The 144179-nt window shown below is 45.6% G+C and overlaps 5 protein-coding genes across 5 annotated transcripts in view; all 5 read left to right on the top strand.

The window, feature by feature from the left end:
• Positions 1-25229: 25229 nt before the first annotated feature.
• On the top strand, positions 25230-61441 carry LOC120021894 (breakpoint cluster region protein-like). The gene is made up of 23 exons (XM_038965734.1): positions 25230-25281; positions 25980-26164; positions 33947-34051; positions 34190-34375; positions 38146-38253; positions 40231-40291; positions 40624-40676; positions 40886-41026; positions 45215-45336; positions 45598-45763; positions 45892-46011; positions 46178-46253; positions 46504-46614; positions 46846-46920; positions 47445-47542; positions 48950-49081; positions 53826-53885; positions 54043-54152; positions 57180-57319; positions 57974-58108; positions 58220-58325; positions 58519-58681; positions 58794-61441. The coding sequence occupies exons 1-23, from the start codon at positions 25230-25232 to the stop codon at positions 58881-58883; spliced, it is 2595 nt and encodes an 864-aa protein (XP_038821662.1). The 3' UTR covers positions 58884-61441.
• Positions 61442-64497: 3056 nt separating this feature from the next.
• Positions 64498-90651, top strand: LOC120021826 (cytospin-A-like). Its single transcript, XM_038965677.1, has 15 exons — positions 64498-64603; positions 70049-70247; positions 70370-70532; positions 70650-72352; positions 72508-72715; positions 72998-73071; positions 73313-73482; positions 73566-73851; positions 80531-80609; positions 83771-83863; positions 84030-84147; positions 84849-84951; positions 88137-88253; positions 88498-88557; positions 89243-90651. The coding sequence occupies exons 2-15, from the start codon at positions 70086-70088 to the stop codon at positions 89330-89332; spliced, it is 3426 nt and encodes a 1141-aa protein (XP_038821605.1). The 5' UTR covers positions 64498-64603; positions 70049-70085; the 3' UTR covers positions 89333-90651.
• Positions 90652-108328: 17677 nt separating this feature from the next.
• On the top strand, positions 108329-112448 carry LOC120021913 (adenosine receptor A2b-like). The gene is made up of 2 exons (XM_038965752.1): positions 108329-108782; positions 111357-112448. The coding sequence occupies exons 1-2, from the start codon at positions 108451-108453 to the stop codon at positions 112429-112431; spliced, it is 1407 nt and encodes a 468-aa protein (XP_038821680.1). The 5' UTR covers positions 108329-108450; the 3' UTR covers positions 112432-112448.
• Positions 112449-124029: 11581 nt separating this feature from the next.
• On the top strand, positions 124030-127728 carry LOC120021775 (small nuclear ribonucleoprotein Sm D3-like). The gene is made up of 4 exons (XM_038965623.1): positions 124030-124128; positions 126877-127015; positions 127152-127344; positions 127482-127728. Exons 2-4 carry the CDS (start codon positions 126890-126892, stop codon positions 127547-127549), a joined length of 387 nt encoding a protein of 128 aa, XP_038821551.1. The 5' UTR covers positions 124030-124128; positions 126877-126889; the 3' UTR covers positions 127550-127728.
• A 7162-nt stretch (positions 127729-134890) lies between these two features.
• LOC120021641 (calcium/calmodulin-dependent protein kinase kinase 2-like) overlaps positions 134891-144179 on the top strand; it is a 10920-nt gene continuing 1631 nt past the window's right edge. Inside the window, exons 1-14 of the mRNA XM_038965451.1 lie at positions 134891-135380; positions 136808-136855; positions 137491-137544; positions 138566-138617; positions 139863-139996; positions 140308-140344; positions 140593-140614; positions 140739-140830; positions 141974-142173; positions 142309-142362; positions 142498-142571; positions 142654-142741; positions 142828-142959; positions 143866-143978. Coding sequence (XP_038821379.1) covers positions 134988-135380; positions 136808-136855; positions 137491-137544; positions 138566-138617; positions 139863-139996; positions 140308-140344; positions 140593-140614; positions 140739-140830; positions 141974-142173; positions 142309-142362; positions 142498-142571; positions 142654-142741; positions 142828-142959; positions 143866-143978 — 1493 coding nt within the window. The 5' untranslated portion in view covers positions 134891-134987. The remainder of the gene's footprint in view (positions 135381-136807; positions 136856-137490; positions 137545-138565; positions 138618-139862; positions 139997-140307; positions 140345-140592; positions 140615-140738; positions 140831-141973; positions 142174-142308; positions 142363-142497; positions 142572-142653; positions 142742-142827; positions 142960-143865; positions 143979-144179) is intronic.

The following is a 144179-nucleotide window of genomic DNA, read 5'->3' as shown; positions in this document are numbered from 1 at the left end:
ACTAACAACACTACTAACAACCTGAATAACAACCTGGATAACAACCCTACTAACAACCCTACTAACAGCCTGACTAACAGCCTGACTAACAACCCTACTAACAACCTTACTAACAACCTACTAACAACCTGCTAACAACCCTACTAACAACCTTACTAACAACCCTACTAACAACCCTACTAATAACCTTACTAACAACCCTACTAACAACCTACAACAACCCTACTAACAACCCTACTAAACAACCCTACTAACAACCTTACTAACAACCTTACTAACAACCTGACTAACAACCCTACTAACAACCCTACTAACAACCCTACTAAACACCCAACTAACAACCCAACTAACAACCCAACTAACAACCCTACTAACACCTTACTAACAACCCTACTAACAACCCTACTAACAACCTGACTAACAACCCTACTAACACCCACCCTACTACAACCTTACTAACAAACCTGACTAACAACCCTACTAACAACCTGACTAACAACCCTACTAACAACCTGACTAACAACCCTACTAACAACCCTACTAACAACCTGACTAACAACCTACTAACAACCTACTAACAACCCTACTAACAACCCTACTAACAACCTGGCTAACAACCTTGCTACAACCTGACTACAACCCTACTAACAACCTTACTAACAACCTGAATAACAACCCTAACTAACAACCTTACTAACACCCTACTAAACAACCCTACTAACAACCTGACTAACAACCCTACTAACAACCCTACTAACAACACTACTAACAACCTGAATAACAACCTGGATAACAACCCTACTAACAACCCTACTAACAGCCTGACTAACAGCCTGACTAACAACCCTACTAACAACCCTACTAACAACCTGAATAACAACTCGACTAACAACCTACTAACAACCTGACTAACACCTTACTAACAACCTACTAACACCTACTAACAACCTGACTAACAACCCTACTACAACCTTACTAACAACTGACTAACAACCTGAATACAACTAATAACAACCCTACTAACAACCCTACTAACAACCTGACTAACAACCCTACTAACAACCCTACTAACAACCCTACTAACAACCCTACTAACAACCCTACTAACAACCCTACTAACAACCTTACTAACAACCTGACTAACAACCTGACTAACAACCCTACTAACAACCCTACTAACAACCCTACTAACAACCTGACTAACAACCCTACTAACAACCCTACTAACAACCCTACTAACAACCTTACTAACAACCCTACTAACAACCCTACTAACAACCTGAATAACAACTTTAACACACACTGATGATGAAGGGAAAATGACTCCTTTGTTCTTTCAGCAGGGCTTCACATGCTGCAGCATTGACCCTGCCCTTTCTCCCTCTTCATCTCTCTCTCCTCTCTTCATCTCTCTCTCTCTCTCGCTCTCGCTCTCTCTCTCTTCATCTCTCTCTATCTCTCTCTCTCTCTTCATCTCTCCTCCTCTCTCTCTCTCTCCTCTTCTCTCTCTCCTCTCTTCGTCTCTCTCTCCTCTCTTCATCTCTCTTTCTCCTCTCTCTCTCTTCATCTCTCTCTCTCTCTTCATCTCTCTCCTCTCTCCTCTCTTCATCTCCCTCCTCTCTCTCTCCTCTCTTCATCTCCCTCCTCTCTCTCTCTCTCTTCATCTCTCTCCTCTCTCTCCTCTGTCTCTCAGTGATCATCTGTCATCTGCAGTTGAAAACAAGCCCCCACTGTTTTTTGCCTGTGTTACTGTGTGTTACTGTGTGTTACTGTGTGTGTTACTGTGTGTGTTACTGTGTGTATTACTGTGTGTGTTACTGTGTGTTACTGTGTGTGTTACTGTGTGTTACTGTGTGTATTACTGTGTGTTACTGTGTGTATTACTGTGTGTTACTGTGTGTGTTATGTGTGTTACTGTGTGTGTTACTGTGTGTTACTCTGTGTATTACTGTGTGTATTACTGTGTGTATTACTGTGTGTATACTGTGTTATCTGTGGGTGTTACTGTGTGTTACTCTGTGTGTTACTGTGTGTGTTACTGTGTGTGTTACTGTGTGTGTTACTGTGTGTACTCTGTGTGTTCTGTTGTATACTGTGTGTTACTGTGTGTTACTGTGTGTGTTACTGTGTGTTACTGTGTGTTACTGTGTGTTACTGTGTGTGTTACTGTGTGTTACTGTGTGTTACTGTGTGTGTTACTGTGTGTGTTACTGTGTGTGTTACTGTGTGTTACTGTGTGTGTTACTATGTGTTACTGTGTGTTACTGTGTGTGTTACTGTGTGTGTTACTGTGTGTTACTGTGTGCTACTGTGTGTTACTGTGTGTTACTGGTGTTACTGTGTGTTACTGTGTGTTACTCTGTGTGTTACTGTGTGTGTTACTGTGTGTTACTGTGTGTTACTGTGTGTTACTGTGTGTTACTGTGTGTTACTGTGTGTTACTGTGTGTTACTGTGTGTTACTGTTGTGTGTTACTGTGTGTTACTGTGTGTTACTGTGTGTTACTGTGTGTTACTGTGTGTGTTACTGTGTGTGTTACTGTGTGTTACTGTGTGTGTTACTGTGTGTTACTGTGTGTTACTGTGTGTTACTGTGTGTTACTGTGTGTTACTGTGTGTGTTACTGTGTGTTACTGTGTGTTACTGTGTGTTACTGTGTGTGTTACTGTGTGTTACTGTGTGTGTTACTGTGTGTTACTTTGTGTGTTACTGTGTGTTACTGTGTGTTACTGTGTGTGTTACTGTGTGTTATTGTGTTACTGTGTGTTACTGTGTGTTACTGTGTGTTACTGTGTGTTACTGTGTGTGTTTACTGTGTGTGTTACTGTGTGTGTTACTGTGTGGTGTCTGTGTGTGTTACTGTGTGTATGTGTCTGTGCGTGTGTGTTATGAAATGTGAATTCCCATGTGGAGCTGCTTTGGGCCAGGTCCAGGTTATAAACAACTGGCCAGATCCTCCCTCCCACAGTATGACAGAGAGGGTAGACTGGTTGTGAAGTGTCTGTGTGTGTGAGCAGGCCCCTCGCCCGTCTCCTTGGTGTGTAGTAGGTGTGTGGGACTGTGGCAATATGCACATCTGGTTGGTGGTTGATTGAGGTGCTGCACTGCTGCAGACATTACCCACTGCCCCCCGTCCCACCTGCTCTCTCCCTGCATGTCCCCTCCCCAGCCACCACACACACACACACACACACACACACACACACACACACACACACACACACACACACACACACACACACACACACACACACTCCAAAGGATGTCTCTTCCACGTGGTTTGAGGAAACACACTCCGTGGGGAAATCTCCCTTTGTCTGAGTGAGTGCTGGAGAGAAGGAGGGAGGCCGCTGGTGGTGTGGCTGGTGATACGACCGTGGCTGGTGATGTGACCATGGCTGGTGATGTGACCGTGGCTGGTGATACGACCGTGGCTGGTGATGTGACCGTGGCTGGTGATGTGACCATGGCTGGTGATGTGACCGTGGCTGGTGATACGACCGTGGCTGGTGATGTGACCATGGCTGGTGATGTGACCGTGGCTGGTGATACGACCGTGGCTGGTGATGTGACCATGGCTGGTGATGTGACCGTGGCTGGTGATACGACCGTGGCTGGTGATGTGACCATGGCTGGTGATGTGACCGTGGCTGGTGATACGACCGTGGCTGGTGATGTGACCATGGCTGGTGATGTGACGGTGGGTGGTGATACGACCGTGGCTGGTGATGTGACCGTGGCTGGTGATGTGACCGTGGCTGGTGATGTGACCGTGGCTGGTGATGTGGCCGTGGCTGGTGATGTGGCCGTGGCCGGTGATGTGACCGTGGCCGGTGGTGTGACCGTGGCCGGTGGTGTGGCCGTGGCTGGTTATGTGGCCGTGGCTGGTGATGTGACCGTGGCTGGTGATGTGACCGTGGCTGGTGGTGTGACCGTGGCTGGTGATGTGACCGTGGCTGGTGATGTGACCGTGGCCGGTGGTGTGACCGTGGCCGGTGATGTGACCGTGGCTGGTGATGTGACCGTGGCTGGTGATGTGGCCGGTGATGTGACCGTGGCTGGTGATGTGACTGCGGCTGGTGATGTGGCCGGTGATGTGGCCGGTGATGTGATGTGACCGTGGCTGGTGATGTGGCCGTGGATGGTGATGTGGCCGTGGATGGTGATGCGACCGTGGATGGTGATGCGACCGTGGATGGTGATGTGGCCGTGGCTGGTGATGTGGCTGGCTGGTGATGTGGCTGGTGATGTGGCCGTGGATGGTGATATGACCGTGGATGGTGATGTGGCCGTGGATGGTGATGTGGCTGTGGATGGTGATGTGGCCGTGGATGGTGATGTGGCTGTGGATGGTGATGTGGCCGTGGATGGTGATGTGGCCGTGGATGGTGATGTGGCCGTGGATGGTGATGTGGCCGTGGATGGTGATGTGGCCGTGGCTGGTGATGTGGCTGGCTGGTGATGTGGCTGGTGATGTGGCTGGTGATGTGGCTGGCTGGTGATGTGGCTGGTGATGTGGCCGTGGATGGTGATATGACCGTGGATGGTGATGCGGCCGTGGATGGTGATGTGGCCGTGGATGGTGATGTGGCTGTGGATGGTGATGTGGCTGGTGATGTGGCTGGTGATGTGGCTGGTGATGTGGCTGGCTGGTGATGTGGCCGTGGATGGTGATGTGGCCGTGGATGGTGATGTGGCCGTGGATGGTGATGCGGCCGTGGATGGTGATGCGACCGTGGATGGTGATGCGACCGTGGATGGTGATGTGGCCGTGGATGGTGATGCGACCGTGGATGGTGATGCGGCCGTGTCTGGTGATGCGACCGTGGATGGTGATGTGGCTGGCTGGTGATGTGGCTGGTGATGTGACCGTGGATGGTGATGTGACCGTGGATGGTGATGCGACCGTGGATGGTGATGTGGCCGTGGATGGTGATGTGGCCGTGGATGGTGATGTGGCCGTGGCTGGTGATGTGGCTGGCTGGTGATGTGGCTGGTGATGTGACCGTGGATGGTGATGTGGCCGTGGCTGGTGATGTGGCTGGCTGGTGATGTGGCTGGTGATGTGACCGTGGATGGTGATGTGGCCGTGGATGGTGATGTGGCCGTGGATGGTGATGTGGCCGTGGATGGCGATGCGACCGTGGATGGTGATGTGGCCGTGGATGGCGATGCGACCGTGGATGGTGATGTGGCCGTGGATGGCGATGCGACCGTGGATGGTGATGTGGCCGTGGATGGTGATGCGACCGTGGATGGTGATGTGGCCGTGGATGGTGATGTGGCCGTGGATGGTGATGTGACCGTGGATGGTGATGTGGCCGTGGATGGTGATGTGACCGTGGATGGTGATGTGGCCGTGGATGGTGATGTGGCCGTGGATGGTGATGTGTCCGTGGATGGTGATGCGACCGTGGCTGGTGATGTGGCTGGCTGGTGATGTGGCTGGTGATGTGGCTGGTGATGTGGCCATGGCTGGTGATGTGGCTGGTGATGTGACCATGGCTGGGGATGTGGCTGGTGATGTGGCTGTGGCTGGTGTGACACTATATAGGGAATAGGGTGCCAGGATTACTGACAGCATTCTGAGAGTTAGATACATATCCATTGGAGTAACATCTAACAGGTATTTTATGACTTCCTAATGTCTCAGCTAAATGTAGGCCTCTATGAATGTGTATGAGGTGAAGGGTGGGCTTCATGTTTGGGTAGTTGTGGGGTAAAAAAGCTTCGCACAGGCTTGAGTGGAAACCCATTACAGCTTTTTGAAGCTGCTACTCTACCTATTTGTTCTAGTACATTCTGAAAGATGGCATGGGTGTGCACACACACACACATACACAGAGACACACACACACACACACACACACACACACACACAGAGACAGAGACACACACACACACACACACACACACACACACACACACACACACACACACACACACACACACACACACACACACACACACACACACACACACACACACACACACACAGACAGAGACACACACAAACACACACACAAAAACACACACGGCTCTGTACCTTCCTGTGCCATGCTCGGCCCCAGCGCCCATAACTCTCCTGTTACATAAGAGCAGTGTACTGTTACCCAGCAGACTGTCTAACTAGCACCTCACGATCACTCATCAGCCTAGAGTGGATAAAATGGGGGAGAGGTGGGACCTGGGAGAGAGAGACACTGGATGTGAATAGCTTCCAACTACAGTACATAATGATGAGAGAGGGAGGGGAGAGAGAGAGGGTGAGGTCAGAGAGAGAGAGAGAGCGAGAGAGACTGAAGGTGAACTGAGTCTCCGACTCTCTATGTCTGTGAGATGTGGTATCAGACTCATTGGAGGCAGCCATGTTAGTTTTTCAATGAGTGGCAGCTCAGCCAGCAGCCTTGGGAGTCAGAGTCTAGGTCTGCCTCAGTAAAAGCTCCTATATTGAATCACTCAATTACAGGCTGAGCAGAGAAACAGAAAAAACACATGAATCCTGAAATCCCTGCCTTGTCTCCGCCAGCCCGTTGGAGAGTTTCCTCTTTAAATGCGCTCTTTAACCCAAATTGAATATATTAGTCTTCCCTGGTGGAGAGGGAGAAGAAAGCCTCCCTAACTCTCTCTCTCTCTCTCTCTCTCTCTCTCTCTCTCTCTCTCTCTCTCTCTCTCTCTCTCTCTCTCTCTCTCTCTCTCTCTCTCTCTTTCTCTCGCTCTATTTCTTTATTTACAACACACAATACCACTACACATTTAATAAAACACACTGTAGGAAAGGTACACATTTATCAGATGTACTACAATATGAGAAACATTCACAGTGGGTTAGAGCAAAGAAGAAGGTAACTGACATTTTAAAAAATGGCGACACAGCAGACTTAATGATGAGCAGGTACATGAATCAGGCAGCAGCTCAGGGAATTGTGTTTTTGAAGGTGCGGGGTGGGACGGATGTAGGTCGTTCCCGTCGGGGGCAGTGGAGATCTGGAAAGAATGATGGCCCGAAGGAAGTGCGGCCTTTGGGAATGACCCGTATGATATACCTACCAGAACGCCTGTTGGACAGGACAAGACAGACACATTTCAGTTCATTTCCAATGTCTTGTTGATTTGACTCACTAGGCTGGACATTCTGAAGTAAAGGGTGTTTCTTGGCTGTTGTTATGATTGTAGATGTCCTTTGTGGTTCTTTGTAGATAGTTCATCACGTAACATACGCATTGCACAGTAAAGTACACAGGCATTTATGTAATAACATAAACATAATTTGTGTGTTTGCTGAGGGAGTGTAAATCCTTATTATTCATGGCCTGTTTCAGTATTAACGCATGTCCTATCTTTACCCATGCACACGCGGGACTATGTAACTATGTTACTATATGTAATAGCACATATGTTTACGTGGAAGAACACGTTATTCTTTGCCTGAATGCAATTCTCTATTTATTTCCGATTTCCGGCTTGATTGTGAGTGTGGTGTGTGTGTGTGTGTGTGTGTGTGTGTGTGTGTGTGTGTGTGTGTGTGTGTGTGTGTGTGTGTGTGTGTGTGTGTGTGTGTGTGTGTGTGTGTGTGTGTGTGTGTGTGTGTGTGTGTGTGTGTGTGTAGTAGCTAGTAGAAGGTGACCTTGCAGCAGAGGACAGGAGAGGATACTGATGAACAGCGCCCCCCCCTCCCCCCACTACGGCCTAGCCTGGGAGTTTCCTGTGCTCTGGGTTCTGTTGCCAGGGAGACCAGACCCTCGGCAGGCAGAATCCCCCGTAATGCATACCTGGGAGGGCTCTCACTCACCCACCCTGACCCCGTTCATATACTTCACAATGGCAATGAGGTCTGAAACAGCAGGCGTTTGGCTGGTCGCCATTTGCAGGCCCATGTCGGGAGCGGATTTCTCTGTAGAGGGAAGCAGGGTAGGGAAGCAGGGTAGGGAAGCAAACTGCCACCTTGTCTACATCCCAGGAGAGTGTCAGCAGTCCAACTCATAACCTTCAAGAGCCAGCCAGAGGAAAGAGATAATTGAATTGCCTGTCTGTGTAGACGCTCGCTTTTTTCATCCTGCTAATTATTTACCGTCCTCATTTTTCAGGGGTGTGTGTGTGTTAGTTCCTCTGTGTTGTATCAATGTGTGTGTGTGTGTGTCTGGGACGAGGTAGATGAGATGAAGCAGGCAGTGTGTGTCTGGGACGAGGTAGATGAGATGAAGCAGGCAGTGTGTGTCTGGGACGAGGTAGATGAGATGAAGCAGGCAGTGTGCGTCTGGGACGAGGTAGATGAGATGAAGCAGGCAGTGTGCGTCTGGGACGAGGTAGATGAGATGAAGCAGGCAGTGTGCGTCTGGGACGAGGTAGATGAGATGAAGCAGGCAGTGTGCGTCTGGGACGAGGTAGATGAGATGAAGCAGGCAGTGTGCGTCTGGGACGAGGTAGATGATATGAAGCAGGCAGTGTGCGTCTGGGACGAGGTAGATGAGATGAAGCAGGCAGTGTGTGTCTGGGACGAGGTAGATGATATGAAGCAGGCAGTGTGCGTCTGGGACGAGGTAGATGAGATGAAGCAGGCAGTGTGCGTCTGGGACGAGGTAGATGAGATGAAGCAGGCAGTGTGCGTCTGGGACGAGGTAGATGAGATGAAGCAGGCAGTGTGCGTCTGGGACGAGGTAGATGAGATGAAGCAGGCAGTGTGCGTCTGGGACGAGGTAGATGAGATGAAGCAGGCAGTGTGCGTCTGGGACGAGGTAGATGAGATGAAGCAGGCAGTGTGCGTCTGGGACGAGGTAGATGAGATGAAGCAGGCAGTGTGCGTCTGGGACGAGGTAGATGAGATGAAGCAGGCAGTGTGCGTCTGGGACGAGGTAGATGAGATGAAGCAGGCAGTGTGCGTCTGGGACGAGGTAGATGAGATGAAGCAGGCAGTGTGCGTCTGGTGAGCTCTGATGACAGCACGTGTTTGATCAGGGAGGCTGGCGCCATTAGGGCTGTTTGAACGCTGGATTCAGGTAATTGATGCTGGGCTGCTCCAGGCTGGCAGGCTGGTACACTGGCATGGGGCCAGGATAGGAGGGGTGGAGGGAGGAGAGGCACAGCTCAAACATCCAGGCTCCTCATCCTCTGTAAAGACTGGGACACAGCTATCTATGTCGGTGTGGGTAGTGGTGTTAGATTAGCCAACCTTACTTTGCAAACATTACACCTGGGTTATTAGGCCTACAATACCTCTGGATCTGACGCCACCCTCCTCTCTGGCTTCCCCACACACAGCTACTGTGACAACCAATCCAAACAGGAGGAACAAAACCCACTTGCTGTTGTCTGTGCTCACCAAGGCAACAGACCCCAGGAGCCAGCAGGTACTGGACGCTCCATTTGAAAAGGCGCGAGCGTATGGCCAACTGCGTAGAACAGAGAACGGAGTGATTGCTCTGAGCGGCTGATCCTGGGTGTGTGTTTGCCAGGAGATTAAGGCAGATTTGTCCCTGTGCTTCGGCCTCGTCTCCTGTTTGCGGATGATAAGACCAAGCGCCGCTGGTGCTGCCTCCCTGCTGGGGATGGAGCTGGAGGCTGGGCTTTAGGTTAACTGCCCGTGGCGTGGCCTGGCTGATTGGCAGGGGCCTGGCTGATTGGCTGTTGGCAGGGGCCTGGCTCTGTCTCCTATAGCCGCAGAGTAGCTCAGGTCTGCCCGCTTAAAAGGATCCCAGGCCCTGTAATGGGGGTAATGCGGCGTGCTCTGGGAGATGAGGGGACCGCGCTGCTCGCCCTCCCAGCCGCTCCACTGCCCACAGACCAGGCCGCTGCTGCTGAGGGCTAGTTTCAGGTGGCAGGGATGTTGAGATGACGGCTCGTAGCCTCTCTCTCCCCCTCCCTTACCTCCTCCACTTCATCTCTCTAGGACCCTCTCTCCCCCTCCCTTACCTCCTCCACTTCATCTCTCTAGGACCCTCTCTCCCCCTCCCTTACCTCCTCCACTTCATCTCTCTATGACCCTCTCTCCCCCTCCCTTAGCTCCTCCTTACCCCTTCCATTTCATCTCTCTAGGACCCTCTCTCCCCCTCCCTTACCTCCTCCTTACCCCTTCCATTTCATCTATCTAGGACCCTCTCTCCCCCTCCCTTGCCTCCTCCACTTCATCTCTCTAGGACCCTCTCTCTCCCTCCCTTACCTCCTCCACTTCGTCTCTCTAGGGCCCTCTCTCCCTCTCCCTTACCCCTTCCACTTCGTCTCTCTAGGACCCTCTCTCCCCCTCCCTTACCTCCTCCACTTCATCTCTCTAGGACCCTCTCTCCCCCTCCCTTACCTCCTCCACTTCATCTCTCTAGGACCCTCTCTCCCCCTCCCTTACCCCTTCCATTTAATCTCTCTAGGACCCTCTCTCCCCCTCCCTTACCTCCTCCACTTCATCTCTCTAGGACCCTCTCTCCCCCTCCCTTACCTCCTCCACTTCATCTCTCTAGGACCCTCTCTCCCCCTCCCTTACCCCTTCCATTTCATCTCTCTAGGACCCTCTCTCCCCCTCCCTTACCTCCTCCACTTCATCTCTCTAGGACCCTCTCTCCCCCTTCCTTACCTCCTCCACTTCATCTCTCTAGGACCCTCTCTCCCCATCCCTTACCTCCTCCACTTCATCTCTCTAGGACCCTCTCTCCCCCCCCCCTTACCTCCTCCACTTCATCTCTCTAGGACCCTCTCTCCCCCTCCCTTACCTCCTCCACTTCATCTCTCTAGGACCCTCTCTCCCCCTCCCTTACCTCCTCCACTTCATCTCTCTAGGACCCTCTCTCCCCATCCCTTACCTCCTCCACTTCATCTCTCTAGGACCCTCTCTCCCCCTCCCTTACCTCCTCCACTTCATCTCTCTAGGACCCTCTCTCCCCCGCCCTTACCTCCTCCACTTCATCTCTCTAGGACCCTCTCTCCCCATCCCTTACCTCCTCCACTTCATCTCTCTAGGACCCTCTCTCCCCCTCCCTTACCTCCTCCACTTCATCTCTCTAGGACCCTCTCTCCCCCTCCCTTACCTCCTCCACTTCATCTCTCTAGGACCCTCTCTCCTCCTCCCTTACCTCCTCCACTTCATCTCTCTAGGACCCTCTCTCCCCCTCCCTTACCTCCTCCACTTCATCTCTCTAGGACCCTCTCTCCCCCTCCCTTACCTCCTCCACTTCATCTCTCTAGGACCCTGCCCTGGTCTGGATCAAGTGTATCATGTCAGTTTGAGGCCTATCACTTACCTCAGTCAGCAGATAAGCCACACAGCATCACACACACACACACACACACACACACACACACACACACACACACACACACACACACACACACACACACACACACACACACACACACACACACACACACACACACACACACACACACACACACACTACTGAACTCTATCCAACTGCCTTCACTCTGGACTACTATATTCATGGCACCAGCTGCACCACATTACCTAATTGGCCTAATTGATAGGCAGGGTAATGCGTTATTGGATTTTAGCCCCCCCTCCTTGGGGCGTCTCATCATGGCAGCTAGCTTCCCCCATGACATGAATACATGGTGACACTGAGCCTGGTGACCCCTCTGACCTCTCCATGAATACATATACCCCTGGCCTGAGGGCCTGGTTCCAGCCCTCTACACTGGACGTGTCCTGCCACAGTTACCACCTGGAATTGGTGTGAAGATATGTTTTGATTGGTCCTCATCATGTTTCCTCTCATGTTCAAATATAGTGGTACTTTTCCAAACACAGCTACAGTAGCCATTAGATATGCAGTTTAAAGCCCCCTATGAAACGCCCTCTTCCTCCTCTCTCTCCCTCCTCTCTCTCCCTCTCTTCCTCCTCTCTCTCTCTCCCTCTCTTTCTTCCTTCCTCTCTTCCCTCCTCTCTCTTCCCTCATCTCTCTTCCTCTCGTCTTTCCACTCTCCCTCTCGTCCTTCCTCTCTCCCTCTCTTCCTCTCTCTCCCTCCCATCCCTCCTTTCTCATCCCTCCTTTCTCTCCCTCTCTCCCAGTGCAGACACGTAGGGGGCATGAAGCGTTCTGCAGATTCCCAGGCAGATTACAATGCCATGTCGCACATAGATAAATGAATGAGCCTTCCCTCTACACACACACACAACACACACACACACACACACACACACTGCTGTTGCCACGGTGCTTATGATACATTAGAAAGAGGGGTGGAGGGCTTAAGTGCGCCCAAAGATTTACGGCCGTGGCGAGATCACAGGCCGGCTCCTGCAAAGCCCCATGGGAATGGAAAAAGAGCGAGCGAGAGACACAAGGGGAGAGAGAGCGCTATCTGATTCTAAGGGCGCACCTATTGTGTTCCTCTGAAAAGAGGCTGGCTGCGAGGGAAAGAGCAAATAGGTGCTGTAGATAAGGAATGCATTATTACTGTCATTATCTTCATCAGTGGAAGAGAGAGAGCAGCAAGCCATTTAAATCTCCTTCCTCATATTAAAACCGATCTTCACCATTATTCACATTCACTTGCTTCACATTCTATGTCTCGCCGGTAGAACTGCTATCTATTGCGCGGAGTTCATGTTCCCAAAATGTAGCCGGTAATTTCAAATGCCTTATTATTAGTCTCTGTCTCCGTGTGATTCTGCAGCCATTTGAACGCCTGTGTGGGATATAAAGCATTGCTGGGTAATGAGCCTCTCTGAGCGTTCCAAAGGGCACCCTGTTCCCTACATAGTGCACTACTTTTGACTAGAGCCCTATGGACCCTGGTCTAAAGTATAGTGCACTATAAAGGGGAATCGGTTGCCCTTTGGAACGCAGGCTCTGTCTTAATGACTTTTAGCGGTTCAGAGAGAGTACGCGGCGAGCGTTCAGGGTATCAAAGACCGGGCTGGAGATGATGATAGCGTGAGTTGATTAAGACACACAGGGCTGATGTAGAGAGAGAGGGCGAGAGAGAGCGAGAGAGAGAGCGAGAGAGAGAGCGAGAGAGAGAGAGAGAGAGACCGAGAGAGAGAGACCGAGAGAGAGAGAGAGAGAGAGAGAGAGAGAGAGAGAGAGAGAGAGAGAGAGAGAGAGAGAGGCCACCCTCTGACGTGTCCTGAGGCGAGATGTAAAACCCAAAGGCAGCTTAGCGCTGACATGACACACGTAATCACGGCCAGATGTCATGTAGTCCATGCTACCTCTGAAGCTGTCTGTCTCTCTGCCTGCTAACAGTGCATTCGGAAAGTATTCAGACCTCTTGACTTTTTCCACATTTTGTTATGGTACAGCCTTATTCAAAAATGTATAAAATATTTTTTCCCCCTCATCAATCTACACACAATAGCCCATAATGAGAAAGCAAAAACAGTTTTTTAGAAAATGTTGCTAATTTATGAAAAATTCTATACAAAAAGATCACATTTACGTAAGTATTCAGACCCTTTACTCAGTACTTTGTTGAAGCACCTTTGGCAGCGATTACATCCTCGAGTCTTCTTGGGTATGACGCTACAAGCTTGGCACACCTGGATTTGGGGAGTTTGTCCCACTCTTCTCTGTAGATCCTCTCAAGCTCTGTCAGGTTGGAGGTGGAGCGTTGCTGCAAGGCTATTTTCAGGTCTCTCCAGAGATGTTCGATTGGGTTCAAGTCCGGGCTCTGGCTGGGCCACTCAAGGACATTCAGAGACTTGTCCCGAAGCCACTCCTGCGTTGTCTTGGCTGTGTGCTTAGTGTCGTTGTCCTGTTGGAAGGTGAACCTTCGCCCCAGTCTGAGGTCCTGAGCGCTCTGGAGCAGATTTTCATCAAGGATTTCTCTGTACTTTGCTCCGTTCATCTTTGCCTCGATCCTGACTAGTCTCCACGTCCCTGCCTCTGAAAAACATCCCCACAACATGATGCTGCCACCACCACAGCATGATGCTGCCACCACCATGCTTCACCGTAGGGATGGTATTGGCCAGGTGATGAGCGGTGCCTGGTTTCTTCCAGACGTGACACTTGGAATTCAGGCCAAAGAGTTCAATCTTGGTTTCATCAGACCAGAGAATCTTGTTTCTCATGGTCTGAGAGTCCTTTAGGTGCCTTTTGGCAAACTCCAAGCGGGCTGTCATGTGCCTTTTTACTGAGGAGTGGCTTCCGTCTGGCCGCTCTACCATAAAAGCCTGATTGGTGGAGTACTGCAGAGATGGCTGTCCTTCTGGAAGGTTCTCCCATCTCCACAGAGGAACTCTGGTTCTTAGTCCATCGGGTTCTTGGTCATCTCCCTGACCAAGGCCCTTCTCCCCCGATTGCTCAGTTTGGCCAGGCGGCCAGCTATAGAAGTCTTGGTGGTTCCAAACTTCTTCCATTTAAGAATGATGGAGGCCACTGTGTTCTTGGGGACCTTCAATGCTGCAGAAATGTTTTGGTACCCTTCCCCAGATCTGTGCCTCGACACAATCCTGTCTTGGAGCTCTACAGACAATTCCTTCGATCTCATGGCTTGGTTTTTGCTCAGACATTAACTGTCAACTGTGGGACCTTATATAGACAGGTCTGTGCCTTTCCAAATCATGTCCAATCAATTGAATTTCCACAGGTGGACTCCAATCAAGTTGTAGAAACATCTCAAGGATGATCAATGGAAACAGGATGCACCTGAGCTCAATTTCGAGTCTCATAGCAAAGGGTCTGAATACTTATGTAAATAAGGTATTTCTGTTTTTAATTTGTAATACATTTGCAAAAATTTCCAGAAACCCGTTTTTGCTTTGTCATTATGGGGTATTGCGTTTAGATTGCTGAGTTTTAAAAATTTCCTTTGATCAATTTTAGAAAAAGGATGTATGTGGAAAAGTCAAGGGGTCTGACTACTTTCCGAAGGCACTGTATCTGTCCGTCCGTCCGTCCGCCCAAACCAGGAAGCTATAAATGACAGTTAACTCTTGTTTCAGATCCTCAGTCTTACAGTAGTAGTACCACTGACCGTAGATGACTGAACATGATGAGAGCCCAGCGGATGTTGAGGGTGTGAGAGAAACCCTGTTCTGTGTTCCTCCCATTTGTCTGTCTTTAGATGCAGAATGGACGGGGATTTCCTCGGCACTAACCTCGTTTTCTGTGATTAAGTCACCGCCAACTATTTTTGAAAGGCTCAATCATTGAAAACCTTACCATCTGTCCCTGACAGCTAACGCACGCACGCACGCACGCACACACACACGCACGCACGCACGCACGCACACGCACACACACACACACACACCTAGTGCTTTGAAGATGTCTTTGCACTTCCTGGGAGTGTGGTAGTTGATGTGAAGGATTCTGTCGGCCAGGGTAGGATAGCGTGGTAGTTGATGTGAAGGATTCTGTCGGCCAGGGTAGGATAGAGTGGTAGTTGATGTGAATGATTCTGTCGGTCAGGGTAGGATAGCGTGGTAGTTGATGTGAAGGATTCTGTCGGCCAGGGTAGGATAGAGTGGTAGTTGATGTGAAGGATTCTGTCGGCCAGGGTAGGATAGCGTGGTAGTTGATGTGAAGGATTCTGTCGGCCAGGGTAGGATAGAGTGGTAGTTGATGTGAAGGATTCTGTCGGCCAGGGTAGGATAGCGTGGTAGTTGATGTGAAGGATGCTGTCGGCCAGGGTAGGATGGCGTGGTAGTTGATGTGAAGGATGCTGTCGGCCAGGGTAGGATGGCGTGGTAGTTGATGTGAAGGATTCTGTTGGCCAAGGTAGGACAGCGTGGTAGTTGATGTGAAGGATTCTGTCGGCCAAGGTAGGATAGAGTGGTAGTTGATGTGAAGGATTCTGTCGACCAGGGTAGGATAGTGTGGTAGTTGGTGTGAAGGATTCTGTCGGCCAGGGTAGGATAGCGTGGTAGTTGATGTGAAGGATTCTGTCGGCCAGGGTAGGATAACGTGGTAGTTGATGTGAAGGATACTGTCGGCCAGGGTAGGATAGCGTGGTAGTTGATGTGAAGGATGCTGTCGGCCAGGGTAGGATGGCGTGGTAGTTGATGTGAAGGATTCTGTTGGCCAAGGTAGGATAGCGTGGTAGTTGATGTGAAGGATTCTGTCGGCCAAGGTAGGATAGAGTGGTAGTTGATGTGAAGGATTCTGTCGACCAGGGTAGGATAGTGTGGTAGTTGATGGGAAGGATTCTGTCGGCCAGGGTAGGATAGCATGGTAATTGATGGAAAGGATTCTGTCGGCCAGGGTAGGATAGTGTGGCATACCTCTCATTGTTTCTTATGTGTCTGTCTCTTTCAGAGTAACAGCTAATAGCTGTACACACGGTCAAATGGAACGCTATCGGCTACTGATGTGGAAATAACTGCTATACTCTGGGCCACCACACTGTACTACACACCATGTCCTCATTTCTCTCGGTCTCTCTCTCTCTCTCTGTGTGTGTGTGTGTGTGTGTGTGTGTGTGTGTGTGTGTGTGTGTGTGTGTGTGTGTGTGTGTGTGTGTGTGTGTGTGTGTGTGTGTGTGTGTGTGTAGCTGGTGTGATTGTAGGGCTGACTCCCCCCCTGCGTCTGTGTTGTCAGACTCATCCCCTCCTCCCTGAAACAAAAGGGATGATTTCCCCCCCAGGAGGGCGCTGGGTGTTGTGGGTAGACACTGTCCGCCTTGGCGCCGCTCCCAGGCAATTTAACCGGCGCTGCCGTTGGTGTGTTTCCAGCGACATGATCATGCTATGCACCGCTCAAAGAGATTCCCTCCGATTGGCTTACTATCATTCATACTTCAGTCTGTTTAATAATCTTGGAAATGGAATGGGGGATTCTACAGACGGTTGGATATTAGGCACATTGTTTGGTGTGATTTGTAAATTAGTATGGTTCTGAGGACATACTGTTGATGAGATAGACCTAGTTCCAGTTGTGTAAAGTACTTATGTAAAAATATTTTAAAGTATCTGGGGTATCTGTACTTTACTATTTATATTTTTGACAACTTTTACTTTACTATATTCCTAAAGAAAATAATATACTTTTTACTCCATACATTTCCCTGACACCTAAAAGTACTCGTTACATTTTGAATGCTTAGCAGGACAGGAAAGTGTTCCAATTCACGCACTTCTCAAGAGAACATCCCTGGTCATCATCTGGTGGACTCACTAAACACAAATGCTTTGTTTGTAAATGATGTCTGAGTGTTGGAATGTGACCCTGCCTGTCCATAAATTAAATGTGCCGTCACTTTTACTTGAGTCATTTTATATTAAGGTATCTTTACTTTTACTCAAGTATGACAATTGGGTACTTTTTCACCTCTGCCTAGATCAGGGAGGTGCTTTATCTGTGATGTGTCGCCTCTCCTTCTCAGTCTCCTGCCTGTCTGTCTCCTTGGGTAGCGTCCCAAATTGCACCCTATTCGCTTTATAGTGCACTACTTTTGGCCAGAGCTCTGTGGGCCTAGTGGTGCACTATAAAGGGAATGGGGTGCCATTTGAGACTCCCGCCCGGGTTTGGTCAATAAAGAAGTGCCCCACCCAGAGTTTTTCATTCCTGATGGATATTGAGGCGCTGGTAGAGTCAGTCACCCAAGCATTTTACTTAATGACAAGACGGTGACAGCGCTTATCAAATGAGCTGCTGTGAAGCGTGGTAAAATGGGATTACCACGGCAACGCTGTGATCAACTTCATTTGATCCCGCTCTGCGCCCACAGCTATGCTTTAGCTGAGATTTCCATTTTGGCTGATTTTCCGCCCTTTCTCTCCTTCAGGCGTCTCAGGCTCCTGCCCCCTCCCTAGAGGTCCCCCCCCCCCGCCCCACAAACCCTCACATTTGTTGACACTCTTATTCCGGGAGCATTAATAAAACCTGCCACATTGGAGGAAATGCGGGGTGGGCAGGGGTGTGTCCAATTTATCTCCCCGATCCAGACCTGCTCCCTCACAGACTCAGTAAAGCTGAGTCCACCCTAATCCTCTGGGCCCCTCTGTAGAGGAAACCTGGTGGACGGAGGAACTTGCTCTGTATAGGAAACAGTTATAGATACTAATACACTATAGATGGAAATAGCCAAATAGATGGATTAGGAGAAGGGCCTTGAGCACTGTAGCGTTACATTAGGCCTGGGCTGGGTGAGGTGAGGTGTACTGTGCTGGGTGAGGTGGGGTGGGGTGGGGTGTGCTGGGTGAGGTAGGGTTTACTGTGCTGGGTGAGGTAGGGTTTACTGTGCTGGGTGAGGTGAGATGTGCTGTGCTGTGCTAGGTGAGGTGGGGTGTACTGTGCTGGGTGAGGTAGGGTTTACTGTGCTGGGTGAGGTAGGGTTTACTGTGCTGGGTGAGGTAGGGTTTACTGTGCTGGGTGAGGTGAGATGTGCTGTGCTGTGCTGGGTGAGGTGGGGTGTACTGTGCTGGGTGGGGTGTACTGTGTTGAGTGAGGTGGGGTGTACTGTGCTGGGTGGGGTGTACTGTGTTGAGTGAGGTGGGGTGTACTGTGCTGGGTGGGGTGTACTGTGTTGGGTGAGGTGGGGTGTACTGTGCTAGGTGAGGTGGGGTGGGATGTACTGTGTTGGGTGAGGTGAGGTGAGATGTGCTGTGCTGGGTGAGGTGGGGTGTACTGTGTTGGGTGAGGTGGGGTGGGGTGTACTGTACTGTGCTGGGTGGGGTGAGGTGTACTGTGCTGTGTGAGGTGGAGTGTACTGTGCTGGGTGGGGTGTACTGTGCTGGGTGAGGTGTACTGTGCTGGGTGGGGTGAGGTGGGGTGAGGTGTACTGTGCTGTGTGAGGTGGGGTGTACTGTGCTGGGTGAGGTGTACTGTGCTGGGTGGGGTGTACTGTGCTGGGTGGGGTGTACTGTGCTGGGTGGGGTGTACTGTGCTGGGTGAGGTGGGGTGAGGTGTGCTGTGCTGTGTGAGGTGGGGTGTACTGTGCTGGGTGGGGTGTACTGTGCTGGGTGAGGTGGGGTGAGGTGTACTGTGCTGTGTGAGGTGTACTGTGCTGGGTGAGGTGGGGTGTACTGTGCTGGGTGAGGTGGGGTGTACTGTGCTGGGTGAGGTGTGCTGGGTAGGGTGAGGTGGGGTGAGGTGTACTGTGCTGTGTGAGGTGGGGTGAGGTGTACTGTGCTGTGTGAGGTGGGGTGAGGTGTACTGTGCTGGGTGGGGTGGGGTGTACTGTGCTAGGTGAGGTGTACTGTGCTGTGTGAGGTGGGGTGAGGTGTGCTGTGTGAGGTGGGGTGAGGTGTACTGTGCTGTGTGAGGTGGGGTGAGGTGTACTGTGCTATGTGAGGTGGGGTGTACTGTGCTGGGTGAGGTGTACTGTGCTGGGTGAGGTGTACTGTGCTGTGTGAGGTGGGGTGTACTGTGCTGGGTGAGGTGTACTGTGCTGGGTGGGGTGTACTGTGCTGGGTGGGGTGTACTGTGCTGGGTGGGGTGTACTGTGCTGGGTGAGGTGGGGTGAGGTGTGCTGTGCTGTGTGAGGTGGGGTGTACTGTGCTGGGTGGGGTGTACTGTGCTGGGTGAGGTGGGGTGAGGTGTACTGTGCTGTGTGAGGTGTACTGTGCTGGGTGAGGTGGGGTGTACTGTGCTGGGTGAGGTGGGGTGTACTGTGCTGGGTGAGGTGTGCTGGGTAGGGTGAGGTGGGGTGAGGTGTACTGTGCTGTGTGAGGTGGGGTGAGGTGTACTGTGCTGTGTGAGGTGGGGTGAGGTGTACTGTGCTGGGTGGGGTGGGGTGTACTGTGCTAGGTGAGGTGTACTGTGCTGTGTGAGGTGGGGTGAGGTGTGCTGTGTGAGGTGGGGTGAGGTGTACTGTGCTGTGTGAGGTGGGGTGAGGTGTACTGTGCTATGTGAGGTGGGGTGTACTGTGCTGGGTGAGGTGTACTGTGCTGGGTGAGGTGTACTGTGCTGTGTGAGGTGGGGTGTACTGTGCTGGGTGAGGTGTACTGTGCTGGGTGGGGTGTACTGTGCTGGGTGAGGTGGAGTGTACTGTGCTGGGTGAGGTGGGGTGGGGTGTACTGTGCTGGGTGAGGTGAGGTGAGATGTGCTGTGCTGGGTGAGGTGGGGTGTACTGTGTTGGGTGAGGTGGGGTGGGGTGTACTGTGCTGGGTGAGGTGAGGTGTACTGTGCTGGGTGAGGTGGGGTGAGGTGAGGTGTGCTGGGTGAGGTAGGGTTTACCGTGCTGGGTGAGGTGAGGTGTACTGTGCTGGGTGAGGTGGGGTGTGCTGGGTGAGGTGAGGTGTGCTGGGTGAGGTAGGGTTTACTGTGCTGGCTGAGGTGAGGTGTACTGTGCTGGGTGAGGTGGGGTGTACTGTGCTGGGTGAGGTGGGGTGTACTGTGCTAGGTGAGGTGTACTGTGCTGGGTGAGGTGGGGTGTACTGTGCTGGGTGAGGTGGGGTGTACTGTGCTGGGTGAGGTCTTCTCCTCCTCCTCTCCTCTCCATGTCTTCTCCTCCTCTTCTCCTCTCCATGTCTTCTCTTCCTCCTCTCCTCTCCTCTCCAAATCTTCTTCTCTTCCTCTCCTCTCCATATCTTCTCCTCCTCTTCTCCTCTCCATGTCTTCTCCTCCTCCTCTCCTCTCCATGTCTTCTCCTCCTCCTCTCCAAATCTTCTTCTCTTCCTCCTCTCCTCTCCATGTCTTCTCCTCCTCCTCTCCTCTCCATGTCTTCTCCTCCTCCTCTCCTCTCCATGTCTTCTCCTCCTCCTCTCCAAATCTTCTTCTCCTCCTCTCCTCTCCATGTCTTCTCCTCTTCTCCTCTCTATGTCTTCTCCTCCTCCTCTCCATGTCTTCTCCTCCTCCTCTCCTCTCCATGTCTTCTCCTCCTCCTCTCCTCTCCATGTCTTCTCCTCCTCCTCTCCTCTCCATGTCTTCTCCTCGTCTTCTCCTCTCCATGTTTTCTCCTCATCTTCTCCATGTCTTCTCTTCCTCCTCTCCTCTCCATGTCTTCTCCTCCTCCTCTCCGGCCTTGTGGGCAGGAGCAGATTTACGACCCACCACCTCCCTCCTTCTCTCCCCCTCCTCCCTCCCTCCCCCTCTCTCTCTCCCTCCCTCCCTCCCCCCTCTCTCTCTCCCTCCCTCCCCCTCCCTCTCTCTCTCTCTCCCTATCTCCCCCTCCCTCTCTCCCCCCTCCCTCTCTCCCTCCCTCCCCCTCTCTCCCCCTCTCTTCCCCTCTCTCTTCCCCTCTCCCCCTCCCTCCCTCCCGCTCTCCCCCTCCCTTTCTCTCTCCCTCTCTCCCCCCTCCCTCTCCCTCCCCCTCCCTTCCCCTCTCCCTTCCCCTCTCCCCCTCTCTCCCGCTCTCCCCCTCCCTCTCTCTCTCCCTCTCTCCCCCCTTCCTCTCTCCCTCCCCCTCCCTCTCTCTCTCCCTCCCCCCCCCCTCTCTCCCTCCCCCTCCCTCCCTCCCTCTCTCTCCCCCTCCCTCAGCCTCCCTCCCGCTTTCCCCCTCCCCTCTACCCCTCCCTCCCGCTCTCCCCCTCCCTCCATTCCTCCCTTAGGAAAAGTGCTTTTTGTCTGATGCATGTCTGGGTCTGCCTCAGACCACTCCTCTCTGTCTCTCTCTCTCTGTCTCTCTCTCTCTCTGTCTCTCTCTCTCTCCCTCTCTGTGTCTGTCTCTGTCTCTCTCGCTCTCTCTCTCTGTGTGTCTGTCTCTGTCTCTCTCTGTCTCTGTGTCTGTCTCTGTCTCTCTCTCTCTCTCTGTGTCTGTCTCTGTCTCTCTCTCTCTCTCTCTCTCTCTCTCTCTCTCTGTCTGTCTCTGTCTCTCTCTCTCTCTCTCTCTGTGTCTGTCTCTGTCTCTCTCTCTCTCTCTCTCTCTCTCTCTCTGTCTGTCTCTGTCTCTCTCTCTCTCTCTCTGTGTCTGTCTCTGTCTCTCTCCATACATTTTCCCAGTCTTTCTCTTTCCCCCCGTTCTCTCTCTCTCTCTTTCTCTACACCACAGGGACTGACTGAGTTTAGTCACTGAACGTTTCATCTGTGTGTTTAGGTCAAGCTTTCCTTCAATACCCAGGCACTAGTGTCTCTTTTAAATCACACATACAGTCATGGCCAAAAGTTTTGAGAATGATATAAATATTCATTTTCACAACGTTTGCTGCTTCAGTGTCTTTAGATATTTTTGTCAGATGTTACTATGGAATACTGAAGTATAATTACAAGCATTTCATAAGTGTCAAAGGCTTTTATTGACAATTACATGAAGTTGATGCAAAGAGTCAATATTTGCAGTTTTGACCCTTCTTTTTCAAGACCTCTGCAATCCGCCCTGACATGCTGTCAATTAACTTCTGTTTGTCCACCCGCCTCTTGAGGATTGACCACAAGTTCTCAATGGGATTAAGGTCTGGGGAGTTTCCTGGCCATGGACCCAAAATATTGATGTTTTGTTCCCCGAGCCACTTAGTAATCACTTTGGCCTAGTGGCAAGGTGCTCCATCATGCTGGAAAAGGCATTGTTCGTCACCAAACTGTTCCTGGATGGTTGGGAGAAGTTGCTCTCGGAGGATGTGTTGGTACCATTCTTTATTCATGGCTGTGTTCTTGGGCAAAATTGTGAGTGAGCCCACTCCCTTGGCTGAGAAGCAACCCCACACATGAATGGTCTCAGGATGCTTTACTGTTGGTATGACACAGGACTGATGGTAGCGCTCACCTTGTCTTCTCCGGACAAGCTTTTTTCCGGATGCCCCAAACAAATCGGAAAAGGGATTCATCAGAGATAATTACTTTACCCCAGTCCTCAACAGTCCAAGCCCTGTACATTTTGCAGAATATCAGTCTGTCCCTGATGTTTTTCCTGGAGAGAAGTGGCTTCTTTGCTGCCCTTCTTGACACCAGGCCATCCTCCAAAAGCCTTCGCCTCACTGTGCGTGCAGATGCACTCACACCTGCCTGCTGCCATTCCTGAGCAAGCTCTGTACTGGTGGTGCCCCGATCCCGCAGCTGAATCAACTTTAGGAAACGGTCCTGGCGCTTGCTGGACTTTCTTGGGTGCCCTGAAGCCTTCTTCACAACAATTGAACCGCTCTCCTTGAAGCTCTTGATGATCCGATAAATGGTTGATTTAGGTGCAGTCTTACTGGCAGCAATATTCTTGCCTGTGAAGCCATTTTTGTGCAAACAATGATGACGGCACGTGTTTCCTTGCAGGTAACCATGGATGACAGAGGAAGATCAATGATTCCAAGCACCACCCTCCTTTTGAAGCTTCCAGTCTGTTATTCAAACTCAATCAGCATGACAGAGTGATCTCCAGCCTTGTCCTCGTCAACACTCACACTTGTGTTAACGAGAGAATCACTGACATGATGTCAGCTGGTCCTTTTGTGGCAGGGCTGAAATGCAGTGGAAATGTTTTTTTGGGATTCAGTTCATTTGCATGGCAAAGAGGGACTTTGCAATTCATCTGATCACTCTTCATAACATTCTGGAGTATATGCAAATTGCCATCATACAAACTGAGGCAGCAGACTTTGTGAAAATGAATATTTGTGTCATTCTCAAAACTTTTGGCCACGACTGTACACAAGAGATGAGGAAAAATGCTTGAATGTGCATATGTATGTTTGTGTATGCACCTACACGGTTGGGACGTATGTGTGTGTATATGCATGAGAGTAATGTGTGTACACCAGAAAGAGAACAGTATGTCTGTGGAGAGGCCTCTTCACTTTGTTTTCAACTAGAAGTCAATGGCCTTCCCAGATGTCAGAGCAGCAGCCTCACCTTCAGCTGGAGGAGGAGAGGAGAGGGAGAAGGAGGAGAAGAGGCGGAACAGTGAAGGAAACGACAGGGCTACAGAGCAGAGCTGGGAGACTCAGCCATGTCACGCTCCAGTGGCAGAGGTCTCCTTCACACTGCTAGCGGACTGGCGGCAGACACACATACACACTCACACTCACACCCACGCACACACACATACACACAGTCACACCCACGCACAGAAAAGTACACCATTCATAACAGCACCGAAGTAGGTTTCCTTTATACATTGCATTTACCTAGAGCTGGCATCAATAGACCAGTGTTTCTGGAAGTCAAGTCACATGATACTTCTGTAGACCCCGCCCTCTGGTGTTTTGGAAAAGACTCATGCGTTGCCATGGCATCTGAACACCTGCTTTCCCCTGTGTGATTGTACTTTTCCACCTGCTTGGGGAAAAGGGCCTCTCACCCCCCCCCCCCCCAAAAAATGTTTCCATGCCAATGTGATTTAACTGTGTTTTTCCCTGTTGGCGATGGCTGGGCTGCCAATGGCTCCAAGAGGAAATCAATGAGTGGACTTTTTGAGAGTTGGAGAGATGAGGGTTTGTGTGTGTGTGTGTGTGTGTGTGTGTGTGTGTGTGTGTGTGTGTGTGTGTGTGTGTGTGTGTGTGTGTGTGTGTGTGTGTGTGTGTGTGTGTGTGTGTGTGTGTGTGTGTGTGTGTGTGTGTGTGTGTGTGTATGTATGGATGGTGGATTCCTCCCACGTGGGGGCTGCTCGGGGATGAGAGAAGAGAGGAGGTTAGGCAGGAAGCGGGAGCTGGGGTGTGACCAGAATGAGTATGACTGCAGCTGTGGAGTCTGCCAGTGGACAAATGGAGGACCTGTGCAAAGAAGGAGGGAGAGAGAGACTCACTGGGCTAGAGGGGCTGTTATACTGTAGACTCTGTCTGGGCCTGGAGGGGACTGTCTATGGATGGGTCTGAGATACGGTATGTTCCCAGGGGCTAGGAGCTAAAGCACTGTGACCTAAAGCACAGTGACCTTACACCTGACCCATGACTGCCTTATGATATCTAATCCCTCCCTACTGCTCTGAGGCCCTGGGCATACAATTAGTCTTCAATCATAACACACACAAACAGACCACTAATACAGGCCTGTACAGAATACATGCTTAGGGGATTGACAGGTTGACTTAGTTAATGTGTGTTTGGAAGTCTTTGAGTCGTGGGTGGTTGTACTTCAACACTAAGGCACGGTAAACAACTGTTACTCTACTTACCGTGGGGTTTTGTCTTTATACGCCCCTCTGCCATAAGATCTTCTCTCGTGCAGCAGATACCTTGTTGTATTCAGAGGTGGTCGTGGTCTTGTGTAGTCAGGTAGGCTATTCTTGGTTGTGACTACAGCCATCACAGACTACTACTCTACTCACACAGTCATCTGTGAGTATTCCTCTGGCACGTACTTTACTAGTGTCTCTCTTAATGGCCCTTGGCATGGGGTACTGGGCGGACACCGGGCAGGCGGTGTGCCCATCCTCAGACAGACAATCCCTCTGTGTTCCCCTGGCATGGCCTGGCAGCATGCCTCATGCAGGGCGGCTTGCAGCAGTGGGCACTAGCCAGTAGGCAGACAGAAAGTCACTATGGGCAGTAGGCTCTGGGCACAGTGGGCAGTGGACACCCAGGCAGGGGAGAGTGGGATATCTCACACTTACATAGAGGTTAGATTACTCTGCTGTACTCATGGAAGGAGAGAGAGGAGACTGGCTGCATGGAAGGAGAGAGAAAGAGAGTGGGAGAAAGAGTGAGAGACACAGAGAGAGAGACAGAGAGAGAGAGAAACACAGAGAGAGGGAGAGACAGAGAGAGACACAGAGAGAGAGAGACAGAGAGAGAGACAGAGAGAGAGACAGAGAGAGAGACAGAGAGAGTGGCACAGAGAGAGAGACACAGAGAGAGAGACACAGAGAGAGAGAGACAGAGAGAGAGACAGAGAGAGTGGCACAGAGAGAGACACAGATAGAGACACAGAGAGAGACACAGAGAGAGAGACAGAGAGAGGCTTCAGAGGCCAATCAGCACACATGAACCATGGTCAGCTGTCGTGGGGGGTATGTATGTGTGTGGGGGGTTGACCAAAAGGTCTCTGACATTCTGACTCAGATGCCTTCCACTCATTACACGCATTACACACACACACTTCCCAGAACTCTCCACTGTACTCAGCCTCCTGGCCTTGAAGGAATTTGGACTATAAACGGAACTATCCAAGACATACTAGGATAAAGAAACGTATATACTGTGACTCAACAACATGATCACGAATGCTTTGTCTATACTCAAATAAAACCACTAGAAATGATTTGACTGACATTTGTTCACTCCACTCACAGACGGTCCGTTCACGGGGACCCCTCCCACTTACGGTTACGATGCAGACCGTGCGGAGGAGCAGAGGCGCCACCATGACATCCTGCCCTACATCGACGACTCGCCCTCCTCCTCGCCACACCTCAGCTCCAAGAGCCGCAGCAGCCGAGACACCCTCTCCTCTGGATCCCTTGAGTCCTCCAAGTCGGTGAGTGTGCCCCTTCCCACTTCAATTAAGTCTACCAGAAAGGTCATCTCCCACTCATTCCAGGAAGCTCCTCATATCGAACAGGGAATTCTTTCCCAGTCTATAGAGTACCACAGTATGAGTCACAATGCCCATAAAACCTAGCGGTCAAACAGGGAAATGGTTCCAATCGGTTTCACACCATTCATTTTTCCAATAGGGGATTTTAGAAACACTTAAAATAAGGGCTGTGTTTTGTGTAGGCTTACCCTGGCGTGACGTTTTGATAACCGTGTAAATCTCTCTAGGACATGTTGACTTTTATTAATATATTCGCCTGTATTTACCCCCCAAAATGAAATGCTAATTAGCTGCTAATGTGGCTATCATAAAGAACTACAAATGCCATGATGATCTGGGTGAGACTGCCGAATCAAGGCAAAGGAAAGAATGTCTGGATTAACTATCTAATGTTAGCTAAATGTAGTAATGAATACATTGGCAACATTTCTTTAAATTGATAATTCTATGAACTGTCTTGTGCAAGTTTTAAATTGACAGGTGACGTGCAGGTGCTCGCAGGGATTTGTAGTTTTGCATGATGTCTACTTTGACGCTAATTAACATGTTCAAATCTGAGAGTAAACAGAGACGAATATATTGATAAAAGTCACCTTGTCCGAGAGAGATTTACATGGTTGTCACAACAGGCTAAGCAGAAACGCAGCCCTTGTTTTAAGTGTTTCTAAAATCCCCTATGGAGAAAATGAATGGTGTAAAAAAACGATTGGAACCATTTCCCTGTTTGACCACTAGGTTTTATGGGTATTATGTCAACTCCACTGTGGGTCTCTATTCTATCACCCTCTGGCCCTCCCTCACGGCCTCAACCATGAAGAGGCATTAACACTTATCTCTGAGGTACGTCATCTAACTATCTGTGAGCTTATTATCTTCATCAATTAGCTGTATTACCTAAGTTATATTGTGGTTTTTGTGATGTGATTAAACTCATGATAGGTGTGTGTACACCTCACTGTTTGGGTTAGCCTGGCGCGGTGTGAGTATGTGTCGTGCTAATCACACTGTGCTGCAGTCAGTCTCTCGCCTGGAGGAAGTAGTCACATCAATGGTCATAAAGGAAGGCCTATGACCCGCCCCTGTCTCGCCTCAGTGGCAGAGAGAGCGCTTGTCAAATTGATTGATGGTTGAATCTTCTAATAAATGATGAGTCCCTGGGGTGCACCCAACCTCTGACCGTTTGGGTTTGTCTCACTCATTGGTTTTAATAAGCACACACACACACACACACTCTTTCTCTCTCTCCCTCTCTCTCTCACTGTCCACAAAGAGTGATGGATTTGTTATACAATAGCAGGGATTGAGTGAACATTGATGCGGGGACTCTGTGCAGGTGTTTGATGGGGTTGAGGTCAGGGCTCTGTGCAGGTCAATCAAGTTCTTCCACACCAATCTCAACAAACCATTTCTTTATGGACCTCATTTTGTGCACAGGGGCATTTTCATGCTGAAACAGGATAGTGCCTTCCCAAACTGTTGCCACAAAGGTGGAAGCACAGAATCGTCTAGAATGTCATTGTATGATGTAGCGTTACATTTTTCCTTCACTGGAACTAAAGGGGTCTTGCCCGAACCATGAAACACAGCCCCAGACCATTATTCTTCCTCCACCAAACTTTACAGTTGGCACTATGCATTCGAGCAGGTAGCGTTCTCCTGGCATCAGCCAAACTCAGATTCGTCCGTCGGACTGCCAGATGGTGAAGCGTGATTCATCTCGTGTCCACTGCTCCAGAGTCCAATGGCAGCGGCAAGCTTTACACCACTCCACTCAAAAATTTTCCTCATCAGTCTACACACAATACCCCATAATGACAAGGCGAAAACAGTTGTAATTTTTTTGCAAATGTATTACAAATACGTAAGTAAGACCCAGTTGACAGTGCATGTCAGAGCAAAAACCAAGCCATGAGGTTGAAGGAATTGTCCATAGAGTTCAGAGACAGGATTGTGTCGAGGCACAGATCTGAGGAAGGGTACCAAAACATGTCTGCAGCATTGAAGGTCCCCAAGAACACAGTGGCCTACATCATTCTTAAATGGAAGAAGTTTGGAACCACCAAGACTCTTCCTAGAGCTGGCCGCCCGGCCAAACTGAGCAATGGAGGAGAAGGGCTTTGGTCAGGGAGGTGACCAAGAACCTGATGGTCACTCTGACAGAGCTCCAGAGTTCCTCTGTGGAGATGGGAGGACCTTCCAGAAGGACAACCATCTCTGCAGCACTCCATCAATTAGGCCTTTATGGTAGAGTGGCCAGACGGAAGCCACTCCTCAATAAAAGGCACATGACAGCCCGCTTGGAGTTTGCCAAAAGGCACCTAAAGGACACTCAGACCATGAGAAACAAGATTCTCTGGTCTGATGAATCCAAGATTGAACTCTTTGGCCTGAATGCCAAGCGTCACGTCTGGAGGAAACCTGGCACCATCCCTAGGGTGAAGCATGGTGGTGGCAGCATCATGGGACCTATTTCTGCTACACCCGTTGCTGACAGGTTTATGAAATCAGCGGCAGGGACGTGGAGACTAGTCAGGATCGAGGCAAAGATGAACGGAGCAAAGTACAGAGAGATCCTTGATGAAAACCTGCTCCAGAGAGCTCAGGACCTCAGACTGGGGCGAAGGTTCACATTCCAACAGGACAACGACACTAAGCACACAGCCAAGACAACGCAGGAGTGGCTTCGGGACAAGTCTCTGAGTGGCCCAGCCAGAGCCTGGACTTGAACCCGATCGAACATCACTGGAGAGACCTGAAAATAGCTGTGCAGTGACGCTCCCCTTCCAACCTGACAGAGCTTGAGAGGATCTGCAGAGAAGAATGGGAGAAACTCCCCAAATACAGGTGTGACAAGCTTGTAGCGTCATACCCAAGAAGACTCAAGGCTGTAATCGCTGCCAAAGGTGCTTCAACAAAGTACTGAGTAAAGGGTCTGAATTTTTATGTGAATATTATATTTCTGTTTTTAATTTTGCAATAAATTTGCTAACATTTCTACAAACCTGTTTTTACTTTGTCAATATGTGGTGTTGTGTGTAGATTGATGAGGGAACAAATCAACTTAATACATTTTAGAATAAGGCTGTAACGTTACAAAATGTGGAAAAAGTCAAGGGGTCTGAGTACTTTCCGAATGCACTGTCTCCCCCAGAGTCTTCCGCTACCATCAGGCCATTCCTGAGTGATCACATCACCCCTGAGGCAACGACCTGGAAAAAGGTCACTTTCATGTCTGTGGGCCCCGCCAACTCTTCTGAAGGGTTAAGATTCTCCTCAAGGCTGTTAAATGTCTTTAATGAGTCCCCACTGCCTGGCAATGTGTTTTGCCTGACTCAAAATGAATACAATTTTTGTTGCCTGACTAAAACGAAAGTCATCGTGGGATGCAATGTGGTAGATGTCAACACAGAGACGTAGAATAACTAGATAGACTAACCGTCAGGCCCCTGTAGCATATCTCTCTGTCAATGCCTAGTTAGTCGGTCTCTCTTGAAATGGAAAGTATTACAGTACAATAACTCACTCCTGTACAGAACAAGATTATTCAGAGATGTTTATATTTCGCATTACACCCGAGTGTTTCGTTAATAAAGACTTCAGAGAGAGGGGCGATGGTGATCTTCAGAGAAAATATGACAAATGAAAGTGAACAGGGCTGTTATAAAATGAGATGCCCACACCGCCTCCTACCTGGCTTTGAACCTTATGGACACTGACGTCTCGCTACCATGGGAAACTGAGAGAAGAGAATACATGTTATTTCAATGTTTCTACCTTTCTCTCAATGTCCTCAGTTGTTAGGCTTACTCATATGATAATAACTGTTAGTATATGTTATGGTGTATTTCCAGTGAGCAATTAGCTTGGGACCTACTTAAACAAATCAGTAGTGATGATGAGTCCGTGCTATTAGGACCACTGCTAGTTGTGTATTTTGGATGTATTTAGTGAATGAGAAATGAAGTCAAGGTACACAAAGTTACTGTAGACTGACTTTGGGTGGGTGCGTTCCTTATGATTGTCCTACTATTTACACACACACACACAAACGCACACACATACACACACACACACACACACCGGACACACTCAACTCTTTTAGTTGTGTGTACAGTAAGTACCTACTTTAAGGGAGTGGCTGCTGTTGTTGAGCTATAGGCCCAGCCCTAGACCCCCTCTGTCTTGGCTGTCTGCACACTGAGAGGGGCTCATTAGTTGTTGCCGTGACAATGAATAAAATATGTTATTATGGAGATGTGATGGGCCATCCCGAGGTGAGGAGGAGTGTCTGGGCCTGAGCAGTGAATGAATAAACACTCGTCGTTTTCCCTCCTCACTCAACTACACAATGGAAACGTGGGCTGGCTGGGCCCATTATAACTCGAGAAGGTTTCACAAAATGTTCTCTTCACTCATTTTTATTTAAAGAGATTCTCTGGTACTTTTGTATACTTTTTAGACAGTGGTTTTAAAAGTGGTCCCCGAAAATTACGTACTACGTAATTATGTGCAGATACACTATATATACAAAAGTATGTGGACACCCCTTCAAATGAGTGGATTTGGCTATTTCAGCCAAACCCGTTGTTGACAGGTGGATAAAATCAAGGACAGAGCCATGCAATCGCCATAAACAAACATTGGCAGTAGAATGACCTTACTGAAGAGCTCAGTGAATTTCATCGTGGCACCGTCATAGGATTCCACCTTTCCAATAAGTCAGTTTGTCAAATTTCTGCCCTGCTAGAGCTGCCCCAGTCAACTGTAAGGGCTGTTATTGTGAAGTGGAAACATCTAGGAGCAACAACGGCTCAGCCGCGTAGTGGTAGGCCACACAAGCTCACAGAACGGGACCGCTGAATGCTGAAGCACGTAGAGCGTAAAAATCGTCTGTTCAACACTCACTGCTGAGTTCCAAACTACCTCTGGAAGCAACGTCAGCACAATAACTGTTTGTCGGGAGCTTCATGAAATCGGTTTCCATGGCCGAGCGGTGGCACACAAGCCTAAGATCACCATGTGCAATGCCAAGCGTCGACTGGAGTGGTGTAAAGCCGCCATTGGAATCTGGAGCAGTGGAAACGCGTTTTTTGGAGTGATGAATCACGCTTCACCATCTCGCAGTCCGACAGATGAATCTGTGTTTGGCGGATGCCAGGAGAGCATTACCTGCCCCAATGCATAGTGCCAACTGTAAAGTTTGGTGGAGGAGGAATAATGGTCTGGGGCTGTTTTTTATGGTTTGGGCTTGGTCCCTTAGTTCCTGTGAAGGGAAATCTTAACGCTACAGCATACAATGACATTCTCGCCGATTCTGTGCTTCCAACTTTGTGGCAACAGTTTGGTCATACATCTGTTCTCAGTCATGTAGCTGGTCCAAACATCCAAAGCGTGCATACTCTTGTCAAATAAAATGCTTTAAATGATCTTCTCTTTTAACACTCTTGTCAAGTATGGAAGCAGAAAAGGCCTGTTGTATAAGAGCCAGAGAAACAGATCCAAACACAGCACAGACCCCTGGGTAATGGAGTCCATCAGTTTGTCTGGAGCCCTGTAGTTCCCCAGAGACTCTTACTGACATCTGCTGCTTCCACTACCTGTGCAGTGGCCATTTACCCCCCATTAACACACATACACACACACACAAGGTGCTTTCTCGCATTGTGTCATTCATTTCAGCATTTATGCATTTGTTGGACTTATTATCTCTCCTATGGCTTCTGTTACTAAACTGTTGCACACACACACACACACACACACACACACACACACACACACACACACACACACACACACACACACACACACACACACACACACACACACACACACACACGTTTGTTTACTATCCTTGTGGGGACCAAACATCTGATTCCCATTCTTAACCTAACCTTAACCCCTATCCCCTAATTCTAACCCTAACCTTAAATCTAACCCCTAAACCTAAAATAGCCTTTTTCTATGTGGGGACCGGCGAAATGTCCCCATTTGTCAAACTCTGAATTTTATTGTTTTACTATCCTTTTGAGGTCATCTGGTTCCCACAAGGATACTAAAACCAAACACACACACACACAATCACACATAGAGAAAAGCTCTTTACCTGAGCACGCATTATGTCTGCCCTTATCCTGTCTGAGACTAAAGTACATTCTCATCATAGTCTCCAAATTAAGGCAGTAGTCAGATCCCTCTCTATTGTAGCTTACCCCTCCACTCTCAGAATCTCTCTTTCAAAGGAGCCCCAGGCTGTGTTCTGAAGTAGCTGGGTACAGATAGCTTTAGTTCAGCTTAGTGAATGGGTTGGATAGCCCAGACCCAGGAGAGGTACTGCCTGGCCCAGCCGTGGCCTTCTCTACCCTGCTCTACTCTCCCCTTCCTCCACTCCTTCTCTCCTCTGTCCTGGAGCCTGGGGGTTAGCTTTGCCTCCTGCCATGACTCTCCTCTGTCTTGGAGCCTGGGGGTTAGCTTTGCCTCCAGCCATGACTCTCCTCTGTCCTGGAGCCTGGGGGTTAGCTTTGCCTCCTGCCATGACTCTCCTCTGTCCTGGAGCCTGGGGGTTAGCTTTGCCTCCTGCCATGACTCTCCTCTGTCTTGGAGCCTGGGGGTTAGCTTTGCCTCCAGCCATGACTCTCCTCTGTCCTGGAGCCTGGGGGTTAGCTTTGCCTCCTGCCATGACTCTCCTCTGTCCTGGAGCCTGGGGGTTAGCTTTGCCTCCTGCCATGACTCTCCTCTGTCCTGGAGCCTGGGGGTTAGCTTTGCCTCCAGCCATGACTCTCCTCTGTCCTGGAGCCTGGGGGTTAGCTTTGCCTCCTGCCATGACTCTCCTCTGTCTTGGAGGCTGGGGGTTAGCTTTGCCTCCTGCCATGACTCTCCTCTGTCCTGGACCCTGGGGGTTAGCTTTGCCTCCTGCCATGACTCTCCTCTGTCCTGGAGCCTGGGGGTTAGCTTTGCCTCCTGCAATGACTCTCCTCTGTCCTGGAGCCTGGGGGTTAGCTTTGCCTCCAGCCATGACTCTCCTCTGTCCTGGAGCCTGGGGGTTAGCTTTGCCTCCTGCCATGACTCTCCTCTGTCCTGGACCCTGGGGGTTAGCTTTGCCTCCAGCCATGACTCTCCTCTGTCCTGGAGCCTGGGGGTTAGCTTTGCCTCCTGCCATGACTCTCCTCTGTCCTGAAGCCTGGGGGTTAGCTTTGCCTCCTGCCATGACTCTCCTCTGTCCTGGAGCCTGGGGGTTAGCTTTGCCTCCAGCCATGACTCTCCTCTGTCCTGGAGCCTGGGGGTTAGCTTTGCCTCCAGCCATGACTCTCCTCTGTCTTGGAGCCTGGGGGTTAGCTTTGCCTCCTGCCATGACTCTCCTCTGTCTGGGCCATTTTTAGATACCAACTTACATCCCACGGGAAACCCTGACTGCCAGAGTTATTTTAGTTTCCTTGGTTAGGCAAGACGGCCCAAAGCTCTTTCCTTGGCCGCATGGTGAATGTTTTTACTCTCTAATGAGGTTGGGTTGGCCTGGAAGAATGCTATAGAACAATGGCTTCTTTAAAGACGAAGCTGTATCTTTTACACCCCAGCTTTTATAAACTATTGCTCCTCTAATCTTCCCACTACGTTGTTGTCATTCAGACTCAAACTAATGGTCATGCCTGGTGTGCTTTGTCTCATTCTGTACAGTACTTGTATTGTGCACGTTTGTCATTGTTGTTTCCTGTGTGTTCGCTGCAGACGGAGTTGGACCTGGAGAAAGGCCTGGAGATGAGGAAGTGGGTTCTGTCTGGGATCCTGGCCAGCGAGGAGACCTACCTCAGCCACTTGGAGGCACTGCTACTGGTGAGAGGCTGGAACACACACACACACACACACATACACACACATGACTTGCCGTGAACGCTCTATGTGTCACATGCACACAAACACACACACACTATACAAACTCCCTTTCTATCTCCCTCCCTCCTATTATCTCAGCCTATGAAGCCTCTGAAGGCAGCAGCCACCACGTCCCAGCCGGTGCTGACCATCCCCCAGATCGAGACCATCTTCTTCAAAGTGCCTGAGCTCTACGAGGTCCACAAGGAGTTCTACGACGGCCTGCTCCCCCGGGTGCAGCAGTGGAGCCACCACCAGCGGGTGGGGGACCTCTTCCAGAAACAGGTGAGGTCATAAGACAGATTCTTGGGGTGTTCCCCCTGCCCTGTGTCTGTAGGAGCCTGGAGCCTGACTCGGGATGACAGAGGACTTCCCTGGACCTGGCAACATGACATCATGACATCGTTTTGACAATGACACAGGACCTGGATGTATTATGCAGTCTGCCTATGGCACCGTGACACAGCTCACTGCAGCAGCCTTACTCTGAATGGGAGCCTTCAAATGTCCGATCTGATCAACAATGTATCATCAATATGGTGAATGAAATCACTTTGATCGACCTCATGAGGTGAACCTCTATGGGGACAGATGGAATTATCCCCCTCACCCAAGAAGTTCTGCCACGGAGTCCGGAACCAAAGCTAAACTGACTGGGTCCATTTTATCATGTTAACAACGGGTCAATTAACTCTGAATGAATCACTTGTTTATCCCTCTAATGCTCATGCAGTCACTGCAGGAGAGCCGGGCCTGTCATAAGGGCTGTGTGTAAGGGGACAGTGGACAGGGAGAAGGAGAGTGTCACCGTGCTGTCTTTTCTACTGAGACTAATGCTACACTGAGCGTTGTGTCTCTAAGAAGCAGCCTATAAATAATGCCAAACGACGAGCGATGAGAGACTTAGGTGAAACAAATCTGCCGATGAGCCCTTGAGCAAGGCACTTAACCCTAATTGCTCCTGTAAGTCGCTCTGGATAAGAACATCTGCTAAATGACACAAAGAAAAATCCCCAAAATGTAAAAGGAGTATTTCATTTGTCTGTTTAAACTGTCAGGGCAGAACACGCCGGAATCCTTTTCTGCATTTTATTTATTAATTGTTAGTTTTTTTCTCCTCCGTCTCTCTTGTCTGTGTCTGCTATGTGATAATCAGTGCCATCAACCTCTGCTTTTTGCGTCTCCCAGCAGACGAGCATCGAGAGGGGAGCAATTTGAATGAATGGATAGTAGGCTCTCTCTCTCTATCCCTCCCTCCCTATCTCTCTGTCTCTCTCTCTCTCCCTCTCTCTCAATTCAATTAAATTTGCTTTATTGGCATGACGTAACAATGTACATATTGCCAAAGCTTATTTTGGATATTTAAAATATAAAAATAAAAATGAGAATCAAAATTGTCAATGGGACATCCCTCTCTCTCTCTCTCTCTCTCTCTGTATCTCTCTCTCTCTGTCTCGCTCTCTCTGTTTCTCTCCCCCTCTTTCTCTGTATCTCTGTATCTCTGTCTCTCTGTCTCTCTTTCTCTCCCTCTCTCTCTCAATCTCTGTATCTCTGTCTCTCTGTTTCTCTCCCCCTCTCTCTCTTTCTTTCTCTCTCTCTCTGTCTCTATATCTCTCTCCCTCTCTCTCTCTCTCTGTATCTCTGTATCTCTCTTTGTCTGTCTCTCTCTCTCTCTCTCTGTTTCTCTCCCCCTCTCTCTCTTTCTCTCTCTCTGTCTCTATGTCTCTCTCTCTCTCTCTCCCTCTCTCTCTCTCTGTATCTCTGTATCTCTGTATCTCTCTCTCTGTATCTCTGTATCTCTGTATCTCTGTATCTATCTCTCTGTCTCTCTCTCTCTCTGTCTCTCTCTCTCTCTCTCTCAATCTCTCCCTCATAGCAGAGGTCATCATTCCCTCAATTCCTGCTCCTCTCCTCTCTCGACAGACGTCAGTCAATGAGAGTCAGGGGGAGAAGACGCCGACGCGGCAGAAACAGTCTCCCTACCTGACAGCCATTTAGGGTGGAGGAGGGGAGCGAGAGAGGGAGGAGAAGAGAGTCTCTCAGATAGAGCTGTCTCTCCTTGTCAGCCAGAGGAGTAGTAAAGGCACATCACTACCAGAAAGAAGGGAAGAAAACTCCTGGAAAGCCCCTAAATGGGGCTAAATAATAGACAGGAGTATTTTCCCCTCATTGTACGCTCCCTCACTGCTGTTTCTCATGTAGGTCTACTGAGACACCATGAAGACTGCCATTTCTTTGTTTAGGATAGATGGATAACAATGGTGTATTTTAAGAGTCATTTACACAAAGTGTTCAGTATATACACTGACATGATGTACATGTACTGTACATGCTATGTGTATTGTAAGATTACATTCTAGATAAGAAAATCATCCCAACCATGCGGTTACACTCGTCATATTTCAAATCCAATTTGATTGGTCACATACACATATTTATCAGATGTTATTGCGGGTGTAGCGAAATGCTTGTAAACCTCACCATGCGTTCATCCAGCAACTGTGTGTCCCGAGCGGCTCCAGTGGCTCCCGTTGTGTTGTCTGCATCGCTATTACCGCCATTCCGGCTCCTCCCCGCCCATAGTGGGATTGTCACGCTCTGAATTCCTGTCCACTGTGCTGCAGATTGATTCTGGCCCGAGGCAGGACTCAGACACAGTGGGGATAGGATTGCTTGGCTCGCTGAAAATTGCTTTACCCCGTAACATCCAGCACCTCCTGGAAAAAACGTGGCTTTCTTTCGACAGAGTGCCAAAATCGATTGTCTCTTTGTGACGGCAGTGGACATTAAATGCTGTAGAGGTCAGGGGTCACACCAGGGGGATAATGTGCATGTGAGGGAATTGGGATGAGCTCACACACTCTACCCAATAGAAGTAGAACAGGCTTGGAACCTCTAACCCTGGCAATTTGACTGGTAAACACATTGGTACGATCGCAATGGCTACCTGGTATTGTGACGCAATCATTTTCACGGTAATGTAGAATGTCAAATGATGCTATCTTATGTGGCTCATGCAATGGAATGTATTTTTTGTGATGTCAGTTGAGTTGATTCAACAAATTACAGCGCAGATTGATGAGTACACTTCCTGATTTTACTTCCTGCTTTTACTTTCTACTTTTACTTCCTGCTTTGCTCCTATGGGTACACTCGCAATTGCCGCCGGTCCACCCATTATACCCATTGACTTGAATGGGGACGCCCGTTCTCTACATCCTGTGCTCTCCCCTCTTTATCCCCTGCTCTCACGCTTGTATTCTGGAGAATAGATTGGGCTGTTGAGCGCGAGGGAGATGAATAGTGTCACTGGGCGGGCAGGGTTTCAAGGAGTTAGGACGCCTGAATGAGATTTCCAAATGTGCTTTTACAGCAACCGTTACCACAGACGCTAATTACTCAGCCTAGCGCAGGCCTCCACTCCAGCAGGTTAGCGTTTTTCGTCGTGAATATTGTTCTGCAGCTCCGCGGAGTGGTCACTAGCTGGCACAGCCACAAAGTCATAAAGTCCTATTTCTAACCTAACCTTAACCACACTACTAACCCTAATGCCTAACCCTAACCTTAACCAAACTACTAACCCTAATGCCTAACCCTAACCTTAAATTAAGACCAAAAGCACATATTTGTTTTCATGAATTTTTATAATATAGCCAATTTTTGACTTTTCAGTTGGCCCATCGAGCAGAAATCGCTTAGTTCTGCCTGAAGGACAAGACTCGTTCCAATAAACGTCAAACTGCTCCACTCCACTACCTTGGCAAAAGCCGTAAGCTAGGAGTGCGCTGCAGAAACACTGGCGCTTGCTGTGGCGAGGATGACACTGCCCCGTCTGTCGAACTGTGTCCCCAAGTCTGTGTTTTTGTTTCTTCACCCCTCAGGGGTTGTAGCTGTCATTTGTCATGTTGTGATTATGCCAACATATCCTTCATTCCCCCCAAAACAGCAATACAAAACAAAAGGCCTACTTTGGTAAATATAGATTATGGAAAGTGGTGACTGTGTTTCAATGTGACCTGTATTTTGTCCCCTCTCTCTCCCTGTTTGTCTGACAGGCCAGCCAGCTGGGAGTCTACCGGGCCTTTGTGGACAACTACGAGGTTGCCGTGGAGACGGCGGAGAAGTGCTGCCAGGCAAACACGCAGTTCGCTGAAATCTCTGAGGTAATGTGAACTGGCACGGAGGTAGAGTGGGAAGAGGGAGGGTTGATGACTACTGGTCTGGGATGGGTTTTGTCCTTTCATCTTGACTCTGGGGGCCAGGGGGTACACCTCTTGTTTTGGACATGAGGGTGATCGAAGATGATGACTTGGGGGTGGCAAGAAAGAAATATCCCTCCACTGAAAGTATACCAACACGCTCAGCCTCCCATCTCCATACTCAAAGGGACGGTTTGAACAAACATGTTCTGCTTCTCTTCAAGCTCTCTCTTCCTGAGAGGAAAGTAGCTCTTTCTCCAGTTCTTAAGAAGCGGCTTTGTGGCCCAGCCCCAGGTCACTCTGCCTCGCTGCGTAGAGAGACCGACTGAGAGGAAGCGTTGTACACTGAAAGTGGGCCATTAAGCACACAGGGGGAAATCTTTGGGAGAACATTTCACAGCTACCCGGTGTAAAGAGGACAGTGGGGTATCAAAGGCACCACTCAACAGCTTTAGGCTATTCGTTTTACCCACAAACCCCTTCACCGCCACCACCCACCTAATATCCCAATCATTGCCATTAGAACACATCAGACACATGGTTTCTATGTGTTTGATGCCATTCCACTGATTCCGCTCCAGCCATTACCATGAAGCCGTCCTCCCCTCAGCAGCCTCCATTGCTGTATCCAACCAGAAGGGAGAATTGTGTGTGTGTGTGTGTGTGTGTGTGTGTGCGTGCGCGTGCATGTGTGTGTCTGAGCTGCGTGTTCAGCCGTGATGTGGAACAATGCAGAGGGTGTGGTGGTTAATATTCTGTGTTGCGTTTCTGGTTGCTTTGTGAGCCCCACGGCGTCCAGTGTTAGAGACCCTGAAGTAGGGAAACGCACTCCATCTCACCTATGTGCAGATGAAGCATGACAGGCTAATATATTCATTAATCCTCCCCCCAAACTGAGCTTTACAGGTAGCCTGAAGGGCCCAGCCATGCTAGTGGAAGAACGTCTCTCTCAGATAGGATGTGGAATTACTTGAACAGGGAAGCATAATGCCAGGGCAAGGACACTAACTAAACATGCCTGTGGTGCTGTCGTGTTTTGGGAGAAACAGTTTAGACAACGACGTACGAAGCTGGGGTATGTCTTGGTGTAATGCTTCATTACTTGTCAGATTACGGGAGTCCGTGAGTTAAACAATAAAAATCTAAATTTGACTAAGATCTCTTGACTAGCAGGGTTTTTTGAGGGCTCGTTTTGGACTAATATTTGAAAGTCCTTGTGTAGCCACGATCGCGGCTACGTAAAATCTTGTGCCAAAGCTCCCGGTGAACATTGAGGATGGTGCCTGGATTTGAGGGAGAGAATCAATCAATCAGTGTTCTTATTGAGATATGTAATAATGCATTTTCTCTCTGCCATCGGAATGTGACAGGGGACAAAATGCTGATGTGTGCTTATTGTGTGCAGGATGAGATTAATTAGGCATTAGGCTGAGGTAAGTGTCTGTCCTCAGTGCTGGAGGCCTCTCTGCGTTCTGAATGGCACTTTATTCATGGCACTTATTATTTGACCATGCTGGTCATTTATGAACATTTGAACATCTTGGCCATGTTCTGTTATAATCTCCACCCGGCACAGCCAGAAGAGGACTGGCCACCCCTCATAGCCTGGTTCCTCTCTAGGTTTCTTCCTAGGTTTTGGCCTTTCTAGGGAGTTTTTCCTAGCCGCCGTGCTTCTACACCTGCATTGCTTGCTGTTTGGGGTTTTAGGCTGGGTTCCTGTACAGCACTTCGAGATATTAGCTGATGTACGAAGGGCTATATAAAATAAACTTGATTTGATTCAATTTATAGTGCCTTATTTTTGACCAAGCCAAGGGCCAGGCTACTATTATTATTTACCAGCACCAGAATGGTTGTTCATGTATGAAGCATGTTGATTAGTTTCAGGTTTTTCCCCTGTGTAAATGTTGTCCACTGTTCACTCATTCTGTGTCCCTACAGAACCTCAAGGTGAGGAGCACCAAGGACTTGAAGGACCAGTCAGCCAAGAACTCTCTGGAGAGTAAGTAGCCCACAGCATTACTGAACATGGGTGTGTTCAGGCTGGCTAGCGAGGCTAGTATTCACCAGGAACGTACAGTAAGAAAATAGGCCGAAACGAGGAAGGACCTACCTGTTGCAAAGCGTTTTGGTACGGTGCAGAAAATTTTGATACGGTGTGCACTAATGAATACAACCCATGAAATCACTGCCACAGGCTAGTGCACAGTTTTTTGGCCTATCTAGTGGAAACAGCACTTGCAGTATTTGACTGGGATCATGTCATATTGCTCTGACGTGGGTGGAGTGGTTGTAATGTAATTCATGCTGCTGTCTCTCCTTTCTCTCTTAAAGCTCTCCTGTACAAGCCAGTGGACAGAGTGACCCGAAGCACCCTGGTTCTGCATGTGAGTACTGGGCAGCAAGCAAAGCACGCAGTTTGCCTTTAGTTTTTTCCTGCTCATTTTGATGTACCGGTAACTCTCTGAACCTCACACCACATGATTTTTAAATACTGTCTTGGTTTTAACTGCCAATCCCAATACTGTAACCCAGGCTCTGCTGTAAGACACTGTAACTCTGTGTCTCTGGGTGGGTGTGCCTTTCCACTCTGCAGGACTTGCTCAAGCACACGCCCTCCAGCCACCCGGACCACCCCCTGCTCCAGGACGCGCTCCGCATCTCCCAGAACTTTTTGTCCAGCATCAACGAGGAGACCACGCCCAGACGCCAGTCCATGACCGTCAAGAAGGGAGAGGTGAGGAGCAGTACTGATCTAGGAGCAGTTTTCCCTGTTAGGTCATAATGAATAAGATGACATGGACAGGTGGGGACCTGATCCTAGATCAGCACTCCTCTGAGATGCTTTATGAATAGAGGCTCAGCTGTATCTCTGTGTTGTTGAATGTTCTTAAGCAATTAGACCAAAGCAGAGCTTGATCTTTTTTGGCTCTGGGCCATTGTGACTGTTATGTTATTCTAGGTTTATGGTGAGGGTATGGTATTACATCATTGACCAGTAACCCAACACTGGTAGATTGAACCTTGCCCTGCCCTCATAGCGACCTGTAGTGATTCCACTGAAGGGGCGGCCGTATGGGATGACCTAATATGGTGTCAAACGCAATATATGCCCAAATATGGCAATAATAGAAAGTCCCCTGCACATGCCTGTTAGGAACCCCAGTGTTTGCTCTCTGTGCTGGATCTCCATCCCTCAAACCCCAACGTCTTCCCCCCTAGAGACCACCTAGGGGGGAAGTTGCACATGTTGCACATGAATGGATGTCATTTGATTGACAGCTGGCGTGACACCGGCGTTCATAATGCCCCATATCCAGCCTCTTATCGCTGACTGGGGAGTACAGATTTATTATTCATGTTGAGGCACCTCCCTATGCACATGGGATGTCATTACTGCACCCCAACGTTAGCCCCCCCCACCCCCTTATCCTCATAGGCCCCATTCGCAGCTCTGTCTGCCCAGACCGCACTGATCATCAAATATTGATCATGGATACATGGAAGGAGTGCATCGAATCAATGGGCCCTGTTATATTGTGCTTTAGCAGCTAGTGTGTGAGAATATGCCTGGGGTGTGTGTGTGTGTGTGTGTGTGTGTGTGTGTGTGTGTGTGTGTGTGTGTGTGTGTGTGTGTGTGTGTGTGTGTGTGTGTGTGTGTGTGTGTGTGTGTGTGTGTGTGTGTGTGTGTGTGTGTGTGTTTTAACCCCACTATGTTAAGATATACACAAATATAGCATGTGTCCCAAATGGCACCCTGTTCCCTATCTAGTGCACTACCTTTGACCAGGGCCCATGAGGTCGTGCACTATGTAAGGAATTGGGGTGCCATTGAGGACTCGTACAGTCGACTTGGGATATCTCCAGCCTGACTGGAATGTTCAGTCACTACAGTTCATTGAGGCTTCAAGAACCTAATTAAATGGTGCTATTTCAGCTTTCTTTGTTGCTATTTGAGACTCTTATACACAATGAATGACTATCATTGCAGTAGAACGCTAAATCGACAACGCTTCCAGCGCATCGGTCCAACACTCTCTGAAAGCTGTTGAGGACTGAATAGCTGTGGTCCTGTGGTTAGCTCGGCTTTTGGACCGGCTCTTAGGTGGTCCTGACTTGAGTGTCAGCGTGTAACCGTGGTTAAGGAACTGTGTCGACTGATAACCAGATATAGTAGAGCGGTTGTGGTCTGAGAGAAGAGGTTGTGATGACAGGGGTAGATGACAGTCATCTGGAGCTTTGCTAGAGAACCTCCAGTGTGCTGTTGGAGTTGGGGCTATAGGGTAGGACCATAGGTTTAAATGGGTTGCTGTCTGGATCTGAGCCATTGTGTGACATTCCCTTTAAGAGGGTCCAAAGTGACATGTAAATGTAAAAAATGTTGACAGGTTCATATAAAAATGATATGAAAGTATTTCCGTAGTAAGTCTGATAAGGAAATGTAGTTGTACTGACTCAACTAACTGATGGTGAGGATGACCGTTGTCTGATATTGTCCCGGTGGAGAGGTGTACTGTACCTATAGGGTTGGTGTTGGAGAGAGAGGGGCCTTACTACATTCACATTTTAGTCATTTAGCAGACGTTCTTATCCACAGCGACTTACAGGAGCAATTGGGGTTCAAGTGCCTTGCTCAAGGGCTCATCGGCAGATTTTTCACCTAGTCGGCTCTGGGATTCAAACCAGCGACCTTACCTTTCGGTTACCGGCCCAACGCTCTTAACCGTTAGGCTCCCTGCCGCCCCTCCCCCATCACACAGTAGTGTAATGCAGTAGATTGTAACCTGTTGTGCTTTGTTCAGTGGAGGCGTGCAGGAGGAGAGCAGCACAAGTGTCACCCAGGAGCCCTGCCCAGCCAGATGGGGGGTGTAGAGGGGTGGGGGCCAAAAAGAAGATGCTTAATTAAAATGCAAATGAGCCTGGTGGCCTCTGAAGCCTCTCTCTCTCTCTCTCTCTCTCTCTCTCTCTCTCTCTCTCTCTCTCTCTCTCTCTCTCTCTCTCTCTCTCTCTCTCTCTCTCTCTCTCTCTCTCTCTCTCTCTCTCTCTCTCTCTCTCTCTCTCTCTCTCTCTCTCTCTCTCTCTCTCTCTCTCTCTCTCTCTCTCTCTCTTTGTCTCTCTCTCTCTCTCTCTCTCTCTTTGTCTCTCTCTCTCTCTCTCTCTTTGTCTCTCCCTCTCCCTCTCCCTCTCCCAGTCAGTGAGAAAGGTATCTATCACAGACCATCATGGCTGCCTTCATTATCTATCTAATGAATAATTAGAGCTGCCATTGGGAATTAGTAAATTAGCAGCGTCTCATCTCCTTGGCAGGGATATCACACTGCATGTCAATCAGGCTGAAGGCTGCACAGAGCAGGTGTCCTACCGTGCCTCTGTGGTGCCTGTGTGATGTGTGGCTTCCTGGATCTGAGCCATTGTGAGACATACATTTTAAGAGGGTCCACATCATAGAATTTGCAGTACTAGAATGGACATGAACCTTCTTACAGGGGGATAAAGGTCAGTCATGTTGGTCAGGGAGCCAGTGCTGTCATCAGATATTGTGTCAAATAATGAATTTGAAGGATTTATCTGCACTGCATTTTTGTTCGCTAGCTAGCCAGACAGTTTCAGAGGAATGATTCCACACATTTTTCAAATGAACTGCCAATATGCCAACATTCCAGTCAAACGCAGTCAATCCACAGCCATACTGTACGTAGGCTGAAATCACTTGATGATAGATAGGACTTAGACAAGTTGTAAATGCAACAAGTACCTATATATATATATATCATGTAATAATAATTTAATAGGATCTCTATGGTCTACACTATACTGAATGGTACAGTAACGCCCCTGCATTTTGCTTGGGGAGACCCTGTTAGTTGTGTGTGAGCGTGGATGACTCACACACACACACAGAAGCATATTGTCCTCCTCACCGTTGTTTTGTCAGTGGTAATGACTGAGCGTTCAGGAGAGGCGCCCACAGGGGGGGCTGGGGGGCAGGTTGACATTTATTGGGATGACTCATGTACTGGCAGCTCTGCAGAGTGATCACTAGCTGGCACAGCCACAAAGTCATCACATCTGAGTTTAAACCTCACCCTAATGCCTAACCCTAAATTTAAAGCAAAAAGCATGTTTTTGTTCTTTTTTAATTTTTAAGATATAACCAGTGTTGTAGCTGGCCTATCTAGTGGAAACCACACAGTTCTGCATCCTGGGCAAGACCCATGACAATACACGACAACCTGCGGGAGGGTGGGGGGGAAGAGGGGGAGTGCTACGATTGGCTGGGGCTGGCTGTGACATCCTGCTTCGCAGGCCCTGCTGCCACGGTGATGTGAGGCTGGGGATCGCTGGTGCCTTGCCTGTGGGGAGAGGGGTTGAGGGGGGAGACGAAGGATGAGAGGGGGGGGGGGTTGCTTGTGTACCTCTACCCTTCAGGTCTCGCATTATAAGACCATTCATTGTAGGGAGTGCAGTAAATCTGTAAAATAGTTATGTGTTTTACCTCTTCAGAAATGCCCTGGGGATATGATACGTAGTCATGCCTCTGACTGTCCTCATACAATCTATATGTCCTCATTCGGTCTATAATGTGCTTTGATCAAATTTGTCCTCCTTATATTATGCTGTAGACTTTCTGTTCCTGTTCACAAATGTACCCCCTATAGTCCTTCATGAGGTTAGACAAGGGCGTCATATTAGAACACTGTTCTGACGTTGGATTTCTCGTGATGCTGTTTCATTTTATACTCAGGGCTGTCACTAAACAGCTGTGTGGAAAAACAACATCACTGCCCCCTTCTGGTTCATGGTGGCACAACAGGCCACACAGCATCTCAACCAATGCAGATGAGGAAGTTGAGGATATTGATTGCTTAGCTGATGTATAGATTTGTTCTGCTGATGGTTGATGGCTGGTTGTGTGATTCTGTAGAACCGCCAGCTGCTGAAGGACAGCTTCATGGTGGAGCTGGTGGAGGGAGCCAGGAAGCTCCGTCATGTTTTCCTCTTCACGGACCTGCTGCTCTGCGCCAAGCTCAAGAAACAGATCGGAGGGTAAAATAGACATCTTTCTGTCTATATTTCACTCTTTTTTCCTGTTCTTCTAACATATTCCAGGACATCTATCACAGGACGCCTAGTTAAATAAAGGTTAAATACAAAATAAAATGTTTTTAAACGCTAGGATTTCATATCTCCATCTCTCCCTCTCTTTCTCTGTCTCTCTCTACCCCCCCTCTCTCTCCCTCCTCCCCCCCCCTCTCTTTTTTTCTCTCTCTCTCCTTCTCTACCTTCTTTGTCCCTTCCTCTCGGCAGGAAGAGTCAGCAGTATGATTCCAAGTGGTACATCCCTCTGTCAGACCTGACCTTCCAGAACGCAGATGAGTCAGAGCCTCTGCACATCCCCCAGGTGCCTGACGAGGAGCTGGACGCCATGAAGGTCAAGATCTCTCACATCAAGAGTGAGATCCAGAGAGAGAAGGTATTTCACATACAGTGTTAATGAGCACACACACACACGCGCGCACACACACAGAGACACACACTAATCAGTAAAAATGTAGTTGACAGGTCTTTTGCAAATGTGTTGTCTTTGTCTGTGACCTCCAGAGAGCCAACAAAGGGTCAAAGGTGATTGAACGGTTGAGGAAGAAGCTGTCGGAGCAGGAGTCTCTTCTGCTGCTCACCTCTCCCAGTATGGCCCTCCGAGTACACAACAGGAACGGCAAGGTGAGCCCCCTGTCTTCCTCTTTATCATCGTCAACACCAAAGGATCATCACCATCATCCCTCTTCAGCGTTACAACCATCATCGTCAACCACATCATCATCTTTGATAGGCTGTATCTAAGTTAGGCTGTAGGCTGTATCATATCTAAGTGTGTGCTGTGTTTCAGGGTTACACATTCCTGATGTCATCAGACTACGAGCGGGCCGAGTGGAAGGAGACGATCCGGGAACAACAGAAGAAATGTAGGTGTCCCTCAGCATTCGACTGTTACTGAACTTGCTCTTCACTATCACTCTCTAAGCAATAGGTGTTTGAGTAAGATTAGATGAAGAAGATCGACAACAATGTGACCTGTATTCCATGGTGTGTAGACTTTCTTGATGCATTGAAACCACTAATATTTGCTCACATGCAGCGTTACCTCCCATACTGTACTGTGTGGGTGACTGACCCCTGACCCTTGACCCTGTGGTTGTATGGTCCCTCTCCCAGGCTTCAAGAGCTTCTCCCTGACCTCCATGGAGCTACAGATGTTGACCAACTCCTGTGTGAAGCTGCAGACTGTCCACCACATCCCACTCACCATCAACAAAGAAGGTCAAGGTACCAGATGTTCCTCAATGTTCTGCTCTGAGGTTTTCTGTCAGATGCATCAACTGAAACATTCTCCACATAGGAACAAAACAGACGTTATAACAGTTTGCAGTTTGAAGTGTTTGGTCTCTTTTTAGTTTAGTTTTCTAGAGTGAAGAGAATAGAGTTATTTAGGGTTCTTTATGGTTTCATTCCCCATTCCAATGTGAACCTTCATCTCTCTTCCTTGTGTTTTTCCAGAGGATGAATCGCCTGGCCTCCATGGATTCCTGAATGTAATCGTCCACTCTGCCTCGGGCCTCAAACAGAGCCTGAGTGAGTGTCCCTACTCCTCGGAAGGGCCTTCATACCGGACATAGTGTACAGGAGTAATAACAAAGGCATTAGGTTACGTTCCAAATGGCACCCTATTTCCTTCATAGGGCACTACTTTTGACCAGGGCCCATAGGGCTCTATAGGGAATAGGGTGCCATTTGGGACGATACCCCTTACTCTAAGCTTACTGGAGCTACCGCTGTTCTGTAGCACAGGCATAAACATTAAACACACCGGTTCTGGTAAACGTCATAGAATTTGAACGAGGTTACTGATAGCACAGAAGTTTAAACATATGTTCAATATATATTTCATGTGTTATTACATTGTTCTCAGCGACATTAGTAGGCGTAACTATGAGGACAGTTCATTTACAGAGCTCACATTGAGAAATGTCCCTGACCAAAATGGCAGATTTTGCTAGGATGTGTTCTATTTAATTCTGTGGGGTATCGTCATAGAGACCACCGCTAGTGCTATTCTTTTGGGCGAATCTAACTGTGACTGCGTCTTCTCCTCTCAGATCTGTACTGCACGTTAGAGGTGGACTCCTTTGGCTACTTTGCGAACAAAGCCAAGACGCGGGTGTATCGGTACACCACAGAGCCCAAATGGAACGAGGTAGGAACTTCTACTGTTATTACCCAACATATGCAGAGTACAGCATCGGCATTTTTTACTACCAAGGCCATGACATCTGGTGTTGTGGCGTAAGTGTCTTAATGAGAATGCCTGTATGGCCTCTTCAGTAAGGAGGAGCAGGAGGTAGAGAGCCCAACTGGAGCAGATGTTTCGCATCCAAGCACACACACACACACACACACACACACACACAGTCAGAGCTGAACACCGCAAACACAAAGAGCTTGTGCGTCATGAGCTATGAGAACGCGCACGACAGCTTTGAGACACAATCAGCGAATTTGTTCATCTGCAGCAGGAATGTTCCACCAGGCTCAAGGAACTGCTGCGGCCTCTGCTGCTTAATTAATTTGCTCAGTAAAGTGGAAATAGTGTTAGCTAATGAGGAGCTTCTGATGACGACTCGTGTCTGTGGAAATGTTCACGGAATGCGTTGCGACCTGAACCATGTGGAAACCATATGCAGGGTGTTCTTTTACGTAATTAACGGGAATCTCCATCAGCGGTCCAGTCTGCTGTTCACAATGCGTTTACATCTACAGCATTTAACTGCTAACGTATACAGACCAACACTATAGAGTATCTCTTGGAAGAGACTTTCATGCCAAATACTTAACTACCAATGTAAAGATAAACTGCATCTCTGCTTCTGCCTGCCCCCTTATCAGAGTCCCACATTAGGTTGGCTTCATCTTCACCTGTCCTGAAACCCCTAATTCTTTACCGTGGTCCTTTGAGAAATGACCGTAAAGCCTCTTTAGACTATGTGGTTTTGGTGTGCAGATAGGCCCCATAAATCTATGTGATTTCTGTGGCATTTTCTCTCGCTCTCTTTCTCTCTCGCTCGCTCGTTTTCTCTCGCTCTCTTTCTCTCTCGCTCGCTCATTTTCTCTCTCTCTCTCGATCTCTTGCTACTCTTTCTTTCTCTCTCTCGCTACTCTTTATCACGTTTCAGGTAAGACCCAAATGCAGACTGTGTTGAAGTAAAAATGTTTTTTACAGCAACAGGGGCAGGCAAACGACAGGTCAAGGCAGGCAGGGGTCGATAATCCAGAGTAGTGGGGCAAAGGTACAGGACGGCAGGCAGACTCGGGGTCAGGGCGGGCAAAAAAGGTCAAAACCGGGAAAAACAGGAACAATCAAGAGACAGGAACAGAGGGAAAAACGCTGGTAGGCTTGACGAAACAAAACGAATTGGCAACAGACAAACAGAGGACACAGGTATAAATACACAGGGGATAATGGGGAAGATGGGCGACACTTTGAGGGAGGTGGAGACAAGCACAAAGACAGGTGAAACAGATCAGGGCGTGACACTTTCTCGCTCTCTTCCCTCTTCCCTCTCGCTCTCTTCCCTCTCTTTCTCTCTCTCTCTCTGTACTCCAGGAGTTTGAGATAGACCTGGAGGGCTCTCAGACTCTGAGGCTGCTGTGTTATGAGAAGAGCTACAACAAGACCAAGCAGATCAAAGAGGATGGAGACAGCACCGACCGCATCATCGGCAAAGGACAGATCCCGGTACGTTTCTGAGTCAACGTAACGCTGTAACGTCACCATGGCGACATAGCCAGATAACGTTATGGTTATGCCAGTGTGGTGTGATTGTTGTCTGAATGTCCTAGATGTGGACTGGACACTGCTGAGTGCTCTGCTGATTCACTTAATGAATTCACTTATTATGTGAGTAGTAGGATAGACTGTCTACAGTGACTAGATGTGTTTTAGAGGAATTTAAAATAGACTTATCTTAGAGGGTAAAGTGTCAGTAACCCATCCTGACCCTGTTTGAATCAGGGTCCATAATTCATGTGTTCAACCTGACCTGGTAACCATGTCTCTCCCGAGAAGGCTCTCTCACTTTCAATTGTAAATGTATGTGTACACGCACGTTTTTTTTGCTTGTGGGTTTTGAGGGATGGAGTACTCTATAGGGGGCCCACTGGTATGGGCTTTGTGTACATAGCCCGTTTTGTTTCAAGGAAAGGCAGGTAGCCTTGGTTAGTGTTTCAGAGCCATGGGGCCTCTGCTTTGATCTGGTCTACTCCTGGGGGGTTTACTGTTCCCTGTTCCCCTCCCCCACTTGGCCAGCTGTGTGTGTGTGTGTGTGTGTGTGTGTGTGTGTGTGTGTGTGTGTGTGTGTGTATGTATGTATGTATGTATGTGTGTATGTATGTATGTATGTATGTATGTATGTATGTATATGAAAACCTTTCAGTATTCAGTGGTGTCCAATAACAATATACGTTTACCGGACCTGGGGCAGTCTTGTAGGGTGACGTTGACCCTAAACACTGATCTTGGGTCAGTTTAGCATTTTCCCCACTAATGGTTAAAATTATGAATGGGGGAGGTAGCTGAGCCTATATCTGTACCTATGGGGAATCCATACCCCAGAGCAGAGGGAGTTATGATGCCTGAACCCAGGTAGTTTCTCTCTGGTTTGTCGCTTGCTCGTTAAACAAAGCTAAAAATGTGGGAATACGGCTCCCTCTAGTGGTTGCCACGGTAACTGGGATGAGTATCGCCATGCCAACAACGATGGTGGTTCAACACAGAATCGTCCCATACCCCAGTCTGTACATACTGTACCACCCACACCACACGTGTTTGTTCGAGTAGCGCCGGGCTCTCTCCTACTCTGATCTATGTGCTGTGTTCCTCAGTAGTCTTATAATACACCGCTTACATCTGGTCCACACAGAAACACACACAGCTTACATCTGGTCCACACAGAAACACACACCGCTTACATCTGGTCCACACAGAAACACACACAGCTTACATCTGGTCCACACAGAAACACACACCGCTTACATCTGGTTCACACAGAAACACACACAGCTTACATCTGGTCCACACAGAAACACACACAGCTTACATCTGGTTCACACAGAAACACACACAGCTTACATCTGGTTCACACAGAAGCACACACAGCTTACATCTGGTCCACACAGAAACACACACAGCTTACATCTGGTCCACACAGAAACACACACAGCTTACATCTGGTTCACACAGAAACACACACCGCTTACATCTGGTTCACACAGAAACACACACCGCTTACATCTGGTCCACACAGAAACACACACCGCTTACATCTGGTCTACACAGAAACACACACCGCTTACATCTGGTTCACACAGAAACACACACTGCTTACATCTGGTCCACACAGAAACACACACCGCTTACATCTGGTCCACACAGAAACACACACAGCTTACATCTGGTCCACACAGCTTACATCTGGTTCACACAGAAACACACACAGCTTACATCTGGTCCACACAGAAACACACACAGCTTACATCTGGTTCACACAGAAACACACACAGCTTACATCTGGTCCACACAGAAACACACACAGCTTACATCTGGTCCACACAGAAACACACACAGCTTACATCTGGTCCACACAGAAACACACACAGCTTACATCTGGTCCACACAGAAAGACACACAGCTTACATCTGGTTCACACAGAAACACACACCGCTTACATCTGGTTCACACAGAAACACACACCGCTTACATCTGGTCCACACAGAAACATACACCGCTTACATCTGCTCTACACAGAAACACACACCGCTTACATCTGGTTCACACAGAAACACACACTGCTTACATCTGGTCCACACAGAAACACACACCGCTTACATCTGGTCCACACAGAAACACACACAGCTTACATCTGGTCCACACAGAAACACACACCGCTTACATCTGGTCCACACAGAAACACACACAGCTTACATCTGGTCCACACAGAAACACACACAGCTTACATCTGGTCCACACAGAAACACACACAGCTTACATCTGGTCCACACAGAAACACACACAGCTTACATCTGGTTCACACAGAAACACACACAGCTTACATCTGGTTCACACAGAAACACACACAGCTTACATCTGGTTCACACAGAAACACACACAGCTTACATCTGGTTCACACAGAAACACACACAGCTTACATCTGGTTCACACAGAAACACACACAGCTTACATCTGGTTCACACAGAAACACACACAGCTTACATCTGGTTCACACAGAAACACACACAGCATACATCTGGTTCACACAGAAACACACACAGCAGGACGCCGTGTTGCCATAGCTGAGCGGCTTAGTATGAAAGTCCCAACAGATGATTCATTCATGTATTCATTTAACCTTTATTTTGACACGGAGCCCTGGATGCACATCAATACACACTATTCAGATCAACTTTTCATCCAAACACGCGAGGTGGGCATGTGGCGCACTGGGCTTGGCCAATGGGGGGGGGGGGGGGGAGTCAAGGTGGAGTCAATGGAGAACAGAGGGGAGGAGACAGAGAGGCGCAGAGGGAGGGGCTTGTTATCCTGAAATGCAAATCCACACCTGTGTGTATGAGAACGTACTTTAGCTGGCGATCCTGACACACACACACACATTCCTCAGAGCGAGCGATTCAGGTGTGTGTTGGGTGAAACAGAACTTTCCCTGGATCACTGGAGATCATTGTGGACGGGGCTGAGTTAGGCTACACACTGGGACTGGACGCAGAGAGACTGGGACACACACCATGCGGAGGCTACAGCTCTACTGACGGAGGAACAGCACAGAAAACAAGGAGAAGAGGAGGAGAGAAGAAGGGCAGTATGGGCCTGACGGGAGCGTCTACCACCAACTCCCTGAATCTACAGAACTTGCACACTAGACTTTCTCAGTCTTTGTCAGTCTCTCGACACAGAAAGCCATGACAGGTGAAGTAGCTGAGGACAGAGGAGATGGGGTGCAAGGAAAGGCCTGCACTCTATTTGCCAGACACTGCAGCAGGGTCAGTGTGGAGGGCAGTAGGGAGAGGGGAAAGGAGGTCCCTGGCCTGGGGTGAAGGGAGAAGTATACGCAGTGCCCTGCTGAGAGGCACAGTAACCCTCCTCACTGTACAATGACTAATGTCCGATGTTTTTTTTTTTTTTTAATAAATTTTATCCCATTTTCTCCCCAATTTTCGTGGTATCCAATCGCTAGTAATTACTATCTTGTCTCATCGCTACAACTCCCGTACGGGCTCGGGAGAGACGAAGGTCGAAAGCCATGCATCCTCCGAAGCACAACCCAACCAAGCCGCACTGCTTCTTAACACAGCGCGCCTCCAACCCGGAAGCCAGCCGCACCAATGTGTCGGAGGAAACACCGTGCCCCCTTGGTTAGCGCGCACTGCGCCCGGCCCGCCACAGGAGTCGCTGGAGCGCGATGAGACAAGGATATCCCTACCGGCCAAACCCTCCCTAACCCGGACGACGCTATGCCAATTGTGCGTCGCCCCACGGACCTCCCGGTCGCGGCCGGCTGCGACAGAGCCTGGGCGCGAACCCAGAGACTCTGGTCTCTGGGTTCACTGCGATGCAGTGCCCTAGACCACTGCGCCACCCGGGAGGCCCCCTAATGTCCGATGGTTTGACAGAAACAAATCATGTACGGGGAGGGGAACAGGCAACTGTGTGTGTGTTTGCTTTTGTTGTCCACATTCCAGCGACAGACAGCCCATGTTAGCCGTACTTTAAGTTTGCGCAGTGACATGCAGATCACCTTTGGCTCAACCCCGTACAGGCAAGGATTCCTTGTCCTTTGACTTTTTTGATGTGACCGTGCGTATTTTCCTCTGTTGAACTGTTACGGACCGAGAGAGAGACCTTCTCTGTACCCTACCAGTGTACTGTTACTGTACTGGCTCAGGAGATTGAAATGATTCAATTAAGTGCTGGGAACATGATCCAGCGCTGCATGTGATCAGATGGAGCTTAGCCAAGATGGGGATGAGGGAGAAAGGTACACGATGAACTGTGGGTGGGTGTGGTGTCTGTGTGGTGTGGTGTGGTACGGTGTGCCCGGCTTAACTCAGTCCAGATGGCAGGATCTGTTTCTCTGCTTGTCCAGAGTGGACAGGAGGACAGTTAGCTGACTAATGCAGGAGGTGATAGGGGCCAGATTTGCTGACCAACTGAAACCTGAGGTTGCACTTGATAACACGTTATAACGTCACTGTGTGGAGAAAATGATAAACAATTGGTGTATTCAGTTCTAGGGAAGACGTCAGCCTAAAGGTATTGTTTATGAGTCTTGGTGTCTGTGTGTATTGGTGTCTGTGTGTATTGGTGTTTATGAGTCTTGGTGTCTGTGTGTATTGGTGTTTATGAGTCTTGGTGTCTGTGTGTATTGGTGTACTAACCTTGGATTTTCTTCTGGCTTTGCTCCATCCAGCTGGATCCGCAGACGCTTCAAGGCAAAGACTGGCAGAGGACGCTTATCCCCATGAACGGGGTGAGTGTGTTAGTGTGTCAGCCCCGTTAAACGGACGAGTCTGTGTTTGTGCCATGCCATGTGATCCTTTAAATGTGTGTTTCTTGTCATACTTAGCCATTTCTTGTCAGTGTAAACGGGTTTAGACTGTCATTTAATCCGTCTCTCTCGGCTCCAGATCGAAGTGAAGCTCTCTATGAAGTTCACCAGCCGGGAGTTCAGTCTGAAGAAGATGCCGTCACGGAAACCCATGGGCGTGTTCGGAATCAAGATCTCCACGGTGACCAAGTGAGTTCAATAGCCCCCTCATATAAATATACCCCGGAACACACTCCCCGACCACCTGGCCATCTATACAGTAACCATGGAGAAAGCCTGCCATAAGACAGCTGGAGAATGCAAGTGACCCAAGTGAATGTCACAGCCTAATCTAAGAACCAGAGAATCTCTCTGAAAGGAGGAGGGAGAAGATAGAATGGGGGGAGAGGGGGGGGGGGGGGGGGGGGGCAGATGGACAGGACCCCATGTTGAGATTGTAAGCCTCTCATCCCAGATAATCCAAACTACATTCCCGTGTCACTATTCACTCCCCCAGGTACAAGCCCTGGTCAGGAACTGACCCGTTACCCTTCTCCTTTAGTATACTAAGAGAACACAAACATTGTTTCTGGTGTACAGCTGGCAAAGCTTCTGTCAAGCCACTGATTAGAGTGGTCTCTGTCTGCGTCCCAAATGGCACCTCCTCCTTATACAGTGTACTACTGTTGACCTGGTCAAAAGAGAGACTCTGTGATTTTAGGGAAGGTAAATGTTATTGACAAGATGTCAACTCACACAGTCTCCCATAGATGGAAAAAACGATTTTCCTACTTGCATTTCTCCTTGTGGACACTGCTCTGAGGTTGTCAACAGAGAATAAAGAGAGGGAGAGGGGTAAATAGGGACCATGAAAGAAGGGGTGAAGGGACATTCAGATAGAGTGCAATATGTAGTTAAACAGTAAGGGGCAGTTGAGGCAAAGATAGTGGATAAAGAAAGATAGTTCACTCAGGCTGTTTACCATTGAAAAAAATGGCCAGTTCCTGTCTACTTAAGGGAGTGGCTCTCCCATAGACACCAATGTGATAGCAGCTGGGTCTGGTCTACTTAGTTCATTGACTTCCATTGAAACAGAAACAATTAGGGAGTGGGATATCTCGCTTCCTCTTCCGTCTCTGGTTGAGGCCAGGCTTATGGCCAATGTTGGTGAGTGATGCTAATTTGATTGCTGGTAACGAGCGGACTAATAAGGTTTAACAGCAGAACCAATTAAGGCTGTAGAGACAACAGGCCCCCAATAACACCAACAGAGAGCCACCACCATCACTACTGGACCTTAGAACAACTACATAGTCACACAGGGCTGCCTGCCAGCTCAACCTGCACATTTGTTGTACATGAACCCACAACAAAACACACAGTGGTAATTGTGCATTTTGTATCCATAATAATTAATGAACATGATAAAGTACACAGCCGATGTGTTTATATTTACAGTACAGTACAGTACACACGTTATTGTCAGTGGGAATATACAGTACCAGTCAAAGGTTTGGACACACCTACTCATTCAAGGGTTTTTATTTATTTTTTACTCTTTCCTACATTGTAGAATAATAGTGAAGACATCAAAACTATGAAATAACACATATGGAATCATGTAGTAACCAAAAAAGTGTTAAACAAATTAAAATATAGTTTAGATTTTAGATTCTTCAGAGTAGCCACCCTTTCTTTGCCTTGATGACAGCTTTGCACACTCTTGGCATTCTCTCAACCAGTTTCACCTGGAATGCTTTTCCAACAGTCCTGAAGGAGTTCCCACATATGCTGAGCACTTGTTGGCTGCTTTTCCTTCACTTTGCAGTACAACTCATCCTAAACCATCTCAATTTGGTTGAGGTCAGGTGATTGTGGAGGCCAGGTCATCTGATTCAGCCCTCCATCACTCTCCTTCTTGATAGCCCTTACACAGCCTGGAGGTATGTTGGGTCATTGTCCTGTTGAAAAACAAACCAGATGGGATGGCGTATCGCTGCAGAATGCTGTGGTAGCCATGCTGGTTAAGTATGCCTTGAATTCTAAATAAATCACAGACAGTGTCACCAGCAAAGCACCCCCACACCATCACATCTCCTCCTCCATGCTTCACAGTGGGAACCACACATGCGGAGATCATCCGTTCACCTACTCAACGTCTCACAAAGACATGGCGTTTGGAACCAAAAATCTCTAATTTGGACTCATCAGACCAAAGGACAGATTTCCGCCGGTGTAATGTCCATTGCTCGTGTTTCTTTGCCCAAACAAGTATCTTATTATTATTGGTGTCCTTTAGTAATGGTTTCTTTGCAGCAATTCGACCATGAAGGCCTGATTCACACAGTCTCCTCTGAACAGTTGATGTTCAGATGTGTCTGTTACTTGAACTCTGTGAAGCATTTATTTGGGCTGCAATCTGAGGTGCAGTTAACTCTAATGAACGTATCCTCTGCAGCAGAGGTAACTCTGGGTCTTCCTTTCCTGTGGTGGTCCTCATGAGATCCAGTTTCATCATAGCGCTTGATGGTTTTTGCGACTGCACTTCAAGAAACTTTCAAAGTTCTTGAAATGTTCCGTATTAACTGACCTTCATGCCTTAAAGTAATGATGGACTCTAATTTCTCTTTGCTTATTTGAGCTGTTTTTGCCATAATATGGACTTGGTCTTTTACCAAATAGGGCTATATTCTGTATACCATTCCTACCTTGTCACAACACAACTGATTGGCTCAAATGCATTAACTTTTAACAAGGCACATCTATTAATTGAAATGCATTCCAGGTGACTACCTCATGAAGCTGGTTGAGAGAATGCCAAGAGTGTGCAAAGCTGTCATCAAGGCAAACGTGGCTACTTTGAAGAATCTCAAATATAAAATAGATTTTGATTTGTTTAACACTTTTTTGGTTACTACATGATTCCATATGTGTTATTTCATCGTTTTGATGTCTTCACTATTATTCTACAATGTAGAAAATAGTCCAAATAAATAAAAACTCTGGAATGAGTAGGTGTGTCCAAACTTTTGACTGGTACTGTATGTTGTTATTGTTTTAATAATTGCACAAACATTTTTTGGATACTAACACAGTTAAAGATGCAATTTGTGTGCAACCTATGCATCCAACAGAAAAACTCTTTGGTGTGTGTGTGTGTGTGTGTGTGTGTCATTGTGTATGTATCCCCATGCCCTCTGGTATGCCATTCCTTAATTGTGTGTTTCCCCATGCCAGACGGGAGCACTCCAAGGTGCCCTACATCGTCAGACAGTGTCTGGAGGAGATTGAGCGGAGGGGGATGGAGGAGGTGGGCATCTACCGGGTCTCAGGGGTGGCTACAGACATCCAGGCCCTGAAGGCTGCCTTTGACACCAGTGAGTACCAACACCTTACTTTCCCCTGACTCTCCCTCTCAGTAGAGCCCTGGATGTGAGAATGGGCTACAGTATAGCATATAGCATACTCTGTGGACGTTCTGTAGCTTGGTGGAACCAACCTTGATACGTGAAGCGAGATAGAACATTGAATGCAGCCATCAGTCTGGTTCCATCAGACTAGCCTCTCTGTGCACTCCCTTGTAAATTCAAGTCTGTTGGACTGACTACTATAAAATCCATGTGTCCTACCCTGCTGTTTCCCCTAGGTGAACTTCTGATTATGCTGCTCCGTTTTTGGGAATCATGGGTACATTTTCTGGTTTTGCAAAAAAAAAGACTAAAAGAGTTTGTGCTTAACCCAGTTTTCTTTCTTAATTTAGATTTACTAATTCCTATGTGTGGGTGTGAGCTTGTGTGTCTGTGCATTTGTGTGAGTACGTATGTGTGTGGTGGTTTCTGTGATTACGACATATACAGCTTGCTTTGGGGAGCATGTTGTGTCCTCGGCCAGTGTCTATCTGCCAACGAACTGAGGCGCAGTGTGATTTTAGTGAATGCCTGAAATGCCTGACGGCTATCCGTCTCCCGCTCCGATGTTGCCATGGCTACACTTTCTGCCTGTCTTCCTGAGCTCTGCCGTCTTTCCCACAGACAACAAAGACGTGTCTGTGATGATGAGTGAGATGGATGTGAACGCCATCGCCGGGACTCTGAAGCTGTACTTCAGGGAGCTGCCAGAACCCCTCTTCACTGATGACCTGTACCCCAACTTCGCAGGAGGCATTGGTTAGTCACATGCCTTTGACCGGGCCAACAGCCACTTCTACCATTATCATATTATCGTGGTATAACTCAGCACTCAGGTTAATGTGTGAATGTCGGTCTCTCTTTCTGCAGCCCTGTCTGACAGCGTTGCCAAAGAGAGTTGCATGCTGAATCTACTGTTGTCGCTGCCAGAACCCAATCTGGTTACATTCCTCTTCCTGCTGGATCACTTGAAGAGGTACACACAGACACCCACACAGACATCGAGCTACACTTAGACACACACAAGCATTTAGAGACAAGCCGATCCCAAGCAAACAAGCAGATGCTAAACTCCTTATTTGTTTGAGTAACAGAGGGATTGTTATGTCCTTTCACGTGGTGTGTTACCATGAACCACCATTCACCCTCGGTCTCTCCCCGCTCCCCAGGGTGGCTGACAAGGAGAGCATCAACAAGATGTCCCTCCACAACCTGGCCACAGTGTTTGGCCCCACCCTGCTGCGGCCTGCAGAGAAGGACAGCAAGATCCCCACCAATCCCACGCAGCCTATCAGCATGGGAGACAGCTGGTCCCTGGAGGTCATGTCACAGGTAGGTGATATAGTCTGTCTCTCTCTCCTCTCTCTTCCCCACCTCAATCTCTCTCTCCCCATCCCTCTTCTTTGGTATCATCGTCCCTCTCACTGTCGGTCTGTCCCCCCAGGTCCAGGTGTTGCTGTACTTCCTCCAGCTGGAGACCATCCCCACGCCGGACAGTAAGCGTCAGAGCATCCTCTTCTCCACCGAAGTGTAGAGGGTTCCACAGGGAGAGAGAGGGTGCGATAGAGACTCAAACCGAGTCTACAGTACAGTATGTCCATTTGGGAAGGCTACTGAGAGTGAGAATGGCCCTAGCTGGACTGGACTCCAGTAGGAGATTTCTTCGCCGCTGATTCTGGACATATCCTGCAGAGGGCGCCACCACCCCCTCCAAGAACAAGAGGTTGACACCAGTACCACACATCTGATGATGATAATGCATTATTACATCACACCCAATAGCCAGTGTGACTCTCTGTGCCTCACTGACGCAACATATTCTCCTCTCCTCCTCGCTCTGTCTTTTCGCTCTCATGTCAAAGCTCCACAGCTTGTGTACGGTGTCTGGAATGAATGCCACTACTGGACATGCCTGCTGTAACCACGAATTAAACACTTAAATTTGATACTGATAAGCATGTAGGGGAAAAGAGTGTCCCAGGTAATGGTTTATTTTTTTTGGTATCGGCTCCTGCTTGGTAAGCAGAGAAACAGCTATTGTGTAACTTATGACAGATTCTGTGATTTCTCATCACACTTTTGGGCTTCTCCACTTTAAGTTATTGTTGTGGAAGGTCATTCTCAATTCTTCTCGATTTAGTTTGAAGACTTATACAGGCAAAGCAGAAATCCAATGCTTTTATTGTTTTCGTTTTGTACTGTATGCCTCTTCAGAAATAGCCAGATTGTGATGGACATCACATACACAGTATATTTGTTTTTGGACAATTATGAAGGCAAGAGCCTGCGCAGCGTTTTGTTTAGCCATCTCAAATGTTTGAGTTATTTCTTAATCCACCGCTGAAGAGATTCAATCCGTATGTTTTACACGTGATACATTGGGACCACAATGCTTAATAGGGTTATGTTGAAAAGGGGACATCTGGGTCCTCTGAAGAGGTTCTGATAGGAACATCCAGAGCTGCCAGGATCACCACACAGTTGTCCCAGGAATCCAAAACTCACACACACAACAACAAAAAGTGTATACAAGGTTAACAAACCTTGGACAAACACAGAGAGACTGCAAGAAAAGGAACAGTTGACAGAAACAGATGATCTTTCTATAGATTATTATAGGACTGCCAACAGTTTGGATCATAAAGCAATTCTATCTAGTTGTGTTGTTTGTGTCTCAAGTAGTCCTTATTTTAAATATCCAGGAAGCAATATATTTTCTAACATAGGATTTTGTCTGCGTTCATATCTTTGGTCCGGAGATGTCATAGGAGATCTAGCATAAATAATCTGTTGTTTGGCATTTTTTTTAAACACAATTGTATTTACAGATAAATTATTTACATAATCCTAAAGCTGTAATTTTTGTATTTTACTTATTTTAACAGTGTAATAATCATTGATATGAGCATAATTTATTCTGAGGGAGGGGGCCAGATACAACATCTGTTTGTTCCAATTTGATGAAGAAAGTGGTATAGGTTTCAGCCTTGAGTCCTGGGGTGATGGGAGATCATATCCTGCCTATGTAACCAGGATGTAGCCTTGTTGTGGGAATAACTGCAGTTTTGTCCAGCCTTTTGTTAGCCATTTATCCATCATGAAGGTAACACTACCTCTATGATTTTGAATGCTGCTGTGGAAATGTCACAACCTCTCTTCATCTGTTGGGTAACCTTCCCAGTGAGTGTCCTAGTCCACCACCACCGACCCTGAAATCTTGCAGTGTTACTGAAGTAGTAAACAAAACAATACATTTAGTAGTATACAGTACATACAATAACGTGTTTCCTCTTGTCAACTGTCTCTGTGGTCTTGTAAAAGTAATTCTCATGTAAACAAAGGTAATTTGCCTATTTCAAATTGGTTGTTTTGATTTGCAGGCGCTCTACATTTTTGTCTAAAGTTAACCATTCTTTTGCTTTTATGAAAGATTACTTGTTTATCCTCTTTTCAATGAAGGTGACCTATCCTATTTTCATCAATACTGTGGTGGGTGTTTGGACAGCTGTCTTAAACCGTCCCCTAGACCCCTCCACCCATTGTCTGCCTGATAGTAACCCACAAAAGGGACCTGGAAAAGAAAATGCTCTTTTATTTTGTTCAGAAAAAAAAAGAGAAGATTATATTAGTAGAGTTTTAATTTCAGTACCTTGATTTAACATGCAGGCATGTTTGATTACATTTATTTTCTTCACTATGTTGTCATCTATAGTGAGTTCCGAAAGTATTGGGACAGCGACACATTTGTTGTTGTTATGGCTCTGTACTCCAGTACTTTAGATTTGAAATGATACAATGACCATGAGGTTAAAGTGCAGACTGTCAGCATTGATTTGAGGGTATTTTTTATCCATATCAGGTGAACTTTATAGAAATTACTGCACTGTTTGTATATAGTCCACCCATTTTAGGGGACAAAAATATTGGGACAAATTCACTTATGTATATTAAAGTAGTCAAAAGTTAAGTATATATTTAGTCCCATATTCATTGCACGCACTTATTACATCAAGCTTGTGACTCAAAACATGTGTTGAATGCATTTGCTGTTTGTTTTGGTTGTTTCAGATTATTTTGTGACCAATATAAATGAATGGTAAATAATGTATTGTGTCATTTTGGAGTCACTTTTATTGTAAATAAGAATAGAATATGTTTCTAACCACTTCTACATTGTGGATGCTACCATGATTACGGACCATCCTGAATTAAAAGCATCCACATTAATGTAGAAGTGTTTAGAAACATATTCTATTCTTATTTACAATAAAAGTGACTCCAAAATGACACAATACATTATATACCATTCATTTCTATTGGGTACAAAATGTCCTGTAATTACTAAACGGTTCAGCCAATATGGATGAAAATACCCTAAAATTAAAGCTGACAGTCTGCACTTTAACTTCATAGTCATTGTATCATTTCAAATCCAAAGTGCTGTATTACAGAGCCAAAACAACAACACAAAGCTCACTGTACTTGTTGTTGTCATGTTGGGCCGCAGGATGTGTTTTGGTTCTGATAAAGAAGCTTAAAATAGGTTATAATGTTTCATGCTGGCTGACAAATTGTTAACAAGAAACGTGTTTAGTTGACTAACTCAAGAGACTGTACTACTCTCTACGCTACTGAGATTTCATGAAGGACTCCTACATTTTGAAGTTAGCGGAGACATTTCTGGCAGTTTTGACTGTAGTCAGTACAGTAGGTAGTGTAAAATCTGGCATTTGTGAGTGTGTGGTTGTGTATGCAAGCATTCATGCCCACACATGTGTGAGTGAGTGAATGAATTAATGGGACAATTATTTACTGTATAAAAAAGGGAATTAAGACATGTTTCAAATCCTGACTTAACCATATGTTAACATATCAACTAACTCAGTTCCGGTTAATAGCCATAGTCATAATTTTTAACAACACATTTTTGGCCTAATGTATCCTCACATATCCCACACACATGTAACTGTACATGGAGGAAGCCATTAGCTATGAGAGAGAAAGGCAGTGCATTGACCATTCATTTGGATCGCTTTGATCTACATAATTAGTGTTTAATGTGCACTGTTCTGCTCCATTGTGCCTCCACGCTATAGCTTTTATTCAGGATGTATGCCGTGGGTTTCAATATGTCATTGGAATTGCTGTTAGGAGACTTACTGGGTGCTTTAGTCTCCCTTGCCTTTTGAGAAAACCGATATGTCATTCTGGCACATATTTTGAGACCAATACATGACCGTAGAGTTTGGTATCTCCATTCATGGTACTAGCCTGTGTTGGAGATCTCGTCTGAATATTATGATACCAAACTGAGTCCAATTCATTTTTGGAATAAATACGATACTGACAATAGACAAATGCTTAGTCAATAACCCTCACTCTGCCTTAGCTCTGTCTACAATAACAAAATATCTAATTTTCAGCTTTTCTGTTCCAGTTCTGTGTAAAATGAAGTCTACTGTATTTACAGAGTTGAATACCCTCATCTGAAGGAAATGATATTAGTAGTAACTAAGTGGTATCTATACTTGTAGGAGGACACTTTCAAAAATCACTGTCAGTTATATGACTCATATCTAGATCATATCGCTCAAGGCTCTATGCTATGCTGTGTATCGTTAATTTGTAAGATGTCCTTTGTTTTCCAATAACAGCCAAACAGTCTGTAACCACCTGTTGTCCTAACTGTTGCTACAGTATGTATGTATGTATCAACATGTCACTAATCCAGAACATAACCTACTTTGGATGGGCTTGCACTTTCAGTTACTTTTGTTTTTACTCCAGACTGCCCACTGTGATGCATTAGGACATTTTCTGTGTGTAGAAAACCTTTGCAAAGAAAAGGATGAAGGTTCTTTGAGTTTATATGGGTTAGTTATCTCTCTAACCTCGTCTTGTGGTTGTACAATACGTACTGCATCATGCTAGAGACAGTGCTTACATTGGGTTCTTAGGTTTATTTATTGTGGTGTTCATCAAAGTGTGGCCAATAACATTTAGGATGAAACAGTTGAACAATTGGGCTTCAACTGAAAGAGAACTTGGTTATTGATTGTCAGTGTGATACATATCATTTTCTTCATAGGGCTAGTCGCTTCCCTTCTTTCATGAAAAAGTAATATATGGCAACGTAAGATACATTGTTATTCTAAATATGTGGAATGGATTTTAAAGTCTAAAAATATGGAATATATTACTCTATGTATGACTTTAGCATTTCAGTGAATGCATACTGTATGTGGAATGAGTATTATTTCAGTACTTGTAAGGTGTCATGAGCCTGGCAATAGTTTATCATAATTCATGTATTACTCTTTCTTCTTGGGAATATGTTAGATTTATTCCATGTTTTCTAGTTAACTGTATGAGGCTAAAATGGGACTTGCTGGCCATCCACTGAAACAATTGACCTTTTTCTCTTTTTCAAATTAGATTTATTTTCTTCTGGTGAACATACATGTTTTGTTTTGGAGCTGTAAAAGGGATACTGTATTCTGAGGACAATACATGTTTGGAAGGCATTTGCAGCCTCTGTTTGTACAAAAAAATGTTAAATAAAATCTCCAGTATCTATGTAAAAAAAAGTGTCAATGGCTTATATCTTCAAGGCCTAACTGTTGATCCATATTACTAGATTTTAAAGATTGCAGACATATCACCAGTGTCACCACATCACAGATTCACTACATGTCATTATTTTATAAAATTATAAATGTTTCTCAACATCAGCAGAGAAAGCCTGTATTTAGGTAATATATGGCTCTGGCTGGCCCCCTACTTTGTATAATTTCTGCTACCTACCAAAAAGGACAGGGAGGGAGGGAGGGATCTGTCAGGCGACATCTCACAATTCGAAGCCGTAATCGGGTTACTATGGTGCTCTAGGGACCAGGGTTTATTCGTTACGGTCTCCAGGAAGAGTAACGTTAGCTGCTGCTGCTGCTGCAAAAGCTAATGGGGATCCAAAAAAACAAACCGTTTACGGTTTAAGAACCAAACGGAAGCAAACAGAGCTAATGGAATGAAGCGAGGCGGGACCTACCTTAATTTGTCCAATAGAAACTCTCGTTTGCGTTTTCAGTTTGACAACACAATCGGCGTAATGATTACCTCCGTGCTGTGTCGGCGTCCTGTCAAAGAGAAGAGAAAGAGGCAAGGGTGGGACGCCGGGGATGGAGTGCATGAAATTACCAATATTTGGACATTGTAATTTCAAACCGATTATCGCTGGTGTGAACGAACGAATTCCAGGTAAAATGGGTTGGACGTTTTTTTATTTTATTCTAATGTTGCTTGCTTGTTGTAGCTAGGTCATTAGCTAGTTAGTTAACTTCATCGAGCCAGCAGTGTCTCTGATAATTAGCTAGCTAACGTTACAATGTAACAGTATCGAAACAATACACCACACGTATCTAGCTAACTAACGTTAATTAACTAACGTTAGCTAACCTAATAGAAAATAAATTACCTTTGTCTTTGCTCTCTTTGATTTCGTCAGCTAGCTAACGCTAGCTAAGTCAGCTAGCTAACGTTACTTGAGGAGCAAACGTTAGCTAGTTGTCATAATTTCCAGTTGGGACACGTAACAAATGTTTATAGCTATAGCGTCGTTGGTTATACGCTATAGCGTCAGCTCCCGTAGTTCCGAATGGCATAACGTTATAATGACAGATGGTTTTGTTTTCTTTAGGCAGTGGCATTTTATAACAACTTAATCTCAGTTTTACTCAATTTATCTTGTCCGTCAGTGCACTGCCAGTGACTTGTGTGTTGTGATCCATTATACGCCAACCAACCTTCGTTATTGCCATAAGTAATGTAACCATATGTCTAATGTAACCATACTAAACGTAACATATCATACTAATTTGTGACTGACCGCCTCGATTCGGTCTGACGTTGCAAAATGTATCATTTTTGTTTTTTACATTGGATAAATGTAGATACTCCGAACTAGAAGATGCTAAATCATACACAGCAGTTGAGGAACAATGGGGAAAGTAATTTTGCTTTAAATGTTGATAAACTTGTAACCCCACTTTTGATTAAATGGCCCAGCACACCTACTGGAGAGCTCTTCTTTGTCTACACCCATTCAGCATGGTTCACACCCTCTTAAACCTTAGTCCCACCCATCTCTTTAAGGATTCACATGTGAGGCCATGTGCTAAACAGAGTGAGTAGTTTAGTAAACAACCAAAGATTTCAAAACTAAAAGTAGTAGCCTACAATAAGGATAAAGTAAAAATACACTTTATCTAGTCCTTGGCCTATATCCTAATCTGATTTTGGTGCAGGTCATGTTGTTATTCACATTACCGTTACTGTAAACACACACTATATCAAATAAGATGTGTGTTTATTTGTCACATGCACAGGAAACAGAAAGTGTAAACAGTACAGTGAAATAGTTACTTGCATAGTAGCAATATCAAAAACAGAAAGTGTCCAGATAAATATTTTATAAATATTTTAATTATTAGATGGATACCTGACACACTTGTCTAAATTGATGGGTCATGTGGACGAAATGCTATAACCACCCCCCCCAGCAACATCTGTAATCAACCCCAGACACACCTGGCTAATTTGATGGGTTATGTAAACATCTGATGAAGTGGAGTCTTTTATTTAGACATGTAGCTAGCTAGCTAAACAATGAACTGGCATCATCCAAACTCCTCCTACTATCAATACAAACATTGTCATGGCTGTAGTATGAATCTGCAGGTAGCTAAAGAGTTAACCAACTAGGTTCATTGTCAGCTAGCTAACATTAGGCTGTAACTAGCAATACAAATTAATTTCTGACTCAAATAATATCACTGCACAGATCATACACGTAATGTATGCTAGCGAGCCAGCAAGCTAACATTCGCTAACTAGCGAACAGTATGCTTTAACTTGCAAAGAAAAATACTTTTTGACAAAATTAGAAATGTATATTGTCTGAAAATGTAGCTAGACTCTTACCCGAATACATGGATAGCAGACTGGAACCATTTAACTCTGTTTTGTTTGTAGCTACATCTTGTTAGGCCAGCGTTGTCAAGTCACTCCAGTTCACACTGACCGCGGTGTGTGCAGAAAGTAGACCACCACTTTTTCCAACTGATCTGTCGATAGTGCCTGCTAAATTCAGGGCATCAATGTTGTTGAGAAAGGTAGCAAAACTTTTTTTGTAGTTCTCGATGGCTAACGTTATGTCTTTCAAAACAGTGCGGTAGATAGGACTATTAACACATACTGAGCAGCTCTCGTTATAGACAGAAGCACGCTACATGGCAGACCAATCCAAACTCATCTCCCGGCAGGTCCAGCCCATCCATTATCTTAGCCAGTCATGGCTAGCGGGAAAGTTCCTGTCTTTTTCCATGGCTAAACCAACTAGGCTCATAATTTAACAACTTTATTTGTATTTACGGATGGAGTACAAGTTTGTTATTAAAGCACATGCAAGTTCACATGTTCCAGAAGGCATTTCTGCACCCCCAAAAAACGCTTTTTGATTTAAAAAAATACATGTTTACACGCAAATGCCTCTCCTGTGAAGTAATGACGTGCGCCATATGCCTAGTTTCCTGAAACGAGTCACATTTGACTGCCCCGTATTTACATTTACAATGTTACGTCTAGTCTGAGTCCAGGCTGGCCAGGCAGCACTCTAATTAGGGCATGGTTTTTAGGAGCAAGATGAGGAATTTGAGGCTAGTCTCTCTATTGCCTATCTAATGTATGATTTTATTCTCTCTCTGTTTATACATTGAAAGAGTGCAGCTTAAATATATTGTGGAGCAGCAAATGTAGGCCTATTCTCTATATAAGCATGGACAGTGAATCATGTTCTGGGTTTTGTGACAGCATTCCTTATGCATTCCTCCTCTTCTGTGATGCTCAGCTCGGGTGTTCTTGATATGATAGGGTACCTGTCAGGAGCCATCTGGTGCCGTAAATAATGGTGCAGATGGCCTCTTAGAAGACAGCAGTGTTTTGAAAACCTGGCGCATATTGATTTGAGGTTCATTTGTGGGATTCAGCAGTGTTACCAGCAGTTGTTACCATCCTGTGTGAGAGACCCGAGTTGTACTCAAACAATGCTCACTTAGTCTAACTGGTAGTCATCAACCAACATGATTGTATCATTCAGCTGATCTCCAACAATTTCCCCCCCATACAACCCTTTGTCCTCTACACCTCTCTCTACTCTCTAGTTATCAGCATTGTTTCCTGGTGATTGTGTCGAAAGCCTGTCCGTTCTCCAGCCTCAGCAGCACCAATCTATATAGGCCTAGTACAAACCATACTATGCATAGTCCTCGCTCACTTCCTCCAGTAACTATCTGGTCTGATTTAGTATTGGCTTTAATTAGGTCAATAGGAAATTACAGTAGTCACTTTGCCCCTACCTACATGTACAAATGACCTCGACTAACCTGTATTCCCGAACATTGACTCGGTACCAGCACCCAATGTATATAGCCTTGTTATGTAATTTTATTGTTACTTTATTTTTTACTTTAGTTTATTTTGTAAATATTTTCTTATTTCGTGGAACTGCATTGCTTGTAAGTAAGCATTTCACGCTAAGGTCTACACCTGTTGTTCAGCGCATGTGACAAATACAATTTGAGTTGAGTAAGCCATGCTCAGTGGGGATCCAAAGACTCAAGACTAAGCTCAGCTGACTTTTACCCATTCAGTGGCTCACTCAAGGTTAGGCTCGATCATTAGAATCTGGCTCGCCCTGGGCCTGTCCACTTATTGCATTAGCATCAAATTAGATTTGAATCATAGGCAACTGATTCAAGTTGTAGGCTAAGAGTGCATTAAGAAAGCTTTAAATTATAGGCTATTTCAGATCAGTCAAATTTGTTTCTCCTTTTTAATTTTTTTTTTTATGGGCGAAGCTATTTAAGATGTGGACTTGAAACAACAGAAATACATCTGCTGACTGACTGCCCTACCATTTGAAATTCCTGAGTTGGCTGTACGTGTTTCGTTGTGTGTGTGACTAAATGTGAAATGAGGGAGTATATCCTATTCTCACACACAGCTGAGTTAAGAGTTGGTGGAAACTTCTAGCTGCTAGTGGCTATTACCATGTCGTCCCATCCCCCTCTCCTCTTGAAGTCCAGAATTCCAGCTAGGTTATGTTAGGATTTCGTAGTCTGTTATTGTCCGGTCCATCTTCAGGGAAGAATGTCTACCCTGACCCCCTGGTACTAATATCATGAAGCTCACCATGGCCAGTCTGATGTTTATTTACTGTATTTTAGGCTAGGCCTATGTATTTATTTTTTAAATATATTTTTTTAAATGGCAAGATTCTTCTGGTAGTGGTTGTAAATAATTTAGCATAATGCTTCACTCTACAGAAGGATCTAGATTAGGTCATTTCGTCACCACTGCCACTCATTCTGTGTCTGACTGGTCTTGTTGGGTTGTTTCAAGTAAGCCTTTCTAGAAACTGTCTGATTCAGTGTGGTGTTGATGTCTACTAGCCTCTTGTTTGAACATGATGCGCTAGAAGGATTTTCCCTGTTACTGGATGCCCCATCCCAGCCAGTGATCCATGTTGGTCGGCTGCTGTCTCAGGTGTGTCTCCAGACGTCTTTGTTTTGTCTGTCCGGTGTGTCTCCAGGCGTCTTTGTTTTGTCTGCTGTACAAACGGGTCAAGTTCAAAGACAAGGGGGCTGAGGAGAGGAAATGTTTAGTAGTGGTCATAATTGTCAAGATTTATCTTGTTATATAAATGGACTGACCTGTGAATGGGGGACTTAGACTTCATCAGGCAGGCAATATGTGATTCATTCTAGGTGATGGCGAGTAGCCTGTTCAATTTGAATAATCAGTCTTCAAGAAGAGGGTCGCCATCTCAGACATAGGTCGACATGTAGTAGAATACTTCCAAAGGCCAGCTACTGTACTGAAAGTGAAATGTTATGACTAAAGTGAGGGATTTTTCTCATTGTCTGGGCACCGTTATAGGCCTGCACACAAATGCTCCTCATGCCTTTTTAAGGCAAGGCCCAGTCAGCCTGCCCAGACCACAGTTACTGCTGCCGCAGTTCAACCGCCTCATGATGATGTGATGAGAGAGGCAGCTAGCTACATGCTTGAGACGTCCAATCACACGCTTTGCTTTGTGTGCTTTCAAACCTGCATCCAATGACCGTTCTCACCATGTGGTCTGTGTTTGTGTCTGAGAAGGAGGTAGTGCTGGCTGGCGTTTGAACATAAATAGACCGCAGCACGGGAGAATTGTAGTCATTTAGTCGCTACTCCAGATTAGAGAGCAACTCCTTAGCTAATACCTAGCCTCTAGATCACAGACCATGTCTTCTCCCAAGAAAACTACTACCACAGGCATCAGGTAACTAACATGATTTTCAAAAGGCAATCTAGGCTAATTGAGTGTTCTTGCAATAGATTTAAAACTAATGATTTACAAACTAGTATTTAGAGGGGCTGCATCCTATAACACTTGTAGTTTTTAGGCTAAGTGTTTGTCAGTCTTGTTCTTTAGTATTTATAGTAGCTGTACGAGGTTGTTGACTGAGGTTAATTATGGTGCAAAAATATGACATTGTTTTTCCTCTGACTAAGAAACAAGAAACCCTCTGATACATGCATGTGTTACCGCATCGTCCTGTTATTAACTCATCCTGCGTGCTTGTGTGTTATTATTCCACACAGACTGCGCTGTAAATGTCCGAGAAACCGAGAGCCCAGTATGAGGAAAGCAACCAGGCCAGTGGCAGGTGTCTCCAAAGCCACAGCCGCAGTCACCAAGGCCCAGACCGTTGAGAAAGTCAAGCCTGAGGGCGCCGCCACCACCATGGGCACAGCCGGCAAGAATACAGCCAAGACCTCTGCCACCGCGCCACTGTCTAAGGTACAAATGCAGAAGGCAAAAGCGAGCACTGGCTTCATACTGCAACGACAACCATGGAAGCCCCTTTTATCTTTATAAGTCCAATAGCTGGTATGATAACTGTCATGTTTCTCTTTGGCCAGGCGAAGAGCAATGATGACCTGCCATCAGTAACAACAGTAGGCAGTGGAGCCTCTGCTGGGAGCAGCACTATTCCCAAGGTGAAGAAGACTAGCTCGGTCCACTCTTCAAACTCCTCCACTACAGGTACCAGCAACCCAGAGGGCAAGACAAAGACCAACTCAGGTACATCATCAACACATAGAGCTACTTACAGACTATGCTCTGTTTGTGATTAGCTCTGACCCATATAAAAATGCCAACTTCTTGACCTTCAATAATGTACTGTATTGTACTCCTCAGGCAAGCGTGGGACCTCCTCCGTGGTAAAGGAGCTTGGTTCATCCCGGGAGGGACTGCGGGAACGCTCCAGAACTTGCACCACCAGCAGGAAGCTCTCCGGATCCTCCGATGCCTTGTCACCGCCCAAGAGAGTCCGTTGCCGGACTTTGACTGAGTCTGAGTCCCGTATGAGCAAGTCCAAGTCGAACGGGCAGCTCAGCAATAAGACGGTCCTGGAGAGCAGGGTGAAGGACCTGCTGGGCCTGGCCAAGAGCAAAGACGTGGAGATCCTCCACCTGCGCACAGAGCTCCGGGGCATCCGTGTCCAGCTAGGCCTGCCCGAGGAGGAGGAAGAGGATGGGGGGAGCAGAGCCAGAGAGGAAGGCGAGGGAGAGGAGACTGCTGAGGCTAAGCCTCCACAGGACCTGGAGAAAGAAGCCCCTACTCCGCTCATCTCTGCAGACGTGGAATCCACCCTGCTCTTGCTACAGGACCAGAACCAGGGGATCCGCGGAGAGCTGAACATGCTGAAGAGTGAGAACCGCATGTTGAAGGACCGGCTCAACGCCCTGGGTTTCTCCCTGGAGCAGAGGCTGGACAGCCCCCTAAAGACCCTGCAAGGCCCCTGCCTTAGCTCGGATCCTCCCCCAGCCCGCGATGGCAGTGATGGAGATGGAGGGTGCCCACGGGCCTCTTTATTACAGGGGGTCTCCCCACACAGCTCTGCCTGCGGCTCTACTGAAGACCTTCTTGACCCCCGGTGTGCCATCTCCCCTGAGGCGGCTGACAGCGAATGCAGCGAAGCCTACCAGCCAATCACCTCCAGCGATGATGCCCTGGATGCCCCCTCTGGTTCTGCCTCTGCCTACGGCTCCTCCTCCGAGTCAGAGGGCGGGCCACCGACTCACGGCGAGTGCTCCCGAAGAGGCAGCAGCGGCAACACCAGCGAGGTGTCGGTGGCCTGTCTAACGGAGCGCATTCACCAGATGGAGGAGAACCAGCACTGCACCTCTGAGGAGCTCCAGGCCACACTACAGGAGTTGGCGGACCTGCAGCAGATCACCCAGGAACTAAGTACAGAGAACGAGCGACTGGGCGAGGAGCGGACCATCCTGGTGGATTCCCTGTGCCAGCAGGGTGACCGGCTGGAGCTTTACTGCCGGCAGATGGACTACTTCCGGGGCCTGCTGGATGAGCACCGCGTGGCGTACGCCCCGGCCGACGAGGAGGACACTAAGAGCGGCCGCTACCTGGAACTGGAGCGCCGCTATGTGGACCTGACGCAGGGCGCCCACTTCGAGAGGGAGCAGCTGCTGGGGGTGCAGCAGCACCTGAGTGGGGCGCTGAAAATGGCCGAGCAGGACAACGCCGAGGCCCAGGGCCTCATCTCAGCGCTGAAGGAGCGGGTGCACATGGCAGAGCGGCAGGCTGATATGGAGCGCAGGGAAAGAGCGATGGCGGCCGCGGAGCTGGAGGCCATGAGGGAGGCGGCTGGGGGGGAGCAGGCGGAGCTGGCTCGGTGCAGAGTCCAGCTGGAGCAGGAGAGGCAGAGGGTGGCTGAGCTCTACTCCATCCACAACGCCGGGGACAAGACGGACATCCGCCACCTGCTGGAGAGCGAGAGGAGGGACAAGGAGAGGGCAGAGGCTGAGTCTGTTCAGCTGCAGGAGGACCTGGACCACACCCACGACGAGGCCGCCAGGCTACAGGACGGCATCCGCAAGGTCACACATTCTCATAGTTAAAACGCTTTCCATTCAGATTCTCCATCAGTCCGGGATATTTTTTACGTGTTAGTATTTCTCCCAATTCATATCCTCGTATGTTTATGACACGTGTGCTCATACATACATCTATGTATCTCCCATTCTCCCGTCAGCTGGAGGAGGACTTCCGTGCGTTCCGTGGCGAGGTGCAGAAGCAGTTGGCTGAGCAGAAGCGGGCCCTGGCCCAGCAGTGTTCTGAGCTGGAGGAAAGGGACACAGAGGTCTCTGACATGAAGGAGACCATTTTTGAGCTGGAGGACGAGGTGGAGCAACACCGAGCCCTCAAACTCCACGACAACCTCATGATCACAGACCTGGAGAGTGAGTGGTGGATGGACGCTAGGTTACATCCCCAAATGGTACCCTACCCTATTCCGTTTGTAGTGCACTACTTTTGACCAAGGCCAACAGGGTTCTGGTCAAAATTTGTGAACTATTTAGGGAATAGGGTGCTATTTGGGATGTGGTAGCTCTCAGGTAAATGGACTAGGGATAAACCTGATGTGTGACCACAAGGTGGGGACACGGGACCATTATAACACAGCCAAGTAAGCCAGTTTATCCCATCTCCATTCATTTAATCATTAATCATTTTTCTTTCAGACTCCGTCAAAAAACTACAGGACCAAAAACATGACATGGAGCGTGAGATCAAGATTCTGCATCGAAAGCTACGGGTAATTTGGGGAAGCGGGAGGAATACTGTCCTGTGCCTCATCCATATCGGAGTTAAATGTTGCTCTTGTATGGAACATAACATGAAGATATTTAACACAGTTGTAATAAACATGGGTGTGAAGGCCCTTAGGGTTAGCCCATGGCTGCATCCCTACTCCCTATATAGTGCACTACTTTTGACCAGGGCCCATAGGGACCCATGTGATGTGTGTCCATATGTGTTCACACCTCCCCTTGCAGGAGGAGTCTATGGAGTGGCGTCAGTTCCAGGCCGACCTGCAGACGGCGGTGGTCATCGCCAACGACATCAAGTCCGAGGCTCAGGAGGAGATCGGGGACCTGCGGCGCCGCCTACTGGACACACAGGAGAAGAACGAGAAGATGAGCAAAGAGCTGGAGGAGCTCAAGAAGTATGTGGTCTTTGTTGTTGTTGCGTGTGTGTGTTCCAATCTCCCTGTGTCAAAGATATTGACCATCTGTTATGTCTCTAAAGGCAGGATGAAGAGAGGGGCAGGGTGTATAACTACATGAATGCAGTTGAGAGGGACCTAGCTGCCCTGAGGCAGGGCATGGGTCTCAGCCGACTCTCCTCTACCTCCTCTGAGCCCTCTCCAACCGTTAAGACCCTCATCAAAAACTTTGACAACGCCTCCACTGCAGGCCCAGTCCCAACCTCCCCCACAGCAGCCGTGCCAGCAGTTACCACGATGGTTGCCCGTACACCCCTCAGCCCCAGTCCTCTGAAAACCCCACCCGCTGCTGCTATCTCTCCCATACAGGTAAGAAAAACACCCCATGGTAGACCAGTAGCCCATAAACAGCATTCTGAACCAGGTCACCAGGCAGCACAGGTCACCCCTGAGAAGGAGGAAGCTGTAGGTCTCTAACCCCATCCTGATTGGTTTGTTAGATGTCAGCCCCTCTATCGTTCCTTTCATGTTGTTCCCCTGCCTCAGTCCTGTCTTTGTAGAACTACTGAGAATTCCAGACCCATGCAAGACCTGATGGGACTTCCTGAAGGTTTCTACCCTAACAGTCAAGATGTCCTCTTCAAGTTAACTTGGAATTTATGCTCTGAATAGGTGGCACATGACCATTATGTGACAAAACAGGATGTTTGTGTGTCAAGTCGGGTTGGATGGAGGATGAGGAAGGGTGATTCTTGAACATTAACATTTTAACGTCTAATGGGTTCAGTTTAATGTCTTGGCCAACCTTTGGTTAGAACAGGCCCAGAGGCATTTTAACCATCACAAGACCAGTGAATTAAGGCAGGCTTTCAGTGCTACCACTGCAGCATGTTGTTTGAGTGAAGTTCCTGTGTTGGTTGCCAGTGCCAGCTATGTTAGCCTTGCTCATTCTAAGGCCCTGAGTGTCAAGTCCAGTCTAAGTCTGACCTTATGGGGAATAGAGCATCTGAAAGCTCTAGATATCATTGGCACCATAGATCGGTCTCCACAGAAATAGAGCCACGTGTCTTGAATTAGGCATACTCCTTTTACAGGCTAAGTTTAGGGTTAGTGCAATTGATTGATTTTTTTTCTTGTAGGCTACATGTTCACAATTATAATCTGGCTTCTAAAAAGAAGCCTTAAACCAAAATACCTTTGGTTGGTCTTCATATTGCCACCACCAAAGTGTAAATCAACATACACAGGGAGCCTATTCACTCAATCACTCTGTCCCCGAGACCAGTGAAAATGTAACATCGTTCATTTGGATCGGTGGGTTCTGTCTGTCTGGCGCGCAGCCTATCTTTTCAGTGAATCGGAAGGTCGCTGCCTGCGTTATTTTTGGTTCAAGCTATAGGAAAATCGCTTCCGTGAAACTAAGCTCTGTATGGCAGACAGACGATGGTCATGAAACATTAATTTACCCTGCAGAGTTTATTTTGAGAGCGGTCAATATAGCAGGCGCCTGGGAGATGCCCGTCCCTCACTCGCGTTTTAATGAATCAGGCCTGAGTGGTCGGATATATTGTCTGTCTAGGTTGGTGTAGAATAAATTAAGCGCTTTACAACATGAGGATATTTTTTGATTATACAATGATGGTACAAAACATAAGGAACACCTAAGGCTGTTACGGTGTCCGTATTACCACCAGTCACGAGTCATGACCGCAGTCAAATTCCACATGACCATTGAGTCACGGTAACTAGGCTTCTCGGAAACTGCACTCTGATGCCGCTGATGGTCAATAGTAACATACCATACTTGCTAACGGCCGTCTCTAATGACCGGTACTCAGTGCTTTATTGTCCCTCTAAATCACTCTGACGCAAATGCAATCGAAAATCTAAACAAACAGTTCATGAGAGGTTTGAAATTCAGAGTTTGAGCACAATAGGATCACCTGTTGCCCAGTGAGAGCCAGCTCTGCATAGCTGGTTGATACATGGAATTAAATAAGTGTTCCTATAAGCCCATGTTGCGCAACATTTCTATAGGCTATGCATTTGCGTGAGAACAGTTTTGATGGCCTCTATTAAAAAGAGGATGATTCCATCAGCTTTCTTAGTCTAGGCCTGCTATATTTGTTTCTCAACTTTCCTAATATTAAGCACATTGCTTTGCTTTCTAACCGGGTAACCTACCTGGCTGGCATGAAAATGAACCACGGGAAACGAGTCCGCCATTCGCTATTCAAGTGCGTACTGTTGATTATTTTTCCCCTGTTCCATGGTGCATGATAATGGCCCATTTCTAAATAAAAAATGATTTCACACATACACTACATGGCCAGAAGTATGTGGACATAGATTTATGGATTAACAGGGGTATAAAATCAAGCATACAGCCATGCAATCTCAATAGACAAACATTGGCAGTAGAATGGCCCGTATTAAAGGGCTCAGTGACTTTCAACGTGGCACTGTCATAGGATGCCACCTTTCCAACAAGTCAGTTGGTCCAATTTTTGCCCTACTAGAGCTTCCCCAGTCAACTGTAAGTGCTGTTATTGTGAAGTGGAAACGTATAGGAGCAATAACGACTCAGCCACGAAGTTGTAGGCCACACAAGCTCACAGAACGAGACTGCCGAGTGCTGAAGCACGTAGCGCATAAAAATTGTCTGTCTTCGGTTGCAACACTCACCACCAAGATCCAAACTGCCTCTGGATGAAATGTTAGTGCAAGAACTGTTCGTCGGGAGCTTAATGATCACCATGCGCAATGCAAAGCGTCGGCTGGAGTGGTGTAAAGCTTGTCACCATTGGACTTTGGCGCTGTGGAAATGTGTTCTCTGGAGTGATGAATCACACTTCACCATCTGTCAGTCCGATGGATGAATCTAGATTTGGCGGATGCCAGGAGAACGCTACCTGCCTGAATGCATAGTGCCGACTGTAAAGTTTGGTGCAAGAGGAATAATGGTGTGGGGCTGTTTTTCATGGTTTGGGCTAGGCTCCTTAGTTCCAGTGGCTCGAAATCTTAACGCTGCAGCATACACTGACATTTTAGACGATTCTGTGCTTCCAACTTTGTGGCAACAGTTTTGTGAAGGCCCTTTCCTGTTTCAGAATAACAATGACCCAGTGCACAAAGCGAGGTCCATACAGAAATGGTTTGTTGATTGGTCTGGATGAACTTGACTGGCCTGCAAAGAGCCCTGACCTCAACCCCAGGAAGAGTATCTGCTGCTTTTACAACAGGCAATGGGGATCGTAATAAAATACCAAATACCCATCGAACACCTTTGGGATGAATTGGAACGCCGACTGTGAGTGAGCCAGGCCTAATCGCCCAACATCAATGCCCGACCTCACTAATGCTCTTGTGGCTGAATGGAAGCAAGTCCCTGCAGCAATGTTCCAACAGCTAGTGGAAAGCCTTCCCAGAAGAGTGGAGGCTGTTAGAGCAGCAAAGGGCAACCCAATGACCATGATTTTGGAATGAGATGTTTGACGAGCTGGTGTCTACATACCTTTGGCCATATAGTGTATTATTTAGTATATGTAAAGACAATATTTAAATTGAGAATAGTCTGATGGGTGAGAATATTATCACTTGTGAATGATGCCCAGAGTGTGCAATCAATTTTTTTATCATAGTTTCATGCATCATGTAGCATATGTTTTGCTAAGGTTTGTATCGCAACTAAAGTTGCTCCAAACGTAGCCTAAAGGCCTAGGACCCCTGGAACATAGTTGGAGAGCCCATAGACTACAGAGCCTAGTTAAGTGTTTATTTTTGTGGGAGGTTCTAAAATAATGTAAAGAACAGGTTAAATTGAGGAAAGTCTGATGTGTGAGAATATTATCAAGTGCTTGTCAAATTTTGAATGAGAGACTGATGGAGTGTGTGCAGCCTGCGCAAGAAACAGAGCAGAGTGCTTGCTCTGAGAGTAGCCTCATGCAACCTTAGGCTATATGTTTTGATCTCTAATACATTCTAATGTTTTTATCACAACTGAAGTTGCATGAATAACTCAATGAATCATATAGGAGGACATGTTTCTTTTGTTAACCGCTCAACACAGAATACCCGCCCACTCCCTCGGAAATCGTTTGGGGAAAAATATCCTTTCTATGTTATTCAGCTATGTTCAATTGTATTATTATTATAAAATAATGCCACAGGAATTATAAGCAAATCTTACCTGCTTATGTGAACTAGTGTAGCCCACCGACATATGGCATAGCCAGGTCAGGACCTAACATAAGGACGACTCAGAATATGCTATTCTGTTCTTCTGAAATGGGCCACATTTTCTTCACATCATAATGTTTCTTTAGACCTGCCTAAAATAAATAATGATTTATTTTGATTGTGTAGGCTATATTATACTGAACAAAAATATAAATGCAACATGAAACAATTTCAACGATATTACTGAGTTACAGTTCATATAAAGAAATCAGTCAATTGAAATAAATTCATTAGGCACTAATCTATGGATTTCACATGACAGACCCCCTCACTGGGGAGCCAGGCCCAGCCAATTATAATTAGTTTTTCCCCACAAAAGGGCTTTGTTACAGACAGAAATACTCCTCAGTTTCATCAGGCTCCCGAGTGGCGCAGCAGTCTAAGGCACAGCATCTCAGTGAAAGAGGAATCTCGGTGAAAGAGGCGTCACTGCAGTCCCTGATTCGACTCCAGGCTGCATCATATCCGGCCGTGATTGGGAGTCCCGTAGGGCGGTGCACAATTGGCCCAGCATCGTCTGGGTTTGGCCGGGGTAGGCTTCTTAACTGACTTGCCTAGTTAAATAATGGTTACACATCAACTGTCCAGGTGGCTGGTCTCAGACGATACCACAGGTGAAGAAGCCGGATGTGGAGTTCCTGGGCTGGCGTGGTTACACATGGTCTGCGGTTGTGAGGCCGGTTGGAAGTACTGCCAAATTCTTTAAAATTACATTGAAGGTGGCTTATGGTAGAGAAATTAACATTCAATTCTCTGGCATTCCTGCAGTCAGCATGCCAATTGCACGCTCCCTAAAAACTTGAGACATCTGTGGCATTGTGTTGTGTGACATAATGGGGTTTGTTCATTTATTGTCCCCTGCACAAGGTGCAACTGTGTAAGGATCATGCTGTTTAATGAGCTTCTTGGTATGATTCTTGGCAAAGGAGAAATGTTCACTAACAGGGATGTAAACACATTTGTGGGATCTTTTATTTCAGCTCATGAAACATGGGACCAACACTTTACATGCTACGTTTATATTTTTCTTCAGTATAAATGGAACATCTACATTTTAAAAAAGTATAATAAATCCAAAGGTCTACAGCAGTGGCTTGTCGGCTATGCGTGGAAGCCGGAGATGCTAAACATGTTTATGTTAATTGGCAGTCAATTACCGGCAGTTATTTGCATGACAATCACCGGCTGTCATGACCCCCACAGCCCTAGAAAACCTGCTCTTTCCATGACAGACTGACCAGGTGAAAGCTTTAATCCCTTATTGATGTCACTTGTTAAATCCACTTCAGTCAGTGTAGATGAAGGGGAGGAGAGAGTGAAAGAAGGATTTGTATGTCTTGAGATGTGTATGTGTGCCATTCAGATGGTGAATGGGCAAGACAAAATATTTGTTTGGATGGGGTATGGAAATAGGTGACAGGCGCACCAGCTTGAGTGTGTCAAGAACTGCAACGCTGCTGAGTTTTACACGCTCAACAGTTTCCCGTGTGTATCAAGAATGATCCACCACCCAAGGACATCCAGCCAACTTGACACCATTGTGGAAACATGGGCCAGCATCTTTGTGGAATGCTTTCGACACCTTGTAGAGTCCATGCCTTGACGACTTGAGGCTGTTCTGAGGGCAAAAGGGGGTGAAGCTCAATGTTAGGAAGGTGATCCTAATGTTTTGTACACTGTGTATATTACACAGATATCCAAACTGCACTTTTGTGGAGTTCTTAGTAACTCATAGGAAAAATCTAAATAGACTAATGTCCCTCAGAATTATTTTCAGAAGTTATGTTAAAAATAATAAATGTTGGATGTATTTAAGGTCAAACTTGGTAGTTATTAGGCTGATGTCTCCTTTTCTATATTTGTGTCGTGTTTCATCATTGGTTTGATTATTTGTGCCAAGTCAGTAATTGCAGGCCTCCTGGAATAGAATGAGTAGTGCAGTGAGTCAGAGAGGACAAAGCAGTGCAGGGGCGTCAAACATCTGGCCCACGGGTAGTTTTGAGTAATAAATCCTATAGTTTCTTGACTGTCCAGCTCGCTAATAATCACCGAAATCAAAGCTAGACAGTCAGAGGGCATCGGAAATTCCAAAAACGATGGATAGAGGATCTTTTTTTTTTTGTGCAAATTTTGACGGCGAGGAAATCTAACCAATTTTCAGTCCTGCCATCCGGACCTCGTTGAAGACCCAATGCGGCCCCCGGGGCAAAATGAGTTTAATGCCCCTGAAATAGAGGGAAACAGGCTCAAGTCACTCTGGAAGTGGAAGCACTGTGACCTTCATCCTTTTCCACTACACCATGAGTTATCCTAGCCTAGTCCCATCTGTTTAGCCTTTGTCTTGCCAACTCCATCGCTGTCATTGCAAAGCCAACCATATTTGGCGTGACGAGGAGTTGGCATGACAGCACAAACAACATGGATGGCGCTCAGGTTAGCGTTATTGCGCTGTGGCTCAAACTAAGCACCAACATCATTACATAATTATGGTACACTTCACCTTAATTAACAAACCCCAAAGTTTACTGATCATTTATAATTAGTAGGTTTTGTTAACTTTTTTTAATTTATTTTTTTTACACTTTGTTGTGGTTTTCATATAAGCCCTTGGACTTTCAACAACTGCACTCTTTTAAAAAGAAATATATATATATATATTTTTTTTTATCTCTATCACTTTTCTTTGGTGCGACTAAAATATTAGGAAGTTCATTACTTTGAGTAGTTCAGCTATGCTGTCCTCATTTAATGAAGAATATTGCTGTAAATGCTACTGTGTGTGTCTAATTCTCCTCTGTTGCTGTGTTAGAGGCACACTGCGTCAACCCCCAAACCCCTGTCCTCCATGGTGGATAAAAGGTCCAGCTACACAGACCTCAATATGCCAGGTGGGTACAACAGTCTTCATTCATATCAACTATATTCTGTTGGACAACTGTTATTACTCCAATTAGTCGACTGGTCGATTGTTTGGTCAGTAGGCTGTTGGTCGAGCAAGATACATTTTTTTGTCGAGCAGTAGCAAATATATAGTACCAGTCAAAGGTTTGTACACCTACTAATTTCAAGGGTTTTTCTTTATTTTTACTATTTTCTACATTGTAGAACAATAGTGAAGACATCAAAACTATGAAATAACACACATGGAATCATGTAGTAACCAAAAAAGTGTTAAACAAATCAAAATATATTTGAGATTCTTCAAAGTAGCCACCCTTTGCCTTAATGACAGCTTTGCACACTCTTGGCATTCTCTCAACCAGCTTCATGAGGAATGCTTTTCCAACAGTCTTGAAGTTCCCACATATGCTGAGCACTTGTTGGCTGCTTTTCCTTCACTCTGCGGTCCAACTCATCCCAAACCATCTCAATTGGGTTGAGGTCAGGTGATTGTGGAGGCCAAGTCATCTGATGCAGCACTCCATCACTCTCCTTGGTCAAATAGTCCGTACACAGCCTGGAGGTGTGTTTTGGGTCATTGTCCTGTAGAAAAACAAATGATAGTGGGACTAAGCGCAAACCAGATGGGATGACGTATCGCTGCAAAATGCTGTGGTAGCAATGTTGGTAAAGGCTGCCTTTTTTAAAATTCTAAATAAGTCACAGACAGTGTCACCAGCAACGCACCATCACACCACCTCCGCCATGCTTCATGGTGGGAACCACACATGCAGAGATCATCCGTTCACCTGCTCTGTGGTTAGAACCAAAAATCTCTAATTTGGACTCATCAGACCAAAGGACAGATTTCCACCGGTCTAATGTTCATTGCTCGTGTTTCTTGGCCCAAGCAAGTCTCTTCTTATTATTGGAGTCCTTTAGTAGTGGTTTCTTTGCAGTAATTTTGACCATGAAGGCCTGATTCACACAGTCTCCTCTGAACAGTTGATGTTGAGATGTGTCTGTTACTTGAACTCTGTGAAGCATTTATCTGGGCTAAAATCTGAGGTTGATAACTGTAATGAACGTATCCTCTGCAGCAGAGGTAACTCTGGGTCTTCCATTCCTGTGGCGGTCCTCATGAGAGCCAGTTTCATCATAGCGCTTGATGGTTTTTGCGACTGCACTTGTCAAGAAATTTGAAAATTTCTTCATTTTCCATATTGACTGACCTTCATGTCTCAAAGTAATGATGGACTGTCATTTCTCTTTGCTTATTTGAGCTGTTCTTGCCATAATATGGACTTGGTCTTTTACCAAATAGGGCTATCTTATGTATACCAACCCTACCTTGTCACAACACAACTGATTGGCTCAAACGCATTAAGAAGGAAAGAAATTCCACAAATTAACTTTTAACAAGGCACACCTGTTAATTGAAATGCATTCCAGGTGACTACCTCATGAAGCTGGTTGAGAGAATGCCAAGAGTGTGCAAAGCTGTCTACATGATTCCAGGATTCCATATGTGTTATTTCATAGTTTTGATGCCTTCACTGTTATTCTACAATGTAGAAAATAGTCCAAATAAAAACTCTTAAATGACTAGGTGTGTCAACTTTTGAAAATTGGCCTACCTGAATAGCCTACAGCACAAATAGTCTACAGCCGTGTCTGTCCCAAGCTCACTGGTGCAGGAAACTCTGAGGCCCAGAATATTTTATACAATGTTGCAAGATTGCTGGAGTCAGCTTCAGGCCTGACCCAAGTTAATAGGTGATATAATGTTTCAAGTTCATCACAGACAGGCCATGTGTAGCCAATGTGATTTGTAGGATGTTAATTTTTATCAGGATATGTTCTACCTGTGGCTGCAATGTTTTTATTTGTTGGCTTTATGTAGGCATTTTTTACATAGTTGGCAAATAAGTTACTTTTTAGGTTTATCATTTTAATATAGATTTGGATAGAGTTCTGATTAACCACATTACAATGATTTTGAGATATGAAGACGTTATTATAAATGAAATGAAATAACTGTTCCACGAAAATGTTCATTTGAAAACCATAACTGGCACGCAGATCGGTAGAAATGGTAAGATAAATTGGCATTCCACATGAGAAAGGTTGCCGACTCCTGTAGCCTATTACCGGCAACTTCAGGAGAGTAACGGCAGAATCTCTGAAACCCAGCATGTGCGTTTTTAATTGTTTCTTCTGGTTATCTTGATCTCTGGCTCTCTTGAATCATTTGTGTTCTATTTCTTCAAACAGTGTGCTTAAAGCATCAGACAAGCTCAATGCATATAGTTGATTTCATTAAAACACAGGGTGTTTTTAATAAAAAATTGAATTGTAATATTTTGACTAATTTGATTGGTCGAAAGAACAGACGACTACGATTTCGGGCAATCACATGACACTTTAGTCATTTAGTAGATGCTCTTCTCCACTTAGTCAGGGCATTCAACTAGTTTAGTAGGTTTCCTCACTGTGCCGTGACATCTCAGGCGAAGAACCCCACAAGACTGCCGTCTAGGAGGTATCGCTTGGACAGTGGTGGTTGTAACGTTAGGGCAGTGTGTAGCAGACAGGTAGGGGATTGGATAACTCCGACCCACCAGGACTGTGCGATTGACCTCTATCTTGAGTGTCAGGTGTAATAATGGCAGAAGCCCCCCCATCAGCCCCAGACCCTTAATACTCTTTCATTTTAAAATGAGGTTCATATAGCAGGCAGCCCTCAGTGGGGAGGCCACAGGCACAGACAACAGGGCTTGGTGAAAATGGCATCCTATTCCCTGTATAGTGCATCACTAATGACCAGAGCCCTATAGGCCCTGGTCAAAAGTAGTGCATTTAATAGGGTGCCATTTGTGCTGCGGACCAGGAGAAATAGGAGTGTGCCACGGTGGATTTAGCCCCCCGTTCACACGCTAATTTAGAGCCACCGCTGCTAGCTCAGCTCACACTGTTTTTCCACTAAGCTTGGCACAAAAGCAGCCCACTGCTTTTGTATTTCGGGAAAAAGTCTGCTTGCATTAACGGGTATTAATGAAGGTTTTAACTTGGGCTCTGAAGTTAGATTATTTTACTGGTAGGGCTCTTAGTTCCCCTATGGGTTCATTTAGAGTAATGGGGACTGATGTGTGTTCTCCATCCCCAACAGCAGATCACCTGTTCCGGGCCTCCTCTGGGACCCGCACCCCCTCTGCCCTTCAGAGGGTCCCCAACATGGACTCCTCCTCCAAGTCCCTCTCAGGTGTGTGTTTACGCCACCATATGTACCTGTGTCAGAGGCTGTAAACATAAATCTGTGCCTGTGTGCTCCAAATGACCTGATTGCGGCTTGATAGTTAAAGTAATATGATTGTGGTACTGATGACACTGTGTTAAGCTACTACTGAAACGGTGACCTGTGTCCCCAGTGTCTCGCAGGAGCAGTGAGGAGCTGAAGAGAGACATGTCTTCCTTAGAGAACACCTCCTCCCCCGCAGCCTCCTCCCCCACCGCCTCAGTCCCCCCTTCCACAAGGGGACGCTTACGGTATGTACCCTCTCGCTCTCTCTCTCCGTCTGTGTGCGTCAGTATCTGTGTAGCGTGCGCGTCACTATCTGTTTGTGTGTGCGTCTGTGTCCCATGGCTCCTCTGCCCTGTAGATGAACAAATAAGTAGATGAGCAAAGTGACAGATTGATTGTCCAGTCTAACAGAGGGACGCAGGGGGCGAAATGGAAATGCCAGGTAATTCGGGAGGCGTTGACTGGAAATCTAATTGGCTGCAACCTGATAACCATATATTGACCGCTGACAACACACACTGCTCTGAATGGCTGAGGGGCTCGACTGAAAGGACAAATTTTCTCCTTTCACTATCTCCCTCTCGTTCCTGAGCTCCATCTCTGTATTCCCCTCTCTCTGAATAATTCAATCTCATGGAGGGATTCTATTGTTCACCATCTTGACATGCTAGTTGGTGAATGCAGGGGGCTGGGAGAGTATAGTTGCATAGGATGAAAGTTCTTTTGTTTTTCAATGTCCCCCCTGACGTGTTGTAGATGATCATCTTTTGAAAGAGACACGATGAGACTGTTTCCTGGACACAGATAAAGCCCGGTGCTGGACAAAAAAAATAAAGCTCAATGGAGAATCTCCATTAGAAAATGCATTTTAGTCCAAGATCAGGCTTACTCTGTGTCTGTAAAACACCCCTTTGTGTGCTCTTTCATTTCTTCTGTGTGTCCATAGGGAGGGGAGAAAAGACGCCCTGTCTGCACTGGCCAGGGAGTACGGGGGATCCAAGAGGAACGCCCTGCTCAAGTGGTGCCAGAAGAAGACTGAAGGATACCAGGTACTAACTAACAGGGTGGGGAATGGGTCGAGAGTACAGGCTGCCATAAGACACACACGCGTGCATGCACACCCCAACTAGCGCACCGTACTTACTCCATCCCATTGGACAATGCTTTGGTTTCTCAACCGGTTTAGATGCAGGAAAGAATATCAGATCATTACCGTTACTCTGTTTTGATCAATAGAGCCATTGCCTTATTCGCTTACTCCAATAGCTGCAAACACAGACGGTAAACGCTGTGTTTCCTTCCTGTTCGTTTCCAATCAGAGCCCCTTCTTACTCCTTCCAGGCTTTTAAGATGTTTACCCACCAGGAAGCATTAAGGACTGCCCTGTGTAGTTACCATGGTAGCAGTTAGGCTTTACCCTCTCCAGGAAGTGTGCTAGACTTCACCGACGTCCCGGCCCTTCCTCTGCCCTCTCTCTCCCTTTCGCTGAATCTCTCCACGGCATGGGCTGGGGCACGTTGGTACAAATGGGCATTTTGTGCTACAACAGAGACTACAGTTGTGGCCAAATGTTTTGAGAATGACACAAATATAAATCTTCACAAAGTCTGCTGCCTCAGTTTGTATGATGGCAATTTGCGTATACTCCAGAATGTTATGAAGAGTGATCAGATGAATTGCAATTAATTGCAAAGTCCCTCTTTGCCATGCAAATGAACTGAATCCCCCAAAAAAACATTTCCACTGCATTCCAGCCCTGCCACAAAAGGACCAGCTGACATCATGTCAGTGATTCTCTCATTAACACAGGTGTGAGTGTTGACGAGGACAAGGCTGGAGATCACTCTGTCATGCTGATTGAGTTCGAATAACAGACTGGAAGCTTCAAAAGGAGGGTGGTGCTTGGAATCATTGTTCTTCCTCTGTCAACCATGGTTACATGCAAGGAAACACGTGCCGTCATCATTACTTTGCACAAAAAGGGCTTCACAGGCAAGAATATTGCTGCCAGTAAGATTGCACCTAAATCAACCATTTATCGGATCATCAAGAACTTCAAGGAGAGTGGTTCAATTGTTGTAAAGAAGGCTTCAGGGCACCCAAGAAAGTCCAGCAAGCGCCAGGACCGTCTCCTAAAGTTGATTCAGCTGCGGGATCGGGGCACCACCAGTATAGAGCTTGCTCAGGAATGGCAGCAGGCAGATGTGAGTGCATCTGCACACAGTGAGGCGAATACTTTTGGAGGATGGCCTGGTGTCAAGAAGGGCAACAAAGAAGCCACTTCTCTCCAGGAAAAACATCAGGGACAAATGGATATTCTGCAAAAGGTACAGGGATTGGACTGCTGAGGACTGGGTAAAGTCATTTTCTCTGAGTCCCCTTTTCCGATTGTTTGGGGCATCCGGAAAAAAGCTTGTCCGGAGAAGACAAGGTGAGCGCTACCATCAGTCCTGTGTCATGCCAACAGTAACGCATCCTGAGACCATTCATGTGTGGGGTTGCTTCTCAGCCAAGGGAGTGGGCTCACACAATTTTGCCCAAGAACACAGCCATGAATAAAGAATGGTACCAACACATCCTCCGAGAGCAACTTCTCCCAACCATCCAGGAACAGTTTGGTGACAAACAATGCCTTTTCCAGCATGATGGAGCACATTGCCACTAGGCCAAAGTGATTACTAAGTGGCTCGGGGAACAAAACAATGATATTTTGTCGATGGCCAGGAAACTCCCCAGACCTTAATCCCATTGAGAACTTGTGGTCAATCCTCAAGAGGCGGGTGGACAAACAAAAACCCACAAATTCTGACAAACTCCAAGAATTGATTATGCAAGAATGGGCTGCCATCAGTTAGGATGTGGCCCAGAAGTTAATTGACAGCATGCCAGGATGGATTGCAGAGGTCTTGAAAAAGAAGGGTCAACACTGCAAATATTGACTCTTTGTATCAACTTCATGTAATTGTCAATAAAAGCCTTTGACACTTATGAAATGCCTGTAATTATACTTCAGTGTTCCATAGTAACATCTGACAAAAATATCTAATGACACTGAAGCAGCAAACTTTGTGAAAATTATTTTGTCCACGACTGTATAAACCTCTTTTTTTTGGGCGGGCCCTACGGAGTTGCCGACGAGTTCTTAGCTGTTCAGTCTGGGAAATGGAATGACAAGGCCTTTGCTACAATGCTAAATAGCCTCTCTAGTTTGTAGTTTGTATTTTCTATTGGTCCCCCCAAACAGTGTTCTCTCTTGTTCTCTTTTATATATACGGTATATAGGCCTATGTGGCATTGTTTTCATGAGGCCCATAGTTAATGTGTTCATTACCCGTGCTCTGTTGCTGCTCGGAGTGCTTCGTGCCAGTTGACTCACTCACTGCCATGCTCACTGTAAACACACTGCTACCAGCCAAGCCTTTCCTAACGTAGCTCAGCCCTGTTTTTCCACAGATTATACTTTAATGCTCTCTGCTGGGATCCTCCTGTCGCTTGAACTCTACTATGCATCGTTGCTTCATATACTCCTCTGGTAAAGGGGATGCATAGAGAATACATACCTTTTTGTGTGGGGGAAGGTTCCGAGGAAAAGACGAGTTGGAAAAGCTACGCAACCAGTGTGACTCACCATAGTGCGTGACTAGAGTGCCTTTGTCCGCAGCATGTGTAGTCCTGGTTAACACCAATGAGACGGGTGCTGTGATCCCAGAGAGCCAGTGAATTGGGTTCCCACAGAGAGCAGTGACGCCTATTGGCTGAGTAAGCAGGCACCCCCTTCCTCTTCCATGCTCCACACTGCGGTATCCCTTGTGTAATGGCGCCCTGGTATCTGTACCATTTTCTTCTCCCCATGTCCCTTGACACGCAACATCTCTGATAACTGACACAGGTTCCCTGTGACCCTTAGAAGACATGTGAGGGCTGTTTTGCTGTAGACAGGGCTGCGTCCCAAATGGCACCCTATTCCCTATATCGTGCACTACTTTTGACCAGGGCTCATTGGGCACGCAGAAGGGGGTGCGGAAGGTTGAAGTCAAACTCTCTCGCTCGAGTGCAAGGCAGTATGAAGAAACACGAGTGTGCTAAAACATGTTCCTTCTTCCACTTCCCTTGAAAGACACAGTTTGCGTAATCTACGGTTGTTGCTGGTGGTTTGGGATGACATGGTCAAACATAAGGATAGCCTATGGCTGTGGTTTTATTGATCCCTTACTGATATGCTCCTTCTCTGCAGAACATTGACATCACCAACTTCAGCAGCAGCTGGAACGACGGGCTGGCCTTCTGTGCTGTTCTCCACACCTACCTGCCTGCCCACATCCCCTACCTGGAGCTCTCCAGCCAGGACAAGGTGAGATGGAGGCTCCCACTGTCAACTAAGGCAGTCATGGTGGAGTCCCTGGACACAGATTAAGTCTAATCGTGGACTTAAAAGCATTTTCAATGGATATTCTCCATTGAGCTTGCTTTATAGTCCATAGCTAGGCTTAATCTGTGTCCAGGAATCCGCCCCGACGAGTGTTTGGAAATTTGTGTTATGTACGCACTTTGTTGTTCGTTCATCAAAAACGTTTATTTTCTCACTTTTCTTTCAGAAGGAGAATTTCACACTGGCTTTCCAGGCCGCGGAAAGTGTCGGGATCAAGTCCACGTTGGTAGGTGTCCAAGCTAAAAGGAACCCAAGACGGCTCCACCATTTGAACGAAAGGATATTTGACTACCACTAAAAGCGTAGAATGAAATGAGTGAGATGCTTTATTTGAGAGGGGTGAGAGAGACATTCCATGTAACTTCCTCCCCTTTGTAAGGCTTGACTGGGCAACAGAAAGACGGGGCTGATGTATAGTTGCACCTACAGCAGCAATGCACACCAACGTCACATAGTTTGGCCGGCTGTAGCCTGTGAGGCCTTAAAAGATGTGTTCATGTCAATAGCAAGCAGCTCCAGTTTATTTAGGAGCGGTGTCACACCAAGGCCAGTTGACTTCATCGTAACAAGAGACAGGCTGGGTGACCCACTGTTTTCCCCAATACACACTCCAGAGAGCCGACAGAGGGGGAGGAGATTTGCTATTAAAACAAAAGACACGCTCTCTGTGTTCTTGACAATTATATGACCATTTAGATATTAAGTAGAGGCAGGAACACCTCTCAATCTTTCTCTGGTGGAAAGTATTGTGACTTCTTACTCTTAGGCCAAACGAGGAGTGCTTGCTTATTCCTCACCATCTCTTACTCAGAGAATATTCTGCACGTACAATTTGCAGCGAAAGAAACTATGCAGTGTGTTAAGCATTTTTATTGCAACCCATATTATCTCTCTCTGACTCACTCTCTCAGGACATTGGAGAGATGGTGTACACAGAGAGGCCTGACTGGCAGAGTGTGATGACCTACGTCACGGCCATCTACAAGTACTTTGAGACGTGACCCGTCTTCAAGCCTGAACACCTCGCTGCCCCGCACACCCCAGACCACATTTCGAGCCAGGGCTGTCATCACAACACTGGACAACCTTAGAGCAACATCAGCTAATGCTACCTGCAAAGACTTCTGGGACCCTGAGTTCTACATTTTAAGCGCTATCGCTTAACTCCATCCAATATGTTCCATGTGTACGCTGCAATGTTCTACAAATTCTTGGCTTGGGACGCTCATGTGGTTTCTCAGCTAGACTGAAACCCTCGAAGACTATGCTATGGATAGACCGAGGCCCTGGGTATTGGACAATGTGTTGACCAAGCCCCCATCTGTCGTTCAACTTCCCTTGGATCAGTGACTTCCTGTATACTCAAGTCTTTTGACCTCTTGACTCCAGCCCTATGTGAACTCTGCGCTGTCTGCAGTAGCCTATAATAACACCATGATCACCTCCAACACTACACTTCAAGTTAGGTAGTACATGTTTAGCGAGCTGAAAAATAATGTGGGTATGGCTTTTGGATTTGGAATACTGCAGAGAACAGGACAGCGTTTTAAAAATTGTTTTGCCCATTTTGTCCGAGCAATGACTTTAATGGTAAGTGTGCCTTACCTGATAGAGGGTCCAGCTTAACTGTCACGGTAGGTGTTGTGTACTGTTTTAGCCCGATGCTTTGCTGTGATATAGATATATATATATTCCAAAGAGATAATGTACAGGTTTGGCAGATGAAGATATCTTGATCTTCACAATAATCAGTGCCATGTTAGTCTCTTGTTTGTCATAATTGGCCAATACAATAAGCATTGACCATTAGTAACAGAAGTCAATTGCATTGAAGTCTTTTACACCATTTACATTTTGTTATTTTTCTCAGTCTAGCAGTCTGTTGTGTCAACTCTACGAAACTGATGGTTGGCCATCATGGCCAGTCTCTGGGTGTATAGTGAGGTCAGTTGCCCTGTAGCACACCAATCCATAAATAGGCTGAACAACACAGGGAGCTGACCTGATAAGCTAACAGTTTTGTCATTACGGTAAAGGCACCCCTTACTGTTCCACAAATCCTCACTGATTTCAAAGCACAACGAGGGGAGGGGAGGCTCTTTACTCAAATGGAATGTGTTTAAACCTTCATCAATGCCATGAAAAACACTTTGAAGGTTTCAAAGGGTGATTCCTCATGAAACCAGGACAAGAAAATAGACTGATTTTGGGGATTTTCATGACATGTAATCCATAGAATGGTCCTTTGGAGGAATGATTGTTGACATACATTTGGAAAGTATTAAGACCCCTTCACTTTTTACACATTTTGTTACGTTACAGCCTTATTCTAAAATTGATTTAAATAGTTATTTTTTTCTACACACAATATTCCATAATTACAAAGCAAAAACTGGTTTTGTAGAAATTTTTGCGAATTTATTAAAAATAAAAACTAATCACATTTACAGAAGTATTCAGACCTTTACTCAGTACTTTGTTGAAGCACGTTTGGCAGCGATTACAGCCTTGAATCTTCTTGTGTATGACTACAAGCTTGGCACACCTGTATTTGGGGAGTTTCTCCCATTCTTCTCTGCAGATCCTCTCAAGCTCTGTCAAGTTGGATGGGGAGCATCGCTGCCCAGCTATTTTCAGGTCTGTCCAGAGATGTTCGATCGCTCTGGCTGGGCCATCAAATGACATTCAGAGACTTGTCCCAAAGCCTCGATTACAATCCTGTCTCGGAGCTCTACGGACAATTCCCTCGACCTCATGGCTTGGTGTTTGCTCTGACATGCACTGTCAACTGTGGGACCTTAAATTGTGTCCCTTTCCAAATCATGTCCCATCAATTTAATTTACCACAGATGGACTCCAATCAAGTTGTAGAAACATCTCAAGGATAATCAATGGAAACAGGATGCACCTGAGCTTAATTTCGAGTCTCATAGCAAAGGGTCTGAATACTTATGTAAAAGAAGGTATTTCTGTTTTATTTTTTTTGATAAATTAGCAAAAATGTCTAAACTTGTTTTCGCTTTGTCATTATGGGGTAATTGTGTGTAGATTTCTGAGGATAGTTTTATTTTATCCATTTTATAAAGGTAACTTAACAAAATGTTGGAAGTCAAGGGGTCTGAATACTTTCCGAAGGCACTGTGTGTCATTTAGTATCTAAAAGCATAATTGAGAAATAATTAATCAAAGTTGGCCTATTTCTGACATTTTGGCCTTACCCAGGCCTCCTCCAAGACTCCATGATGTTTACCGCTTGCTCTGTAATATGAGTAGTATTTCGATTTTTTTTTTAATTCTTACATTATTTATGAATATTGAAAAATATAAACATGAATATTGAAAATATAAAAAATTTGATTTGCCTATTACATGGACATATCAAAGTTCCAGAGTAGGATTGCTGCTACTTTTAGAGTTGCAGGATGTTCAATGATACAAGTAAAAGGAGGGCTGTGATTGGTTACATTGCCTACTATGCCAATTTCTCTGTATAAAATGGGCCATTACATTTTTATATTTGTTTTATATTAATTAAATTAAGAAAATTGTTATTGAAATCAAAACACATTTCAGAGCAAGCGGTATTTTTTTTTAAACATTTGTTTAACTAGGCAAGTCAGTTAAGAACAAATTCTTATTTACAATGCCGACCTACACCGGCCAAACCTGGACGATGCTGGGCCAATTGTGCGCCGCCCTATGGGACTCCCAACCACGGCCGGTTGTGATACAGTGGTAAAGCTTTATATGACACACATTTTTGCTTTGTGTCGCCTACATATGAAACATTATGGAGTCTTAAAAGAGACCTGCCTGGGTAAGGCTAAAATGCGAACTTTGATAAATGATTTCTCGATTATACTTTTAGAATACATTTCATGAAAATCCCCCAAAAATCATTATAGCTTTTTGTCCTGTTGGAAAGTGTACAACTGTCTGTGTGTGTATGTGTCTGTTTGTTTGTAGTTTACATACACCTTAGCCAAATACATTTAAACTGAGTTTTTCACAATTCCTGACACTTAATCCTAGTAAAAATTCCCTCTTAGGTCAGTTAGGATCACCACTTTTTAAGAATGTGAAATGTCAGAATAATAGTAGAGAGAATTATTTATTTCAGCTTTTATTTCTTTCATCACATTCCCAGTGGGTCAGAAGTTTACATACTCTCAATTAGTATTTGGTAGCATTGCCTTTAAATTGCTTAACTTTGATCAAACGTTTCGGGTAGCCTTCCACAAGCTTCCCACAATAAGTTGGGTGAATTTTGGCCCATTCCTCCTGACAGAGCTGGTGTAACTGAGTCAGGTTTGTAGGCCTCCTTCCTTGCACACGCTTTTTCAGTTCTGCCCACAAGTTTTCTATAGGATTGAGGTCAAGGCTTTGTGATGGCCACTCCAATACCTTGACTTTGTGGTCCTTAAGCCATTTTGCCACAACTTTGGAAGTATGCTTGGGGTCATTGTCCATTTGGAAGACCCATTTGCGACCAAGCTTTAACTTCCTGACTGATGTCTTGAGATGTTGCTTCAATATATCCACATCATTTTCCACCGTCATGATGCCATCTATTTTGTGAAGTGCACCAGTCTCTCCTGCAGCAAAGCACCCCCACAACATGATGCTGCCACCCCCGTGCTTCTTGGTTGGGATGGTGTTCTTCGGCTTGCAAGCATCCTCCTTTTTTCTCCAAACATAACAATGGTCATTATGGCCAAAAAGTTATATTTTTGTTTCATCAGACTAGAGGACATTTGTCCCCATGTGCAGTTGCAAACCGTAGTCTGGCTTTTTTATGGCGGTTTTGGAGCAGTGGCTTCTTCCTTGCTGAGTGGCCTTTCAGGTTATGTCGATTATAGGACTTGTTTTACTGTGGATATAGATACTTTTGTACCCGTTTCCTCCAGCATCTTCAGAAGGTCCTTTGCTGCTGTTCTGGGATTGATTTGCACTTTTCGTACCAAAGTACGTTTTTCTCTAGGTGACAGAGCGCTTCTCCTTCCTGAGCGGTGTGACGGCTGCGTTGTCCCATGGTGTTTATACTTGCGTACTATTGTTTGTACAGATGAACGTTGTACCTTCAGTCGTTTAGAAATTGCTCCCAAGGATGAACCAGACTTGTGGAGGTCTACCATTCTTTTGAGGTCTTGGCTGATTTCTTTTGATTTTCCAATGATGTCAAGCAAAAATCCACTGAGTTTGAAGGTAGGCCTTGAAATACATCCACAGGTACACCTCCAATTGACTCAAATGATGTCAATTAGCCTATCAGAAGCTTCTAAAGCCATGACATTTTCTGGAATTTCCCAAGCTGTTTAAGGGCACAGTCAACTTAGTGTATGTAAACTTCTGACCCACTGGAATTGTGATACAGTGAAATAATCTGTCTGTAAACAATTGTTAGAAAAATTACTTGTCATACATAAAGTAGATGTCCTAACCGACTTGCCAAAACTATAGTTTGTTTACAAGAAATTTGTGGAGTGGTTGAAAAATGAGTTTTAATGACTCCAAACTAAGTGTATGTAAACTTCTGACTTCAACTGTATGTGTGTGTGAGAGAACTTGTGAGTGGTGTTTTTGGTACATTGCAATAGTCTCCTTATCCTAAGATTCCATGTGAATAATTCACAACATTCTGTTGTTCCTCATAAAGGCGTCTGATAAGGTTGCCTGACTTGCCTCTGCTAAGATGAGCTACACAAATTGAATAGGTACTGGTCATTGCCACGATTCAATGATTATATATATATATGTTACCAGTCAAAGGTTTGGACACACCTACTCATTCAAGGGTTTTTCTTTATTTGTACTATTTTCTACATTGTAGAATAATAGTGGTCAAATAGCCCTTACACAGCCTGGAGGTGTGTTGGGTCATTGTCCTGTTGAAAAACGAATTATAGTCCCACTCAGCGAAAACCAGATGGGAAGGCGTATTACTGCAGAATGTTGTCGTAGCTATGCTGGTTAAGTTTTCCTTGAATCTAAAAAAAATCACGACAGGATCACCAGGAAAGCACCATCACACCTCCTCCTCCATGCTTCAAAGGCACACCTGTTAATTGAAATACATTCCAGCTGACTACCTCATGAAGCTGGTTGAGAGAATGCCAAGGGTCTGAAAAGCTGTCAAGGCAAAGTGTGGCAACTTTGAAGAATCTCAAATATAAAATGTGTTTTGATTTGTTTAACATTTTTGTTTGTTACTACATGATTCCATATGTGTTATTTCATAGTGAAGACATCTAAACTATCATTCTACAATGTATAAAATAGTACAAATAAAGAAAAACCCTTGAATGAGTAGGTGTGTCCAAACCTTTGACTGGTAGTGTGTATATATGTGTCCACATTTTTCACAGGTGAACTGGTTTATTCTCTTTTTGAATTTGCCTATAAATAAACTTGCCCGTCTGTTCACATTGTCATAGTCAAATGAAGTAAGATATTTGATATCTTCATGGTTGAAAGGTGCCCATCTGATGTCAGTGAAATAGATCAACACTGTTGTGCAGGGTCTTACCAGTGGTTACAATTTCCATTTACTTGTAAATTATTATTTTTGTTGACATTTAGAAAGTTTGCATTAAATACTGCGGTGTGTTTCCAGTGGCGGTTCTAGACCATTTCAACTGGGGGGGCCAAGCTGGGCCCAGTTGTGCTGTTAGAGGGGCCAGTTACATTAGACATTATTGTTGTCATATCGTTTTCTTCACTGCATTGCAGGCAAAAGACCATGTTCATAATCATCATCGTTGCCACTGTCTAATAACGGATGTGGATGTAAAAAAAGAACGATAGCAAAAATGTGTTATGTAAAAATGATTTCATACTCCACATTTAGGGGGGCCACAAGGGGGTCCAAAATTGTCACAGAGGCACTGCCCCCCCCCTCCCCCCCCCCCCCCCCAGAACCGCCACTGTGTGTTTCCTTTGAACTATTTTGTCGCTAAAAAAACAGCTGGATGTAACGACATCACTCACAAACCTGGTGTGAATAAAAAAGTGATTGAAGTGTTTCCATTAACCATTTCGGCAAATTGTGCATTAATAAATTGCTGACAGCCTGTATGCCCTCCCATCTATCTGTTTCATGTCTCAGGTAGCCCGCAAAAGCCAGCATGGATAGAATGCACAGTTCGTGCCATGGTGAAACTTGCGCTCCTGTAGTCTAGATCTGAAATAATTGGATCGTGAAACTTGCATCCAGCCAACCAGAAAAGCAAGGCGATTAAGACTATCCTTGTTCTGCAAAGAAACATTTAGATGTAAATGTGTTAGATGTAAAAAAAATATATATTAAAAAAATAGGTTTAGCAAGCAGTAGGTTTTTAGAATTAGATGTGGAGTGGAGCTTTATAATAACGTGATGACATCACGTGCCCCGTACCTTCAAATTTATTCGGCAATCATTTTATTAATTTTTTAAACACTGTTTCCATAATTTTTCGCGATGAAGAAAGTTAGACAAAATAAAAATCCACCTATGCCGAACGGATACAAAATGTGTCGATTTTTAGAACATTTCTCCTGTAATTGCCATTTCTATTTTTTTGTTCTTGCGACATTGCTTTTATCGAATAAACCTTGATCAATGAAAACCTGGTCTAATGACATCTGATGCCTCACACTGACCACTGTGGTCATGTGTTGGTTTCTGGTTTCTACAGTTCCTGGTTTGCTAATTTTCATGTGTTATCTGAAGAAATGGACTGGCTAATAAGAGCAATCGGCTACATGACAAAGGTCACTGATGTCTCGCTGAAATAGAAATTAGATTGAAAATAGGGTGAGCATAGCCAGAGCATGTTATGTGCTGTGTGGGGAACACTTTATAAAGTAAAGAGTTGTTCAATTTATCAGTCCGTCATAGCTAACAGTCAACAGGATGCCAATGTCGTCCTATTTCCTTCCCCCTCTCCTTTTTATAGCGCCACTCTCCACTCAATGATTTAATTAAGGGACCTGGGCTCGTTGATGTTTGAACCATAGAGATAGATAGAGGGCTAGTACCTAAAAGCCTGTTTTATCACGGGCAGCGCCATTGACGACTTTAAAATATATATATATTTGTCAACTGGGTGGGACTTCCTATAGGTTAAGGAAGGATCACACAATTCCATCCAGGTCACCAGGAGGGCTCAGCCAATTAATTATACTAGTTTGGAAACGTTCCATAACTGCAGGTCACAGACGCCACAATAGGGCAGATACAATAATGTGATGTCTATCTAAGTCTATGGTTTGAGCCTATGGGCACGATGTATTTTTGTTGGCATGTACCAGTAAAAACTCCAACTACTTACAGTATGTATCAGAGGACCATTCAATTAATAGCATTCTGAAGTACAAACTGGGTTGATTTAACAGGTCTTTGAAGTCCTCAATGTAACGTTAACACTACAAGACCGTTTAACTTGTTATGAAATTACAAAAAGCTTTGTTAAATTTGATGAATGAGGCTGAGAAGTAGATTTAACGAAAAATGTATGTATTATGTTTTTTATCCACTTGTGTGTGTTTGCAAGCTAATATCTATAAGCAATACAATTATGACAGCAGTTGAGTACACTGATTAACTTAAATCACCTGTTCTTATTATTTTATTACCTGTCTGTAGTGCCATACACCTCATCAGCAAGCTATTTTATTTCCCCATTTCTACAAAACTAACACACTGAAAGTTACATGGCTTACAGGCTTATTTTTATTTATTTATTCTACCGACTGTCTTAAAAATGTAAGCTATAATTGAATTCTTGGCCCACTTTGCTTCGCTCCACTGCAGAATAGAACACTAGATATGACTCCAAAGACACCACAGACAGTAGATGGAAACTAAGTGGTTCTGCTGATAAAAGGAAAGTGTCATCCTCTCCACCAACATCCCTCAACATGGGTTGTTTGTGTGGGCTAGACCCTGAGCTTCTCTCATCAGCCTCGCAAGGAAATGGTTTGTGAATGTGTTGCTGCCTGAAGGTTTTTGTCAACACTCTTGTAACAAGATTGCAGTCACCATGGTGCACAATTTGACACCTCTTTTATTGTCTGTTTATTTAAATTCCATAGCCAAATTATAGCCAAATCAAAGCAGGTTGGCAAATATCCTTTCCGTAGACTAAATTTTGTGACATCTCCTTTTAAATCCTCATTGGGCCAATGTGAGACACAGGTCTCCTAAGGTACATATCCCAACCAGAAGCCATGGATTACAGGCAACATCCGCACTGAGCTAAAGGCTAGAGCTGCCCGCTTTCAAGGAGCGGGACTCTAACCCGGAAGCTTATAAGAAATCCTGCTACGACCTCTAACGAACCATCAAACAGGCAAAGTGTCAATACATAACCAAGATCGAATCCCACTACACTGGCTCTAACGCTCGTCAGATGTGGCAGGGCTTGCAAACTATCACAGATTACAAAGGGAAACCCAGCCACGAGCTGTCCAATGACACGAGCCTACCAGACGAGCTAAATACCTTCTATGCTCGCTTCGAGGCTAGCATCACTGAACCAGGAATGAGAGCACCAGCTGTTCTGGATGACTGTGTGGACACACTCCATAGCCGATGTGAGACTTCATTGACATATTCAACCTCTCCCTGACCCAGTTTGTAATACCTTCATGTTTCAAGCAGACCACTGCAGTAGCGGTGCGTGGGTAAAATCACTGGGGAAGCCAATATTTTATTACAACCTATGTGTTGTGATAATTGCATTGTTTGCTCTATAACCTTTTAGTTTATATGTCTTGAGACCATGAAATATTTTAATTTTACCTTTATTTAACTAGGCAAGTCAGTTAAGAAAAAATTATTATAATTTTCAATGACAGCCTAGGAATAGTGGGTTAACTGCCTTGTTCAGGGGCAGAACGACAGATTTGTACCTTGTCAGCTCGGGGATTTGAACTTGCAACCTTTCGGTTATTAGCCCAACACTCTAACAACTAGGCTACCTGCCGCCCCCAGGATACCCTACGCCTAAGGCCGAGACAATAAGAAGACACAGTGGCAGAATAAATTCAACCACACCTTTGTTTCATCACAAAACCGGAAAGCAACCTCTGTCCGGTGAAGTCCACAGAGCATATTGCATGTACAGTAACAAACAGTTACATGACCTACAGTATGATCAAGCACATTAAAGTTTCCATAATTTTCAGACTACTAAACAACTATTGATTTAGAACCACAGAGTTACCGCAAGTTGCAAAGAAAACAGGAGCTGCCTCCACTATTCCAGCACCATTTCAACTTCAACATTTCAACATCATTAAATCACCTCTGCTTAGTCTAGTACAGTGACAACTAAAAAATACCAAAAATGATTTAGTTCAATCAACGTAAGCTAAATATGTGGCTGTCCAAGGTTCTGATTTGTGTGTGTGCATATGTTCATGCAAGTAGAAAAAACATGTTGACTCACCCTACTTATAGAGAATGCCATCCTCCTCTCTTTCATGTTGATGAAACGGTCTATGACCCTGTCATACAGTACACGCTTGTATTTTTTGTTGTCCTAGGCTACCTGGGTAAAATGCTTCCTCACTAGCTTAACTACCTTTCATGGGCAACGTTAGCTAGCTACATATTAAACTTTCATTCCCTCAGTCCAGGGGCACAATGTATGAATTTATGGTTGTATCAGAATCGCTGCTATAACCATTGGCCAGTACAGAGAATGAAGTAAAACCAGAAGTCCAAATCCCTATCTCTATTCATGGCTAATCTAGGAAAGGGCCAATTTTAACTAGCTAGCCACCAGAGGACAGCAACACAATGAGATGCAACAATTGAAGTTGTTTCTGTTAATTACGTATTTCTCTTGATGCGATGTGATAGGAGAGAAGCCAAATCCAAACTGGCTTCCCTTAACATTTTCCTTTGGTGCACCAGGACCATTCACAGTTGAGCTCACTCAGTTTAGCTCAACACTGATTGGCTATTCTTTTATACTTTTTTTATCAAGGGAGGCAAAATGATCGCTGGCTTCCCTTGCAGTCAATGCTATGGGTGGCAACAACGTCATACTCTCTATGACCAGACAGTATCAGATAGATGGCCTACACATACAAAGACAGAGGGGTGCTGTTTCGCTTGCTCGGATGCTTTCTCCGATGAGATACAGTCTCTTGTGAATTAAAGGAAAATTATGAAAACACAGAGAGACGAAAGACAAATTTTATATATATTTTTTTTAATGTCTTGGTTAATGTTTTGGGGAAGCATGGCTTCCTTTGGCACCCATGAATACACGCCACTGAGACCACCATAGCCCCTGTGCCCAAGAACGCCAAGGTAACCTGTCTAAATGACTACATCTGTACCCATGAAATGCTTTGAAAGTCTGGTCATGGCTCACATCTTCATCCCAAACACCCTGGACCCACTCCAATTTGCATAGCTGTAGTCAATGAACAGCATTGCATTCAGCTCAGCGTTCAACACTACAGTGCCCTCCAAGCTCATCACTAAGGTAAGGACCCTGGGATTAAACACCTCCCTCTGCAACTGGATCCTGGATGGGCCGCCCCCAGGTGGTGGGGGTAGGCAACAACACATCTGCCACTCTGACCCTCAACACGGGGGCCCTTCAGGGGTACGTGCTTAGTCCCTTCCTGTACTCCCTGTTCACCCCCGACTGCGTGGCCGTGCACGACTCCAATACCATCATTAAGTTTGCAGATGACACGACGGTGGTAGCCCTGATCACCGACAACGATGAGACAGCTTACACGGAGGAGGTCAGAGACTTGGCAGTGTGGTGCTAGGACAACAACCTCTCCCTCAACATCAGCAAGACTAAGGAGCTGATCGTGGACTACAGGAAACGGAGGGCCGAGCACACCCCCACCCACATCGACAGGGCTGCAGTGGAGCAGGTCGAGAGCTTCAAATTCCTCTGTGTCCACACCACAAAGGAATGATCATGGTCCACACACACACACCAACACAGCCGTAAAGAGGGCACGACAACACCTCTTCCCCCTCAGGAGACTGAAAAGATTCAGCATGGGCCCTCAGATCCTCAAAAAGTTCTACAGCTGCACCATTGAGAGGATTCTGACCGGCTGCATCAGCGCTTGTCTTGGCATCTGACCGCAAGGCACTGCAGAGGGTAGTGCGTACTGCCCAGCACATCACAGGGGCCAAGCTCCTTGCCATCCAGGACCTCTATACCAGGCAGTGTTAGAGGAAGGCCCTAGAAATTGTCAAAGACTCCAGCTGCTACCACACCGCAAGCAGTACTGTTGCACCAAGTCTGGAACCAACGTGTATATAGCCAAATTGTCGTTGCTAATTGTGTGTTATTCTTTTTCTATTATTTAAATTGTTTTCTCTGCATTGTTGGGAAAGGCCCATAAGTAAACATTTCACTGTTAGTCTACACCTGTTGTTTACGAAGCGTGACAAATTAAAAAAAATAGATACATTGAGTGATCTCTAGTCCTCAGTGAGCTGGTACCCCCACAACTGTTATAGATTACCCCTGCCACAGTAAAGGGATAGATTAGTGGCCATATGCCAGGTTTGTACTATTAGATAGATTAGTGGTCATATGCTGGTTGTACAGTAACAATGGATAGATTTTACCATGGTCTAATTTTAGCAACAGATCGGTAGAATTTCTGTGGATTCTGATGTCACTTTGGGGATTGACGTTTATCCCAACCGCAATGCTTTTCAGCCACGATAAACTTCAACATGTATCAATGTAATCTGCTCATCATCGAAACTGGTCCAGGTACAGCTATTCTGAAGTAAATGTACAATTATAACAGACCAATAGTTACGTCACACACACATAGCTGAGCTGCCTAAATCCCTCCTCCTCTTGACGACCTGTAAGAAAGTGATGTATTGCAAGTCTTCAGAACGGCGCATTGATCAGAGCATGCAACCGCGTTTTCCTGTTCTAGCTTCTGAGTGCATCAAGACCGAAACCTCTCCAACAGGCGGAACATCTATATAATTTACAGTCATATTTTCCTATAGACAAACTTTCACATTTTGAAGAAGCATGGATTATGTAAATACTATGAATACGCTTGTAGCCTATGGAGAGAAGGCTTGAACATATGTTGTGCATTTGCGTCAGTGTATGTCTTGACAAGACAAAAAGGCAAGTATTATTTAAATTTTTTACTTTCACTGTATGGTTAATCATAAAGGGTAATCGGAATAACTATTGGTCAAAAAGGATTCAAATGTCCCAAATCTCAAAGTGGCTCTTAATTTAATTAAGGTGAAATATAATTGTCTAAATTGTGAAATGTTCGAGTTTCTTTTTGTGTCCATTTATTTCAGGTTAGACACAATAGTTTTGGTGATTTAATTTACTTGTTCCCTCATTAAATTAGTCAACAAAATTGAAACTGAAAGGAAATAGGGCTACAATAAGCTTCATAACTCAATTACTACCTATAGTATACTAACATGATCAACAAACCTACTTCTTGCAGTCTTCCTGAATTGACTGAGCTGAAATTGGAGTTGACCCCGACCCTGCTATCTATCAATATAGAAATATGTTGATTATGTAAACATATTGAATTTTTGTCCCCTGAGAATGAATATCATCTGCATCACCTGGCTATAATGCAGATGCTGATTGGTCGCTTGTTTTGGGCTATGTAGTCTCAACTCTAGATTACAACCTCAAAGACCTATTCCACGGCAAGCTCTCAGTTACAACAACCATCAATTACCCTCACTGTTACACCAACTATAAATTACCATCACTGTTACACCAACCGTAAATTACCCTGGCGTAGTTTGTGTCTGTATTTCAGGACAAATATGTAGTCACGCCCTAATTCTCCTTACATCAGCAATTCACATAGTGGTATGGCCAACAGCAACATTTCTGTAATTCGTTTTCACTGTGTTGGTCCTCTCCACAACTGGTCCTTTGATTGACAGGTCTGCAATACAGTCCTTCCAAAGGATGTGGGAAGCTTATCACATCCTTCAATGCGCGCGGGCACACATCCATACACACACACACACGCACATTAATGCCAATTTACACACTATACATTGTACACTGACTCATAGATTACAGTACACCTATGTGCAGTCTTAGAAAAAAGGTGCTATGTAGTACCTAAAAGGGTTCTTTGGCTGTCCCCAAAGGAGAACCCTTTGAAGAACCCTTTTTGATTTCAGGTAGAACCCTTTTGGGTTTCAGGTTAAAAAAATACTTTACACAGAGGGTCAAAAAGGGATCTCCTATGGGGACAGCCATAGTGTACAAGCAAACAAACTGAAAAAAAGCAGCCCCATTTAAATTCCTGCACCACCTTTATCATATAACACATTAATGATCCACGTGAAGCCAGGCACGTAGCTTATTCCTGCCTCTGAGGTTAGGTAAGGCCAGTGGCAACCTGGTCTCCGAGCATTTCGTATTATTTTGTATGTAAATCTGTGACACTCCATTTAGTATGATATGTTACATTTCGTATGGTATGTATTCATTTGTGGATGTCTATCACCCATTTCGTACCAGTCAAAAGTTTGGAATCATGTAGTAACCAAAAAAAGTGTTAAACAAATCTAAATATATTTTATATTTGAGATTCTTCAAAGTAGCCACCCTTTACCTTGATGACAGCTTTGCACACTCATGGCATTCTCTCAACCAGCTTCACCTGGAATGCTTTTCCAACAGAATTGAAGAAGTTCCCACTTATGCTGAGCACTTGTTGGCTGCGGTCCAACTCATCCCAAACCATCTCAATTGGGTTGAGGTCGGGTGATTGTGGAGGCCAGGTCATCTGATGCAGCACTCCATCATTCTCCTTCTTGGTCAAATAGCCCTTACACAGCCTGGATGTGTGTTGGGTCATTGTCCTGTTAAAAAAAAAAAATTATAGTCCTACTAAGCACAAACAAGATTGAATGGCTTATCGCTGCAGAATGCTGTGGTAGCCATGTTGGTTAAGTGTGCCATGAATTCTAAATAAATCATAGACAGTGTCACCAGAAAAGCACCCCCACACCATCACATTTCCTCCTCCATGCTTCATGGTGGGAACCACACATGCGGAGATCATCCGTTCACCTACTCTGCATCTCACCACAAAGACACAGTGGTTGGAAACAAAAACTCAAAAGTTGGACTCATCAGACCAAAGGACAGATTTGTCCATTGCTCATGTTTCTTGGCCCAAGCAAGTCTCTTCTTATTATTGGTGTCCTTTAGTAGTAGTTTCTTTGTAGCAAATTGAACAGGCCTGATTCACGCAGTTTCCTCTGAACAGTTGAAGTTGAGATGTGTCTGTGAACTCTGTGAATGCTTTATTTGTGCTGCAATTTCTGAGGCTGGTAACTCTAATGAACTTATCCTCTGCAGCAGAGGTAACTCTGGGTCTTCCTTTCATGTGGCAGTCCTCATGAGAGCCAGTTTCATCCTAGCGCTTGATGGTTTTTGCGTCTGCACTTGAAGACACTTTAAAAGTTCTTGACATTTTCCGGATTGACTGACATTCTTGTCTTAAAGTAATGATGGACTGTCATTTCTCTTTGTTTATTTGAGCTGCTCTTGCCATTATATGGATTATATGGTATTTTACCTGTCTTCTATATACCACCCCTACCTTGTCACAACACAACTGATTGGCTCAAACGCATTAAGAATGAAAGAAATTACACAAATTACATTTTAACAAGGCGCACCTGTTAATTGAAATGCACTCCAGGTGACTATCTCATGAGGCTGGTTGAGAGAATGCCAAGAGTCTGAAAAGCTGTCATCAAGGCATGATTTGCTTAACACTTTTGGTTACTACATGATTCCATATGTGTTAGTTCATAGTTTTTAATGTCTTCACTATTATTCTGCAATGTAGAAAATTGTAAAAAATAAAGAAAAACCCTTGAATGAATAGGTGTGTACAAACTTTTGACTCTATTATCATGTCACCTAAATACACGACTGGACCAAGAGTATGTGGTCACCTGCTTGTCGAACATCTCATTCCAAAATCATGGTTATTAATATGGAGTTGGTCACCCCTTTGCTGCTATAACAGCCTCCACTTTTCTGAGAAGGCTTTCCACTAGATGTTGGAACATTGCTGTGGGGACTTGGTTCCATTCAGTCACAAGGGCATTAGTGAGGTCGGGCATGGATGTTGGGCGATTAGGTCTGGCTAACATTCGGCATTCCAATTCATCCCAAAGGTGTTCGATGGGGTTGAGATCAAGGCTCTGTGCAGGCCAGTCAAATTCTTCCAGACCGATCTCGACAAACCATTTCTGTATGGACCTCGCTTTGTGAACAGGGACATTGTCATTCTGAAACAAGAAAGAGCCTTCCCCAAACTGTTGCCACAAAGTTGGAAGCACAGAATCGTCTAGAATGTAATTGTATGCTGTAGCATTAAGATTTCCCTTCACTGGAACTAGGGGGCCTAGCACGAACCATGAAAAACAGCCCTAGACCATTATTCCTCCTCCACCAAACTTTACAGTTGGCACTATGCATTGGGGCAGGTAGCGTTCTCCTGGCATCCACCAAACCCAGATTCGTCCGTCAGACTGCCAGATGGTGAAGCGTGATTCATCACTGCAGAGAACGTGTTTCCACTGCTCCAGAGTCCAATGGCGGCTTACACCACTCCAGCCGACGCTTTGCATTGCGCATGGTGATCTTAGGCTTGTGTGCGGCTGCTTGGCCATGGAAACCTGTTTCATGACGCTCCTGACGAACAGTTCTTGTGTTGACATTGCTTCCAGAGGCAGTTTGGAACTCCACGATTTTTATGCGCTATGCACTTCAGCACTCAGCGTCCCATTCTGTGAGCTTGTGTGGCCTACTACTTTGGAGCTGAACCGTTGTTGCTCCTAGATGTTTCTTTACAATAACTGCTCTTACAGTTGACTGGGGCAGCTCTAGCAGGGCAGACATTTGACAAACTGACTTGTTGGAAAGGTGGCATCCTATGACGGTGCCACGTTGAAGGTCGCTGAGCTCTTCAGTAAGGCATTTTTACTGTCAATGTTTGTCTATGGAGATTGCATGGCTGTATGCTCAATTTATACACCTGTTAGCAATGGGTGTGGCTGAATTAGCCGAATCCACTCATTTGAAGTGGCGGCCACATATTTTTGTATATATAGTGGATGTGGATATTTGTCTGTCATGTTGCCTAAATAAAACATTATGCACACCTGCTCTTTCCATTATGCACACCTGCTCTGACCAGGTGAATCCAAGTGAAATCTATGATCCCTTATCTATGAACCTCAATCAGTGTAGATGAAGGGGAGGAGACAGGTTAAAAAATATTTTTAAGCCTTGAGACAGTTAAGACATGGATTGTGTGTGTGTGCCATTCAGAGAGTTAATGGGCAAGACAAAATATTTAAGTGCCTTTGAACGGGGTATGGTAGTAGGTGCCAGGCGCACCGGTTTGTGTCAAGAATTGCAACACTGCTACACTGCTGGGTTTAACCCACGCTCAACAGTTTCCCGTGTGTATCAAGAATGGTCCCCCACCCAAATGATATCCAACCAACTTGACACAACTGTGGGAAGCATTGGAGTCATCATGGGCCAGCATCCCTTTGGAATGGTTTCGGCACCTTGTAGAGTCCTGCCCCGACGAATTGAGGCTGTTCTGAGGGCAAAAGGGGGTGCAACTCAATATTAAGAAGGTGTTCCTAATGTTTTGTACACTCAGTGTCTATAGGACATGCACTTTGCCTTCAAACCCCACTAATTGCCCTCAGTACACTTCAGAAGGAAGAGCCCATGTTATGATGTGTCATTGTAGTTGAAAAGACCAGGTTGTGGAAATGTCAGCTTCCATTTATCAGCTCCCATGATCTGCCTGTCTGTCTGCCCACTAACTTACTCTCGAGGAATTCTTTCCCGGACCAGCACCCCTATTACGACCCTTTGCCCCCCTCTCCCTAGATTCCACTGTCATTATATCACTCCAGAGGGGCACAGGGGGTTGCAGGGTGAGGGAGGGGGTAAAGTGTAAGGAATGGCCCCTTTGACCCTTTGGGCCAGGATTAAGGAGCATTCACTTTGATTAAAGGCACGTATTCTTTTTTTTTCTCGCTCTGCCACGTTCTCAGACATGGCTGCCAACACAGAGTTCAATGGGTTCCAGGGGAACGAGCTGTCTAATCTTTGTCTGAACTTTATAGCCAAGAGGGTTCCCAAGAGGGTTGATAGCCAAGAAGATATTCAAGAGGGTAGCCAAGAGGGCCTGATAGCAACGAGCTACGTACTTACTATAAACAGAAGAAAAAAAACAGACCCCTGCATATTATCAGTAAGGGAACAGCAGTGTTTTCACTTTAGAAATGCTTCCTCTCATACCGCGTCATAGCTTCCCTCTGTCTACTGTTCTGTCATCATGCTGAACATTCAAGTGGTAATATCCATTTATACAGATCCAGAAGTGTATGTTCGTTCAAAACTGTTCTTTTGAAATATTGTACAATTTTCCTGACCTCAATCATCAATGCACGTGTATTTGTCACGCCCTGACCGTAGAGATCATTTTTATGTCTCTATTTGGTTTGGTCAGGGTGTGATTTGAGGTGGGTATTCTATGTTCTATTATTTGTATTTCTATGTTTTGGCCGGGTAGGGTTCTCAATCAGGGACAGCTGTCTATCGTTGTCTCTGATTGAGAACCATACTTAGGTAGCCCTTTTCCCCCCCTGTCTTTATGGGAAGTTTACTTTGTTTGTGGCACATAGCCTTAAGCTTCACGGTTTGTTTTGTATTGTTTATTGTTTTTGTCAGCATTTCCAATAAAAAAGGAATATGTACGCTCACCACGCTGCACCTTGGTCCTCTTCATTCAACAGCCGTGACAATATTAAAGTGAGGCTGATACATAGTAATAACTGGCACTGTCCTGTGAAACTCATTAAACTAGCCCACATTTAAATCTCTCCTTGTTTAGGGGTTTGTACTGGCAACAGGAAGGAAAGAGGGATACTTCGTCAGTTGTACAACTGAACGCATTCAACTGAAATGTGTCTTCTGCATTTAACCCAACCCTTCATCGACATAGAGGAACAGTGGGTTAACTGCCTTGCTCAGGGGCAGAATGCCATATTTTTACCTTGGGGATTCGATCCAGCAATCTTTCCGTTACTGGCCCAACACTTCTACCCGCCAGGCTACCAAATGCCAACAATTGCTTTAGATTTAGAATAACCTGACTGACTATAGTAAATGCTTTGGAGAAGACGACCACACCTTGAATAGAACAAGCACAGCCATGTTAATGATTACTATGGAAACTAGCTGTGTCGCTATAATTCATACAGATATGCTCTTGGGCATAAATCTTGGAGAATAGAAAATAAGGTGTGACAGGGTCTGATGATGTGTGATCTTTTTGGGGAGGGAAGCTGTTCTAAAATAAAAATCTGTATTTTGGAAGACAGAGCTGCTGGCTTTGGAAGACAGATTGCTGTCGTGGCCTGGGGTGTGTGGGTTAACCTGCAGCCTGTTTGTACAGGGACTTGTAATGAGATTGTTCTCTCGCTCTCTCTCTCCTCTCTCTCTCTCTTTCTGTCTCCGCAGGACACTGATCTTCATGTGACAGTGGGTTGGCCACGGCAACACTCCGCCCCCTCCCAGTGTCCAGCCACTGAGGAGGTTGCTGAGGTTAGCAACAGAAAGCACGATTGGACAGAAGAAGTGGAAGAAGAAGAGAACCAAATAACCTTCTGTAGAGTGACAATACATTAGAGTGAATCTCAACTCACTTCATCCTTTGCTCTGTGGTTGGCAGTGGCACCATTTCCTGGGCGTCGGGTGGATAAACAGGAAGTGGTTAGTGGTGGTGGGGCCTGCTAATCACTGAAAGGACAGTCCCTGGCAGCACTGCAATAGCACCTCACCTGTGTGTGTGTGTGTGTGTGTGTGTGTGTGTGTGTGTGTGTGTGTGTGTGTGTGTGTGTGTGTGTGTGTGTGTGTGTGTGTGTGTGTGTGTGTGTGTGTGTGTGTGTGGGGCTTGCTGTTGGCGGGGGAGTGTCTGCACGTGTAGCGATGCGTGTAGAGACGAGGAAGCCCCTTCCCTGCTACCTGACTCAGACTCTGGCTGTGACCTTCAACGTGACCCCAGCCCCACCATGCTGAACAATGCCTCCCTCGTCTACATCGCCCTGGAGCTGGTCATAGCCTTTCTGGCCGTGACCGGTAACATGCTGGTCTGCTGGGCCGTGTGCCTCAACAGCACCTTGCAGAGCATCACTAACTACTTCGTGGTGTCCCTGGCGGTGGCAGATATCGCTGTGGGCTTGCTGGCCATCCCCTTCGCCATCACCATCAGCACGGGCTTCTGTGCCAACTTCCACGGCTGCCTGTTCATCGCCTGCTTCGTACTGGTGCTCACCCAGAGCTCCATCTTCAGCCTGCTGGCCATCGCTGTGGACCGCTACATCGCCATCAAGAGCCCCCTCAGGTGATCTTAGCAGGGCAGGAGAGGAGGGGATTGGAGGGGGGACTGGACTGAGGATGGTGGTGACACTGTTCCTGGTCTTTTTCTAGAAAGCAACAATGAAACTTAAACAGGTATCATCCATGTTTAATACGATGTTTTATTTGCAGAACACCAAAGGCAGATCCTCTGGCCGTTAGATCTTGGCTGTGATCGAAGTGACGCATAACAAAATGCATTTGTGTATCAAAACACATTGAATTATAGTGAGGTTATTCGATTAGGGTTCATCTCCCAACCGCAGGGCAGACAGAGGTAAATGTCTCCACAGGCTTCATTGGGTTAGTGTTTGTGTGCTGTTGGAAGGACTAAAAGGACTAAAGGCTTTGATCGTTATCATCCTGATAAATCAACACCAAGGGAGAGCGGTGAGGGGGCAGGCCCAGGCACCGTATCGATAGAAAGGCCAGTGTTCTCACCTTAAACAGCCCTGGATCACCTTAGCAGAAACGTGCATCAGCTCACGTAGTCTCTCTGTCAGTGTGACGGGGTGGACACAGAGCATTGTCATCCCTCTTCAATCGATAGTCAGTTTCCCCAAAGAATGTAGGAACGTGTTTTAATTTCTTTACAATTCAATGTACATTTATAGTCTTTATAGTCTTGCCTTTAATAGCAAATGGAGATTGTTTATACATAACAATAACTGGAATAAACAATATTTTTGTGGATGTCAAGTAGTGTTAGATGAGTTAATAATTTTGACAATTATTTGTTGTCTTTATTAGTTATGTCTAATGATCTTTTATAATGTGTTGTATGTGGAATGTCCCATGTGCCTCTTCTATTCTATACTGGTCCGTGACTGTGTAGCAGATTAAGATCTGTCAAACTCAAACCTCAGCCTGAATTGTCTCCATTTGCGCTGCCGGAAGAGCCTGTCAAGAGTGCTTCTGACACTCTTTGCTTTAGCGAGTGAGAGAGCGTTGTTATTTTTCTGTTTTCCAGTACTCCATCAGGGTGTGATGACAGGTAGATAATGCTATCTGCTCAACACCAGTCATTAGCAACATTAACTGCAACAAATTGCTTGCAATAAAAATCGAGATAGCTAGTTTATTAGGACGCTATATAATGTTTGGTTAATAAGGCACTCAAGCTTGCATAAGGGACAAATATGTAACTTTGAACATTTGTTAAGGGTTATTTCCTATTTGAAACAAAACAAAACAACAACTTGTTTTAAATAGGCTATGTCACACTTACCGTACACCATCATTTCCCCCTGTGGGCATATAATACTAAAACAACGCAGACTATGGAGGTTTTTACGCACATCCAAAACGGGACCTGCATGGTTAAAATAATGTGGGCCTGCCTACAATGCATAGATAAAAAGGGAATGTCAGCTCACTGTTTTACTCCTCTCAAACCTGATATTTTAATACATATTTGGTGATTAAGATGTATTTCCAAGCGGTCTCAGGAGCCAAACCCTTTATCGACAGTATTGAGTACTTCGCGATTCCATTGGGCATTTTAACTAAATACAAAGTATACATGCATCAAAGGCACATTAGTATACTCTTGTTCGACGCGAATATGGACAGTGTGCGTCACGGCTGGATAGGCTGTGTTTCCGCTCTCAAAATTAATGTCATAACCAACTGCGTTACCTCTAAAAACAGTTTTTGTTTGGTCTTAAATATCCCTACCAGCGCTGCCTGAAATTAGAACTTTGGATCATGTTTTTAAGGACACACCTCAAATATTTCCAACCAGCCCATCTAAGCTGATATAAGACAGATAAATTCCCGAACCTGGGGTTAGGTCTGGAAAATGCCAGTGCGCCAGTTTTTACCCAAGGGGCTTAATAAACTTGTCGCCACCCTGGTCCACAGAGGTCTCAGTCAAAGAGGCCTAAATCCCCCCTGGACTCCAAACCCACCCCCATAACCACAAACAACAGGGTCATGTGCCTGTGGTGCTGCCCTCTGACTTCCACCCTGGTGTATATTATGAACTCTGGTTTAGACATGACCAATGGAAGAATACAGACAGCAAAACGCGTTAATATAGCCTGATACATTGTTCATGACACGATGATTTCCATTTGTCTAATGTCTGATGCAGAAACAAAGCAACGCCAAGAAGGGTTACATCAGACTATAGATAAGCTTTTGTGCAATGTTCCCTAAATCACAATACAGGTAGGAAATGCTTTCTTAAATCTACATGTAGTACGTGACCTGATATCCACTGCTCCATGTCCTAGTATGGCAGGACTGGTCGAGTCTCCCAAACAATGGACTCATTTTCCAAGAGCTTACTGCTATATATGCAAATACTAATATGTTCTCGGAATAAAGGCTTTTTACCCTCTGAAGCCTGTCCCATACGTTCTCTAAGCTCTCTGATTACAGGAAGTAAAAGTCATTGGTTGGGTCCAGGAAAGGTGAACTTGCTTTCTTATTGAGTGTTACTGGGAATGTCTGGACTTGAATAGAGGAGCCCTCTCATCCTGGGAGCATTTCTGTGTCATGTAACAATATAAAATGCCTATCTGAATTCCTCTCATGTTTTCACGTGATCCTCTAGGTATAACAGTCTTGTGACGTCCGGGAGGGCAAAGGGCATCATCGCAGTGTGCTGGGTTCTCTCTGTGGGCATCGGCCTCACGCCCATGCTGGGCTGGAACAGGGGTGTCAATGGCACCAACAGCAGCTCGTGCCCCGAAGGCATGACAGAGTGCCTGTTCGAGGGTGTGGTCACCCTGGAATACATGGTCTACTTCAACTTCTTCGGTTGTGTGCTGGTGCCCCTGCTGGCCATGCTGGTCATCTACGCCCGCATCTTCATGGCGGCGCGGCACCAGCTGAGACTGATGGACCTGAAGCTGGTTCACATGCACGCCCCTGGGGCATGCTCATCGTCCACATCGTCCCGCTCCACCCTGCAGAAGGAGGTCCACGCAGCCAAGTCTCTGGCCATCATCGTGGGGCTGTTCGCCCTCTGCTGGTTGCCTCTTCACATCATCAACTGCTTCAACCTGTTCTGCCAGGACTGTGGGCGCCCGCACGTCTGGGTGATGAACATCGCCATCATCCTGTCCCACGCCAACTCCGTGGTCAACCCCTTCATCTACGCATACCGCATCCGGGAGTTCCGCCACACCTTCCGCAGGATCCTGCACAAGCACATGCTGGGGCACCGGGAGGGGCATGGAGCTGGGGGAGGGGGTGGCAGAGGGCTGGGTAGCAGCAGCAGTATCACACGTGCCTCTACTCGCATCAGCATGGTGGACAGCTCATGTGGCACCATGGGGAACAGTTATTCCCTGGAGCCCGGCCCCAAACTCAGCCCCACTCGGACCCCCATAGAGACCCATAGAGCTGGGAAAGAAGCTTACTCTGACTCCTGCCAATGGTCACCACCACAGTCAGACACTGCACCAATCAGCTCCATTGAAAATGGACACAACAAAGGTGATGCCCCGGTGTCTCCCAGGCAGCAGGAATGCATCATGGGATGTGCGGACCAATGTGGGGTTGAGACTACAACAGAGTTGATGGGGGTGAAGGACAGTGGGAACATATCCTTTGTGCACGTCAGGCCTCTGTCCCCCACACTAACCAGCCCTAACCACTCAGTAGAACTCACTGAGATGTCATGACATAGTTATCCCCATGATGGACAAGTTACTGATACCCCAATGTACATCATCAACTAGGAGGGGGAGAAGTGAGGGACCAGGTCAAAAGCAGGTTCCCTTCACCTGTAAAATAAATTCTACCGAAATATTGGAAATGGTTGCACTGACTAGAAATAGCTTTTCTTTCTTTAGGGGGGAGACTTCTTAGCCTGAAAGGGCAACAACAAACTGTTATTAAATTACGCCTAGCCATTGAGCTTTTTTCTTTCTTCAAATTATTGTATCTGTTGTTCTTGTTTACTTATCACATAGCTGTTATTGGTGGACACATTTTGTACACGTTACCTCTGAGGCTCTTTACTGTAGGCTAATAGTCTTTCAGAATTGAAAATGTATGACGATATAAATGAATGGTCTGATCTACTGAGCACCTGTCATATGCTGACAGATTATGACCGAAACCATATTGACCCTGGACACTGTCCAATACTGTATGACTCAATATTTGGTATTGCTGGCCAACCACTACTGAGTTAATGCAACTACTGTATGTCAGTGTGAGACTTCGGGAATGTCTTCTCTCTCTTTTGCAATGCAGTATTCCTCCAATTGTGTCATATCATGTTTTCAAATGCTGGTCCTGTAATATTCATATGTGTAAACATACTGAATTATAATTGGATGCATTTTACCGCCGTATCATACTGTGCTATGATTGGTTAAGACCACCCAGATGGTTAGGTCATGGTCAGTTGATCATGGTTGGAGATACGTGAACATGCAAGTTATAGCTAGCTAATAAAGAGCTACGTTAAGAAATATCCTGTAGTACTGCATTTTATTATTTTGTACAAAGCGTGCAAAACAAGACATGGTGTCAGAGTAAAAGGTCTTAAAAGATGGATTTTTCTGGAGGTCCTTCACCTTGAATGGACTGGGAGTCTACAAACTTACCCGATGCATGGCGTAAGTACAAACAGCATGTGGAGCTAATGTTCACGGGTACTCTGAAGGAAAGGGGAGAAGAGGAAAAGTGCAGCTACCCGCTCCTCTGGATCGGTGAAATAGGGAGAGATATTTACAACACATGGACACTTACCGAGACTGAATCAAAGGTACTGAAAACATACTACGATCGTTTTGAAGCATATGTTGTGCCGAAGACCAATACGATTTTCGCTAGGTACAAATTCCATGAGAAAGTACAGGGAGCTAGCGAGTCTTGAACAGTTTGTGACTGAGCTGCGTCTGCTTGTGAAAGACTGTGATTATGCAAACAAGGATGAGATGGTCAGGGACCGTATTGTATTTGGAATACACTCACCGCGAATGAGAGAGAAACTTTTGAATGTTGGGTCTGAGGTAACGCTGGACAAAGCTATCGACATAGCCAGATCTCACCATCTAGCACTGGCTCAGATGAAAACCTTTTCGCGCGGTAGCACGAGCGCATCACGTGAACAAGCAGTGCACGCAGTCAGGCAGACATCAAAGCCCACCTCCGGTGCACAGAGAGCGCGTTTTAGAACGGAGAGAGACACAACTCCAAAACAGAGTGACACAGACTCAAAATGCCCCAAAACATGTGGATATTGTGGATACAAAGTGCATGGCGAACAAGGAAATTGCTCAGCTAAAGGCAAACAGTGTACTAAATGTGGAAAATGGAATCACTTTGCAAAAGTGTGCAGAGCTTACCATGGAAAAACAGTACACACAGTGAGTGAAGATGAAATGTCAATCAAAGAGTCAAACGCTGATGAACTGTTTATTGATTCAGTGACACAGAAAAGTCAAATATCAGAGACAGAGCAAGCCTTTGCTGACATTGAGATAGGAACACAAGGCACAGAGCTAAAGTTCAAACTAGACACTGGTGCACAAGTAAACATTATTCCTCTGAATAAGTACAGCAGCTTGACATCTGAGTGCGAGCTACAGCCCACCACGCGCAGACTGACTGGTTATGGTGGTGAACAGCTCTCAGTAAAAGGCACATGCACTTTCAAATGCAAATACAAGGAAAGTGACATGATGTTGAACTTTTATGTTGTTGACACTAGAGCACCTGCAGTGCTAGGTCTTAAAGCATGTTTAGACATGGACCTCATCAAGCTAGTTTTATCAGTGACAGCACCAGTAGAGACAGAACATGTACTGGAGGAGTTTGCTGATGTTTATACAGGAATAGGATTATTCCCAGGAGAATGTACCATTCACCTTGACCCAGACGCATCCCCTGTGGTCTACCCACCGAGAAAGATTCCCCTTGCTCTCCGTGCCCATCTCAAGAAAGAGTTGGAGAGCATGGAGCAATCTGACATAGTCACCAAGGTTACAGAACCGACTGACTGGGTAAATGCGTTAGTGGTGGTGGAGAAACCACGCACAGGCAAGCTCCGAGTATGCCTCGACCCAAGAGACTTGACCAAGGCTATCAAACGCCCCCATTATCCTTTACCGACGCTAGATGGCATCACACACAAGCTAGCGGGAGCACACTACTTCAGTGTCATGGACGCTAGATCAGGCTATTGGGCTATCAAGCTCACAGAAGAGTCATCTAAGCTCACAACATTCAACACACCATTTGGACGCTACAGGTTCCGTCGCCTGCCTTTTGGGATTATCTCAGCCCAAGACGAGTTTCAGCGAAAGATCGATGAAGTGTGCGAAGGCCTCGACGGAGTTGTGGCAATTGTGGACGACATCCTTGTCTATGGTCGAACCAAAGAGGAGCATGACCGAAACCTCCGCGCGATGCTGCAAAGTTACCGCGAGAGAGGAGTCCGGCTCAACCCCGAGAAGAGCACAGTCGGCGCTACAGAGGTCAGCTACTTCGGACATCTTCTTACAGCGACTGGAATCAAGCCAGATCCACAGAAGATTTCAGCCATAAAAGAAATGGAGCCACCAAAGAACCGTGCAGAGCTGGAAACAGTGCTTGGCATGGTCAACTACTTAGCCAAGTTCGCACCCAGCCTCTGCAATGCTAATGCACCCCTGCGTCAACTGCTAAAGCAGTCCAGTGAGTTTCTCTGGGACAAGCAACAAGACATTGCTTTCCAGAATGTGAAAGACTTGATCACGAGAGAACCAGGACCAATCCTTGCCTACTACGACTCCGACAAAGAGCTCAGACTCCAAGTGGACGTGTCGAAGTATGGACTAGGTGCAGTGCTACTGCAAGAAGGAAGGCCCATTGGCTACGCTTCCAAATCTCTCACAGACTGTGAAATCAACTACGCTCAAATTGAAAAGGAGCTCTACGCCATTCTGTTCGGATGTAAACGTTTTCATCAGTACGTATATGGACGACAAGTCATTGTGGAATCCGACCACAAGCCCCTTGAGTCAATCATGAGGAAACCACTAGCCGCAGCCCCGCCAAGGCTACAGACAATGATCCTTCAACTACAAAAATACGACTTCACAATCACTCACCGTCCAGGCAAAGACATCCCTGTCGCAGACACGCTCTCCAGGAAGTTTCTTACCTATAAGGACAGCAGCCTCAGTGAAGGCATGGACATGCAAGTGCACACTGTGTACAGCAACTTACTAGTTAGTGACACAAAACTGAAGGAGATCCAAGCAGAAACAGAAAAGGACTCGCAACTCGCACAGCTGAGGAAGGTCATACAGGATGGATGGCCTGAGGAGAGGAGAAAAGGCCCTCAGAGCGCCTCAGGATTCTGGAACCATCGTGATGAACTATCACAGATCAACAAAATAATTTTCAAAGGAGAGAAAATCATTATTCCTACCCGTCTCAGAGAAGATATTTTGACAAAGATCCATGCTGGACACATGGGCATGGAAAAGTGCAAACAGAGAGCACGGGACATTTTGTTTTGGCCCGGAATGTGCAAAGAAATAGAGGACATTGTTGGTAAATGCACCATATGTCTTGAACGACGCCCCTCAAACACCAAAGAGCCAATGTTACCTCACTGTATCCCAGACCGACCCTGGCAGGTCGTGGCAACCGATCTGTTCACCTGGAACAACGAGGACTACATCGTAACAGTGGACTACATCTGCAGCTGTGATACACAAGCTGAAAGCAGCCTTTGCCAGGCATGGCATTGTAGAAACTTTAATATCTGACAATGGGCCCTGTTACAAATCAAATGAGTTTGAAGCCTTCACAAAAGCATGGGAGTTTACACGTCACCACAAGCCCGCATTACCCTCAAAGTAATGGCCTTGCTGAAAAATCAGTGCAGATTGCTAAATCACTCATGGACAAAGCAAAAGCAGACAAGAGAGACCCCAACCTCAGTCTCCTTGAATACCGCAGCACTCCAGTTGACAACTTCAAATCACCAGCCCAGCTGTTGATGAGCCGCAGACTTCGCTCAATCCTTCCCAGCACCAACCAGCAGCTGCAACCTGAGGTCGTCAGCTACAAGGAAATGCATGAAAAACGTGCACAGAGACAACAACAACAAAAGCGATACTACGACAGGTCAGCTAGACCACTGCCACCACTGATCGACGGAGAGTCAGTTAGAATCCAAGAGCATGGCCTCTGGAAGCCAGCAGTCGTCATCCAGCCAGCTGACACTGAACGTTCATATCACGTCCGCACCGCAGAAGGAGCGGTGTACCGCCGCAATCGTCGTCACCTACTGAACACAAAAGAACAACACACTGATGAGATGAACTGTTCCCCTGAAAGAGAATGTGATGGACTACACACACACACACAGCTCAACATACACCATACTTACCTGCAACACCACAAGAACTGTTGACTGACACAGAAGCATGCTCAGCATCATATCGCACAAGGTCAGGAAGAGAGGTCAAGCCCAGAGCTGTCCTAGACCTGTGAAATGTCAAAGGGTGTAGGCGGATCGCTGCCCTAAAAGAGTTCCAGACTGTAAACTCAACTTGTTATTGAAAGTTCACTTGAAATGCTTTGGTATTGTATTTGTTTGAAATGTTGAGATGTAATTTCTACTGTGAAAGCTGAGTTGCTGAGAATCCCTTGTTCGAAAAGTAACAGTATGTTGGATCATTGTTCAGAGTATATGTTGATTCAGTTGGTGTAGTATACAATATAAAAGGTTACTTACCTTGAGTTCAAACTGCAGAGCATGTTTTCAAAAGAAACGCTGAGAATATGTAAACATTTATTTTGTTTTAAAAGAAGGGGGATGTAATATTCATATGTGTAAACATACTGAATTATAATTGGATGCATTTTACCGCCGTATCATACTGTGCTATGATTGGTTAAGACCACCCAGATGGTTAGGTCATGGTCAGTTGATCATGGTTGGAGATATGTGAACATGCAAGTTATAGCTAGCTAATAAAGAGCTACGTTAAGAAATATCCTGTAGTACTGCATTTTATTATTTTGTACAAAGCGTGCAAAACAAGACAGGTCCCTTGTGTGTTTACTTGTCAGATTATTAAAAGACCTAAATAAGCTATGTTATCACTGTGTGTGTTATTTTTAAGTGAGTCCTGTTGAGGAGAGTGCAATATACAGCAAGTCACATATCGCTAGAAAAGGGTTCCAAAAGGGTTCTTCGCCTGTCCCCATAGAACTCTTTTTGGTATCAGGTAGAACTCTTTTGGGTTCCATGTAGAGCCCTCTGTGGAAAGGGTTCTACATAAACCCAAAAGGGTTCTACTTGGAACCAAAAAAGGGTTCTTCAAAGGGTTATCCTATGGGGACAGCTGGTAGAACTTAGGTTCTAGATAGCACCTTTTTTTCTAAGATTGTAGAAATCTAGTAGTTTCTATAGAAAGCTATGACACTGCATCTGATTGGACAGTAAATCGCAGCATCCTATGATTGCACACTCACTGCTGAAGTGAAAACAAATTACATTACTCCCAAGGGGAAAATGTATTGTTCCATGTAGCCTCCATATATAACCTCTGTAACAATGAGTCTTGCTTATCTTACAGCCAAATATACTCTGTATATCTACTGAACGTATGAGGATGTCAAATCGATAACCTGGTCAAAAGCACCAGTCACCGATACAAATCTATTGAGTAACAAGATAATTGTAATAATTTTACTTCAGAGCCAGAATCCCCTACAAGCATTGCCAACAAGGCAAAACACACAGGATTTTATCTCACTGTTCAAATAAAAGTGGACACATCTTTAACCTCCCCACACACACACACACTCTCACAGACACACACGCTCACCAACTGGTGTGACTGTGTTTAGAATACTTGCTGACGCCAGTCACTGGGCCTAATGCAATGGAAATAAAATAAAGGTGCATGTGATGTCTTTTATTGTGCCATTACACCTTCCGTTTCCTCATTAAAAAGCTCCTCCACTGGGAAAGACCTACATTAAGCAGTGTTTGCGCCCCAGCGCAATCGCGTGATGTGGAGGAAGAGTTCTCTCCATAAGTGCTCCCAGCTTAGTTAAAAAAAATATGCATTGCATTTATTGAGCGTTTATCATAACATTATGCAGTGAATGAAAATGGAAGGTGGACATTAGCAAATGGCTCTTAAAAATGCTTTGTGTTGTGTTACTATGATAAACACGAGATAAAGGAAATATGAAAATGAGCTCTATAACTTACAGGGATTTCGGTAACCATCATAAAATCCCTAATTAATGACTGTGGTATGTTTTTGCCTTCTGAATGACATAATCAATCATAGCGTAAGCTTGGTAAAAGAAAGAAAGGTTTCAGGTGGAGGCCTTGGCGCCATGATGTCCTGCAAGAAAACAATGGCTCATTCAAGTGGGTTACGTTTACAGTGAGTCATATAGTAAATGTAACACACAGACAGCCTGGCAATAGTATACAACATTTGTCTGGTGGGTGCCATCATAGATTATACACACAATTAGCCTACCTGATCATCACTATGGTTATTGGTTTGTAAACATGCCATTACAAGCCCTTACATGTGTCTCTGTAGCATTCTCGCCACACATACGGTCACATACTGCAAATAGGAAAGAGGGGACACGTACCTGATGGGGGTCACCTTGGGGTCATGATAGGGGCTGCACCAAATGATTGATGCAGTATCATAATTGATTATGTTTATGCTGTATTAATAGAAGGGGAAGGGCTATAAGACCCTCCACCACTACATTTATAGGGTCCTGGACCACAGATTAGCATCATATGCATTATAAGGTTTAATACTGTTCCACAGTTCTTTTCTAGTCTCTGCCTCTTATAGAAACAATCTGAGCTGATGTGTGAGCCATTGCGGTCAAAACTGGGTGTCTGTGAGAAAGCGCCTCAAGGCTAAAAGAGATACATAGACACAGACTCCTGCAGGGGAGTAAATAGATAAGAGACAAGTCAGACATACCACTGTAAGCCACACGTGAATGGAAAATGACTACTGAGCCCTTAGAAAACACTGGAGTATTGTTTTCTCCTGTAAGTTTGTATAACTGTATTTGCATGGGATTGGTCTCATGAGTAGAATGTGTTGATGTAGGCAGTTACATCACTAGGGGTTGACTGCAAGTATATTAAAGCAACTTAAAGCAACTTTGACAAAAAATAATATATATATAAAGAAAAAAAGAATAAATAAATAAAGCAACTTTTAACTTTTTTATTTTGCAGAAATTACTCTGAAACATACGTGCTGTGTTTCCGTTGTCAACTTCTGTCTGCAATTGCAATAAAGGTTTGATTGATTTACTTAAAGAAGATATTGTCTGACTGCTGATTTCACCAATAAGCCAATGATTGACAAGGAACAAGGAACCTACCCCGATATACCCCCAGATTCATGTCTCTAGGTTATTGGCACAAACTAAATAAGTGTGCATTTAAGGTAACAGATGGATGGGGAGATGTGTAGATCAGGGTCCCTGGCAGGTTTATTTGAAGCTTGAATTGGGTTTTGGTCTGAAGCTGAGAGCAGGGCCGGTCCCATGCATAGGCGACATACAGTGCCTTCGGAAAGTATTCAGACTTCTTGGCTTTTTCCACATTTTGGTAGGTTACAGCCTTATTCTAAAATGTATTAAATATTTTTTTCCCGTCATCAATCTACACACAATTCCCCAAAATGACAAAGCAAAAACCCTTTGTTATGAGACTCGAAATTGAGCTCAAAGCAAAAACTGTTTTTTATTAAAAATTATAAAACAGAAATATCATATTTACTTAAGTATTCAGACCCTTTACTCAGTACTTTGTTGAAGCACCTTTGGCAGCGATTACAGCCTCGAGTCTTCTTGGGTATGACGCTACAAACTTGGCACATCTGTATTTTGGGAGTTTCTCACATTATTTTCAGCAGATCCTCTCAAGCTCTGTCAGGCTGGATGGGGAGCGTTGCTGCACGGCTATTTTCAGGTCTCTCCAGAGATGTTCGATCGGGTTCAAGTCTGGGCTCTGGCTGGGCCACTCAAGGACATTCAGAGACTTGTCCCGAAGCCACTTCTGTGTTGTCCTGGCTGTGTGCTTCGGGTCGTTGTCCTGTTGGAAGATGAACCTTCGCCCCAGTCTGAGGTCATGGAGCAGGTTTTCATCAAGGATCTCTGTACTTTGCTCCGTTCATCTTTCCCTTTATCTTGACTAGTCTCCCAGTCACTGCCGCTGACAAACACCCCCACAGCATGTTGCTGCCACCACCATGCTTCACCGTAGAGATGGTGCTAGGTTTCCTACAGACGTGACGCTTGGCATTCAGGCCAAAGAGTTCAATCTTGGTTTCATCAGACCAGAGAATCTTGTTTCAATCAATTGAATGTACCACAGGTGGACCAATGAAGTTGTAGAAACATCTCAAGGATGATCAATGGAAACAGGATGCACCTGAGCTCAATTTCGAGTCTCATAGCAAAGGGTCTGAATACTTATGTAAATAAGGTATTTCAGTTTTTGTTTTTAATACATTTGCAAAAATTTCTAAAAACCTGTTTTTGCTTTGTCATTATGGGCTATTGTGTGTAGATTGATGAGGAAATTGTTTTATTTAATCCATTTTAGAAAAAGGCTGTAATGTAACATAATGTGGAAAAAGTCAAGGTGTCTGAATACTTTCCAAAGGTCAGTAAGCTGTCACTTTTTAAACATTTTTATTTAACCGTTATTTAACTAGGCAAGTCAGTTAAGAATTTGTTTTTATTTACAATGACGGCCAACCGGGGAACAGTGCCTTCAGGGGCAGGATGACAGATTTTTACCTTGTCAGCTCGGAGATTCGATCCAGCAACCTTTCGGTTACTGGCCCAACGCTCTAACCACTAGGCTACCTGCCGCCCCCTTAGGGCCCCCGACCCACAAAAATGAATTTGTATTATTATTATTATTAATACACCCTAACAATGAGTATACAGTATCAGTTCTCCATGTCAGACAAGAAGTATTGAGCTGCGGCTTGGAATATTGTTTCTTCATCCTATGTAATGTATTATTTGTGAATTTGATGTTTTTTACAACTGTTCAGAGAAATTAGTCATTGAAGTTCTTAGGGTATGTCGAATCCTACATCCTGATATTATCAGGTTCTGACCACTAGACGGTGCTGTTCCTGCTATTAATTGATTTTTTTTAAAGAATCCACCCTCAATGTTAAAGGGATAGTTCACCCAAATTACAAAATTACATATTGGTTTCCTTACCCTGTAAGCAGTTAATGGACAAGGTATGACAGCAACTCATACTTTGGTTTTGTTTACTTGGCCACTGTTTGAAATGCTAACTTTTTAGCAAGTCAATGGTATCTATATTAGCATTTTGTAGTTAATATCCAAATCATCTATAAGTAACATCATTGAGTTACACAATCAATTTTTAGATACTTTAGGATGATTTAGACATGAAGCGTGAAATTGCTAACATAGGTACTATTGACTTGCATTGGATTTGAAACAGTGGACAACAAAACCAATGCATGGATTGCTGTCATACCTTGTCCATAAACTGGAAACCAATGTCTCTTTAAAAAAATAAATCACCTGGAACAGCACCATCTAGTGGCCAGAACCTGGTAATATCAGGATGTAGGATGGGACATAAATCTAATAACTTCAATGACTAATTTCTCTGAGCAGTGAAAAAAATAAACATCAAAACAATTCACTGATAAAACATTACATACAGTAGGATGAAGAAACAATACTCAGAGCCGCAGCGCCATACTATTTGTCAGACAAAGAGAACTGAAACTAGTTCTGAAAGTAGCACTCGAAAGCCAAAAGTGGTCTACGGAAACTTCTAACTACATCACATATGTGCAGATATGTGCACCACATTATTGCTCTCTAGCTCTGTTCTGTCCACTGAGCCATTGGGCCCGCACGGCGACCTCATTGGATAACGCTGGGCAGGCCTCTTTCTAGCTGTCACTCAAATGCGAAGGGCTGAAGCTCATTGGCTAGAACTCGAATTGCTAGGGGGCTGGCCCATGTGTTGGGAAATGTAGTAAAATTGCACAGCACAGCTTCAAGAAAACAGTTGCTTTCAAACTAGGGATTTCGTGGTTAATTGAGGTAAAATAGTAATTCTGCTCATAGATTATGCATGTGTGAACTACACATGGACACATCCAGCCCAAATACTTTCTTAGTCGCCAAATTAACGGAGCATGTCTTTAAGTATATTTGAGCAGTTACATTTACTTTTGATACTTATGTATATTTAAAAGCAAATTCTTTTTGATTTTTACTCAAGTAGCATTTTACTGGGTGTCTTATAACAATTGGGTACTTTTTCCACCACTAGATTAAACAGTGGTGTACAATCCTGTAGTACACCAATACTGACAAAAGGGAGGAGCATTGAGAGGGTGCATTGCTTAGAATAAATTACAGTTGCCTACATGACTTCATCCAGTGGCAGCCAGGGTCATGGCAATGTTTATCACACCAGCTGTGAAACTGACCAAACATGCAGAGACGCTTTGAAGGAAGCACGAAACAAATGTTGTAGTTGTCATTGTCAATTAGCCTGAGAAACAAGGGAAATTAGCAAAAGTGGAAGTCGAGTTAAGTATCAAAAGTAAAAGTAAAAGTATAAATAATTAAAAATGTCTTATATTAAGCAAACCAGACAGCCTGATTTTCTAGTTTTTTAATTTACTGATAGGAAGGGGCACGCTCCAACACTAAGATATTATTTACAAACAAAGCATGTGCTTAGTGAGTCCGCCAGATCAGAGGCAGCAGGGATGATCAGGGATGTTCTCTTATTAAGTGTGTGAGACCGTTTTCCTGTCCTGCTAAGCATTCAAAATGTAAGATGTACTTTTAGGTGTCAGGGAAAATTCTTTAGGAATGTAGGGAAGTAAAAGTAATCAAAAATATAACAGTTAAGTAAAGTACAGATACCCCCAAAAAACTACTTAAGTAGTACTTCCAAGTATTTTTACTTAAGAACTTTACACCACTGGTTGAATCATAGCAGATCAGAGTGAAAATGAAAAAAATGGATTTCACATTGCACATATATTTAATTTGTTTAAACACGTTAATCTAAATACTTTTATTTATTTTTACAGTAGGGTCATCTGTATTGAAAGAAGTGGGGTAGGTCGAGAAAGACAGCAAGTCCCATGAGGCATCACTTCATGTTTTAACCGGAAGCACTTTTTTCTTCTTCCTTTCTGAAGTTGCATTCTGGGTAGTCGGAAAACGCACAAAGTATTCTCGCTGCTGGTTCATTCATTCGTCGCACGTTGGGTAAGCTTGAAATACAGAATACGGAAATCAAGAAAGAACAACTTCGTTCACGTTGAAAGGTAAACAAAATACAAATGTTGAATGTTTGCTGTAGTTAATGTAGGTAGTTACCTGTTGTGTTAGTTGCTAGATTACTTTTACTATCAGCGAGGCCGACACACCCACCCTTGCCAGCATGCTGGACCCACATATTAGTATTTTTATTTATTTAACTAGGCAAGTCAGTTAAAAAGAACACTTTCTTATTTGACAATTTTGACCTACCCCGGCTAAACACTCCACTAACCCGGACGAGGCTGGGCTAATTGTGCGCTGCCCTATGGGGCTGTGATACAGCCCGGGATCGAACCAGGGACTGTAGTGATTCTTCTAGCACTGATACGCAGTGCCTTAGACAACTGCGCCACTCGGGAGCCTATAGTTAACTACGTTTGGCTGTTTTTAAAGTCCTATTTTTATTTACCTGGCTCAGAAATTAACTATTAACATTGGTATTGAAACTCCCTTCTATTTTCAGTAGAATTGAAAAGGTGTGTTACTTTGTTTACAATGTAGGCCAAAACATAAGGCCATACTCAGATTCAGTGTTGTAAATGCCAGCAGCATACCATCCTGCATACCACTGCTGGCTTGCTTCTGAAGCTAAGCAGGGTTGGTCCTGGTCAGTCCCTGGATGGGAGACCAGATGCTGCTGGAAGTGGTGTTGGAGGGCCAGTAGGAGGCACTCTTTCCTCTGGTCTAAACAAAGATCCCAATGCCCCAGGGCAGTGATTGGGGACACTGCTCTGTGTAGGGTGCCGTCTTTCGGATGGGACGTTAAACGGGTGTCCTGACTCTCTGAGGTCATTAAAGATCCCATGGCACTTGTCGTAAGAGTAGGGGTGTTAACCCCGGTGTCCTGGCTAAATTCCCAATCTGGCCCTCAACCATCACGGTCACCTAATAATCCCCAGTTTACAATTGGCTCATTCATCCCCCTCCTTTCCCCTGTAACTATTCCCCAGGTCGTTGCTGCAAATGAGAACGTGTTCTCAGTCAACTTACCTGGTCAAATAACGGATAAATAAATAAATAAAAAACATGTGCAGGTGTGATTGCAGGGTACAGTGAAAATTGTAGGCTTTGAGCTCCAACATGTAGGACTAAATAACTAGGCCTACAGGGAATTGAATACCATTTCCACAGTAATTGTAGGCCAGGTGCCAATACAATTGCAAAGAACCGCCACAGGTAGCAGGAAACCAGGAAGGAACCACTCAAGAGGGAGTACATCCTCTGGTTGGCCAATTACAAGTTCAGTGCATCTCATTTTAACAATAGTCCAAGGCTGAATCGGGCAAGGCCTGCCATTGCCAACAGTGGAGACCGATCTTGAACTGGGTCAGCAAGGTGAGTGCATGAACTGGCTCAGCACAACCAGGGGTAAGGCAGAGCAGATCAAGCACTTTATATACAGTTGAAGTCGGAAGTTTACACACTTAGGTTGGAGTCATTAAAACTAGTTTTTCAACCAATCCACTCCACAAATTTATTGTTAACAAACTATAGTTTTGTCAAGTCGGTTAGGACATCTACTTTGTGCATGACACAAGTAATTTTTCCAACAAATGTTTACAGACATATTATTTCACTTATAATTCACTGTATCACAATTCCAGTGGGTCAGAAGTTTACTTACACTAAGTTGACTGTGCCTTTAAACAGCTTGGAAAATTCCAGAAAATTGTATCATGGCTTTAGAAGCTTCTCAGAAAAAAACCAATAGTACGCAAGTATAAACACCATGGGCTCACGCAGCCGTCATACCGCTCAGGAAGGAGACGTGTTCTGTCTCCTAGAGATGAACGTACTTTGGTGTGAGAAGTGCAAATCAATCCCAGAATAACAGCAAAGGACCTTGTGAAGATGCTGGAGGAAACAGATACAAAAGTATGTATATCCACAGTAAAACGAGTCCTATATCGACATATCCTGCTCAGCATGGAACAAGCCCACTGCTCCAAAACCACCATTAAAATAAGACAGACTACGGTTTGCAACTGCACATGGGGACAAAGATGGTACTTTTTGGAGAAATGTCCTCTGGTCTGATGAAACAAAAATAGAACTGTTTGGCCATGATGACCATCGTTATGTTTGGAGGAAAAAGGGGGAGGCTTGCATGCCGAAGAACACCATCCCAACCGTGAAGCACGGGGTGGCAGCATCATGTTGTGGGGGTGCTTTGCTGTAGGAGGGTCTGGTGCACTTCACAAAATCGAACATTTGTGGGTAGAACTGAAAAAGCGTGTGTGAGCAAGGAGGCCTACAAACCTGACTCGGTTACACCAGTTCTGTCAGGAGGAATGGGCCAAAATTCACCCAACTTATTGTGGGAAGCTTGTGGAAGGCTACCCAAAACGTTTGACCCAAGTTAAACAATTTAAAGGCAATGCTACCGAATACTAATTGAGTGTATGTAAACTTCTGACCCACTGGGAATGTGATGAAAGAATAAAGTTGAAATAAATCATTCTTTTTACTATTATTCTGACATTTCACATTCTTAAAATAAAGTGGTGATCCTAACTGACCTAAGACAGGGAATTTTTACTATGATTTAAGTGTCAGGAATTGTGAAACTGAGTTTAAATGTATTTGGCTAAGGTGTATGTAAACTTCTGACTTCAACTGTATTTTATATGTATGGTAGGCTAATCCTTTCCATTTTACTCAAACCAAATGCTGTTTCTTTTATACCTTTGTATTGTGATGGGTGCCAATTGATTTCTGCAGACTGAGTCTATACCTTGTCTCTGTTTCTACAGGACCCTTGCAAATATGTCCATTGGTGTGCCCATCAAAGTTCTGCATGAAGCAGAGGGCCACATTGTGACCTGTGAGACCAACACTGGTGAAGTGTACAGGGGCAAGCTCATTGAGGCTGAGGACAACATGAACTGCCAGGTAGGTCTTCTGATTGCCTTTAGCGTTCAGACAAATGATCTTGTTTTAGGGGATATTTGTGAGCTCATGTGTATAGGAGGGTTGTGTTTGTCCCTTTTTTTGAGTTGTGTTTTAAGTGTATATAGCTTCCTTTCAGATGTCCAATATCACTGTGACGCATCGGGATGGCCGTGTAGCCCAATTGGAGCAGGTCTATATCCGGGGCAGCAAGATTCGCTTCCTGATCCTACCGGACATGTTAAAAAACGCCCCTATGTTAAAGAGCATGAAAAACAAGAACCAGGGCTCTGGAGCAGGACGGGGTAAGGCAGCCATTCTCAAAGCTCAGGGTGAGTGCTGCTGCTTCTACATGCACCTATGGCGAATGAGGCAATTGCTCATTTGTGCTCAACTAAGGATAAAAAAAGAAAATGCAATTAACTGCTAACTTCTGTGCATCTTTAACTAATTGTCTTTTTTTCTGCAGTGGCTGCAAGAGGACGGGGTCGTGGTGGAGGGATGGGAAGAGGACCCATTTTCCCGAAAAGGCGGTAGTATCTGCGTTGGTTAATTTAAAATGATTGCGTTGTACAGTTTATTTTTTTCTTTAGAGATTTTGGTACTCTACTTGATCTAATTATTTTGCTAGCCTTTTAAAAAGAAAATCAAGACCTGCTTTTTGACATGGTACTTTTATTTATTTTTTTTGAAATAAATTGTTCTGTCAATTTGTATTTGAATTGCCTTTGGTCTCAATCTAATTCTTATCGTGTGCTTTGTAAACAGACTAACAGTGAAATGCTTATTTACTGGCCCTTTCCAACAATGCTGAGAAATTTTGAATTAATAGAAAAATAATAACACGAGGAATAAATACACAAGGAGTAACTTGACTATATACATGGGGTACCAGGGCTGAGTTGCTGTGCAGGGGTACAAGGTAATTAAGGTAGACATGTACATATAGTATAGGTAGGGATGAAGTAACTAGGCAACAGGATTGCTAATAAACAGTAGCAGCAGTGTATGTGAAGGGTCAATTCAGATAGTCCGGTTAACTAATTAGCAGTCATGGGGCGGTGGAAGCTGTTTAGGGTCCTGTTGGTTCAAGGCTTGCTGTGCGGTACCAGAGTGAACAGTCTATGATTTTGGGGGGCTGGAGTCTGACAATTTTTAGGTCCTTCCTCTGACACTGCTGGGTCTAGAGCTCCTGGATGTACTACCCTTCTTGTGTTTGGATGCCAAGCAGTTGCCATACCAAGTGGGGATGCAGCCAGTCAAGATGCTCTCAATGGTGCTGTAGAACATCCTGAAGGGTTAGCGGCTTTGTCATGCCTTCACCACTGTGGACTCTTGAGTGATTGTGATGTGCAATGCAACTGCTTTTTGATGAACGTCTAACTATACAGTTAGCATTTTACCTGGTTTTCTGGGTCGTCAAATTATATAGTTTTTGTACCACATGGTGGAGCCAGAATGAATCAAGGCTACATTATGCTTCTTGCCAAGAAAGACCAATGCCATGCAAAGTTAGTGTTTTAGCTATGCTCCGACAATTGGGGCTGAATATCTAATTTTCCTTTTGTGAATATTCAGGGAGGGATAAATAAAATTACTGTCAGAGCGTCCAGCATACGGTCCACGACCTCCAGCGTTTCACCCACTGGCCACACGGTGTCTGCCCAGCTGGATTGGTTCTTCAGAGGATGCTCGCCACCTATCACGATGCTTCGTTCAGTTTCTTCATGTAGCTAGATATTTTACCAGCAACAACACTATTTCATACATAGTCAGGTGGCTAGCATACGGAACGCCCTTAGTTCATAATTGCACACGAAAAGGTAAGTTTTAGAGCAATGATTAGATGGTAATGTTTTTTCTACCATGCGTCACGTTTGTGGTCGAGAGATTGTTTTTTACAAAGCGTGAGCGTTGCTTCCACTAATCTTCGTTTAGGTTAGCAATCTAGCCAGCGATACATATTTTATGCTGTAGCTTGCTAGTTTAATGTAAACTGTTATGAATGTGAACCTTCCAGGGGGCCTTTGATATTTCTGGTGTGTATGCTTTTGCGTTATTCATCGCCCTTGTCTCGCGCACAGGACATTCTCTATCCGGTCATGAACATTTTAGCCTGCAAGCTGGATTTACTTGATCTAAGAAATGTCATGGAATTAACCTTAGTTTGCGTCTACTGATTGTTTTGATGTGCTAAATGACGTGCCCCCGCCCGCCAGGCGACTGGGGTCCTATATGTTTTGTGTATGTACAGGCCATCGGAAACATCTTCGGAATGAATGATCTGGTTACCGACGATAATAATTGTGGGTTTGCATTGACATTGATGCAAATTACTTCCCATTCAATTGAGGATTGACCATATCTATAAGTCATAGCAGCTACGGTCAAATCATCATGATACCAGACTTTCCACGTGCACGCTTGCAGCATCTCTGTTTGGTCAAATGTATACCAAATGGGCCTAATAATCGGCACCATCAGTCCCATTGAGGCCTCTGCATAAATAGCACAGTACAGCATCTGTAGTCTGCTTGAGAGAGGAGACTTGTTTTGTCATTCACAGGCTTATCTGGTCTCAAGGACTATCTACAGATCAGTGACAGGGTTGATCTGTTATGATGCTTAGATACCCCTCTGCTCCAGATGGCATTGTGTTGTTGCCCTCAGAGCAGCATCTGTTTGTTTCCAGGGCTGGAAAGAAGCTGCTTCTTCAGCGATCCACCGTAATGAGGGATCACAGAAGTTGAATGGCTTTAGCCTCAGATCTCTAGGAGCAAGGCAGTAAGTTGTCTGTCTTTGCCTGCCATGGACTCCATTATAGCTGCCTTGACAAAAAGTGACCATGTATAAATAGGTAATCTTGCTACTTGTGTGTGTGAATTTCTCAATCACTGACTGTGTGCATTAGCATCTCAAGCAAGTGGAAATAGATGGCGAGAAACAGGTCAAGACCCATCTGAGATCAAAGTAGGTCATGGGTAGTTGACTGCACTCTGATTCTACTATAGGTTCAAACACAGTGGGTTAGGCAGGCTACCTAGGCCTACATCTTGGGTCACGTCTCACCAAGTTTCTCTCAAGCTAAATCAGTCTATTGTGGAACAGTACATTAAAAGAGAGAGGTTCCCAAAACACTAAATATGTTGTGATTAGGGTTGCAAAGGGACGGAAATTTTACATGGGAAGTTAAGCCCGGGAATTTTTCTTAAATTCATCAAAAGTTAGCTTATAACAGTGAACCTTTTTTTGTGGCATACACATAAAATAATTCTAGGTATTGTGGCATATTTTGGTTAAACTATCCCCAATTCAATGGAATTGCAACCCTCTGCATGCACAGTTCACTCTTCCATAACATGTACAGCTGATTCTCAAGATCTTGCACACTAATGAGATGCTATTGAGCCCACACTACTATACTGTCTGAGCCAAGGACTACATGCATTCTGGTAAGTTTTGATGGCCAAACTGGGTGGGGTGAATATATTTTATATGACATAAATTATTTTTTGTTAACTAGAAAATAGTAGCCTAGAACAAAGTGTGTTTAAATCATTTCTAACTTGTTAACCATTTCTGCTAGTTAGTTTTTGCTACAATGTGGGTTTTAGCTTCCTTGAGCCTGCTAACTGAGTGTTAATTCACCTGTTTCCATATATGTTTCATTTTAAAACATTTATCTTACAAAGGAGATGTTTAATCTAACTGCTTCACTATTTATCTGTACATGGAATTGTATTTGTTTTTTTTAACTTGTTTTTTTCTAATCTTTACAGGATAATGCCACAGGCACTATCTGATGTGTGGAGACATTTCACTGCAGCTAATGTAGAAGGAAAAGCTGTGTACATTTGCAAATACCACAGAAGGTATTTACATTGGTGACAGAAAATGCTGCGAACATGAAGGTTGCTTGGTCTAAAGTGCAGGAGTCCTACCCTCACATCACACCCATTGGCTGTGTTGCTCATGCATTGAATCTGCTCCTCAAGGACATCATGGCACTGAAAACAATGGATACACTCTACAAGAGAGCCAAGGAAATGGTTAGGTATGTGAAGGGTCATCAAGTTATAGCAGCAATCTACCTCACCAAGCAAAGTGAGAAGAATAAGATCACCACATTGAAGCTGCCCAGCAACACCTGTTGGGGTGGTGTTGTCATCATGTTTGACAGTCTCCTGGAGGTGAAGGAGTCTCTCCAAGAAATGGCCATATCACAGTCTGCCGATATGGACAGCCCCATCAAGAGGATCCTCCTGGATGATGTATTTTGGGAGAGAGTGGTAAGCAGCCTGAAACTCCTGAAACCTATAGCAGTAGCCATTGCACAGATTGAGGGAGTCAATGCCATCCTGTCTGATGTTCAGACTCTGCTTGCAGATGTAAGAGAAGAAATCCGTACTGCCCTGCCCACTTCACTGTTGCTCCAAGCAGAGGAAACTGCTGTTCTGAAATACATAAAAAAGCATGAAGACTTCTGCCTGAAGCCCATACATGCCACAGCGTTCGTTGGACCCCAAGTATGCTGGCAAGAGCATCCTGTCTGGTGCAGAGATCAACAAGGCCTATGGTGTCATCACTACTGTGTCTCGCCACCTTGGCCTGGATGAGGGCAAGGTTCTTGGCAGTCTGGCGAAGTACACTTCCAAGCAAGGGCTTTGGGATGGAGATGCAATATGGCAGTCGTGCCAACATATCTCATCAGCCACCTGGTGGAAGGGACTTTGTGGATCTGAGGCTCTTTCCCCTGTTGCCTCCATCATCCTCCAAATCCCACCAACATCAGTCGCCTCAGAGCGCAACTGGTCCTTGTTTTGGAACACACACCAAAGCACGCAACAGGATGACTTATATAAGGGTTGAAAAATTGGGGGCCATCCGGGCAAATTTGAGCCTTTTTGAGCCTGACAACAAGCCATCCTCAACAAGGTTGGAAAGTGACAGTGAAGATGAGGCCTCAGAGTCTGATGTTCAAGAGGAGGACATTGAGGAGGTCCAGGGAGAAGACATGGAAGCCTGAGAGGAAGACAACCATAGCTTTAGTTTCTAGACTATCATTTTACAGATGTATGTTGAAAACATTTTTGGGAGATGCGATGGATCATTGGGTATCATTCAATATTCCCTTTCTTTTGTTGTTCAGTGAAATCATCCCATGTGAAGAGTCAACTCATTTAATTAAAGTTCAATTTGTGACTAAATTGTTTTTTAAATTTCTATTGGAAGGATTTAATCATTTGCAATTATGTCTAATGATAAGGTAAAAGGTTTATGTTTGCCTCCCGGGTGGCGCAGTGGTCTAAGGCACTGCATCGCAGTGCTAGCTGTGCCACCAGAGACTCTGGGTTCGAGCCCAGGCTCTGTCGCAGCTGGTAGCGCACAATTGGCCAAGCGTCGTCCGGGTTAGGGAGGGTTTGGCCGGTAGGAATATCCTTGTCTCATCGCGCACTAGCGACTCCTGTGGCGGCCCGGGCGCAGTGCACGCTGACCAGGTCGCTAGGTGTACGGTGTTTCCTCCGACACATTGGTGCGGCTGGCTTCCGGGTTGGATGCGCGCTGTGTTAAGAAGCAGTGCAGCTTGGTTGGGTTGTGTTTCGGAGGACGCATGGCTCTCAACCTTCGCCTCTCCCGAGTCCGTGCGGGAGTTGTAGCGATGAGACAAGACAGTAACTACCAGCAATTGGATACCACAAAAAAGGGGGTTAAAAAAAAAAAAGGTTTATGTTTGTCTCCATATGATATGGTAAATATATCCAATGCAAAAAACATCTACATTTAAATGGTATTAATATTAATTTTAATATAATCCCGTTAATTCCCATGGAAAGTTTCCACCTCTGAATATTCCCCAAAATGCGCAACCCTAGTTATGATGCCATTCATATGATGTTAGGTTGCACAGGACATTCCTATAATGTTGACAGAACACCTGGTATAAGTTCTTTAAATGAACTTATGGTAGTTGTCTGGGATGTTGCAAGAATATTCTTGTGATATTCACATAGGTTGCACAGAACAAATAAGTCACAGTTTAGTTTAGTCAACATGGGAGGGAACAGTGCTCTGCTCTGAAAATAATGAAGGGGCACTTCGTTGTTTATTCTCTGTTGAAACTGGCCCTTGTTTGATATTGTTATTGTGTTGTTACTTGGTAACGAAGGACGGAGGAAGATTCCCAAGGGTTCCACGTCATGTTCTGGAAATGTGTCTCTTCTTCAAAAGATAAACACACAAGAATCACTGCTCCAGCCTGTTTCCCCTGGTAACACTGGGGCCACTAACTTTTTCAGTTGGTGGCACCAGCCCATGATTAAACATTTTGTTGCTGCGTCACACAATATAAAAAAACAGTAATCACTTTATGTTACTCGCAGTGAAATAAGCAGTTGAAACAATAACAAAGTGTTCTCCCCGCCACTATTTCAGTCAGTAAAAAGCTGAGGAAAGAGGCTGGAGAAGTTGGGGTCAATTTCAATTCAGGAAGTACACTGAAATTCACATTTTCTTCAATATTTTTTAATTGGAATTGGGGTTTGGTTTACTTTCTGAATTGACCTGGAATAGAAATGGAATTGACCTCAACCCTGTTGTTGAGTAGGAGATGTGATGAGGCAGGGGTCATTGGTGAAGTACAGCAGGTACCAACAGGGAGAAAGGCTACAGAGAGCCTCTACATAGGCTTAGACAACACAAGCCACGAGCACCCACTCCAAGCTGAGTGGGAGATGTGATTGAGGGGACAGGGAGGGGGTGGATAGAAGTGGTGTGAGGCAGAGCAGGAGAGACACAGAAGACAGAGATTATAGAGGCAGCTATAGGGAGTTGTATGAATAGAGAAAATGTGAAAGTGACAGTCCAGGAGAGAGCATAAGCAATTCACTCCCAGAAGACTGTGGTGGTAAAGAAAGAGGGAGGGATGTATAGAAGAGACAGACAGTGTGGAGGTAAGGGGGAGGGGGGAGAGGAGAGTCAAGGCCACCTGGATGGGGCATCTCTTCCCACACACCTTCTCCTCATTGTGAACTTGGCTGGGGGATGAGTGTATTTTTTCCTGTCGGCTTTGATTTCACAGTCTATGGTGCCCACTCAGTTCGCACACACTGAGCTCCAATCCCCTCAACACCATGTCAGGAATCAACCTGCCGAGAGAAACCGCTCCGTCTTTACCACCCTTGACGGGCAGAGTCAACATCAGAACAGATAATGGACCCAGATTGGGTTGTGAACAGGGAGGTGTACTTGAGATAGAGGTAAACAACCTTGTTTGGCTAGAATAGATAACCTAACCCCCTATAGAGACTTTGGGAGTCCAACCATTCTGAGAAGTTGTTACTGATTCCTGCCCTGTTTGAAGTTGTTAGCACATGGAGAAGCAGTATGCTAGTAACGTTGCCTAGCCTAAGTACAAACAGCTGTAGGTTGATTTGGTTCTGAAGAATGTTTATGAAGTGTCTTTTGTGTTTGCGTCATCTTGTTAGGATTTGTTTGTTGGCACCTCAACTCGTTTTCAGTTGAAAGAGCGAAGATAATGTTGCAGGTTGGAATTCCAAGTGTGTCTGGCTCATTTTACGTTGAGCAGTCGCTCTTATCCAGAGCAACATACAGTTTTGCTATTTTGCCCTTGAGCAAGGTCAGGACCAAGGCTCTATGTCTGTCTACCGACCTGTGTTGTAAATGATAACTAAAATGTCTGACATTTAGGCTTTTTCATTGTTCATCAAGTCCTCTGTGTTGAAAAGTGGAATATCATTTTTATTTTGTGTTTTTGCTTTTAGTGCCCTGCTCTCCTGAGGTAGACCACTGATGGAACAGCGACATACAAGCTCTGGGGACAGTCGTTGTCATGTTTCCATGCGTTTCCTCCTGGCCCTCTGCTGAGCCCCCGTCGCCCTGCGGTCATGTCTCCCTGCCCACACACACTCACACACAGCCCCTGCCTGACCTACTGTGCAGCTGCCCCGCCCCGAAGATGAACCCCCGCCCCGTCCCAGACTACATGGAGTCCCTGATCGTGGTGACCGAGTACGAGCCCAAGGGGGGTGATGAGGTGGAGGACATGGAGTGCTCTGAGACCCCTGAGCCCGGCGCGCCCCCCTTCAGAACCCACTCCTGCGACTTGCTGTCCCACTCTGTGGGCCACCCCGAGGCCCTGTCCCCTGAGCCCCAGGGGCACAGGGGAAGACTAAACCTGTCAGACCGGAAGCTGTCCCTGCAGGAGCGCTCCCAGACGGCCTCGTCCCCCAACGGGCGCTACATCTACCCCTCGCTGCCCTACTCGCCCATCACCTCGCCCCAATCCTCCCCCCGGCTGCCCCGTAGACCCACCGTGGAGTCTCACCGCGTCTCCATCACTGACCTGCAGGTAGGCACCACCGCCACAGCCCTTCTGCCTTTTAACCCCCCCCGGTCTTTGGAATAAAACACAATTTTGTGTTGGTCAAACTCTATGAACACACATCAGCTGAACTTGTGTATTTGTCTCCAGTGGTAAATAAAGCAGCATACAGGTATAAAGGTTGAGCATATGTGAAGGTAAGGTCCATGGTGTTAGTAGATGCCAGCTCACTCCCCAGTAGATCTCAGAAGCGTAGTCCAGTAGACTCCCTGTAGAGATGGACTGTGTCCCAAATGGCACCCTATTCCCTGCATAGTGCACTACTTTTGACCCGAGCCCTATGGGACCTGCTATTTGGGATGCAGACATGGGCTGCATTCCACACACTTAAAGGCACACCCTCCTCCACTTACCCTCTCCTTATGGTCCTTGGGGGAATCCCCGCCGCCATCTTTGCCATCGGTCCAAACAATTAGCCAAGCAAGAAAAGTTGGCAACGAAAGCCCCTCAGCCCTCGTTTGTGACCGAGTGTTCGAGTGTACATTTCTTTTCACTCCGGGGCCTGAAACGCCCCAAAATTCAATTTGCAATGATTGTACATCCGCTAAGAAAAGTCATTCAACACTTAAAACCAACATCAATATGGAGAAGTCAACATACCAGTATAAGTAAAAACAAATGTAAATAAGTTAGAAATTGTGCTACTAATGCACATGATGGCACAAACACGTCTCGTAAAAGTAATGGTCTTTTTGTTTGGTTAGCTTTTGGAAACGTTATCTAGCATAAACAACTTTCCCTGACATCACACTTATACGTTGTCATTTTCGATTTACCTGATATCGTCGGATGGCTAGTATTCGATGCCTGTGGATGTGTTGTCTTCTAGCCAAGATATGAAATTCAATCATAATAAACTGTAGCGCATACAAAGCACACACAATAGCTACCGGGGGTTCCATGATGACTGAAAAACAACCGTGGGACGAGTGAAGAATTTCCTGGGCAAGGGCGGTCCATTTAAAATGAATGAATTCCTCCCTTGCACTGCAAGTGTCAACTCCTCATACGTCATGATACGTCGTCAGAAGTGTTCACTTAATTTGAGGGCTGAGGGGAGAAGGTGTGTCTTTTACATGTTTGGAATGCAGGCATGATCTCTCTGCTTGCTAGGCTGTTACCCTGCTCCCCGATACCCCTAGACTTTACAGGCTAAAAACTAGCAGATCCCATTACTCATGAATGGTACAGGCTTATATGTTTTTTATGTTTAGTCATGCTGACTTCTGGTAGTTTGTTTTCCAAGTTGAAAAAAAAGGAAGGTTTTGTTAGTAAACGCATTGCTTTTACATGGATTATTGGTTCTCCTAATGCTACACCTCGTGTGGTTCTGGCAGACCAAGAAAATGCATTAGTCATGCAAAGACGTCAGCTTCTCTCTCTCTCTCTCAAAGGACTGCGTGCAGCTCAACCAGTACAAGCTGAAAGATGAAATCGGAAAGGTACTGTTGTCGCTCCTCAAAGCACTTCACCATTCCTCCACCTATGGCTTACTGTGCGTGTTTAAAAAGTCGGGGGGATCATTAAGGACACGGTTACCGTCATTCTCACTTCTCCCTGCCAGCCTTGTCCTCATTTCAAATTCCCTAAAATCCCTGGCCTAGGGAGAGTTAGAGGAGGATGAGAGGCTGGTATAAATAGCCCTAGTCCCCTCTCCTCTCCTTGGGCAGAGTGGGTCTGTTCTGTGTGAAGCAGTAGACAATGGGAGCCTCAGGATGGGTGAAGTTGGAGAGAGTTCTGCCTGCTGTCTAAAGTGTGTGTGTGTGTGTGTGTGTGTGCGTGTATGTGTGTGTGTGTATGTGTGTGTGTGTGTGTGTGTGTGTGTGTGTGTGTGTGGGTGGTGGAAGGGGGGCGGGTAGATTTAAATTTGACTACTAGATTTGAAGCAGCTGGTTCTCATTGAGAGTACTCGGTCCACACATTTCCGGTGGGTCAGCTTGGGATAGCTATTGTGTGTGTGCGTGGGTGGGTGTTTGTGTGTGTGTATTATTTTGAGTGTGTACTGTAGGTTTTTATTTGTGTGGGTGATTGACAGCTACTGAACGTCACACTGCCTGTGCTCCTGTTCTCTGACAAGGGCTCCTATGGTGTTGTCAAGCTGGCCTACAATGAAGACAACAACACTTACTACGTGAGTCCTGCTGGCCATCTTACACACAGACACACACAGTGGCGATTTTAGCATGTACAGTTGAAGTCGGAAGTTTACATACACCTTAGCCAAATACATTTAAACTCAGTTTTTCACAATTCCTGACATTTAATTCTAGTAAAAATTCCCTGTCTTAGGTCAGTTAGGATCACCACTTTATTTTAAGAATGTGAAATGTCAGAATAATATTTGCGATAATGATTTATTTCAGCTTTTACTTCTTTCATCACATTCCCAGTGGGTCAGAAGTTTACATACACTCAATTAGTATTTGGTAGCATTGCCTTTAAATTGTTTAACTTGTGTCAAATGTTTCGGGTAGCCTTCCACACGCTTCCCACAATAAGTTGGGTGAATTTTGGCCCATTCCTCCTGACAGAGCTTGTGTAACTGAGTCAGGTTTGTAGGCCTCCTTGCTCGCACACGATTTTCAGTTCTGCCCACAAATGTTCTATAGGATTGAGGTCAGGGCTTTGTGATGGCCACTCCAATACCTTGACTTTGTTGTCCTTAAGCCATTTTGCCACAACTTTGGAAGTATGCTTGGGGTCATTGTCCATTTGGAACACCCATTTGCGACCAAGCTTTAACTTCCAGACTGATGTCTTGAGATGTTGCTTCAATATATCCACATAATTTTCCTGCCTCATGATGCCATCTATTTTGTGAAGTGCATCAGTCCCTCCTGCAGCAAAGCACCCCCACAACATGATGCTGCCACCCCCGTGCTTCACGGTTGGGATGGTGTTCTTCGGCTTGTACGCCTCCCCCTTTTTCCTCCAAACATAACGATGTTCATTATGGCCAAGCAGTTCTATTTTTGCTCCAGCCATTGCCACGAGCCCGTCCTCCCCAATTAAGGTGCCACCAACCTCCTGCGATGTGCACAGGTTTGTAGCATGTAACTACAATCCCCTTTACTGTACATCTCTCCATACTTTGATGTCAGACCTCTTTCCCTCTCCTCCCTCTCTCCCTCTTCCTCCCTCTCTCCCTCCAGGCAATGAAAGTGCTGTCCAAGAAGAGGCTGATGAGGCAGGCAGGTTTCCCACGTAAGTACTGAGGCATATGGTCAATCCAGCAGGGATTACATAGACTATTCTAGGACACTACAGTGAGACTTTGCTGTTGTAGACCAGTGGTCACAAACCTTTTCTGAGTCAAGATGCAAGCCAAGATCTACCACTCAGATAAAAAAAAACATGTACCTATTGAAAACAGTTTTGTAGCAATGAGGTTTGTAGTAGGCTACATCATTGCGTGTTGGCTATGCTTGAATTACCCTGCCAATGTTCTTCTCAGACCATTTTTTTTTTTTTTTTAATGTAGATATATGATCATGATAATTTGTTGTATTACTTGTGAAGCACAGTGGAGTGAGCAATATAATTGGCTTTTTATTTAATTTTACTGAACTGATGGCCTGCATCTCATGGTCAGTCTGAGGGGGGAGGGAGCAGCGGTGAGGCTGCCTCGCACCCGACTCACCGTCCCTCCTCTCTCCCTCCCTCCACTGAGAAAAGGGAGCACAGTCTTTCAGCTGATGGCGACACTCAAGTCGCACAGCATTATTTCTGCCTCTTGCCTTAATTCATGTTAGTCCGATGTCCATATAAAGTGAAATATTACTCAATTTAAAAAAGAGACAAGCCGCTAATAATAACAATGCAAACTTATGGGAACACTTTGCTGTACTCATTCATACAGCTGCAGTGCTGGTTGTAGCGTGTGTGGAAGTAGAGAGAACGCACATTTTATGGATTATAAAAGTTTTGAACAAAGTGTTGACAGTGCTGAATAATGACTTGAACATGAACTTACTCATCAGTGCTTTGCTGTATTCGTTGACTCTCTCTAGTCATGCTTTTGAAATCTCTCGGTATCAACTTTGCTGTGCGTTTGAGGTTTCTTTTCACAGTCTATGGCTCGAGGGAACTGTGCAAACACAGTGATCTGAGCTTTCTGATTGGCCAGCTGTAGGCCTGTAGGTGCACTTGATTTGCTCTCTGGGCCTGCCAGGTAGGCAGAGTTCTACGTTCAGACACATGAAATGGTTGAAAATGGGAACACTTTGCCTTCCCGGCGCTAGGGCTGCTAAATCAAGTGCACCTACCGTCAACAGCGCAAAACAAATTAAAAAAAATAGGAACGCAAGGCTTTATCGTTGTTGCTTTTTACAGAAATGTTTGGTGATCGACCAGTTGATCGCGATCGACCGGTTGGTGACCACTGCTGTAGACTAACAAGGCCACTACACTTTTTCTCCCCCCTCCCCCCTCCTTCCTGTCCACCTGCAGGGAGACCACCCCCCCGCGGAGCCAAAGCAGCCCCCGAAGGCCCCCCTCAGCCAAAAGGACCGCTGGAACGGGTCTACCAGGAGATTGCCATCCTAAAAAAGCTGGACCATCCCAATGTGGTGAAGCTGGTGGAGGTGAGGCTCTACAATCTGGATGGTGTTTGTCCTCTTAACTCAAGCTGTTGTGTGTTGCCAATGCATAATACATTTGTAACACATTGTGTCACTGTTTGAGTTCAGTGTTATTTTCATGAAACAGGAACCTCCTTGCTTCAATTGTTTTGTCAAAAATGTTATAAAATATTATTGTGACAGCTCGTTGGCACCGTGGCACTGTCAGTGATTGCAAGTGAATTTGTGTTCACAACAGTCTGCTAGTATTGTAGTGTGCTGTCGGTCTAGTATGTGTGCTCCTCTAAACCTGCGTCCCTCTCTTCTCCTGCCAGGTTCTTGACGACCCTGGTGAGGACCATCTGTACATGGGTAAGATTGGCCTGATTCTGCGCTTGGCAGCGCATACACACACACACACCGATAGATATCCCTTCAGTTCACATTACACAGTCACTGTTTAACATCGTTACGACGGATCGTTATGAGGTGTGAGACACACATGTCCCACTCACTTCCTAATCAGACCCACTCACAGATCTGATCATTTTAATCATGATAACTAACTATCTGAAAGCGTTGATGATGTAGTAATGACGGCATCTCTGTTCTTTTTACAGTGTTCGAGCTGGTCAAAAAGGGGTGGGTTAATCCTCTTGCTACTGTAATCAGTATAAGCTGGAGTGAGCTCAATCTCGTTAAGCACTGACGCTCAATTTACTGCTCTCTCGCTGTGTCTGTGTCTGTGTGTGTCGCTCGTGCACAGGGCTGTGATGGAGGAGTTGCCCACAGACAAGCCGCTGAATGAGGACCAGGCTCGGTTCTACTTCCAAGACCTGGTCAGGGGGATTGAGTTCTGTGAGTGGATTCTCTTCTCTAATCACAGTACTGTCTGTGCTCTCCCTCTCTTTGCTGCTGCACACCGGTAGCTCACCTGTGTTCCCTACAAATGCTGTTGTGAATGAAAAAGATTTGCAGCCACACCCTGGCTGCGAAGCCGAAACATCTGTCCCTGATGCAGTGAAAATAATACAAATGAAGTACGCTTCATGCGACCTCTTTTTGAGTGTGGATCCATCACACCTTTTTTGCTTGTCTGAATTTACGGGTTTTACGCACCCACCAAACATTTGGGAGAGCACAATGGTCTTCGTCTGATTAGCTACTCTTCCGCTCTTCAGCCACCCACTGCCTCCTTTCCCCAATGCACATAATCACAATGGCTTTCGGTGGCATTATTGCACTCAAGCACAGGGTGCATCCTAAGTGGCACCCTATTGCCTATATGGGGCTCTGGTCAAACTAGTGCACTATATAGGGCATAGGGTGCCATTCGGGACACCCAGGCTTACCACAAGCTCTGTCTTCTACCAGAGCAGTACACACGGAGAGATGGAGGGAGAGAGATGCACTGTAAGGGTACTACAAAGCAGCACTCAAACCTCTCTTCCTCTCCCACATACAACTACTCAGACACCCCCCCTTCACTTTAACACAAAGAATCCTCATTTCCCTGTATCTTCAGGAGGTGTTATACAGAGGTGTGTTTGTAACAGATTGAGATCGCACCTGAACAACTCACCCACAGCTTAAAATGGCACCATTGAATCAGATCCTTTTCAGTGCTTAGTAGGTTGTCAAATCAAATCAAACTTTATTTGCCACACGCGCCGAATACAACAAGTGTAGACTTTACCGTGAAATGCTTACTTACAAGCCCTTAACCAACAGTGCAGTTCAGGAAGAAGGAAATATTTACCAAGTAGGCTAAAATAAAAAGTCATAATAAAAAGTAACACAATAAGAATAACAAGCAAGTTTGCGGGCAGAGGGTCACTAGTTGGAGCCGTGCTATGGACAGGGACTGTGAAGGAAGCGATACCGTTTAGCAGCTCAGTGACGCTGGTTACAGAAGGAGAAATGAAAAGTAGTAAGATGTATGACTCGTTACCGTGAGAGCCTCTGCTAAATGACTAATAATACTGTGCTGTTGTCCTCCAGTGCATTACCAGAGGATCATCCACCGGGACATCAAGCCCTCTAACCTCCTGGTTGGGGAGGACGGTCACATTAAGATTGCTGACTTCGGGGTCAGTAACCAGTTTGAGGGGGCCGACGCCCTCCTGACCAGCACGGTAGGCACGCCCGCCTTCCTCGCCCCCGAGACCCTCTCCGAGACCAGGAAGAACTTCTCTGGCAAGGTGAATGAGCTTCTGTCACCCCCTGGAATGCTCTTTGGGAATGAAATATGATCTATTTCCTCTCTGAAATTCCTTAAGGGCAGCTGTTATGAGGAAATGATGTGGGTTTTAAGTGAATTCTGTTTCTTCTTATAGGCATTGGATGTTTGGGCCATGGGAGTGACGCTGTACTGTTTCGTGTTCGGAGTGGTAAACCTCTCCTCCTACTGTGCTCTATATGTTATTACAATCCACAGCTGCATGATGCAATAGTTCAGCCTTATGACCGATACAGAACATGTTTCACCTGACGCGTTCTCATTTGAATGTGACTCCTGTCAACAGTGTCCCTTTATGGATGAACGCATCATCAGTCTTCATCAGAAGATCAAGACTCAGCCAGTGGAGGTGCCAGAGCAGTGAGTTCTCCGTTCAACTCTATTGGGAGGGATACGATACATGATTAATGAAGGACCCTAACTCTTGTTGTGGCCCCTACAGTTCAGACTTATCTGACGATCTGAAAGATCTGCTACTGAAGATGCTTGACAAGAATCCAGAGACCAGGATATCAGTACCGCAGATTAAGGTCTGCTTTTTAGTGATTTGTGTGTGTTTGTAATGTACTTGGTGTGTGTGGCTGCATCACGTTGGGCCTCTCTCTGCTCCTTCCAGGTGCACCCGTGGGTGACGCGGCAAGGAGCGGAGCCCCTCCCTCTGGAGGATGATAACTGCTGCATGCTGATCGAGGTGACCGAGGAGGAGGTGGAGAACTCTGTCAAACACATCCCCAGCCTGGCCACTGTGGTGAGTGGTGGGAGGAGAACACACAGGCCACACTGCACTGCCTTCATAGCTAGAATCTGTAGTTGATACTTCCTTTTTTTGGACTTATAAATGAATGATATATGCCCATTGATTCTTGAAGAATATAACTTATAAATGCCTCGTGAGCTTAGTTCAACTGTCACACCCCATCAGAACACAAAATAAAAGCTTGTTTTACTCTTAATGTTTGTAAATAAAGCAAATGTAAACGAACACTATATAGCCTCAAAACATGGTTTTAAACTATCATTTTGATATCCATAGCTCTGTTTATGAATTAAAGAGTGGTTATATTTCTCCAGGCCCATCCCTCAGATTTTTACCAAAACAGGGGCGGGGTAAATGCGTTGTTAATTGTTTCAGTTAATGATTCTAGCTTTAACACTGGATTAAACATGATAGCACTGGATTAAACATGATAGCACTGGATTAAACACGATAGCACTGGATTAAACACGATAGCACTGGATTAAACATGATAGCACTGGATTAATGGCTCAGAACTCACACTCAGTCTCATTTTGCAGCAGACAGTCTTTTGGTGTACTGGGACAAGAGGCCACACTTTACAGTTCACAAAAGATACCTTATGAATATTCATTCGTTGATTTAATATCGTCAGTTTCCTTTCAGCTCTTTGATTGTTTCATCTACAGTTACTGTTGTACAGCTGGGTAGTTTCACTCTTTACAAAGAAGTTATAAAGTAATTAAACCATGAGGGCAACTTGATATGAAGTGTTGTAACTAATAAACGACTGACCAGAAAAAGTGAATGATAAATTTAGGACATTTGAATGATCTGCACATAGCCACTCTGCTCTGTGACAGGTGTCATTCTTAACTCTGTGGTATAGCCCATTCAAATGTCTCTCTGTGTCTGTAGATCCTGGTGAGGACCATGCTGAGGAAGCGCTCCTTCGGGAACCCCTTTGACTGGGGCCGTCAGAGAACCGAAGACCGAGGCCCCGGTCTGTCTGCACCAGGACACATGCTCACGTAAGTCCCCCTCTCTTAGGCCTTTTTACACTGCTCTCTAGTCAGTGGATGAAACATCTTTTCTGAGCAGTGAGGGTTGCAAAATATCTGTATTTTTCTCAGGTTTTCCCAAAATCCTGGATGTAGGATTCTGGATTTCCTACTTATTTCTGGAACATTTCTAGAAAACCTGGCAATTTTAAGAAAGTTTCCAGAAATGTG

The sequence above is a fragment of the Salvelinus namaycush genome, chromosome 26 (genome assembly GCF_016432855.1).
Source record: "Salvelinus namaycush isolate Seneca chromosome 26, SaNama_1.0, whole genome shotgun sequence".
Taxonomy (NCBI): domain Eukaryota; kingdom Metazoa; phylum Chordata; class Actinopteri; order Salmoniformes; family Salmonidae; genus Salvelinus; species Salvelinus namaycush.
The sequence above is the reverse complement of the archived record's forward strand: the minus strand, read 5'-3'. Positions and strand labels throughout refer to the sequence as shown.

Excerpts from the sequence above, each read along its gene's own strand:
- LOC120021894 (XM_038965734.1), top strand. The coding sequence starts at position 25,230 with ATGGGCAGTAGGCTCTGGGCACAGTGGGCAGTGGACACCCAGGCAGGG. Across the intron at positions 34,052-34,189 it reads ACTTGGAGGCACTGCTACTG|CCTATGAAGCCTCTGAAGGC; the intron begins GTGAGAGGCTGG and ends CTATTATCTCAG. Across the intron at positions 34,376-38,145 it reads GGGACCTCTTCCAGAAACAG|GCCAGCCAGCTGGGAGTCTA; the intron begins GTGAGGTCATAA and ends TTTGTCTGACAG.
- LOC120021775 (XM_038965623.1), top strand. The coding sequence starts at position 126,890 with ATGTCCATTGGTGTGCCCATCAAAGTTCTGCATGAAGCAGAGGGCCAC. Across the intron at positions 127,016-127,151 it reads AGGACAACATGAACTGCCAG|ATGTCCAATATCACTGTGAC; the intron begins GTAGGTCTTCTG and ends GCTTCCTTTCAG. Across the intron at positions 127,345-127,481 it reads AGCCATTCTCAAAGCTCAGG|TGGCTGCAAGAGGACGGGGT; the intron begins GTGAGTGCTGCT and ends TTTTTTCTGCAG.
- LOC120021826 (XM_038965677.1), top strand. The coding sequence starts at position 70,086 with ATGAGGAAAGCAACCAGGCCAGTGGCAGGTGTCTCCAAAGCCACAGCC. Across the intron at positions 72,353-72,507 it reads TACAGGACGGCATCCGCAAG|CTGGAGGAGGACTTCCGTGC; the intron begins GTCACACATTCT and ends TTCTCCCGTCAG. Across the intron at positions 84,148-84,848 it reads TCCACAAGGGGACGCTTACG|GGAGGGGAGAAAAGACGCCC; the intron begins GTATGTACCCTC and ends GTGTGTCCATAG.
- LOC120021913 (XM_038965752.1), top strand. The coding sequence starts at position 108,451 with ATGCTGAACAATGCCTCCCTCGTCTACATCGCCCTGGAGCTGGTCATA. Across the intron at positions 108,783-111,356 it reads GCCATCAAGAGCCCCCTCAG|GTATAACAGTCTTGTGACGT; the intron begins GTGATCTTAGCA and ends GTGATCCTCTAG.